This window comes from Triturus cristatus, chromosome 3_2, assembly GCF_964204655.1.
Source record: "Triturus cristatus chromosome 3_2, aTriCri1.1, whole genome shotgun sequence".
In the NCBI taxonomy this organism is placed as follows: Eukaryota; Metazoa; Chordata; class Amphibia; order Caudata; family Salamandridae; genus Triturus; species Triturus cristatus.
Genome location: NC_140584.1, coordinates 534,215,385 through 534,359,563, shown reverse-complemented (window position 1 = coordinate 534,359,563; position 144,179 = coordinate 534,215,385). Strand labels below are relative to the sequence as shown.

At 44.5% G+C, this 144,179-nt stretch overlaps 1 protein-coding gene across 1 annotated transcript; it reads left to right on the top strand.

Moving 5' to 3' along the window:
- Positions 1–59,349: 59,349 nt before the first annotated feature.
- On the top strand, positions 59,350–111,985 carry LOC146857660 (zinc finger MYM-type protein 1-like). Its single transcript, XM_085647063.1, has 2 exons — positions 59,350–61,082; positions 111,904–111,985. Exons 1-2 carry the CDS (start codon positions 59,350–59,352, stop codon positions 111,983–111,985), a joined length of 1,815 nt encoding a protein of 604 aa, XP_085503189.1.
- The last annotated feature ends 32,194 nt before the right edge of the window (positions 111,986–144,179 follow it).

The following is a 144,179-nucleotide window of genomic DNA, read 5'->3' as shown; positions in this document are numbered from 1 at the left end:
TAGGCCAGGGGAATACCCGTGATCCCGTTAAGAGGGGTCACTGGATGACGGTCATGAAGCTAGGGTGAGACCTAGCCACTGGTCCCTCAGGAGCACTGTACCTCTGGGAGCAAAGGACAGCACTTCCAACCAGTGCTTAATGCCCCAGAGCGCACTCAAATAGCAGGGTCATATGAGTAAACAAAAGAAGATGCCTCCCTGAAGGCAAAAGGCGACCCAGTACTCACGGTTCCGAAGAGCGGTGAACGGAGGCGGGCGCTACGACTCTGTACCCGGAACTCCGTGGGCAGAGGAGCGCGCCTGTTCGCGCTGCGACTCCGAACCCGGAACTCCGTGGGCAGAGGAGCGCACCTGTTCGCGCTGCAACTCTGAACCCGGAACTCCGTGGGCAGAGGAGCGCTGGAGCAGCTTCCGGGAGCCTGGAGTGTCGTGGGCAGAGGTTCTCAGACGCCATCTTCCATCGCCCAGAAATCCTGGTGTGGACGTCGGCGCAGGAGCGAAGGTGTCTGTGCGAAGGTTCAGCAGAGGGCCGAGGCAGCAGTACAGGGTCGAAGGTTCTGCGGAGTGTCGAAGGACAACCAGGAATCATCGGCACCGCTCTCTGGACGCGTTGGGCTATATCCGCTCTGCCGAGCGTAACGCGGGTCACGTGGGGCGTGCTCAGCCGAGCGCACCGCGTGTCACGTGGGGCGTGCTCCTCTGAGCATTATGGGGAGTGTAGTTCCGGCAGAGTCCGTGTGGGCGAACAGGAGTTTTGCGGTAATGCGAACAGCGCGTCACCGGTTCTTGGCTCGTGACACAAGTGGAGATCAGCCACGCTGGATGGGGACCACACAAGGACCAAAGACAACAATTACTGCCGAGGACACGGCCATACTGGATCGGACGCTCGCTGAGGGCCTCATACTGGCGATCTCTTTGAACACTTGAGACAGACGAGGAAAGGCCACCGGAGACCTATTGATCTACAGGGAAGGACAGACATTTCTGGCCGATAGCCACGTGTGAGGTGCAGACTCCTACTTAATCGGAGACTTGAACGGGCGGGCTCCACCCTGCTCATGACAGCCTCACCATAGAGGCGACCATGTTCTCTTTTGAACTCTTGAGAGTGGCTGCGGAGGGCAATTCCGGCTGTGATAGCACCCGCGACCGGAGTCCGATCATCACTCCGACGTGAGCGGATGTTGGTACTGTTGGTAATGTTGGTTATTTTTTTTGTTTGTTGGGAGGAGGAAGCTTTTCGGGTCGGGTGGCGGCTTGGTGGGAACTTTTACCGTAGACACATTCTAGTCCTTACGCTCACATCACGACAGACACAATGGAGTAGACCCATGATGCTAGTCATGGGGGAGGCAATCTGGATTTGACAAGGGGGGGCAAGAGACAGAGGGAGGGGGCATCTATGGAAGGATGGTGCTTATTATAGGGTCATGGAACGTTAGGGGACTCAACTCCCCACAGAAATGGCAAAAAGATTGGAAATATCTTATAGACCATCACTTCGACATTGTAGCTCTCTGGGAGACGCATCTCCAAAGGGCGGAGGAAACTAGGCTTAGACATAAACAATATCCCCTCATATATATATCCCCAGCACTCACTAAACAGCGTGGAGTTGCTCTCCTATTCCATAGTACGATAAAATTCCAACCGACAGCTATTCAGTCCGACAAAGAGGGTAGGTTGATCATGGTCAAGGGATTTTTAAAGGGTAGCCTGTGCATCTTCATCGCAACGTATGCACCTAATACAGGTCAAACAGTCTTTTTAATTACATTCCTAGATAAAATAAGTGGATTCGCGGAGGGGCCAACAATTCTACTAGGTGACTTTAATCTTATGTGGCAAGCAGACTTAGATAGCACCCAACCACATAGAACAGGAACCAACTCCTTCTCCACAGAAATTAAGCAGAAACTACACAACATAGGCCTCAGAGATGCCGGGCGTACACTTTATCCACAAACTAGAGATTACACCTTCTACTCTCATGTACATCTTACATACTCCTGCCTTGACTACAGTTTTCTTAGCCAGAATCTGATAGGCTCTCTTCAAGAGGCTAAGATTTTCCCTCTCTCCATTTCGGACCACTGCCCAGTCTCGATCTGCTTGAAATGGAATGGAGCCAAGCCCACAACACCAAAGTGGCATTTTCCAATCTCCCTTACGAGAGACAGAGTGCTACGAACCGAATTGCGGGACGCGATTACTGACTTTTTCAATTTAAATACACCTGGAGACACGTCAGTATTTAAGAACTGGGACGCTTTTAAACAGTAATACGGGGGAAATGCATAGAACTTACTCCACCTTAAACAAACAGAGGGCGAAGGAAAGAGAAGACTTAGAGGCAGCCCTGGAAACTGCCGAAAGAGACCATTATAAACAAACCCACTAGAGGCTCTCTACGCACTCTTGCGGCCTTGCGGGGCAAACTCAAAGCAATATACACCAACAGAGCAGAATACACGCTGTTGAAACTACGCTAACTCTCTTATTCCCAGGGCAACAAAATCGGCAAACACATAGCCAGACAATTAAAAGAGAAACGCGAAAGGGAATATATTAGTGGTATACAAGACGCAGAGGTTAGAATGGTCCACACAGACACGGGGAAGGTGGAGGTGTGTGGAACCTTTTACAAGACACTGTACACTGGGGAAACAAGGGACATAGAGCAGCAAACTAGATACTCCAGGCATTACAATTCCCGCAGGTCCGGAGACTGGAACAAAATACTTACTGCTCCCATTACACAAGAGGAAGTGGGGGCAGCCATTAAGGCACTCAAAATCTACAAGGCCCCTGGTCCCGATGGCCTGACGGCCCACTTTTATAAGACGTTTGCCCCGGACCTTATACCGCACCTCACGCATCTTCTTAACACAATGTCAGAGGAGGGGTGGTTACCACATCAATGGCCGAAGCAGTTATCACGGTCATTCCTAAACCCGGGAAAAATGTTCACTTGTGCCCCTCATATTGCCCCATCGCTCTTTTGAATTTAGACGCGAAGCTATACTCAGCGATCCTAGCGGCTCGATTGAATGACTTGATGTCGGACTCAGTCCACCCCGATCAATCATGCTTCATAAAAGGTCGGCAGACCCATGATAACATCCGACGCACAGTGCACCTTATTGAGAAAGTCACCAAACGCAAGATACCAGCGGTCCTTGTAGGGTTGGATGCCGAGAAGGCTTTTGACAGGGTGGGCTGGTCATTCCTTTTTAGCACTCTCGCACACTTTGGCTTCGCAGATAAATTCATGAACATGGTCAGGGCCAACTATGCACAACCCCAATCTAGAGTACAGGTGAATGGGACCCTTTCTGCTCCCTTCCCCCTTATGAGGGGGACTAGACAGGGATGCCCGTTGTCACCCCTATTGTTTGCTCTAAGCATCGAGCCCTTGGCGATGGCCATTCGGGAGTCCCCGATGATCAAAGGAATACACATTAGAGCTGATTCCCACAAAATATCGCTCTTCGCAGATGATGTACTGTGGTCACTTGAGGAACCAGCCATCTCTTTCCCCGCACTGCAATCCGAACTGATGAGATTTGAAGCGGTCACATGGTTTAAAGTTAACCTGAACAAATACTATGTACTTAATCTCACAGTCCCGGCGGAAGAGGCAATGCACTGCAGGCAAGTACTCAACTCCAATGGACTACTCAGTCTTTGCAATACTTGGGGATACAGTTGACGCCGCGAATAGCGGGGCTTTACAAAGCTAACTTCCCATCCTCTCTCCTTCAACTACAAAAAGACCTTACACGCTGGAAACCCCTTTTTAGGTCTCGCCTGAGCCAGTGCTTTAGCGCTGCTCTCGCAAGAGCTTTTGTAAACGGGGAATTTGAAAGTGCAAACTAGTGCTTTCAGGCCGCCAACTACAGTGCATGTGCGCCGGGCGCGCGCACCATTTGGCAGCCTGCGTGATCATTTCGCGGCCGCTTTGATGTTCTCAGTGAGCCGCGGGGCCACTGAGAACATCAAAGCGGCCGCGAAAGTGCACACCATTTGCCACCCCCTCCCAATACTCGAGTTTTCTCTTTGCAGCCTTTACCTGCTAAATTTAGAAAGCTTTTCACAACATTTCTCCAAATCAGTAGTTTAAGAATTGTTCAGCAAATGTTTTTGTTGAAATAGTATGGAAAGGACATACATACTCCATCTCTTGCTCTTTCTCTAGCCTCGGGGCTGTTTTGATTGATACTTTAGCAGCTTTTTCTTTGCAGGTTGTTACATTCACAACTCCTCCATTACTGAAACCACTAGTTGTGCTTCCCAGCATGTCTTTCAGTCTCTTGTCGCATCCGCTGGGGGGGGGCAACAAGTGCCCATAGCACTTCTCTCTGTCACTTAAGAGGGTCTAGGGGGGAAAAGGCGTCACTATCCGTTGATATGTTACGTCTCCCTGTCCGCTGTTTGAATGGGAATTCTGTTTCTACGTTGTTTCCGATTTTAGGAAATAGAAACTCCTTGGGGCAGTAAAATGCTTAGTTCCAACAGACGCCCTTAAATTCTGGATTCCATGTTTTCATAAATGCACAGCACTCCGGCCTTCCTCTGTGGACAGTGGTGCTGATGTAACCAGCAAATATTTAAAGGTCAGTCGAGGTTCTGCCCGCATCAGACTCCCTCCTCATCCCAAGACCGAACCCTGCTTGGATGCGGAGTCCATCATTATTTTCAGTATAGTCTGGAATGTCGGTTATTACTCATTTCCCAGACTTCAGCAGGTGGCAGTGAAGAAATATGATCTTGAGATGGCTTTGAACTAGATCATGAATTAGTGATGGTTTGTTAGGCACTACAGACGTGTCCCTACCAGCGGCAACAGCTTCATCAGTTTAGTTGGAAAACCATGCTGGACGATTCGCTTCCCCACCAGGCATTTCCAAGGCTGTCTACTTTTCAGAATCGTGTTTTGCCGAGATTTCTCTGGGCTCACTGCACCTCGTGTGAAAGATATTGTTTTTCAGGAAATTCTTCTTTTGAAAGCTGCATTTCTCTGCTATCTTGTAGAAGGTGCTGTTTTAGAATGTGTAAATACAAAATGGCATGTTTTTCCTCTCAGGAGGTGGGTTAGCGGTTATCTCCTTCATTTTAAACACCATATTGCCCTCCTATCATTAACAAGCATTTGCAATGCAATAGGTCTCGCATTTGCGAGAGTTTGAGCTAATGGCATTGTAAATACCAATGCCTTTTATTTATGCGATTGAAAACATGCAAGCTGTGCGTAAACAAGCACTTTGTACTTATAGTCCTTGCTTATGAGAAGCAAAGCTGGCAGTCTCTTTTACTGACAGCCTTGCTTCTCGTAATCAAGGATTATAGGTACAAAGTGCGTGTTTATGCACCACTTGCAGGTTTTCAAAACAAATGAATAAAAGGCATTGTCATTTACAATGCTAATAGCTCCAACTCTAGCAAATGCGAGACCTATTGCATTGCAAATGCTTGTTATCTCATGGCTTGGTCCCATACATGCGGTAAATATGACAGTACTCCCCAAATGTTTATGCCTATTCCAGGCACTCCCTATCAAACTTGATAAAGCTTTCCTTCCTAAGATAAAATCCCTGATCACACGGTTTATTTGGCAAGGGGGGAGGGCGCAACTATCCTTCGGATTGCTGAGGCGACCAAGAACGGAGGGAGGGGTGGGACTGCCAGACTTTGGCCTTTACTACAAAGCAGCCCAATTGTGTGTGGTGATGGAACGGTCCAAACAGGAGTCAGGGAAACACTGGCTCCATATGGACCGTGCCATTGTGGGGGGAACCATCTGGGATATCCTGTGGAAACCCAAGAAACACAGGCCCGAGAACGCCTATTTTAGCACCCCCACACGCACTACTCTGAAAGTATGGAACTCTATTTCTGGGAACACACAGTGGACTACATTCCCCTCACCCTATACCCCAATACATTTTAATCCAGCCTTCCCACCGGCGCTCCACGAAGGACCCTTTACTCCATGGAAAGAAGGGGGCTGTCTAACATTATCCCATTTATTTCATAACTATGACATGCTCACTTTCGCTAATTGCAGGAGGGAGTTCCACCTAGAACAGGCCGAGCATTTTCACTATCTACAGCTCAAACACTGGGCCCTTAACCCCCACATATGCGACGAGGTTACGAGAGAGAAGACGGGGTTTGAAAAGTTTATACAAAAAGTAGATTCCAAAAGAGGAGATTTCATTTCTGTACAACTTGCTACTCTCCTCCATGAGCTCCCAGCGACCATGATACATGGCAATGTGGGAAGGGATAATACAAATAGACATACTGGACAGGGAGTGGGCCGGACTATGGTCCGACATTACAAAATGTAACCACTCACTAGAACTCCGGGAAGCACACCTCAAGACACTGGTATACTGGTACATGTATCCCACCAAACTAAAGCTACTGGGCGACTTCCATCACATATGGTGGGACTGCCCCACGATCAAACCTTTCTGAGAGGAAATCCTAGCCCAAATTAAAAGCATGTTGGGATATCCTATACCGACCTCTATTGAGGGAATCCTTTTGGGCCTGCGAGATCCATCGCTCAAGCACCAATCTAAAGCTGATCTATCATGTGGACTTGCATAGGAGTGGCGAAAGTGACAATTGCAGCAGCGTGGAAGAAAAAAGCGCCCCGCCCTCTCTCTATGGCACTCCATGCTCTAGAAGATACTCTGCCTCGAGAGAATGACAGATATATTCCGGTACGCTTATAAAAGTTTTGAATATAAATGGAGCCCCTTGGTTGCCTTTCTCACAAAAGGAATACCACTGGCAGTGTGTCCACCCTCAGTCAGGGGCATGCACCTCTTTCAAGTCTAACTGTCTGCACTTGACTAGATAATAGAGAACAACCACAATGTGTCGCCACCACCACTCATTCTGTTTCTTCGGAGGGTGGAGGGTTTTTTCTTTTTGGGGGTAGTCTGTTTTCTAGGGGCACCTTCCCAGTTGGAAGGGTCTGGGTTAAAACCTATCACAAAAGAAAGATGGGTTGAATGTATACATGCCTATTATGTGGAACACCCGATGCCAGTAAAAATACAGAAACTGTACCTATAAATGACGGTCTAACATTGTGAAGGCGTGGACCTTGGCTATAGATGGAAGTTCAAACATGTTATAAGCACTAAGCCATACATTGTCCAACTAATATGCATACTTCTTTGAAGAAACGGTAATGTAATGTCTGTTGAAATGCTAATAGACATATGTTTGAAAAATATATATTTTCAATTTTTTTTACAGAAGTCTAAAGTTCAATTCAATTGTATTTTTAAATTACGTTTATTAAATGTACAAATAATTGCTTAATAATTATGTATAATTTGTTAACTTTAAAATATATATACATAGAAATATATATACACAATACACATGGTCTGGCAGTGTACCTACATTGCATCATACTGGAAGGAGGTCCCGCAGACAATTAAACACTCTGTGGGTTGGGAATTTGAGGGCACCCCTAGTGAGGTCTTGCTGGGCTTGCTTCCAGCACCAGTAAAATGGAAGCTCAGTCACAAATTTTTGTCCCTGGGTTTGGTACTTGTCAAGCGATGCATTGCAATTAAATGGATGAATGCGAACTCACCCGAACATAGGGAATGGCTCCGAGATATGCTGGAATGGGCAACATCTGAAGAGATCAGAATGAAGCATGTCAGAAAAGACGTGAAATTAGAGGACGACCTACCAGCATCGATGTATGCCGACCTACAGTAGGGGGCGCACACTCTGGGTTTACAACATACAGACGAGTAACAGATTGCTATACCACACACATAACATCCATACGAGACAGCGCTGGGTGCTGGAAGAGGCTGCAGGGCATGCTGACGATTGGCTAAAATGACCCTGTATTTCAACCAGGAAATGCTTTATATTTGACCTGTTGTACTGCTTTACTCTCACTAAATAGCTATTGTTCAACTGTTTCTTGTTAATACCTGAATATAGCCTAAGTGGGAGCGGGGTGGAGGGACGGGACAAATAGTCAATTGGAGTTGTCACATCCTAAATGATAAATAATGATATGTAACTATGTGGTATATGACGTAACCATCCATTAATGTTGAAAATGAATAAACATGGTCTAAAAAAAAAGAAGAAAAAATATATATATAAGGTCACGGGGGCCTTTACCGTGCAGGACGGCACCATCTTTTAATCATAAGAGGATGTGGAGGGAACTAATTCCAATCCGAATATACAGCACAGTGCGCCAAAATAAATATTGTCTTGCTTTTACGATGCTGGATCCTACTAAGGAATTAATTGATGTCTTATTTATTTTACGCAGGGAAACCTACTAAGGAATTGAACTTTGCTCAAAGGACTAAACTACATGCCCCAACATGCGGCATGAACTTGCAATCAATTAGCAAGGCCCACTGGGGGCCGTGAACCAATTGAAGGCATGTATATAAAGGATCCCAATTCTCTGCGCAAATGGCAATGGGCCTCTGAGGAAGTGGCGTTCTAGCCACGAAACACGTCAGGCCACAATCAATATACTAGATGGTAAAGGCAAGCTGATAATTGAAGCCTAAAGGCAGGCAAGCTGCTGTGTGCGTCCTGGAAGCTCAAGGGCGTATGTTTGAAAAAAAAAATATATATATATATCCACTAAAAGAAAGCCTTTGTGGAGAGCCCTCCCGGAAGGTAAGTCTCTTACAACTGAGGACCACAGCAGTACAACCATGCACATTGCATCCAATAAAAATGGCTCAACGTGTTTTAGACAACAGTCCTTGGTCAAGAGCCTGGTGAAAGGGAGACGGCAAACAACATGTATAACACCTGCATCCAGTTTTATTGAGTCACACCCTGAATGGGCGCGTTCCCCGCCCCAGTGGGCGTGTGAAGCTGAGCACCGTGGTACTTGCAGTTTATTACAAGAATTTGATGCCACAGTGGGTGTTTGTCCGTTACCTCATTATCTTACAGCGTAAATCCCAAGTGAGTTGATGATTTTGGCAATAGCTGTGAACGCTGCTAATAAATGTCACTCACATCTGAGCCTTCCGATACGAACAGCAACCGGATTTCCAGCTGCCGCAGATCCGCTTTGATGCAGCAGGACGTCTCCGCGACCGGCGAGGCCGCAAACATCCATCCACTAAAAGAAAGCCTTTGTGGAGAGCCCTCCCAGAAGGTAAGTCTCTTACAACTGCGGACCACAACAGTACAACCATGCACAGTGCATCCAATAAAAATGGCTCAACGTGTTTCAGACAACAGTCCTTGGTCAAGAGCCTGGTGAAAGGGAGACGGCAAACAACATGTAAAACACCTGCATCCAGTTTTATTTAGTCGCACCCTGAATGGGCGCGTTCCCCGCCCCAGTGGGCGAGTGCCACTAAGCACCGTGGTACTTGCAGTTTATTATATGAATTTGATGCCACAGTGGGTGTTTGTCCGTTACCTCATTATCATACAGCGTAAATCCCAAGTGGGTTGATGATTTTGGCAATAGCTGTGAACGCTGCTAATCAATGTCACTCACATCTGAGCCTTCCGTTCCGAGCAGCAACCGGATTTCCAGCTGTCGCAGATCCTCTTTGATGCAGCAGGGTGTTTTCCGCGACCGGCCAGGCCGCAAACATCCATCCACTAAAAGAAAGCCTTTGTGGAGAGCCCTCCCGGAAGGTAAGTCTCTTACAACTGAGGACCACAACAGTACAACCATGCACATTGCATCCAATACAAACAGCTCAACACGTTTCAGACAACAGTCCTTGGTCACAAGCCTGGTGAAAGGAAGACGGAAAACTACATGTAAAACACCTGCATCCAGTTTTATTGAGTCAAACCCTGACTGGGCGCGTTCCCTGCCCCAGTGGGCGTGTGAAGCTGAGCACCGTGGTACTTGCAGTTTATTACAGGAATTTGATGCCACAGTGGGTGTTTGTCCGTTAACTCATTATCATACAGCGGTGTGACTCTATATATATATATATATATATTTATTTTTATTTTTATTTTTATTTTTATTTTTTTTTCACTAAAAAAACTATAGGTTTCATGCACGTTATAGTTAGGAATTGGCATTTGAAAAACCTTAGAAATTCACTGAAAAAACCATAGGTTTCAGGGGCGTTATAGTTAGCTGGACATTTCCCTCGTACAAAACCCTAGAAATTCCCCTGTTATAGTTAGTTCAGCTAACTATAACTCGTGCCCCCGCAATGCACTGCTGATGACGTCACATATTACATCACTCATGACATGGTCAGTGACATCACTGATGACATCACTGATGACATCTCAAATGACATCACTGATGACGTCATTCAGTGACTGTGTGTTTCTGTAAAGTTTAAATATGTTTTATATATTTATAGTGAAAGGCCTGTGGAAGAATGAGTGGATGTACAAGTGTGTGAATGGATGATTTTCTAGGTGCGTAACTGACTCTATAAGTGAGGCATTAAATGTATATTACTGCAGACTAGTGACTAAACTGTGTGAATGTCTGTATGTGTCTGTGTGTAGGTGTATAGGTGGCTGCATGGTTTTGTGAATAGCTATATGAGTGTCTTTATGGGTTATTGATTGGTTGTCTGAGTATATGTATGGGTGCCTGAGTGTTTGTGTGGGTAGGGTGTGTGTGTCTCTATGCATAGATGTGTGAGTGGATGATTCTATGGGTGCATGGTTTTAAGAGTGTATCTGTGATGGACTGTATGGTTGGGTGAGTGTATGTATGGGTGTGTTAGGGATTGAATGTATATCTCAGTGGTACATGTGTGACTAACTACATATGTGAAAGGCAGTATATATGTGTGTAAGAGTATATAAGTGGGTATATGTGAGAGTGTGTGATTGTGAGAGTGGCTGCATGGATGAGTGTGTGCTTGTATCAATGATTGTATAAGAGCGTAAGAATGTGGTACTATTTGTATGATTAAGTGAACTTGAGTGTGTTTAACTGTATAGGTGAGTAAATTGGACTGTGTTTAATTACTTGCACGACTGACTAGGTGTGTCAGTACCTCAATGGATGATAGGCGGTGTGTGAGTGTCCATATAGGTGTATAAATGCATATGATAGTCTTGTACGGAGTGACTGTAAGTATGAGTGACTGTACAGGTGAGTGAGTGGAGGTGTATGTAGACCTAAGAGGTAATGAATGGGTATGTAGTTATTGGTATTGGAGTATCTATGGTTTTCAAATGGCCGTCTGAAATTTTGAGTCGGTGTATCAAAGGTTATATTAGGGTGTGAGAAGATGCACTAATTTATCACATGGATGATGTCATTTGAGATGTCATCAGTGATGTCATCAGTGATGTCACTGACCATGTCATGAGTGATGTAATATGTGACGTCATCAGCAGTGCATTGCGGGGGCGCGAGTTATAGTTAGCTGAACTAACTATAACAGGGGAATTTCTAGGGTTTTGTACGAGGGAAATGTCCAGCTAACTATAACGCCCCTGAAACCTATGGTTTTTTTCAGCGAATTTCTAAGGTTTTTTAAATGCCAATTCCTAACTATAACACCCCTGAAACCTCTGGTTTTTTCAGTGAATTTCAAAGGTTTTTAAATGCCAATTCCTAACTATAACGTGCATGAAACCTATGGTTTTTTCGCTGAATTTCAAAGGTTTTTTAAATGCTAATTCCTATCTTTAACTTATCTCTGAAGATATCATGTTTAATGATTTTGATTGGATTTCTATATTTTTCAAATTCAGTGTGTCAATTGCATTAATTATGTTTTTTTTAAAATACTTTTTTATCACCATATTTTAAACTTATTTTTTCAATTAATTCTTTTAAAAATTAAAAATTATTATTTGAATTTAATGGGTTTTTCAAACATATTTTTTTATATTTTTGTAAATATTTTTTTAACTATATGTTCAAAACTTCATTTTATATATATTTTTTCCATGTTTTTGGATCCGCGCACCCTATGCGCACTGTTCTCGATCCCTACGCGATAGCATCCGCGCATGGTATGCGTTGGGTACGTGTTTAGTGCGCGATTGCAATGCGACTGGTACGCGACTCCCAGCCTATACGCGACACGTTCGATGTACGTAATGCGTCATATGCGTCTATGACGCGGTAGGTGCGCCGATCCCGCGAAATATTTAACATTTAAAAAAACATATATGTATTTCATGTGAATATTAATTGAAGACAAACTCTAAACTAGTCTTAAAACTAATTTATTTTTACATCTAATCCTATAATTTTTTTTTATTCAATTTCGCGAATCCGCGCTGGGTGCGCGGATCCCATGTGACCTGCAAAAAAAGAGATTTGATTAGTTCATTACACTCCCTGTTCTAACTATTGAAAGACCCCACCCAATTCAATCATTCTTCTTTGATCTTCTTTGGAGGAGCATCTCTTTGCAGAGAAGAAGATTTTTTAGACTAAGTTTACACTTAGCTCTAACTTTTTTCAACTAAAAATGGCTTCAGGGCAGTAGGCATCACCTGCATCTCCTCATACATCTGAGGATGAATTTTTGGAGGAGTTACAACGCAAAGAACGTTTTTCTTCAGTGGTGTGGAAATGTTTTACTTTTCCCGAGGGGCAGAATAAGACTAATGCCACCTTGGTCACGTGCAAGATTTGCAAAAGAGTGCTGTCGCGAGGGGATCCTAACATGAAATACTCGTGCGGCACGTCAAGTATGATGAAGCACCTGAGGACCCTTCATCCGAACAATCTTGCTCGACGAGAGTGCCGACGGATGAGAAACACTCCTGCTCCTGAGCCTTCCACCTCATCGCAGCCAAGCACTTCAAGAGTGCATCCATCAGCCCAAAACTTGGACATCCGTCCTCAATTTCAATATTTAAAAGTGCTCTGCACTAAGTGCAATGCGACTTTGTGCTACGGTGAGCAGTCGATCGATCTGATCTGCCGCCGGCAAGAAATTCACATTTGCTAGCTTTTTTTATTTTGTTTTTGTTCCCTGAAGTTCATTGTTTGGTTCCTCCTGTTTTGTTTTTTCCAGAAAAAACAAAAAAAATCACAAAATTGTTAGAAAAACCAAAAAATAAATATAAAAGAAGAAAAAAAAAAAAGTTCTTGTAAGAACTAACTTTCCTGGTTTAAAAAAAGAGCTAAATTTCTTTGTTAGTGTGTGAAAGTTTAGATGAATGTATGTGTAGTATGTAATTGAGTGAATGAATGCATTAGTAGCGTATGGTGAATGTATAAGTGCAGAACTATGAGGAAGTGCTGCAGCATCACACAGTAACCTCTTTAACTACAGTGTGCTGTAGTAGTTCCGAAGCACAGGGATGCAACATATGTACATTAATATGTTGCAAATCTATGCTTCTCTCTGCACGGCTGCTTAAACTGCAGCCATGTGGTGACACAAGCACCCTTGCACCATAGTGCAAGGATATCTGCGTCATGTGCTGTTTGTTTTTCTGCAGGAAGACACACCTTCCTGCACAAAAACAATGAGAAAATGCATTTTTCTCCTTCAATGTATGCTGAACATTTTAGCATGCATTGAAGATATAAAAATGTGGAGAAATAAAAATAATTTTCCTTATTGTACTTTCCTACACCAATTTTAGAATGATGCAAAATTCACATACATATCGAGATTTATGATTTATGATAAATCTAGAGATATATCTTGTTCTATGAGTATTCAGTGCAATCATGCACAACAACACTTATAGAACACCCTTTCAACGCAAAGTGGTGTGTATGATGAGGTTGTATTTACATGGAGTAGAAAAAGTACACAAAGTGCCTTTTCCTCTCTTTGTAAATATAAAAGAGTGTCTTGCGCAATAACTATGTTACAAAAAGTGACATATATCCGGTTTTAAAATTCCTTGCGAATGATAGAAGGTAACCACAGAGTTTTGTCTGCAAAGATGTTCAAAGAAGAATGATTGAAATGATTACGGTCCTTCAATAGCTACAATGGGAAATATTATGAACCCCTCAAATCTCTTTTTTTGCAGGTCACATGATATCTGATTATGGTCAGATTTCAAAACTACATAGGTATAAACAGAGTGTTTTTAGAAATGTGTTTCAACTTTGTAGCTTCTTGCAGACCTCCTCATTCTGCATATTGAGACTTAGTTAAACTTACCTTCACAGTAATAGGAATACAAAATGGTATACATTTTTTTCAGATTTTCATTGCAATCTAAATTCATATAAATTGCTTATTTTAAAATTTGGATCTGTGAAAGAAAAGGAAAAAAAAATTATAACATGTAATAATACATTTTTTACAACACAGCATAATTTCCAGAAAGTAATTTGTTTGCCTTTTTTGCTGTTCTCAGAATATATTGAATTTCACTAAAAATAGTGATTTCAATCGTACTCATCACTTAATAGCGGGCAAAAAAAAACAATCAGAAAGATTGTTAAAAAAAAAAACATGCTATTCTCAACAAAATACCACACGATACAAATTACAGATATATAAAATGCTTACAGCTAACAAAATGTTATACGTTTAACTTACAAAAACTGTAAATGTTGTTGCTTTAAAATATTCACCGAATCTAAGGATGAATTTTTCGGAGGACGCACCATGCCCACAATGTTTTCCTTCAGTGGTGTGGAAATTTTTTACTTTTCCCGAGGGGCAAACAAAGATCAATGCCACCTTGGTCACGTGCAAGATTTGCAAAAGAGTTCTGTTGCAAGGGGATCCTAACAAGAAATACTCGTACGGCACGGCAAGTATGATGAAACACCGAAGGACCCTTCATCCAAACAATCTTGCACGAGAAGAGTGCAAACAGATGAGAAACACTCCTGTTCTGTATCTGTAAAAAAGAATCACAAATAAATGTATATTAATAACTTTCAAATTTATACTATTCCATTACTGTACAAACACATTTTATATAAAAACTGACTAAGAAACTATAGCCCTGAACCACAAGTGTGACGATCGTTAAAACACTACATGCATAGTGCATACAACTTTGAAGCAGTTCATGCCCTAAAGCCTACCTCACTAAAAGACTACATGCTAACTGACTGAATGATTACAGTACTATAAGGAGACACACTGGGTGAGTAACAGGGTGTTTGCTAGAAGTGTATAAATACTGACTGGGGAATTGAAGGTGTGAAAGACAACTGTGTAGGTGGTTAGAGGCCTGCATGCATAGTGAATAGGCGTTTGAAGCAGTCTATGTCATAAGGCCTGGCTCACTGCATGAATACTTGGGTACTGACTGAATGATTAGAGTACAGCAAGGAGAGTGCCTGGGTGAATTTATAAGTGGTAGGCTTTTGGCGCAGGGAATGGATTAGTACTTGGTACTGAATGGGTCACTAGAGGAGTGCAAAGGGAGTGACAGGATGTTTGCTGGACTGTATGGATACTGACTAGGGAATTGAAGGTGTAAAAGACAAGTGTCTAGGTGGTTAGAAGACTGCATGCATAGTGGATAGATGTTTGAAGCAGTCCACGTGCTAAGGCCTAGCTCAGTGCATGTATACTTAGGCACTGACTGAATGATTAGAGTACAGCAAGGAGAGTGCCTGGGTGAATTTATAAGTGGTAGGCTTTTGGCGCAGGGAATGGATTAGTACTTGGTACTGAATGGGTCCCTAGAGGAGTGCAAAGGGAGTGACAGGGTGTTTGCTGGACTGTATGGATACTGACTAGGCAATTGAAGATGTGAAAGACAATTGTATAGTATGTTAGAAGACTGCATGCATACTGCATAGACATTTGAAGCAGTCTATGTGGTAATGTATAGTTCACAACATGAGTACTTGGAAACTGACTAAATCATCAGACTACTGCTTGGACAGTGCCTGGGTAAAACTTTTAAATTTTCAGTTCTGGCACAGTGAAGAGAATAGTACATGGTACTGCACTTTAGTGTCAAACCCTGACTCATTTTATCAATGCATAAGCAAAGAATAGCTTCTAAAGCTACTAAAACTTGACAACATGACCGATTTTAAAACAGTTATCTGTCACCAAATACACCATGTTACCAAATGCTTCTATCACAATCCTTACCCAAATGTACACAGACTCACAGTGTGATTTTAGACAAGCAACACTATCCCTAGCAGTTTACCTAAACTCATTCACTAGTCTAGAAGAGGTAAGGGTACTGCACACAATCTACATATTTAAGTACAGCACATTAGTGTCAAAGCATGACTCATTTAATCAACGCATAAGCAAAAACTGGCTTCTAATGCTACTAAAACTTGACAACATGACAGGTTTTAAAAAAGTTATCCGCCAGAAAATACACGATGTTACCAAATGCTTCTCTCACAGTGGTTCCCAAATGCACACAAACTCACAGTGTGATTCTAGACAACAACCACTATACCTAGGAGTTTACCAAAACTGATTCACTACAGTGGAAGTGGTAAGGGCACTGCACACAATCTACATATTTCAGGACTGCACTTTTGTGTCAAAGCCTGACTCGTTTAATCAAAGCATAAGCAAAAACTGCCTTCTAATGCTACTAAAACTTGACAACAAGACAGGTTTTAAAACAGTTATCTGTCAGCAAATACACAATATTACCACATACTTCTCTCACAGTGGTTCCCAAATGAACACACACTCACAGTGTGATTCTAGACAAGCAACACTATCTCTAGGAGTTTACCAAAACTCATTCACTACTGTGCAAGGGGTAAGGAGACTACACACAATCTACATATTAAAGTACAGCACATTAGTGTCAAAGCATGACTTATTTTATCGATGCATAAGCAAAGACTGGCTTCTAATGCTACTAAAACTTGACAACATGACAGGTTTTAAAACAGTTATCTGTCAGTAAATACACAATGTTCCAAATGCTTCTCTCACAGTGATTCCTAAATGCACACAGACTCACTGTGTGATCCTAGACAAACAACACTATCCCTTGCACTATACCAAAACACATTTATTAATCTACGAATACTACATTTTAGTGTAGAAACATAACTCATGTTAAAAATTTATAAACAATGACTGATTTCTAATTCTATCAAAATATAAAAACAGCACAGTTATCTGTCTGCAAACACATGAAAAACACAAATGCTTATCACAGAATGGTTTCTACATGCACACACACTGTCAATAAGATTGTAGAGAAAAAAAGGACTCCCTACACTTTAGCAGGAGAAATACATTAGTCTGATTAAAATCACAATAGTCTACATACATCCCCTCACAATTAAATAACTCGCCTTTCAAGTTGTTTTGTAGATTAAGAAGTATATCAGTCACACACCAGATTTTCTTTTACAGAATCTCTGCACTGTGCACCTCTCAGCAAAAACAAAGAATGGAAAAGTTTCCCTTTCATTTTCCACACATATACATGTAATCATCAAATCACAATCCTTCACACATAAATTCAAATGCAAACACACATTTCTATTGGTTAAACATTTCAACCCTTTCCAAATGAAATACATTTCAACCCTTCCCCCATTTATTTTTTAAAGAGGGCCCCAGGGGGTCCTTCTGGGACCCCTAAGCACCTCTACAGGGTCAGAGTATTTCCACTCTGCCCCCTTTATATGTTTTACACACTTATTCCCCTTGCTTCTTCAGCCTCGCTTCTACCGAGGCAGAAAATGGCCGCCAACAGTTCCTGGTTTCGAATGTAGACAGACACTCGACAGCCAATTAGCATTCAGCGGGCGATCGGGAGGGTGCACGCTCGGTTCGGGGAGGATGCGCTTACGGTGCGGGTAGGGTCCGCGGATCCTCCCCGGCCATAGATATATATGTACTTTTAACTCTAATTTTATCAGGAACTACTGAACGGATTCACACCATTTATGCAAAAGGCACGAGTCTGAACTGAGGACTACCTCTTTGCCAAATTTGGTTTCATTCCGTTCAGCGGTTCGGGCTGTAGCTGCGACAACAGATCCTATGGGAAATTGCATGGGGAAAAAGCGTTTTGGGACCCCCCTTTTTATCTCGGCCCCCGCATGACGAATCACCACGAAACTTTCAGGGTAGGAGCGGAGCGGAGCTGGCCAAAAGTTTGGAAACTTTCGCGAGGATTCATCAACCGGCGCCAGACTTATTGGGAATAGAATGTTGCGGATTTCCTATGGAAAATAGGTCCTAACTATATATATATATATATACACACATATACTTAACAAACCTACTTTTACTTTCCGCAGAGCAGTTCTATGCGAAGAGTTCTGGTCAAAAACAGCCCTGAGCTTGACAGTAAAACCACTTGGTTGTCTCCCAAACATGGTTTCTATAAATGCAGTACCTGCCAAGCCTCCAAATTTGGGGTCAATACTTTCTCTTATTTCCCTGCATTCAGTTCAAAATCAATAGATTTAGGAGGACACTATACATGTAGAACTGAATATGCGGTGTATGTACTCCAATGTACCTGTGGCCTACGTTACATGGTACCAAACTGCAGGTACATATCAGGATTCTACAGAATTTGAGAGCTATAGTCAATTCTGACCCTCTTACACAGTGGCCAGACACTTTAGGACACACATAACAACAATATTAACTGCATTAAATATTTTGTAATAGAGGCAGAGAATGCACACAAAAGAGGTGGCAATCGTGCAAAAGCATTATGCCAGTTGGAGTCTAAATTCGTTTTGGAACTTGACACCAAGTCCCCTAACGGTCTCAATATTAATGATGGCTTACACAATTTTTTATAACTTCCTTGTTACACTGACACCATTACTGAACTGCTCATGGTGCAGTATATACTGCCAGGTAGTTTTAACAGCACATCTACATTCTGTTATAAAGGCAAGCATATCACACACAAGGGTAGCCTATGAACCAATGAATCAACATCTCAATGAATCTATGTATTATTCGGTAATCAGGCCCTGATCTGTGTCCATCATATACCCATATACCCATTTTGATACATTTAGCCATTTCAGTTCAATTAGCTCTTCTAAAGCTTAGTCTCTCTGCTTCAATCACATTTTATGAATACCTATCACCTAGCACATTATATGGGTAGGCACTTTAGCACCACAGCACTGTATGTAGCATAAAGAAACTTTGCCATCAAAACTAGCATATTGTCACGATTCACTCCCTGTGCTCTCGTGCCCACCACCAGGGGGGCGAATTGTGGGGCTTTCCAGTGTTCTAATATGCCTCCAGGCACTCCCCTGAATGCATATCCTGACTTCCAGGCATTTGGACATCATTTAGGAATTTACCTCCATTCCCAATCCAATGACGGGTTTTGTGGAAGCCAGTCTGCACATGCTAGAAACTCGATTACCTAGAATTCCCTGTTCTCTGCTTCGTCTCCACCCCTGCAGGCCAAGGATGGGTGGAGGAATTCAGCTCACCTGTGGCTGACTGCTGCTAGCCTGCTCACACGTGATGCATATGATTACTGTGAGCTCTTTTAAGCCCCAGCTCCCTTCAGACCAAGGTTGGTCATTGTAGCTGTTTTCCGGTGAGACCGATTCCTTGATTCCTGAGCTATAGTTAATCCTTGTTCCTTGATTCCTGAGCTATAGCTATTCCTTGTGCCTGAATTAGCTCTGCCTGCAGTGCTACATTGTTTCCTGAGTTCCTAAGCTAAAGTTATTCTTTGTTTCTGTTCCTGTGCTTCTGCTATTTCTTGTTCCTGATTTGCACTGTTTGCAGTGCTCTCTTGAGTCCTTGTTTCCTGAGCTGTAGCTATTTCCTGTTTGCTTGAACTAGCATTGCCTGCAGTGCTACCTTGACTCCTGAGCTATAGTAATTTCCCTGTTCCTGAAGTAGCACTGCCTGCAGTGCTACCTTGACTCTTGAGCCGTAGCATTTCTTGTTCCTGACCTGCAGAAGTTTCCCTTGTTCCTGAGCTATCACTGCCTGCAGTGCTACCTTGACTCCTGAACCTTAGCTCAATTCTTGTTCCTGCCCCAACTCTGCCTTCTTTGCTACTTTGTTTTCTTGATTCCTTAAACTGCACTATACTAGTATACCCTTGTAGCCTCTCCTTCTGCATATCCTTCTCCAGTCCCCGCCTTTCTTCCCATTTCCTTGGTTCCAGTTCCTAGTTTGGTGGCTTTCTATTCTGCTGTCTTGCTTCTGTTGCCTTGTATGTTTGTTACCTGCTTTCTGCCAAGTGTGCACTGTGATTTCCTTCCTTTCCTGTTAAGCACTCCTCCATGCTAGCTCCTTGTCTATTGTGCTTGTGTTTAGTTCTACCCCCTTGCTGTTACTGCCTTGCATGTTCCTGTTTGATCGCCAGGATCCGTGGGCACAGCTGACTACCTAGGTGGTGTTTCTTGTTCAATGTGAGTATTGTCTTTGAGTTGCATTTATAACATCACCATAGGTATAAGCTCCACAGACCCTGCCTTTGCATGCATATCCTATATGTGGGTATTTGCAGTCAGTATCTGTAACAGCAATGTGGGTGAGAAACTTACTGAGCTTCAGTCTTACCGTGTGGAGCTCCTTGGTGCTTTACCCCCACACTCCCCTTTATTGTAAATGTTGTTTCATATATACGTCTTGCACATTCGTCCTGGGTTTAGTTATTCTGAATGCTAAATTACCTCGTGAGTGCCCTTCCTTTCTGAGTCTTACCCATCTTGTTCACTTGTACAGGCTTCCCCTTTGGATACCTTTTTCTCCTCCGACTCCCTGTATGATCATGGGCAGCGTTGTACTCCTCTTTCTGTGTACATTTTCTACCCAGTTCCCAGTCCTTGCCCAAGTCCCTGACTGTGTTCCCCACATAGTCCCGGACAGTCCCTGACACATAAATTGTTTAAATGCAGTATTATACTGTTGTACATGCATAGCACGTAATGACATTTGATGCTCGCATGTTGCCCTTTAAACCATTATGTACCATCAATTGTGATATTAAATTTGTCTTGCGTATATATTGAGATGTCATGATATTTGTGCACTATGCTCTTTATTTTGCTTCAGTTGCAATATTTTTCCTCCAATATTAGTGATTGTGATTGCATGCGAGTACTTTATTCTGATTTTCCCTATTTCACTTTGAAATTTGGATGAACTATTACGATTGTTCTTTTATTGAAACTCGGTCACCAGATCAAAGCTGTGACATATATGTATTAGTACTGTAAGAGTTCGACAGTTTTAAAGAATTTTGTATACTGGAAATCAAGTCATACAGTTGGTGCATACATCAATTCAAGGATGTCATTAGGGAGACACTTACAGTGTTACCTTGTTTGAATCAGGTGTACTCTTAGCAATCACAGTTTGGGTTTATACAATTTTAGCAATGGTTTTTGGTACTTGATTTTAGCATATATTACCATAGGATATTATAGCATCATTCTAGCAATTTATAGTTGTGAATACTTGTTTATTTTTATATGTGGTATCTTACCTTGTGTACGATGTAACATGCAGTCTTTTTTCAGTGACTATCACTAGGTGGTGAGGTAGCTATCACATGTTTTTTGTATAGATAATGAGGGATTATTGCAGTGCGAGCATGTGATCGAGGCCACTGGGCTTGGCCGAAAGGCGTCAGGGACAGAGAGCACTTGTAATGTAATAAACAAGTAATTTTTGCACCGCCTCATTCCGAAGCCCGTGCCTGCTTCTGTGAAGGAGTTGTTGTTTGTGATATCAAGGGAATATATATATATATATATGTTGCACTATCACTTTAAAAGGCTATGCATGCCCCCTTAATGTGTCATGTGATCAAGGCCCCACGAGGGCTGAAACGCGTTATGGCTGGGTGCACGGGACGAAAATAAATTAATTGCACCATACCTGGGTTCGCTTTGTCTTTTCCTGACCGAGACGGTTTTGAGAGACTTTTCATCGATATATATATATGAAGAAGCAATGCGATGCATCATACATACATATATATATATATATATATATATATATATATATATATATATATATATATATATATATATATATATATATGATCTTTCAACTCAAACTAGACTCAATAACATCAATCTGCTACAAAAAGGTGCTGGGATCAGCCCCTTCAAGAAAAAATCCAAATACATCCCCATGATGCCCAGAGATGCATTAGACACGTTCCACGACTGTGTGGTGGAGGACATTAAAAAATTGAATAAGCAAGTGCAGTCCAAAAAATTTAAACAAAGAAAACATGTTGAAAAAAAGAAAAAAGACTATGCCCAGTTAATGAAAAAACTAAGTGAAAACAACGAAATCATCATTAAGAAATCAGATAAGGGGGGCAACCTAGTAATCTGGCCCCGAGAAGATTATATCAAGGAGGCAAAACGCCAACTGGACAACAGTGATTGCTATGAGCCATCTAACACCAAATAATATAAAGGGGCTACAGATTCTCTGAAGAAACTGTTAATGCAACTACGTAGTGATGGCCTTATTTCTAATGATGAGTTTAAGTTCATGCATAATGAGAACCCTATTGTACCCGTGCTATATTTAATACCCAAAGTGCATAAAGGTGTCTCTCCTATTCCTGGTAGGCCTATCATTTCCGCTATAGGAAGTGTAGCAGAACAGGTGGGCCAATATATTGACTTTTTTCTGCAAAATCATGTAAAAACACTGCCCAGTTATATCAAGGATACGGGTGATTTTTTGAGTAAAATTAAGAACATTCAATGGTCAGATGGGATGTATCTAATTTCATTGGATATTGAATCCTTGTACACCAGTATAGATCACCAGGCAGGACTATCAGCTGTAAAATTCTTTTTGGACCAAAGACCGTGCGAATTCTATCAGCACAACAAGGCCCTAGTTAGTATGATGAGTTGGTGTCTTAACAACAACTTCTTTCTATTTGGAAAGGAGCTGTTTAACCCCTTCGCTGCTGCGGACATTCCGCTGCAGCGATGGGGGGGGCAGGGGGGCAGCGCGGTGGGCCTGTGCTCATGACGGAGCCGCTCCGTCATGAGCCACAGTTGAGCTGTGCTCATGACGGAACGGTTCCGTCATGACTCCGCCCATTTGCGTTGTCCCCTCGCACAGGCGGGATAACAGCGCCGCGCAGGCGGAGCGGCCGCCAACAGGATTGTCATGACGGAACCGTTCCGTCATGAGCACACGGCAACCGTGGCTCATGACGGAACGGTTCCGTCATGAGCGGGGAAGGGGTTAAGCAATTAAGGGGCGTGGCCATGGGTGCTTGCTTCTCCCCCAGCTACGTGTGCCTGCACGTTGGCTGGTGGGAGGAGCAGGTACTTAAAAGGGACTATTCTTCCATCTTTGAAGAAAACATAGTGCACTACTACAGGTTTATCGATGATATTTTCATCGTGTGGCATGGCAATAAAGATAAAGCATTGGAATTCATTGAAAACATCAATGTTAATAATTTGAATCTCCACTTTACCCACCACATAGACAATTCCAGCTTGGAATTTCTGGATGTCAAACTGTATGTAACAAATGGTAGAATAGAAAGTACCCTTTTCAGAAAACCCACTGCTGGCAATGTTACACTCCATGCCTCCAGTGCCCACCCTAAACATCTGATTGCGAGCATTCCCTATGGGGAATTGCTACGCCTGAAAAGGATATGCAGCACGGATGCCGAATTTAACATTTGTGCGGCAGAATCCATGCGTCGCATGAAAGCTAGAGGCTATTCAGATGAGATCTTGACTTGAGCTCTAACTAAAACATCATCTAGACCTAGAGCCAGTTTACTTCCAGCCCCAATAGCGAAAGAGTCTGTCTCGGAGGTCCTATCTGATTCACCAGCTACTCCCGAGACAACTGATAAGGCCCAATGTCCTAGACTAATCACAGCATACAGTGAGAACGAACGCAAAATTAGATCCATCGTTAACAAAAACTGGGGAATAGTACTCACTGACCCTGTTCTAAGAATGAGTCTGCCATCCAGCCCCACTATAACATTCAGTAGAGCCACAAACATGGGGGCCGTGTTAGATCTTACCAGCCCTGAAATAAGAACCAAACCCAATTGGTTAAAACCAAAGGATGGTTTTTACAAATGCTCATCTTGCCGGGCGTGCAAGTTCGGGGTGAACACAACAGAATACTGTACTCCATTCAGCCCTACACCACACAAGATAATGGGAAACTATAACTGTAAAACTGATTTTGCAGTCTATGTTCTCACTTGTACCTGTGGGCTTAACTATATCGGAAGTACCAAACTACAGGTACATGAGAGAATCCTTCAACATCTACGTGCCATTTTGCATAGTGATCCCAATTACCCAGTGGCACGCCACTTCAAACAAGTTCATGGTAATAATCTATCTTGTTTAAAATACTATGTGGTAGCTGCTGTCCCTAAACCACGCAGAGGGAACAGAGAGGCTTTGCTTAGGAGATTGGAAACTAAATTTATTCTCAACTTCGATAGCAAATGCCCAAATGGTCTGAATAACACCGAAGATATGTACACATGTTTGTGAATAGGTATTCTGTGTGTTCCCCGGATCAATGTGTTTTATATCGTACAGATTCTTTGAGTTTGTTTTTTGACTTGGTTCTAAATAATTTATTGTTTGACTTTGTGAGTATTGGTGAAATTCGTGGTTACGGGAGGAGGAAAAAAATGTTTAGTAATTTTGTACTAACGATTTTTAAGGGTGATCAATTTACACTACGGCAGAGACTTTGTATCATAGGGATGGCATTTATTGTTCTTTATTTAAAAAAATGGTTACATTTGGACGTGATCTAAGTTTACAATATAAACTTTTCAAATGGAAGCTGGTGCCATCTTATAATATATTTCACTTGGTGTAATATCTCAGCCGAGTTTAGGTTGCTAAAATGTATATTTTATATTTATTTCTATTCTTGTAACCATTTTGCGACCAATATTCTTCACACTAAACATCACATCAATTTGCACATGATATATTTGTAAAATAATTCTTCAATTAGCTCTGCTATGCACTTTAAAAAAAAAAAAAAAAAAAAATTTTTTGCACATTTCCTTCTCAAAGTTGCAAGTTTGTTAATGATTACATGCATTTATGCAGTTATAATGAATTTTTGCACTGTTTATAAACGTGTATTTGGATTTATCCAGGGATTTTTAAATTGCCAATATGTATTCATTACATTGGTTATATCCATGTAGTCTGTTTACTATGTTCTTCATTAACTTCTGGAACATGTGACTGTGGTGGGAAGGGCATATCACTTAAAAATGGCGAAATCTATTGCAGCCTTTATGTGAACAAGGGCGCCTAAGCCCGAAACGCGTCATCTGTTGACTGCTGCTAGGTTTTAAATAAACATCTTGCCTGAAAAAAGAAGTGGTTCGTATCTCTTTCTTCGCTGCCGAGGCTTTGGTAGAGGTGGAAGGAGTGCTGTTTGTGATATATATATATATATATATATATATATTTGCACTACAATCCTCCTGGACAGGAGGAAAAACGGGCCGCACTCCCAAAGTATCAGTTTCAATCGTTTTATTTCTTTACATCAGGGCCGTAGCAGAGCTAGATCTACGCGTTTCGATGCCGCCTGGCACCTTGCTCACTATCGACTCGCTCTCGGACAAAGTCTCGTTAAAAAGCAAACCAATTGCTATGACATCATTTCCTGTTTGCTTGCAGGCTCAATGGCTCATGGTCATTGTAGTTTGTCAGCGATGTTCTCTGAAAAGAAGGGTTTCTTTTTTTACTTTTTTTACTTTTTTACATCAAATCTCTTATGAAGCCATAATGGATTTCTCTGGTTAGTCAGATTCATCATATTCAGGCTGCCCTTGATCTTGTACTTTTGTAGCATCGATTGCGGCAGAGTATATTGTTTTTTCACAACAATTTGTTTCCTCTTTTCTTTAAGCTGTACTGTTGTTTTTCTTTTTGTCAATAAAGTTATTCTACTACTTTTTCATTTTTTCATTTTTTCTTTTTACTTGTAGTTATATTCTCATTCTGCCGAATCCTCCTTTTTAATTTTTTGCTTCATTTATCTGATGTCTTACTCCATCATCTTTCATATCTTGTTTTCTTGTCTGATGTCTGTTTAGAGGTGAATGTATAACTCCTCTGATTGATTCAGGCCATAGGGACTGAGAGTTCTCAGATTTATAATGTAGCGCGACTCCTTCTGGCGCAACAATTTCTCACGATCTCCTCCGCGTTCCCTTTTTGGAATTGTCTCTATTCCAAAGAATCTTAGTTTCTTCCAGTCACCTTGGTGCATCTGTTCCATATGTTTGGACACTGCGTTGGATCGGTCTTTATGGATGGTTGCCCTGACATGCTCCATTATTCTCTTTTTTAATTCACAAATGGTACTGCCCACGTACCTGAGTGGGCATGGGCATTCCATCACATATATCGTGTATTGTGTCTTGCAGGTGATTAGTTGGCGAATTTCCCAGATTTTGTTGTTGGCCAATTTCACCTCTTTAGTTGGTTTCGCTATTTGGCACATTTTGCAAGAATGGCATTTTACAAATCCTTTTGTTTTTAGCCATGTTTCTTCTTTCTTTTTGGCTTTGAAATGGCTATGGATCAGATGGTCCTTCAAGTTTTTGGCTCTTCTGTAGGTGACCGTGGGATGTTTGCCCACTATCTCTTTGACCGTACTGTCCAGTTGCAGTATCTTCCAATTTTTCCTCAATATTTTTGTGACTTGAGTACTTTCTTGAGCAAAGTCCATGATCATCCTTATCGGTTCTTGTTTTTCATTATTGTTAGTTTGTTTCGCCGCCAGGCACTCCCCTCGAGTTTTTTCATTGGTTCTTTTCAGACAGCGAGCAATTATTCCAGGATTATACTGTCTCCTCCTGAAACGCTTTGCTGTTCTCTCGCTGTGAATTTGCCATTCTGTTTCTTCACTACAGATCCTACGGATTCTGAGGAATTCTCCGTATGGGATGCTGGAGATGAGGGAGTTTTGATGAAAGCTAGTCGCTTCTAGGGTGGCATTTGTTGCTGTTACTTTTCTGTGTAGCGTGGTATGGATCTCATTATTTTTAATATAAATTTCTGTGTCCAAGAAGATGACCCTTTCTTTACTTATGGTATAAGTAAATTTTAAATCCTTTGTAGAGTTGTTAATTACGTTGAAATATTCTTGGAATTCCATCGCTGTGCCATCCCAGATTATTAGCAGGTCGTCGATGTATCTCTTCCAACTGACGATTTTGTTTACTGCTTGATCATTAGTAGTGTTCCACGCAAAATCTTGCTCCCATAGTCCCATGGCTAAGCAGGCATAACTCGGACTAAAGGAAAATCCCATGGCAGTCCCGCTATTTTGGCGGAATATTTCTTCCCCGAATAGAAAGATGTTCTGGTTGAGACAAATGGAGATCATTTCTAGCAACATCTTGTTGTGGTTGCTGTACATGATGTTTCTGTTTTTGAGGAAAGAATTGCAAGCTTTCATGCCCATGTCATTCCCTATGTTGGTATACAGGGCTATGACGTCCATTGTTATCAGATGGTATGATGATTGCCATGGTGTGTTTTGTAGTAATCTTAGAAGATCAGTAGTGTCTTGCAAGTATGAGCTCAATTGCGTCACATATGGTCGCAAAAAATAATCAATGAAGTTTGCCAGAGGTTCCAACAATGACCCTTTTGCCGAGAGTAACGGTCTTCCCGGAGGCTTCCTCTGATCTTTATGTAACTTCGGCAGGAAGTAAATAGTTGATGTTATAGGATGTGTTACCGTCAGAAATTTTCGTTCTTCTTCATCGATTAATCCCTCAGATGCCCATACTGAGATTTTTTCATCCACCATTTTTTTGATTGTTGCGGTGGGATTGGTTGTTAATTTCTCATAGAAGCGAGTTTCTCTTAGTTGGCGATGTGCTTCTGTAACATATGCTGTGCACTCCCAAATTACTATGTTACCGCCCTTGTCGGCCATTTTGATTTCAATCTGGTCGTCAGTTGATAATGTTTTCAGGGCTTGTCTCTCATTTTTCGTTAGGTTATCTTCATATTTAGAATGTTGTAGTTTGTACAAGTCTTGGATTACTGCTTCCTGGAACAGATCAATTTTGTTTCCATGTGCTAGTTGGGGATAGAACTTCGATGTCGGTTTCTTACCACTTAGACCTTTCCCAGTTTGCTGGCAAGCTTCTTCCAGGTGTATCTCTTCACCTTCTGTGATATCCAAATTAATAAGAGTCAAGAAACCATCCGCATCTTTTACTTGCAAACCTCCCGATGTTTCCATTGGTATATTTTGACTCTGATTCTTTGAGGAACTGCTAAGTCTTCCGGCATACCACGGAACTACTATATCCAGAATGCCGGTTTGAACAACGCCCACATGGGCGGGACTTAAATTTGAATAAATTATGGTTCCAAACTCACCTGCTTCTTTCGTCTTGAATGCCAGTGAACAAGAGCATTTCCATTGCTCGAAACGCGTATGGCTTGCTTGAAAAGGCTGGGGGCATGCAGACACCTTGCTACCTGTGGCATCCTGAGCGGTAACCCCTTCGTGTGTGGTGACTCCATATGGGCAACCTTGGTGATGAATTTAATGCGGCCAGTCCGGTCGCGGAGTTGCCCCGCCGCTTTACGAGCGGATCCTGAGTGTTCGCTAACATGGACACTCGTTGGAACAGAGGGGGCCTGAGCCACGGGCATATATTGGGAAGTGGTCAGCGTTGCCATTACAGACCTTTCGCCCAATCGGGATTATATTTTAATTTGGATGATTGCAGCAGCGCACTTGCTTTGAGGACCTGCTAAGTCTTCCGGCATACCACGGAACTACTATATCCAGAATGCCGGTTTGAACAACGCCCACATGGGCGGGACTTAAATTTGAATAAATTATGGTTCCAAACTCACCTGCTTCTTTCGTCTTGAATGCCAGTGAACAAGAGCATTTCCATTGCTCGAAACGCGTATGGCTTGCTTGAAAAGGCTGGGGGCATGCAGACACCTTGCTACCTGTGGCATCCTGAGCGGTAACCCCTTCGTGTGTGGTGACTCCATATGGGCAACCTTGGTGATGAATATATATATATATATATTTGCACTACAATCCTCCTGGACAGGAGGAAAAACGGGCCGCACTCCCAAAGTATCAGTTTCAATCGTTTTATTTCTTTACATCAGGGCCGTAGCAGAGCTAGATCTACGCGTTTCGATGCCGCCTGGCACCTTGCTCACGATCGACTCGCTCTCGGACAAAGTCTCGTTAAAAAGCAAACCAATTGCTATGACATCATTTCCTGTTTGCTTGCAGGCTCAATGGCTCATGGTCATTGTAGTTTGTCAGCGATGTTCTCTGAAAAGAAGGGTTTCTTTTTTTACTTTTTTTACTTTTTTACATCAAATCTCTTATGAAGCCATAATGGATTTCTCTGGTTAGTCAGATTCATCATATTCAGGCTGCCCTTGATCTTGTACTTTTGTAGCATCGATTGCGGCAGAGTATATTGTTTTTTCACAACAATTTGTTTCCTCTTTTCTTTAAGCTGTACTGTTGTTTTTCTTTTTGTCAATAAAGTTATTCTACTACTTTTTCATTTTTTCTTTTTTTCTTTTTACTTGTAGTTATATTTTCATTCTGCCGAATCCTCCTTTTTAATTTTTTGCTTCATTTATCTGATGTCTTACTCCATCATCTTTCATATCTTGTTTTCTTGTCTGATGTCTGTTTAGAGGTGAATGTATAACTCCTCTGATTGATTCAGGCCATAGGGACTGAGAGTTCTCAGATTTATAATGTAGCGCGACTCCTTCTGGCGCAACAATTTCTCACGATCTCCTCCGCGTTCCCTTTTTGGAATTGTCTCTATTCCAAAGAATCTTAGTTTCTTCCAGTCACCTTGGTGCATCTGTTCCATATGTTTGGACACTGCGTTGGATCGGTCTTTATGGATGGTTGCCCTGACATGCTCCATTATTCTCTTTTTTAATTCACAAATGGTACTGCCCACGTACCTGAGTGGGCATGGGCATTCCATCACATATATCGTGTATTGTGTCTTGCAGGTGATTAGTTGGCGAATTTCCCAGATTTTGTTGTTGGCCAATTTCACCTCTTTAGTTGGTTTCGCTATTTGGCACATTTTGCAAGAATGGCATTTTACAAATCCTTTTGTTTTTAGCCATGTTTCTTCTTTCTTTTTGGCTTTGAAATGGCTATGGATCAGATGGTCCTTCAAGTTTTTGGCTCTTCTGTAGGTGACCGTGGGATGTTTGCCCACTATCTCTTTGACCGTACTGTCCAGTTGCAGTATCTTCCAATTTTTCCTCAATATTTTTGTGACTTGAGTACTTTCTTGAGCAAAGTCCATGATCATCCTTATCGGTTCTTGTTTTTCATTATTGTTAGTTTGTTTCGCCGCCAGGCACTCCCCTCGAGTTTTTTCATTGGTTCTTTTCAGACAGCGAGCAATTATTCCAGGATTATACTGTCTCCTCCTGAAACGCTTTGCTGTTCTCTCGCTGTGAATTTGCCATTCTGTTTCTTCACTACAGATCCTACGGATTCTGAGGAATTCTCCGTATGGGATGCTGGAGATGAGGGAGTTTTGATGAAAGCTAGTCGCTTCTAGGGTGGCATTTGTTGCTGTTACTTTTCTGTGTAGCGTGGTATGGATCTCATTATTTTTAATATAAATTTCTGTGTCCAAGAAGATGACCCTTTCTTTACTTATGGTATAAGTAAATTTTAAATCCTTTGTAGAGTTGTTAATTACGTTGAAATATTCTTGGAATTCCATCGCTGTGCCATCCCAGATTATTAGCAGGTCGTCGATGTATCTCTTCCAACTGACGATTTTGTTTACTGCTTGATCATTAGTAGTGTTCCACGCAAAATCTTGCTCCCATAGTCCCATGGCTAAGCAGGCATAACTCGGACTAAAGGAAAATCCCATGGCAGTCCCGCTATTTTGGCGGAATATTTCTTCCCCGAATAGAAAGATGTTCTGGTTGAGACAAATGGAGATCATTTCTAGCAACATCTTGTTGTGGTTGCTGTACATGATGTTTCTGTTTTTGAGGAAAAAATTGCAAGCTTTCATGCCCATGTCATTCCCTATGTTGGTATACAGGGCTATGACGTCCATTGTTATCAGATGGTATGATGATTGCCATAGTGTGTTTTGTAGTAATCTTAGAAGATCAGTAGTGTCTTGCAAGTATGAGCTCAATTGCGTCACATATGGTCGCAAAAAATAATCAATGAAGTTTGCCAGAGGTTCCAACAATGACCCTTTTGCCGAGAGTAACGGTCTTCCCGGAGGCTTCCTCTGATCTTTATGTAACTTCGGCAGGAAGTAAATAGTTGATGTTATAGGATGTGTTACCGTCAGAAATTTTCGTTCTTCTTCATCGATTAATCCCTCAGATGCCCATACTGAGATTTTTTCATCCACCATTTTTTTGATTGTTGCGGTGGGATTGGTTGTTAATTTCTCATAGAAGCGAGTTTCTCTTAGTTGGCGATGTGCTTCTGTAACATATGCTGTGCACTCCCAAATTACTATGTTACCGCCCTTGTCGGCCATTTTGATTTCAATCTGGTCGTCAGTTGATAATGTTTTCAGGGCTTGTCTCTCATTTTTCGTTAGGTTATCTTCATATTTAGAATGTTGTAGTTTGTACAAGTCTTGGATTACTGCTTCCTGGAACAGATCAATTTTGTTTCCATGTGCTAGTTGGGGATAGAACTTCGATGTCGGTTTCTTACCACTTAGACCTTTCCCAGTTTGCTGGCAAGCTTCTTCCAGGTGTATCTCTTCACCTTCTGTGATATCCAAATTAATAAGAGTCAAGAAACCATCCGCATCTTTTACTTGCAAACCTCCCGATGTTTCCATTGGTATATTTTGACTCTGATTTTTCCATGTTGTTTCTTTAAATAATTTCGCAAGTTTGATTTTTCTGATGTACAGATATAAATCTATACGTACTTGTGCCAGATCCATGCGGCTTTTAGGGCAGAAATTGATGCCTTTCTTCAGTAATTTAGTCTCTGCTTCATTTATAGGTCTTTTGGATAGATTTACCACCTGTAGCTCATCATTTATCGTTTCTGTCTCTGTCACATGCTCCTCGTTTCCGTGCCTATTTTCTCCGAGCCTCCGCTTGCGCCTTTTTCCTCTTCTCTGCGGTTTCTTTCCGGCCATTGTTGGCCTCTTCCTCTTCCCCTTTGTTGTTGCTGCTGCATGGGGCGATTTTGTTCCCATTGTCTCTGTTGCAGCACGAGGCGCATGTCTCCTAAAAAAGACATTTTCACAGTGTCTCGCATTGATGTGGACTCCCCTTCATTAGAGTCCCCAGATGCTAGCGAGGAGCGTTTCAGGAGGAGACAGTATAATCCTGGAATAATTGCTCGCTGTCTGAAAAGAACCAATGAAAAAACTCGAGGGGAGTGCCTGGCGGCGAAACAAACTAACAATAATGAAAAACAAGAACCGATAAGGATGATCATGGACTTTGCTCAAGAAAGTACTCAAGTCACAAAAATATTGAGGAAAAATTGGAAGATACTGCAACTGGACAGTACGGTCAAAGAGATAGTGGGCAAACATCCCACGGTCACCTACAGAAGAGCCAAAAACTTGAAGGACCATCTGATCCATAGCCATTTCAAAGCCAAAAAGAAAGAAGAAACATGGCTAAAAACAAAAGGATTTGTAAAATGCCATTCTTGCAAAATGTGCCAAATAGCGAAACCAACTAAAGAGGTGAAATTGGCCAACAACAAAATCTGGGAAATTCGCCAACTAATCACCTGCAAGACACAATACACGATATATGTGATGGAATGCCCATGCCCACTCAGGTACGTGGGCAGTACCATTTGTGAATTAAAAAAGAGAATAATGGAGCATGTCAGGGCAACCATCCATAAAGACCGATCCAACGCAGTGTCCAAACATATGGAACAGATGCACCAAGGTGACTGGAAAAAACTAAGATTCTTTGGAATAGAGACAATTCCAAAAAGGGAACGCGGAGGAGATCGTGAGAAATTGTTGCGCCAGAAGGAGTCGCGCTACATTATAAATCTGAGAACTCTCAGTCCCTATGGCCTGAATCAATCAGAGGAGTTATACATTCACCTCTAAACAGACATCAGACAAGAAAACAAGATATGAAAGATGATGGAGTAAGACATCAGATAAATGAAGCAAAAAATTAAAAAGGAGGATTCGGCAGAATGAAAATATAACTACAAGTAAAAAGAAAAAAAGAAAAAATGAAAAAGTAGTAGAATGACTTTATTGACAAAAAGAAAAACAACAGTACAGCTTAAAGAAAAGAGGAAACAAATTGTTGTGAAAAAACAATATACTCTGCCGCAATCGATGCTACAAAAGTACAAGATCAAGGGCAGCCTGAATATGATGAATCTGACTAACCAGAGAAATCCATTATGGCTTCATAAGAGATTTGATGTAAAAAAAGTAAAAAAAGAAACCCTTCTTTTCAGAGAACATCGCTGACAAACTACAATGACCATGAGCCATTGAGCCTGCAAGCAAACAGGAAATGATGTCATAGCAATTGGTTTGCTTTTTAACGAGACTTTGTCCGAGAGCGAGTCGATCGTGAGCAAGGTGCCAGGCGGCATCGAAACGCGTAGATCTAGCTCTGCTACGGCCCTGATGTAAAGAAATAAAACGATTGAAACTGATACTTTGGGAGTGCGGCCCGTTTTTCCTCCTGTCCAGGAGGATTGTAGTGCAAATTAATAGCGGTGTGGTTCAACCGCGGGGTAACGCACCCACGAGGAGCGCTGCAAACAACCGGCAAAAAGGAACCATTGTGGAGGATATATATATATATATATACATGTGATCAAGGCCTCCCGCAGGCCGAAACGCGTCATGGCGGCTGTGTAAAGTTTTTGTCCGAATAAAAATCTCCAGCACTTACTTTGGGTCCGTGTTCGTCTCTGCGCATTGAAGCTGCGTAACTGATGAGGCGATTCCTGGTGATATATATATATATATATATATATATAGATATATAGATATATATAGATATATATTCACAGAAAGAATTAAAGGTTAAAGTGACGTTATAGCTAAGAAAAAAAATATTAGTTAAAACAACATTTTAAACTACAAAAACTCACGCACTAACATTACTATAACTCGTGCCACCACCATGCACAAAATTTTCAATGATGACATTTCAGATGTGATTAAGGATGTTCTCAATGCAATCATTAAACATGTCAGTAGAAGTGTAATGTGCATTGGTACAAGAAGCGCATGGCGTGGGTAGGAGTTATAGTTACTTTAGGGCACGAGTGGTTGCAATCTGGTGCCCCCTATTAGCTTATATTGGTGGCACCATAAGGCAGTGTCCTACTGTGACCTTAATGTAGCATCAGCATTAAATAATATTTAAGTTATGCAAAAAGGCGTAGGAGTGGTGATCTAATGAATGCAATTTGCAATGCGCTGTAGTTTATTTCACAATTTATGTGCAGGCTTGCACAAGTTAATATATATGCAGTGATTATATAATACACAGTGGCACTCGTTATGAGTGGCCCAATATTTTGATGGGACACTAATGTGTTCAGATTGTATCTGATGTTATATTTATTCCAACTTCGGAGATTTTGAGGAATAAACTCCACATGTCATGTGAAAACACGGCCTTTCCTCCCTGGTAAGTTCTGGCAGGTTTGACCTGCCGAAATTTAACGAATTGTCCGATTTTTAGCGAACCTGGTCATTACCAGGTGCAATTAACCTCGCACCTCTTGTGATCCATGCCCAAACGAGTTTGTGGATGTACTCGCATATTGACAGGCAACGCGTACATTTGTTGATTTCGATGTTCTGTAGCTTGCGAGTGGTCACACACACCGAACTCCTGGTGTGCTGCTGCGGTTTGGGAGATGACAAATGTTGCTTTGCAGAGCATTACATCATCAGCAACAAATCCCAGGGCAGAAATAGCTCCAGCGTGGCGCGGTGGGCTGGTGGATTCCGGTGTCACACATAGCAGGGCAGTGAGAGGAGAATAACTGCACGCCTGGCTCACCATGCCTCTGTGTTGATTCTCAGGCCTTCTGTCGATTGTGGCCTTGGCAGCAGGGGGTGGAGCGGCAGCACAAGATGGCGGATCGCATGACGAACAGGACAGGCAAAAGGATTCTGGACTACACCTATAATCAATAAGAAAACCAAATGATCACCCAGGAGCCTAGACTCCACTATTATTCACCATGTCTGCATGATTCAAGAGGCTGGAACAGAATGCACGGTTACTTTGTTATTATGGTGGGTGAGTCAGCAGTGACCGGGCTCTGCATAGTTAACCTAATTGCATAGTTCACTGTAGTTGAGAAAAGAATTTAGGCCTGTGGAGTTCAACATTCTTGGATGCGGTGTGATCTGGGCACGCTCCGAGTGATCCACAAGAAGGCAAAAACAAACTGCCTTAGCAGAACTTAGCAGGGCTGAGCTGGGACAAGAAACAGCAGGTCGGGTGTAAAAAAACAGAAAACTGGCCTCCATTCGTAGAATGCATTTATTTGTAGACTTTTCTACAACGCACTGTTTGGCAATAAGAGGCGGAGTGTACTTTTGGGAACATACGAGACAAGTAGGGCACTTTAAATAATATTCTGTCTGCAAAATTGTGCAAAACTGGATATGATGTAAGGCCTCGTTTAGTTATGGATACTATCCCCTAATAGAATTCTGTGGTAAACTAGCAGCAAAGTGTGCATTCTAAAGCACAAAGAAGCGCACATTATAAAAACAAAATAGACAAAAAACGGTCTATCAAAGCCACCCGAGTGAGCCCTTCAATTAATGTGCCCTTGTTAGACATGCCAGTGCATGTAGACCTCAGACTGGAGTAAAGCAGACCATGAAAGACCCAGCCCGACCATCCGAAACATAGCTTTTCCTGGATCTATTTTAATGGAATGTTTCTTATAAAAGGTTGAACTCACCAATACCACGTATCTTCAAGCAGGGCCAGTCCTAGGACTTCTGGGACCCCGGGCGAAAGCGAAGATGTGAGGCCCCTCTAATTTGCATGTAACATCACAAGGATTGACATCACAGAAAGTGACATTGCAGGACTGTTGATTTTATTTGGCGTCACTGAAGAGACCTAATGTGGATATCAGTAACATGGACAAAAAGATACACATGCAAATGAAATAAGTCCATATATTTTAAAACTGTATTAAATGGATTACATTTGTCACATTGGATGGAAAAGCTAGGCGCAGGTCATACAAAGATGGATATTTTTTACTCCAAGTTAACCGATTGTTTCCAGATGAGCGCATGATAAAAATTCCACAGCATTGTGGAAAATAAATTGAATGGCATCACTGGGAAAAATTATGCAAAAGGGAATATATAGCTAGATGAATTTGAGTTTGGATACATGTATTTTTCATTTTACTTTGAAAGTTATGTAACTCACTGACCAGAACAATAAAGGGCAGCTGAGAACCCAGAACCAGTGCTTATGGTTTTAGAGTACAGAATTATTCACTTTTCCTCACAAGGCTTGAGGGGATAAGAGGATGGGAAACAGGTGAGAAAATATAAATGTCTTATAAAAAGCAGATAAAAAGTAAGATTGCAATAAAACAATGAGGAGAGAGCAACTCCAACATTTGAGATTATTCTTGTTGAATGGCTCCCTGGTATTGCTTTATTATGGAAGGTCTAGTATCTGGATGTGTTTAAAGTGAAGGTATGCTGTAGATTCAAGGGGTTTTCAAATCAATGTTTTTGATTTGGTATTAAAACTGTAGGAAGTGGTACTGGCCGGCTTTAGCTCTAGTGAAGCCTTGTGCGACAATGTTTGCTGGTGCCCTCCAGTGACTCCCTCTGCTACAGATTCCCTCACTAGCACCCTTTAGCAGTGCCTCTCAAGTCTCCATAACCACACTCTTGCTCAGATGCATTTAATTTGATTTACAGCGCCACTGATACCAGTGTAGGGTGTCAGAGAACTTTACATCACACACATTACAGAGAGACAATCAATCATACATGTGTTAATCACTGTATGGGAAATGTTACATAAGGCAAACGACTACAAGGTGTAGGAGTCACATGACAACCATACTAGTATGAAGTATAGATAAATAGTGATTGGTCGGGAGAAATACAAACTATGAATTTAGAAAGTAACACCATGGTTGAAGGTTCTCCTTAATAACTAGAATTGATTTTGATCTAAAAGAACCCTTTTTGCAACATCAGGATAATCACAGACTGGGGAAAAAACGTAATGTTCTAATTTACACCTTGCAGTTTGCATCCAGCTCTAAGATAAAAGTTGACAGCTCCCTGTTCTATGTTGGGATTTTAACTTATAAACTGCAAGAAACAAAAGGTTTTCTCTGACAAAAGCATTAACCCACTGACCTATTTATATTGTGTGCACTTTGTGGTATGCATAGTACGTGATCTTTGCAGCAGGAGCATTAACCCTCTGTGCTACCTTTCCACAAGTCAAAACTCCCACTTGACAAAACTCCATCTCTCTCTAGGAGAAGTATTAATCACTGGAGTAATCATGGCATTTTTACTGTTGCCAAAACATTCTGGAGGCCAGGAAGGAGGCATTAAGTGCTTTTAAAAACATAATATACTTGCAAACATGATGCTCCACCCAAAGTCAGTGCCCGGTGCGATCTCACCGGCCGCACTGCCCTACAGCCTCCCTGCTCAAGGGTCCTGTGACCTCAGTGACACAGTCACTGTTGCACTAGGGTGTGCTGCTTCGTAGGCCGACCCGCAAGACTGGAGGTGAACTTCAGTATGGATTGTGGTGGACAGACCTTCAAGGTTCACCCACACTTGCTATCGCTCGAGTCCACCTGCTGGTGCTAAGACCCCAGGGCTTCTAAGGTCATGCAGGGCCTTTTAAGGTCTAGGACAGGAATGGGCTCCCTCAGGAGATTTGTCTAGGAGACTGGTCACGAAAGCTGAACCTGGTTCCCCAGTTCCAAATTCAGTAGCTCCGGCCATAGTGCCACATCCTCTCCCCCACTGAACACCATACTGCCCCACTGAGAGAAACTCGCACTGCCTTCAGCTACAACACAAATGTGCCCCGCTATAAATACCTGGTTGTGATTGAAATGAAATTACTTACTAGACAAGAATAATATGCTGCCTGGAAAAAACAAGTAACAACATCCTGGAAATGCAAAAACTCAAGGGTATGCAAGATGAAGTAACTCATGTGAAATGTGAGAAGGAACAACATAGTTACCTTAACAGTTTTGCACTTATTATTCAGAAATCAGTGAGTGCTTTTGTCTGAAAAGGACATGACTACAAGGCCCAGAAGGGACCCTTTTTAATGTCTATTACTTATATCCTTACAAAATGTAAGCAGTATGGTTTAAAAAGACCACATCCATGAGCACAGAGCCGTTGTACACATTTTGTTTTCCAATCCACCCATCAAGCAGGTTGTTATATCCTGAGTTCAACGCTATTCATGCCCTGCCTGTAGAATCTTACTGTGATGACATGTCATAGAATGTTATGAGTCAATTGCTCACAGTTGACTGGGCTGAGCAGCATGCTGGCTGCTCCTGTGGTGTCTATTGTATCATCTTGAATAAAGCTACATGAAACTCATCACTTGTACCTGACTCAATCACTACAAGTTTTTGGCGACGATCTTCAAAAGAACCTGCTTCTGTCACCTCTTCAAACCTCAAGCAACGTTAAGGTACATATCAATTAAATTCAAGTTAATCTAAGGCAACTGGCATCCCTGACCCCACCAGTGACCTCTACATCAGTCGCCCACACCAGTCTGCCAGTTGTTCGTGTTCCTGTGCGTCTGGGGAAGTGCTACTTCAAGAGCTGCCCTTTCAGTTTTGGGTGTCTACTCCCCATTATCTCTACGCGTCTCTGCTGTGCCTTCTGTGAAGGTAAGCCTGCCATTCAATGACGTCTGCGTCCTGTGCTGTGCCTTCAGTGAGGGTAAGCCTGTCATTCAACAACGTCTGTCTTCATCACCACACATCGTTGTCTACACTCCCTTGTGAAGAAGTGTGCTATTTCTTGTGTGCACCAGCCGAGGTGTTTCTACAATCCTCTGCTTTCCTGTTTTACTCAAAATTTCCTGCACTGTTCTACAATCCTGCACTTTTCACAGTTGCTGCGCCTCCAAGTGACTGACTTATTCAAGGTACTTCTACTTTTTAAGGGACCCTATCTACCACCTGAGGTGTGTGTTTCAGACTAGGTGCGGTCGAGCCTCTCTATGTGCTCTTGCATGCATCTTCTGAACCTGCCTCTCAGTCCCTGCTACTTATACATCACTTCAAGAATCAACTTTTCTGCCACTTTCTGTATTTGCCAGGGGAGAGTGCTCTACTACACATCAAAACATTTGGACTCAATCACTACACAGGTATTTCAGTACTTTCAGGAATGGTGCACTTCTCTACCGGGAAAACAATGTTATTTAAAGAAAGACGAAAAAACAAAAGTTGTGCTTCACTAGCAAACTCTGTAAAGCGGCGCTAATGTGTTTGGATTTGAATAAAATCAATATGGCCAGTTTGCGACCCACTGTCTTGCTTCATTTGGTTATATTTTGCATTTTGAACCTTTTATTTCTCTCCGTCCCGAGACTGCACTTTGGTAGAACATTTTTCGAAAAAGACGACATTTCCTGCAAAAGTGTTTTCGTTTTTGGATTCATTTCATGGAGGAACAAATAAAGGAAATGAGATGACAGAGGGAGTAATACCTATTTCTTGAAGTTACGGTTTTCACTAAGTGAGGAGCAGCAAGACAGAAAAAGAGGGAGGAAGAGTAAGAAGGGGGGGGGGGGGCAGCTGCCAGCGGCAGAGCAGAAGTGGACACTGACCTTGTCCTCTCGGGGCAAGAATGAAAAAACAGACGTCCTTCTCCGTCTCTGACCGCCCTGCCCAGAACAGCCAAGCCTTATCTATAGGCTTTGGCTATTTATGCCGCCCAGGGAGGCGTGTTTAAAATGAAAAAGTAGGAGAACTAAATATATTAAATTAAAGAAGTAGGGGCACGTCCCCAAGGCTCTAGACATGAGACCTAAAAACAGGCAAAACAATATATAGGCCATCTTGACATGCCTGGGGCTCACATGCCCTGAGTATTGCAGCACTACAAAATGGCTACAAGGCCCAGGGAAGGGGTCCCTCACACCTGGACCTTACAGTTTACTCCAGTGCTTTGAGGCCCGGGGAAGGGGGGAACCCTCTCCCCTGAGCCTTGAAGCAGTAACGAGGCAATTTACAAAACACTGCCCTACCACAGCAGTTCCACCTACATTTTAAATGCACATTCCCATTAAACAAAATCTTCGGTATTAGTGATGCAAAGGTTTAAAAAAAAAAGCCAGTTTATCTGGCTGCTCCCTCCTCCCCTCACCCATCTTTCCTTACCTGTGTCTGGCTGTCCTGGAAACAAAGGGGCCTTCTGTCGCCTAGAAACAAAATGCAGAAAGGGCGCCTAGAATGGCTTTTACTTAACAGAGGCGCCGCCCCGCCCCTGACATTGTGAGTTAATTGCTGGCCCCTTCCCATTATGTTTGTCTCTTCCCCCACTGCACCCCCCGGAATGCCACCACTACCTCACCAGCAAGGTCAAGGCACCCCGTATTGGTAATATATGATAGTGTGGGGCAGGGGGGCTCAGAGGAACAGGTGGGCTAAATGTGAAAGTGTGGCCTTTCACACGGAAGCGGGGCCCCCTATTTGTTTAGCTTAATGCGAGGCCCTGGGCAGCTGCCCATGCCTAGCGCCGCACCTGTCTTCGAGAACTCAGTGCAACGAGGCTAAAAACGTTTTGGCGACACTGCAAGGAAGAGCTGAAAAAATGGGAAACAATTAACCCAACGACAGCAGGCTGATGGGGAAGAGCTTCCTTCAAGGGCTATGTCGACAGCAAAGTGGATCCGTAGCGCCTTCAGCTACATTTTTCTCCTAAGCACACACTTGATTTTCTGATAGGCACATCCATCATTTTTTTCGGATCAGCCAGGATTTGAGAGCGCAGAGCCAAACCCTCTCTATTTTTCCGTAATCGCAGCACCTTGCATAATCTCTTTTTTAGCAAAGCAATGGAGCTCCCTTCTACCGAAAACCATCCATGCAGATTGATGCCAGGCACCAATCGAGCCTGTAAATGGTAATCTCTGAGATTTGCTGGTAGACAGGGCTCCCGCAGACATTGGTTGGTGGGCGTGTCCAAGGTGGACTAAGACAGAGAGATCATCCACCCAAAATTATTTGACACCATAAAATAACTATGTTTTCATACATATGATAAATATGGAACACAATAAAAGAGCTGCAATTAGGAGCCAAAGGCAGAAAAATATAATCATACTCAGAAGTATTTAAAATCGAGGCACTGAAAACATAAATTGAGATTCCAAACTTTCATTAAAATACCTGAACTTCACAATGCCTCCCAAAGAGCTCCATGTCATCGATTTAGTGTTGTGATTTGTGTGATGGAAATCATGTACAAGATGTTGTGAATACACCCTGCAGAACCTGAAGCGAACAAAATACTATACAAACAAGTATTGACAATGCCATTAGGTATGGGTCTGAAGGGCTAATTCATGCAACATTAGCACATTAGAGAAACACATCTGGGAGGGAGCCAGCAGAAGTGGATGGGAAGGGCTATAGTTGTGGCACATTCCTTCATGCAGTCAATGCAAGCACTCTAGTGAAGGTGAAAGGATACAGCCAAAAAGGCAGTAGCATTAGGTGAGAGATGATTACTCCACTGTGCGGGACCAAGGTCTGAATGACAAAGTTTCAAGCCAATGGCTACAAGAGACTGGTGTGAGGTTTTCAATGAACCTTATGCACATGTTCCAGTACAAGCAATGCTTTCTTCTACCTCTCACCACCGCCTCCAATGACGACATACAGGGAAATATGGGGACGTGGAAAGGGGAATGAGAGAAGAGTGAAAACAGAGACTAGGAGTCCACTTCCTCTGCATCATTACTCAGATGGTCAGTGAGGTCTGTGGAATGTGGTGAATTCCTAGAAGGCAAACAGGCAAGGAGATATCTTAAGTGTTTTGTCATGCAGACAATTAAACATAAGCAGAGCTGTGAATAGACATACCTGAAAGTATAGCCAACTCTCTGTAGTACAATCTAGAACTGGTCATTCCTCAAAACTAAACATACGAACAATAAGTATCTCAAAAGTAAAAAATGTATGTAAATGCCTCTCTATGCTTATTATAATTATCTCAAAAGTCGTCAACATACACTCCCTTGTGAAGATTAGAGTCTCTACTTGAATTCTATAAAATGGAAAGATAACAAAAACCACTAAATCATGTTTTTACTAAATCTGGTAATAATGTCCTATTATTAAAATTGAAATTCCTAACTTATGTTAGTGAACATATATGTATATATGTGTATATAAATAAATAAAAAGAGCCACTAAACATTCAACAATAGCTCTTGTTTGTTTCCACCAACAACATAACTTTCTTCATTATTCAATATTGTATATTACACCCCAGTTTACAGTTCAGAATTAGTTCAAGTTCAAAGTTCATGTTTATCAACAATATGGCTTTAAATCTTGTATCTGGGGAAATACCAGGTTGCGCGTAGGTATGGAGAGGGGGACAGACCAGGGCGCACGCTAGCGCAGGCCTTGCGACCACCATACAGCAAGTCCCTGATCGCCGAGGTGCGAGGCACGGACGGGGAGCTCCGCACGACGCCCGCTGAGATCCGGGACGAGTTCCTGGCCTACTACACAGATCTATACACCACCAAGTTGGGTGACTCCGCTGCCGCGCGTGCGGCCTATTTATCGGAAATCGCTCTTGTGTTCCTGGATAGGGGCATGCAGGAGTTCATGGCGGAACCTATAACGGTTGCGGAGGTGCGGGGGGCGATCAAAGTGCTCCGGGGCTCTTCTGCCCCGGGCCTTGATGGCTTCTCCGCTGACTTCTACAAGGCCTTTTCGGATCTGCTGGCGCCCAAGCTAATAGAGGTGTATGCGGAGGCCTTGGAACGTGGCTCCCTCCCGTCAACTCTTAGTGAGGCGGTCATTGTGCTGCTCCCGAAGCCGAATAAGGACCCTACATTGTGTGGGTCGTACAGGCCCCTCTCCCTCTTAAACACTGACTATAAGATCTTGGCCAAAATAGTGGCCAACAGGCTTTCCCAGCTGATGGAATTCATTATATCGCCCGCACAGTCCGGCTTTGTCCCCCGCCGCTCGACGTCGCTTAATTTGCGTACGCTCTTCACGGTTCTGCACAGAATTAACCCGACCACTCCGGCTGCAGCGATCCTCCTAGACACCGAAAAAGCGTTCGATTCTTTGGAGTGGCCTTTCTTTCTTTCCGTCATGGAGCGCATGGGCATGCCCATGAACTTCCTGGCGACCGTCAGACTCCTTTATAGTCGCCCTACGGCCCGTTTGCGTCTCAACGGCACGCTATCTCGCCCATTCTCACTCACGCGCGGTACGCGGCAGGGTTGCCCGCTTTCACCGCTCTTGTTCATTTTGGCTATGGACCCCCTGATTCGGCATTTCCAAGAGCGGCACCTCCACCGGGGTCTCCAGTTTCGGACGGGCCCATTGCTGGCCTCTCTTTATGCCGATGACACAATCCTGTATGTCAGGGAGCCGCAGGCCAACCTGGCCCCCTTGATACATGAGATCCTTCGTTTCGGTAGCCATTCGGGCCTGGGCATAAACTGGCATAAGTCCATCATCTTCCCACTGACTATCGGCACATCCCCATGGCAATGTGAGTTCCCTCTTGAGTGGTGCTCAGACTCGGTGCGATACTTGGGCATACAAATACATTTGAACACGGACGAAATCATCCGCCTCAACTATGGCCGCGCGATTGCGAGGCTGGAGACTCAGGTGGATGGGTGGTTGCGGCTCCCGCTCTCTATGTCCGCCAGGATAGCTATTCTTAAAATGATAGTGCTCCCCAAATTCTTGTATCTTTTCAATAACAACCCTGTCCCTCTGACCCGGGCCTTCTTCTCCACACTGCGGTCCCTAATGATTAGGCTGGTCTGGGGCGGGAAACACCCCCGGATCCGCTGGGCGACCCTCACACTCCCACAAGAGCGTGGCGGCCTTGGAGTGCCGGATTTATATTTATACTATCTAGTCGCTCAGTGTGCACATGCCTATGCCTGGTATCACCCTGATGCTCGGATCCCATTCCTTCGCCCAGAGGCGGACTTTGTCCTCCCGGGTCGCCTGTCGACGGTGTTGCCCAAAGGTGTCCCCAGGGACCCAAAGGACATCCAAACCGTGTCTACCACCAGCTGGGCATGGACCAGGCTCTCGCGCTATTTGGCTCAGCCTCTGCTGTATTCGTCTTCCCTCCCGATACCCAACCCTGGGCTGTTACCTGGCACGGATGAAGCACTAGTGCGACGAACGTTGACGAAATTTGACCTCACCAGGATCGGGGACTTGTACCCGGGTGGGCACATTTTCTCGGCGTCAGAGGACGCGCGATTCAGTGACGCTACATTCATGGACCGGTTCGTTCTTCGCCGGCTCTATTGCGCCGCCCGGGCGGAGATTCAGGGATTCCCCCTCCAGCCGGCCTCCCTTGAACCTCTCACCATCCTGATTGACGCCGATACGGGGGCACATATTGTTTCCAAGCTGTACAGGGCGTGCGCGGCGCGGGTCCCCTGTGCGGATGATCGTGCGCGGGAGGAGTGTGGGACAGACCTTGGCAGGCCTATCACGGACGACCAATGGACGGCATGTTGCAAGGTCACCGACACAGTGTCATTGAATAGCCGTCACAAACTCCTACATTATAAATTCCTACGCCGTTGGTATATGACCCCGGCTAGACTCCACGCCATTGATCCCGCGCGACCGCACGCCTGCTGGAAATGCGCTGCACCACATGCCGATTTTGCACACATGGCCTGGACGTGTCCGAGACTGCAGGCATTCTGGGCTCAGGTTCACAAGATCCTAGAAGAGATGCTAGGGCTTACACTCATTCCCACTCTTGAGGTCGCACTGTTGGGTTATACGGTCAATTTCCCAAAGAATGTCCGTAAACTGGCCTCTCTAGGGCTTCTTCTGGCCAAGCGGGAGATAGCAAAGCACTGGGGGAGGAAGACAGCTCCCACGTCCAAAACATGGCTTACAGCCATGGCTTTCTGCAGCACGAATAGCGAGATCTACTCTAGTCTCCTCCCAACGATAGCGCGTCCTAGGGACATCTGGGGCCCTTATAAAACATACATTGCAGGCTTGCCTGGCTCGACCCCGCCATCCCCGAATCCAGGAATAGCTCCCACTGGAGTGGGGTAGGTCGTACCAACCCACTATTACGAAGATGTAGGGGTCCTGCTGGGGTGTCGACGCGGGGATATTAAGCTCCTGGGGTCAGGTACTGTGCACCGCGTGGCGTTTTCCCATGTTAGAAATGAGGGCAGGGGAGGGGGACGTCTTTAGCACCCTGGAGACAGCTCACGGGTCAGGGATCCCCCTGGTTCAGGTTCGGGCAGGTGTTAATGATGAATTGGTAGATGGGGTCTTGTTGTCGGTTGCATTCATGATGTGGTATTGTTTATCTCAGGACCGGAAATGTCACAATGCTGCTACTGATTGGTTATTTGTGTATCGCACAGCCGCAAAATCTGTATTATTTGATTTGTCTACTTTCAATAAAAACTTTAAAAAAATAAATAAAAAAAAAAAAACAATATGGCTTTAAAGTGTTCACTGTAATTCCTTAGTAATTTATACCCCGGTTTCAATTAGTCCAAGTTCAAAGTTCCTTTTCATCACCAGTAGACTTTTAGTATACGTTTCTGTTATTCAACAGTTGATACAAACAATCAGCAACTTTCAACTTGTCTCTTAGGCCCCAGAAAAAATGTTGCACGATTGCCTAGCAAGGACGCCATACACCAAGAGGAATGTTATGCCCAATAATCTAAAATGGCTCTCTTCTCTCTAGCAAATGCAAAAGTTTGGCTTGCTGGGAATTGTTGCTCACATCCAGTGTGCCCCCGTGCAGGGTGTCCTCCATGCATGCCCCACTTCAGTCCACATAGTAGTCTTTGATCACCACTGACCATCCTTTGACTGCAAGACACCGAGGGCGTGACAGCTTTTTATTTCATTACCGAATAAGCATTATCTTCATTTTTAAAATCAATCCCTTACAAGGAAAAGGTTGCATTGAACAATCAGCTTCTACACGTTCACATACATTCCCTATATGATGATACTTATTGAGAGTGTCAGTTCTTAAAGGGTGAGTCAGTTGGAATTAGCCAGTCTTCAAACTTTGGTGAGAGAGATGATTTCCAGTTCATAGTTATTAATGATCTTGCGATCAGGGTTGGTAAGGATATTTGCACATCCCCAGACTTTGTAATGTCAGATAAATAGCCAAAGTGTATATATTGATTATTTTCTAATTGGCTATAAAGTAGTTGAAATAAAGTTAAAAAAAAACTTTTTTCCAAAAGGCTGTGAGGACCAGGCAAGACCAGAACATAGGCATCCAGTCTCCACATGTAGGGGGATTACATCTCAGGAAACGAGGGCTTCTGCTGGAATTAATTTTTATGAAGAAAAACAGGAGTGTAATATAAAAGTCATTTATTATAAAAGTACATATGGTAGAAATTAGCACTCTTGAAGATATGAATATTCAAATAATTGCTTTTTGCCCACTTGTTAATCTAATGCCTGTCCCTCTATGTCATCTGGCGATTACTTTTTCCAGATCATTAGACTGCATTTCAAGTAACACAAGTTTATACTAAGAACCTACTTTGGAATCCCCCACATTAATGAACGTTTTCAGTACAACTCCTGCTTCTTTCCTGCCAAGCAGTAATGCAAACCACTTCGCTAGGAAAACAAGGATACTGCATAGAAATCATAGGTTTACTTTTACCACAGGTAAGTGCTGATATAAGTGAATCTACTTAGCATGCAGTGTTATAGGAAGGCTTGTGAATAATGAATTAGGAAATGATGAATGAAAGAAAGGAAGTCGGACATTTTTAGTACGGCTATTCGGCCCATGATAATTAATGGAAGTAGACGCCATCGATTAAAGAGTTGGATAATTTTGGAAATCAAGGATTGATCTTTTATAAAAAAAAAAAATCTTGATATTTCTTAACATATGTACCGCTGCATCTCTTTGGACGGAATCTAAATGGTATCAGGAAGAGTGTTATGTGTTCTGCAGCTGTAAACATATATATACATTTTGAAGCTAGTTGGATGTTATCTGATCTAGCTTTCAATTAGAGAGTGATATTATCAGCATACCGCTTGGTTTTCGGCCGGTGAATCAATAGAAGGTTTGAGTTCTGTATTTGATTGTATAGCAACCATCAGAGACTTAATAAATAAAGCAAAGAAAATCGGAGACATAGGACATCCCTGCCTTGAAACTCAATTAATATCCATGATGCCTGCCTTAGTCTCATTAATTATGATAGACACTGTGGCATTTTTGCGTAAATTCTGATTAAATGAACAAATAATACTAGAAGGCCAAATGCCCTCAGGATAGTAAACAGTGCATCGCAAGAGACCAAATAAAATGCTTTTTCCACATCTAGTAAAATAATAGTCGAATATCAGGGTGGTGTATTAAAATATATTGATTTAGTTAAATAGCTTGTATTAATGTACAGTTGACAATTGGTAGCAAAACAATTCTGATCCTTTTACCTGGGCCTCAAGGGGTGTTAGGATTGTGTGGACAAAGCTGCGAAGAAAAAGGCAGAAGGGTGGCTTGGAACGACCTGATCTTCAACTATATTGTTGGGCCTTTCAATGGAAAAAACAACAAGATGCTGTTCTCTGGCCCTGGCCACTCCCACTTAGGCTGTATGTTCAGAGGCATGTAAAGAGGGTGGTGGGGGGGGCATATGTCTTGTATACGTTTGAAGAACCTAAATAGCTAAAAGTGGTGGGCATGGTGGTCTGACTCTGGACACACATCAGAATGATATTTAAGATACTATATAACAGTGAATTGGCCCCCATATGGAATCCCAAGGCACCCCAAACTGCTTTCAGGACTAACTTGCACTACCTCTGAGGACCTCCGGTATTGAAAAGTGAGGCCAATTATTTCAGGATGGGACCCTGATTTCTTGGTAGGCGATCTCGAGGAAACAGGTCACGAACACTCCAGGTTGAAGCACTACCAGATAAGCAAGTGGGGAAGGAGCCTTAACAGGGAGTTGGGATCGAATTGTATACAAACTGGCCCTAAGGCCTGAAGGGTGGAGAGGTGCTTCCACAAGGAGAGAAGCGGAAGGGATACGTCCTCCCAACCAATATTCAACATCAAAAAGGTATCCAACCAGAAAGAAAAATCGCTAAAGGGTAATGTATGGGCCCGTTTCTCAATCTGAGGGGTGATCAATTGCTGCCACCACTATTGGGAGCACTACCTCTTTGTATAATTACCCTCACACACTCTAGTAGTGTCATGCTTCATCGGGTCACCCTGGCTCCTAAAGGCCAGGGTGGGCTCAACCGTTTCCCAGGGAGCTCTTGTGAAAAAAGTCCAGGGGGGTTAAAGATTTTAAAAACAACCACACACTCCAGGTATCCCTTTAATATGGAGTAGTGATAGTTATTAAAATGGAAAAATACAGGGTGTGCCCAGGATACAATGGTCCTATGACCCTAGTAATGCCAATATGTTTCAGGCAATGAACGGCTGTTAGACCTGGCATCTTTGGCGTGGTTACCCCTGACTTTTTGCCTCTACCTCCTGTATTTTTGATGCTATGCTGGATTTCGTTTTTGCTGGTTTAGATGCTTTGGGCACTTTGCCACTGCTGGTCAGTGTCAAAGTGCAAGTGCTCCCTTGGTAAATTGTTATATTGATTGGTTATCCATGATTGGTATATTTGTGTCACCTGTTAGCCCCTAGTAAAGTGCACTGCGTGTGCCAGGGCTGGTGATTCAAATGCTACTAGTGGGCTGCAGCACTGATTGTGCCACCCACAGGAGTAGCGCTAAAATGATGTCTTAGGCCTGCTTGCAGTGCCTATGTGCAGTCCAGGACTGCCATGTCGACCTGGCCAGTGTACCCACTGACCAGGCCTTATCCTTCCCTTTCTGTACATGTCAGGCATCCCTATGGTGGCCCTAGGTACCCCCCTGGGCTGGGTGCAGTGTATCTGAAAGGTAGGGCATGTACTGAGGTGTGTAACATGCCCTGGTAGTGAATTACAGCCATTTTCGTTTTTCACTGCTACGAGGCTATCTTGCCCATAGGATAGAATGGGGAAGGCTGTTTACATGCCTATCTTCCCATAAGGGCAAGATAGAAAATCCAAGTTTGGTATCTCTGTGTTCAGAATTTAATTATACATCTTTTAGCAAGATGGTTTTTAAATTCACTGTGTGAGAATAGCACTTTTTAGAAAGTAGCTATTCTCCTGTTTAACCTTCCTGTGTGCCTGTGTGCTGGTTGGCTGACTGGTGTCATGTGATGGGCTAGGTGGCTCCAGGAGCCTGGATGAGTCAGCAGCAGGGTGAATAGGGAGATCTGCTTTAGATGGGTGGGAGGAGTAGTCCCTGGGTTTGAATAGGGCTGCCCCTGCCAGCACAAAGCTGGCTCCACCCCCTGCTGGCCAGGCTGAGGACTCTGCCTCTGCTGGCACAAAGAAGGCTCCACCTCCTGCTGAGCGTCTAACGACCCTGCCCCTCACTCTGAAAGGAACCAGGTGCTCCAGAGCAGAGCACACCCAGGAACCGGTTTGAGCAGGGGAATCCCCCCACTGGAACAAAGAGAGACAAAGACTTGGAGGGGTATAAGAAGAGGACCCCAGACACCTAAAACTTTAGATCACTTTGGAACTAAGAAGAAACCTCTGCCAAGGAGAAAGCTGAAAAGGACTGAAGAGGAGAAGACTGCCTGCTTGCTGTTTTGCTTTGCTGCCAAGGAGAGGGGAAGGAATTTGCTGTGTCCCCTTCTTTTGATTCTGATCTCCAAGGGCCTGAGAAGAGCTGGCTCCCTGTTAAGAAGTCCCAGGAACAAAAGGACTTCACCACCAGCTCCCCTGGAACTCTGCTGAAGGAGTTCTGACCTGCCTTGGAGTGCTTGCCCAGTCTTGGGGCCTCAGGAGGTCGTTTTGCTGTGTTTTGGGAGCTGGGAAGCAGAAGCGTGAAAAGAGTAACTGGTACCCAACGCATCATCCGATTGCGTGTCGCAAGAACGAGAGTGCGTGGAAAATTTCATCGCGGCACCATCGCAACACGCAGGGTCCCCGCATCGCCGAGTGCGTCGAGCATCGTCCCGAAGCGTGAAGATTCCTGACATTGCGAGGGTCGTCGCAGAACCAGATTGCGAGCCGCACCACTGCCGGTGCGTGAAAGTCTCCAGTCATCGTGTGCGTCGACGCAGAGTCCCGTTCCGTGGCGCATCGAGAGATGCGGCGCCGGAAGTCAACGCTGCGCCGCGCATTGTGCCACATCGAAGCGTGTCGCATCGAACCTGTGCGTGAAGCTTCCCCCTAAGAAACCTACGCAACGAAAGCCAAAGTCATCGCATCCTCCCCCTACAGATCGGAGCCGGCGCATCCACCTCTGCTGCGTGAAGCAGGGCTGCTGCAAAGCCTCCCCAGGATCTCAGGAGTATCGCATCGCCTTTGCCATCTTCCTTGTCATAGCTTTTGGGAACCTTATCGCAACTACAGATACTGTTGGGCACGAAAGTGTCGCATTTTGTGTATTGAGAGTCGCATTGTGCAGGACACTGACTTTTACATCCTGGAGTACTTTCTGCAAACTCTTGAACTATCTTTAAAGTAACCTTTTGAATTGTATGTTGGTTTGTTTGTAGTATTTGGTCTTGTGAAGTTTTTAGTAAAGATACCTTATTTTTCTAAAACTGGTGTGGAGTAAATCTGTGGTGTTTTCACTGTGTTACTGTGAGTGTTGGTACAAATACTTTACACATTGCCTTTGATAGCCTAGACTGCTCAGGCCAAGCTACCTAGAGGGTGAGCAGGGGTTATCTTAACAGTGTATCCCCCTTTCCCTGACTAGAAGCAAGGGTCCCTACTTGGACAGTGGTACCTACCCTGCCAACTAGAGACCCCCAGATCTAACATTAGTGGTCAGCGGTGAGGATTGAGCTTGTATTTGTACTTGACCCACAGTAATTGGTGTACATCACTAGTTTAAGTGCAGACCAATACGCAACCACATACTGTATTATTTTTTGATTCTATTTTTGAGTAACTCTTCAAGAGCATCATGTCTCAGGTGGCAACAAGTGAGAGGGCAGAATTGGAGTTTTCCATTGCGGATTTATATTCATACAAAGTTGAAGATCTCAAGCAATTCTGCAAAGACCGTGGTTGCTCTTTTAAAAGCGGAGCTAGAAAGGATGTGCTACAAAGAGTCCTGAAGGCCTGGTGGGAGGCCCAAGAGGAAAGTGATGCAAATGAAGAAGATGGTTTTGTTCCCCAAGATCTGCCTGTGGGCAGACCAGTCTCAAGGGCTGGCAGCTCCAGCGGCGGTTTTCTGTAACGGGCGGGCGGGCGGCGCCCTCCCTTTCGTGATCGCTGCCCGCCCGTCGCCTCGCTCGGCAGCTGCGCTGCATTTCAATTTAAAATCACCAGCGGAACGGTGCGCACGCGCCCAGCCTACCTGCCAGTGCCCAATTACAGCGAAGTCCTGCTGCTGCCTGCTTGCGACGCTCGGAGTCAGACTCCAGCGTCATTGCATCACGCAGGCCAGGCAGCAGGGCAGGCACAGAATTCATGCAGTGTGTGGGGCAAGTTTGTGACACATGCGCTCTGCGCATGTGTCACAAAAAGAAACTTTCGATCTACCGGGCGGACATAATGTCAGCCCGGTAGTTATATTGACAGCCCAGTTAGGGCCCGCGGCCCCTCCCACTTATGACGCCAGTAAGGTGTCAATTCCAGAGCAGCCTCGGGCGGGTACTGTATAAGCCCGAGGCTGCATTAGTCACCACGTTGCCCTGCCTCACCCCTCCCTTTCACCAGTCGTCACTGGATGGGGTGGGGTCAAGCATAACTGATCCCACCCATCTCTATGACGAGTTGGGAAAGGTAGGGTTTTTTTTATTTTTCGTTATTACAATAATGATTTCCAGCATTATTGTAATAACTTAATATAAAGTGATTAAAAAAATAATAAACTCACACACATTTCCTTGTATCACAGAGTCATGAGACTTAACTCATGACCCTGTGAGGTGGAGTCACATGATACATGCTGCTTTCACTTTCAGTTCCACTGAACCAGCAGCAGCTCTGATTTGAAGGTGGCAGGAGCAGGTCCAGAGACGCACAAAGCACACAGCGACCAGCATCGAGGCCATCAACTAGCTGACTAAGACAGAAGCAGCTGCCTGATAAGGTAAGTGTGAAATAATAATTTTGTACTTTTAATTTTTTGTGCAATGTTTGCATTGTTTAAATATGCTGCTTTATATAATTATTTTAGCATATTGCCCAGTTGGTTGACCAGGTCTAGTATAATGCTCATGAGTGCATTAAAAAAATATAGCAAGGGTTAAATTTGATATTAACCCTTGCAAGTTTTTTAAATGCACTCTATGGGGCAGATTTATGAGGGACTTGCGCCCCTTTTACGCCGCTGCAGCGGCGGCGTAAACCCTGCGCCACGTTGCGCCACATTTACATCGTGACGCATCTATGGAGATGCATCACGGTGTAAAGCCCTGCACCACGTGAAACCTGCGTCAGGTTTCACGTGGGCGTTTCGACTCAGGGGGGGGCGTTCCGTCGCAGGAACGCCCCTGAAAAGTGACTCAGCGAAATCTATAAGATTTCACTGAGTCACTTTCCCAACGCTGATGCGTCAAAACCCTGCACCTGCTTGAAGCAGGCGTAAGGCTTGACGCACCATGTTAGGGATAGGGTAGGTTGGAACAGTGCTGGAGTTGCGTCGCGCTTGCGACGCAACTTCATCACTGCGCCAACCTTACGCTGGCAGATGCGTCACGTATCTGCTTGCCCTTGCGCCACGATGCACCGCATTGTAAATGCGGCGCATCTGCGGTGGCGCATGGGCAAACTTGCGTGACGCATCTTCCCTGGCGCATCCATGCTGATTTGCAGGGATGCGCCAGGGAACATAAATCTGCCCCTATGTCTGATGCAAAGCGGATCATGTAATATGCAGGTGACAATATTTTTACTTTATGTTGCCAGATAAGTGGGTCACTGCTTTTAACACAGAGATAGTTGTTATCGACAGTTCATAAATCGTAATCCTTCTAATATAGCACAGTGAGCTATAAACAACATGCAACTCTTACACCTTGTGTCCCTCACTCACTTATGTAACACAACCTGTACATTCATTTACACACTCATTTTCATAAAGCGCAACTCCTTACCCATAAGTGTTTCAAGCAGTTTGGGGGTGAGGGGAGCGGGTGAGAGGAGCTGCGGTTCAGTCGAAGAGCCAGGTCTTGAGGTCCTTCCTGAATTGGTCCTTCCTGAATTGCGAACGTAATGGTGATTGCCGGAAGTGGACAGGCAGGGAGTTCCAGGAGTTAGGAGAAGGATCTTTCTCCAGCAGTGGTCTTGCTGATACGTGGTATGGTGGCCTGGCCCAGTTGGATGGAGTGGAGATGTCTGGTGTATGTGTAGAAGGAGAAGTGGTTGTTGAGGTATCAATCCATCATGTGTTTGTTAAACGCGACTACTCACCAGTAAGGGTCTCAAGGAGGAGGGGATGTGCAGGTTCCAGTCCATCAAGGAGGGGGTCTGTCGAAAAGCCAAGATTTTTAGGTTTCGCGTGAAGATGGGAGTGATAGTGTCTAAGGTGGAGCGGTAAGGCATTCCAGGCTCTGGCCGCGAGGAAGAAGAAGGAGCGGCTTCCCGATCTGGTTTTTCTGGCACGGGGGACAATGGCGTAGGAGAGCTGGGCTGATCGTAGGGCACTTTTGGGTGAGTGGAATTTGAGTCGGCTGTTTAGGTATGCTGGTCCGGTGTTGTGGCGGGCTTTATGTGCGTAGGTGAGAATCTTGAAGGTGATTCTAGCCTCGATGGGGAGACAGTGGAGTGTGAGCAGGTGCTGGGAGATATGGCAGTGTCTTGGCAGGTTGAGGACCAATCTTGCGGCGGCATTCTAGATGTTTTATAGTTTGCGGGAAAGGTTTTTGTTTATTCCGGCGTAGAGTGCGTTGCCGTAGTAGTATCTGCTGGTGATGAGGGCGTGAGTGACGGTATTTCTGTGCTTGAGGGGGATCTATTTGAAGGTCTTAGATAGGAGGCAGAGGGTGTGAAAGGAGAAGGCAACGGAGTTGACCTGGCGGTCCATTTTGAGCTCGGAGTCCAGGATGATCCCAAGGTTGCGTGCGTGGTCCATGGGTGGGTGGGCTTCCGAGGGCGGGAGCCACTAGGTGTCGTTCCAGGCGTCGGGGTGTGGGCCCATGATGAGTACTTCTGATTTGTCAGTGTTGAGTTGTAGGCAGCTGCTTTTCATCCATTTTGCAACAGCTTTCATGCCTTCTTGAAAGTTGTGTTTGGCTGCATTGGGTTCGCTGGATAGGGATAGAATGAGTTGGGTGTCGTCTGTGTATGAAACAATGTTAAGTCCATGGGTTCTGACGATGGGGCGAGCGGAGCTATCTAAACGTTGAAGAGCCTTGGGCTGAGGGAGGACTCCTGGGGGACTCCGCAGGTGGTTGGTGTAGGGTCCGAGACGAAAGGTAGGAGTCTGACCCGCTGTGTTCTGCCGGAGAGGAAAGAGTGGATCCAGTCGAGGGCCTTGTCCCGGATCTCTAAGTCATGGTGGGGATGCACTGCAAGATCTTATGAAGTAGATGGAGCGTGCGGAAATAGGAGGTTGAAACGGCGTTGATTTGGGGGTTTATTGAGAGCGAGGAGTCCAGGAAGATGCCAGGGTTTTGCGCGTGGTCAGTGGGTAGTGGTCATTGTGGGCCCCCTCTGTGTGTATAGGGAGGTGCACTGGGGGGTACCATGAGTTCCATGCACCAAATGGCAGGCACTGCACGGTGCCTGCCACGTGGTGCAGGGATATGCTGGGCATGCTCTTTTGACATTGCAGACGGTGCTGCAGCCAGCAGCACCGTCCGCAATGTTAAAAGGCCAGGATGCACCCGCAGTATGGCTGACACATCCTAATTGCACTGGTGGGACTGCCGCACGTCTGGCGGGTGGTCAAAACCATCATAATGAGCCCCTTAGGTCTTGTTTGAGCTAAGCTTGAGGCAGCTGTCCTTCATCCAGGTGGAGACTGCTTTATCTCCTTGTGGAAGTTGCTCTTGGTGGCTGTGGGTTCTTCTGTGAGGGAGAGAATCAGCTAAGTATTGTCGATATAGGAGACAATGTTGAGACTGCGGTTTCTGATGATGGCTGCAAGTGGAGCCCTGTAGATGCTGAAGAGGGTGAGGCTCAGGGAGGATCCCTGAGGCCCTTTGCAGCTGATCTCAGTGGGTTTTGAGTTTAATGGTGGAAGTCTGACTCTCTATGTTCGGCCGGTGAAGGAGTTGATCCATCCAGGGCTTTATCGCGGATGCCAGCGACGTGGAGTCTTGCTCAGAGGGTTTGGTGGGAAACGGTGTTGAAGGAGGCTGAGAGGTCCAGGAGGATAAGGGCAGCTGCTTCGCCTCGGTCGAGGCATTTGCATCTAGGTGTGAAGCTCTAGATAGCTCCCTGGAACAAAAGAATGCCAATGGCCCTTTAAATTTGGCCTGATAGAATCTGATAAGCCCCCCCACCCCCTTTGCACGTTGCTGCTTGGAATGAAAGCAGACAACCTGGAGACGCTGCTGAATGTGTACCTCTTACAAATGGGGATTTTGGTTGGCTAGGGTATACACCTAATCCAGCAATAACCCACCATTATAGTCAGATTAATTAAGATACACATGTAAGATTACCTCTGGTCATCATCTGGTAGCTTGGCGAAGAGCAGGCAGGCTTATCAAAGAGGCAATGTGTAAAGTATTAGTGCAACACATAGTAAAGTAACACAGTAAAAGACACCACAAAAAAACTTCACACCAGTTGTAGAAAAAGAGGCCATCTTTATCTAATTAAAGCTAAGCCTAAAGGACAACAGTCTAATAAGTGTATTAAGAATTATGCCAGTAGTAAAGTTAATTGCTCATTCTCCAGGGCCATCACAAAGCAAAGATGCAGGTGCTCCCTTTGAGGGAGTCATAGTAACATAGTATCCTCAAATGAGTCCACTGGTCACCTCCGCCTCGGAAAGGTCTTCAATGCAATGGGGGTTGAAGTCAGGCCGTGGGCCCTCGAGAGAGTACCTGGGGCTTGGAGTCGCTGCTCTGGCTGTCTGCGGTCTCGCACACGGAGTCCACGGGGCGGGAAGTTGAGTTGGGTACCAGCATGGCCGAAGGAGCACAGTCAGGTCTATGGCCCCATCCTGCTGTGTTGGAAGGCCTCACACATGGAGCCAATGTTGGTAAGAGGCACAGAGGCAGGCAGGGCTATGGTTCAGCCACAGTAGAGTCACATGAGGTGTTCCCATGACTCTGCTCACTAAACCAACAGGATTCTAGAGTTCATGCACAGCACCACAGGCACTCACTGCAATGCACACATACTAAAACATACACACACATTGTTTCACATATATTCGTTTAAACGTGTATGCACTTCTTTGCAGAAACCAGCAACTTTACACAAAATTACACAAATCACAATGCTTGCAGAGACCCAGGATCTCACTTGCACTAATGCACATTCTATTAAAACCACCTGAATTTATTATCTTAAATGTTTGTGTTTATTTGTTTTGTGTAAAAGAGTATTGTACAGGTAGCACATTTGCTAGAAACATTACATGAATACAGTGCAGTAATTGTTGGTAATAATTCTTGTTTTAATTCTTTTAGCACATGAGAAATTGGAGTTAAGACTGATCGTAATATAATCACATTCAAGATCGGTACTGCGAGATATCGAAAGAAGACACGTGGTGGCTCCGGCCCTGCGGCGACAGAACCTTTATCGAAACTCAGCTTCCTGGTCCTAGACCTCAGGCCAGAAGGTAGGACATGCTTTTGTATTTCCCGCAAAGGTCCACATTCAGCTATGTATGGGTGCCAAGTGTGTGGTCTTTAGGTGTGGAGGCCTGTTGGTTTATCCTAGCAAAACAGTGCAGAGAGTATGAGGTTGAATTTTAAGGGGATAATTTTGTGTTTTTTCATGATTAACTATGAGAAGTTCAAAAATGTTGATTTTTAAATCTTTTATTATTGTATGCCCTCTTTCATTTATCTAACTAGCCTAATAATCCCTTACTATACCTTAATGCTTACCGTCCCTAAAGATATTAAACCCCAAACTGCCCATACATTCTGTCGTTTTTTGATGCATAATAAATGGACTACTCTTTAATGCTACCCTGATTCATAATAGCCCTGAACTACTCCTTAGTGCTACCCTAAAATCCCGTAATTATCCATTAACGCTAACTTGACCTGAATCATTACAATTCATTGCTAGTCTCCTGACCCTTATTTTAGATGCTCCTGTCTACTTTGGGAGGATGGCCCTTAGCCCTGCTACCAGTACACTTATGTTTCTTGTATAATGCATGAAAGCCACTACTTATTTTCATTCTATTTTTTCAGTCAACAATGTTTTTCACACCAATGTTTTTCAGTCTACTTTTTCCGTACCATGGGGCAGATTTACGTTTCCTGGCGCATCCCTGCAAATCAGCAGGGATGCGCCAGGGAAGATGCGTCACGCAAGTTTGCCCATGCGCTATTGCAGATGCGCCGCATTTGCAATGTGGTGCATCATGGCGCAAAGACAAGCAGATGCGTGACGCATCTGCTGGCGTAAGGTTGGCGCAGTGCTGAAGTTGTGTCGCAAGCGTGACGCAACTCCAGCACTGTTCCAACCTGCCCTATCCCTAACATGGTGCGTCACGTCTTACGCCTGCTTGAAGCAGGCATAAGGATTTGACGCACCAGCGTCGGAAAAGTGACTGCGTGAAATCTCGTAGATTTCACTGCGTCACTTTTCCGAGGGTTTTGTCGACGTAACGCCCACCCTGCATACATTAAACCTGACTCAGGTTTAATGTGGCGCAGGGCTTTACAACGTGACGCATCTCCCTAGATGCGTCACGTTGCAAATCTGTCGCAGCATGGCGCTAGCTTTGCGCCGCCGCTGCGTCACAAATGTGATGCAACGGCAGCGCAAAAGTGGCGCACAGGGCTTGTAAATCTGCCCCAGAGTTTGTACAGTGAGTAGGATATATAAAATCTATCTAATGTGTTGTGACAGTGTGACTCCTGTCCATTTAGTAATAGGATCACTGATATGACTAGCACTGTCTAAAGGATGTAATTATAGTCTGTCTTGTGTGTAGAATACCTCCATCCATATATTTTTTGAATTTGGAAATAGTCTAACTGCAATGGTAAACTCTTAATTGGAAAAATATACATTTATTTTGCTGTGCTTGGTACAGACGGCTGCTGGATATATCAGAGATCTGCCTAGAACTCTTTTAAAGGGTATTGCTCAATGCAAGTCGTATGCTTTTTACAGAAAATTTCAACATGTTTTGTATTATTTGCCATCTAAAGTCAAGTCCAAATGTATAAGTACTTTGTTTTAGGTTTACTCCTAACATATACTGATTTTATCCTTCTAATAGTAATTCAAGGACCCCATAATTGGAATATACCCTTTAAATTCTAGGCAGATCACTGAATTGACATGCTTAAGCTTTTCAATCGCCACTGGTGTTGTGCATGCAATGGCACCTAGCCTCAAAGCTTACATCATATTTTAATTATTAACAGGATCCCAGGAGGAATTCTGAACTAGTTACAAGGCTATACCGCTTGGGGGACAGCTGTACGTGCTGCTGCAGTTGCATTCCTGTCAGAATGAGGATGGATGACTAATTGCTGTTACTATTGTGTGCATGACAATTCATATTAGTGTATTCATTATTTTGCGTGATATAGTTTTTGTGTCTTCAACCTAGGGAATATTTAAAAACAGGTTAGGTTTTCTATTTCCAGTCTGATCTATTGCTAGATACAATGAACACAGTTGACAGTTTACTCGTACACCCCTTTTTGGGCTTGACACATGCTGATAAACTGCAAGTGAAAACATTAGGAGCTGATAAACCTGAAATTAAAATTGAGCAGTCTGCAAAAGATAGGGGACAGGGTTATACACGTCGGTTTACCAGAACATGGTATGATAGGATAGAGTGGCTTACTGGTAGCGCTTCTAAAAATGCTTTATTCTGTTTCCCTTGCTTACTTTTTGGAGGTGAAGTTGCCTGGACAAAAACAGGAGTTACTGACCTAAAGCATCTGGCTGAAAAAATAAAAAAACATGATTCCTGTAAATCTCATTTGACAAATATGTTGAAATTATCTCTTTTCGGAAAATCGGACATTGTACAGCAATTGAACGAAGCATACCGTGTGGGAGTAAGAAAACATAATGCAGAAGTGGATAAAAACCGATACATTTTATCAAAATTGATTGACTGTATTCGTTTTTGTGGTGCCTTTGAATTGGCATTACGGGGCCATGATGAAACTGAAGAGTCTCTAAATCCTGGCGTGTTCGGGGGCCTTGTTGATTTTGTCTCCAGCATTGACAGTGCTATGGAAACACATTTAAGAACAGCCACAGTGTTTAAAGGCACGTCTAAAACTATTCAGAATGAATTGCTGGACTGTATGCTGGAAGTGATAAGAGAATATATTACACAGCAGTTGAGAAGCACTGATTATGTAGCTATCCAAGCTGACGATACAACTGATGTCTCTACTAAGACACAGTCAGTTCTAGTCTTCCGCTACATTGATGGAAATTGCAAGGTAGCTGAACGATTTTATTGTTTCACACATCTAAAAGACTCATCTGCAGAAACAATTGCCTCAGCCATTCTTAATGAATTAAACATTGTTTTCCCTGACCAATGTGCTAAAGGAAAACTAATTGCTCAAAGCTACGATGGGGCCAGCGTCATGCGTGGTGCAACAGGTGGGGTGCAAAAGAAAATCAGGGATGTTTACCCAAATGCACATTATATTCATTGCCATGCCCACCAACTTAACCTAATTATGGAACAGGCTTCCTCCAAAATATCTAGAGTTAAAATTTTCTTTTCAGAGATTGGAGGTATAACAGCATTTTTTGCACGTTCCCCGAAAAGGACTGATATTCTTGAACAAATAGTTTCAAGAAGACTTCCAAGAGGGTCTGCAACTCGCTGGAACTTCAATATTCGAGCAATATTGATAATTTATGAATACAGAGACGATCTTCTTGAATGCATGTCAACCATTGCAAACAGTGGTGATTTTGAGTCAAATACTATATGTGAAGCTAAGGGATTTAGTAGAACATTAGATGATAGAGAGTTTATATTCTTTCTGTTTCTTTTTCACCGTATAATGCCCCAGGTAGACATTTTATATAATCAATTGCAAAAGCGAGACATTGACACTGTATATGTCCAGAAAGCTACTACAGACTTTGTGACAAGCATCACCAAAGTACGGGAATCCATTGACAGTTTGGATTCTACACTGCCACAAGAATGTACATTTGTAAACCGAAGACTGCAAATAAATACTTTGACCCAAGAAGCAAAAGAAGTCTGTGACATTATTGTGGTCCATGCCAGAGAGCGCTTTGCATTCACAAAGCATCTTGTAAGTGCAACACTATTGCGAAGTGACCTTTTTGAAAGACATGACAAATCTTTCCCAGCTGAGGCACTCGCAGAAACGATAGAAGCCTATCCTATGTTAGACAAGGCTAGATTGCGTACAGAACTTTCGGTCCTGTATGGAAGACGTGACTTCCGTCAAACTACTGGTGGTGCCATGGCTTTATTTAGCTTTTTGTGTGAAAACAACTTAGAGAAATCTTTTTCTGAGACCATAAAGCTTTTAAGAGTTGTCATTACTACACCCATGACAACAGCAGAGTCTGAGAGATGTTTTTCCACACTAAAGAGGGTAAAAACGTTTTTGCGAAACACTATGACTCAAGCTAGACTTAATGCATTGGCCATGCTGTCAATGGAAAAGGAGCTAATAAAGGAAATACCAGAATTCAACAAAAGAACAATTGAAAAGTTTGTTCATATTAAAGATCGACGAGCAAACTTTCTATATAAATAGAAAATATTAATCTGATGTGTAATCATAGTTTCAGGTGTTTATAGCTCGGTTTGTTTTGTTTGATAACATTAGGAAGTACTGTTGGACATGTACTCATTCCATTTAATATTCATAAAACTCCTGTACAGTTGATATGTGTTTATATATGTGTGTTTATGTATCTGTGAATTTATAGATATTTGTTTTCATATTTTATTATTTTTTAAAATATTTTTGTTGTTAGTGTCTAAAAATATGTTGGTTTTGAGGGTATATGTCTTTATATGTACAACATTTAGTTATTTTCGTAATTTATTTTTATTTAACTGTTTTCTACTGTACTAACAGGGACAAGAACCCTTCTACCTGTGATTGACATGCAAAGTATTTAAATATTATTATTATTTTTTTAATTGTTTAAAAATATCATATTGGTTTTGAAAGTTCTTAAAATGTACATTTATTTATTTTCATAATTTCTTTTAATTCAATTTTTTCTGCTGTGCTGGCTGAAGAGCACAAGGACCTGAGTGTGGCATGCAAAGAATTTATATAGTATTATTTAAAATAATTGTGTTTGTGTTTACAAATATCATATTGGTTTTGAAGGGATATTTCTTAAAATATACATTTATTTATTTTCATATTTTATTTTTATGTAGCCATTTTCTACTGTACTGACAGGCACAAGGGACTGAGAGTGGCATGCAAAGTATTTAAAAATAAAGTAAAACGTTTTTACCAAGCCTGCTTATACATATAAAGTTTGTGTTGTTTCTTTCTAAAATAAATTAAAGATTGTTGATGGATATTTCTTATATTTTAAGCAATGCATATTACACTCATTTCATAACTCATTTTTATTTAGTGGTTTTCTAAAATACTGATGGACCCAAGGGCCTCAGAGCGCTATATGAACTATTTTAAGTACATATTTACTTCATTTTGCAAAATTGCCTCGCTCAAAAATGCAAAGCTTTTGCTGACTTCCTAAGAATTAAATGTTTGTTTCGAATGGATATTTCTTATACTTGTAGCTATTTAATGTCATGAAGATTACTGGGCAATCAACATTGAATAGCTGATGCAGAAAAGGAAGTGGCCAGCCTTCATTTTGGGTAGGATCAAAATTACAAGTGTGTTTCTTTGCGGATGTTTATGCACCTATGTTAGGTGTTTTCTATTGGAATGGGTAGAGACAAAGCGGTTTTGCTTAGTACCCCTAGCCATCTTCAGAAGTCAGACTTGCTTGGCAACACAGAAATTCTCTGAAATTATGTATGAGTTTTCTTTTATGAATGCCTAGAAGAACTGATTTTTCAGTCCATTTATCACATAAATAGTGCTGAAAATTGCACCAAAAAATGCCAATTTTTTAAAAAATTCTTCACGGGGGGAGAACCCCCCCCGAACCCCCCTTAATGCCGTCGGGCTCGCTCGCTACGCTCGCTCGCTCCCGTACGTTCATGCCTTTTGAAATACGCCCTACCAGTTTAAAATTCCACCAGCCGCCACTGGGCAGCTCCCATTCCAGTAGGGGGCTCACTCCAGAGGAGTTGGAGGAGAATCAAAGGGTGAGAAACCATGAATTGGAAATAATGAAAATGAAAATGAAGCAATCAGACAAGGCGGCGGAGGAGAGCAAGAATGCCCGTGCCTTGGAGGAGAAGAAGTTGCTTCTGGCTCATGAAGTGAGCATGAGAGAACTGGACATCAAGGCCAAGCAGGTGGAGTCCGGTTCGAATGGTGGCAGCGCACAGCCAGTGCAGGGGGGTAAAGTATATATCCCCAAGGATTTAGTGCAGAATTACAATAGGAGTGAGGATATCTATGCCTGGTTTACATCATATGAAATAGCATTGAGAATGAATGGTGTGCCTGAACAGCATTGGGGGGCGGGCCTGTGGAAACATTTTGAGGCTTCTGGGAGGAGTGCTCTAGAGCCCTTAGAATTAGCAGGTGCCATGATCTATCCCAATATGAAGGAGGCCCTATGTCTCAGGTATGGACTTACTCCAGAGCAGTATAGACTGCAGTTTAGGAACTCCAAGAAGAAAGAGTCTGAGACTTGGATGGAGTGTGTGAATCTGTACTCACGGGCACTGGAAGGTTGGATGAAGGGCAGCAAGGTAACTGATTATAAGGGGTTGTTGCATTTAATTAGTTGGGAGCACTTGAGTAGTCTATGTGTTCCAGAGCTGCGCCAGCATCTTTTAGACAGCAAGCTGACGGACCCCATTGAGCTTGCTAAGGAGGCGGACCGCTGGACCAGTACCAGGGTCCACAGAGGAATTGTGGGTACCATTGCCAAAGGTGGGCAGGGTCCCCAGCAGAAGAGTGGGGGGGACAAGGGTAACCAAAAGGAGTTCTCACAAGGGCCCCAAAACAGTTCCCAGGGTAACCAGTCCCAGCCCCCCAAGTCAAAACCCAAACCAACCTGGCCCCCTAAGGGCAGGTCGGATAACAAGGGTCCCATTAGGTGTTATCACTGTCAGGAATTGGGTCACAAGTCTCCTGTGTGTCCCAAGAAATCCCAGGCACACTCTGGTGCTCCAACACCGGGTATAGCTAGTGTAGCTTTTGGTGGGGATTTAATTTCTAGCGATTTGGAGGGATTAGCAGTTATGTCCCTTGTCTCTTTAGGAGACACAGAGATGGTCCAGGAAACCCCTGTCCCTGATAACACTAGGAAGTACAGGCAGTGGGTGACCATCAATGGGTGGAGGCTCTCAGGGACACTGGAGCCAGTGTGACCACGGTCAGGTGTCAATGGGTCCCTGAGGAGCTGATCATTCCCGATGTACTTCACCCTGTAGTGTCAGCTGACAACTCTGTGCGCCTTTGCAAGGTAGGACATGTTCCTTTTGAGTGGGGGGGGGGTCTCAGGTCCTCTCAGAGTCGTTGTGAGTCCATCCATGCCAGTAGACTGTCTGCTAGGTAATGACCTGGAGAGTTCCCCGTGGAAGGAGGTGGAACGCCAGGCTCATTTGGAGATGTTGGGTTTGCCTGAGTGGGTCTGTGTGACCACCCGGTCCATGGCAGCCAGACAGGGTTGTGAAGCAGACCTGGAGCCTGAAACAGTGGCCCAGGTCCCTGCCAGAAAGAGGAAGGGCAAGGGGCGTGGTGCGTCCACCCCCACTGTTCCCACGGTCCAGGAAGGAGCAGAACCTGCGGGGGATGCCCTGGAGCCTACAGGGGAACAGGTAGCTGAGCTGGGAGACATACCTGAGCTGACCCATTGGTAGCAAGAGGGTGGTCCCTCCAGAGAGGAGTTCTGCCGAGCGCAGAAGGCATGCCCTACTCTTGAAGGTCTGCGGCACCAGGCTGCAGACCAGGCAGTAGGTGCTGATCCGAAGAACTTCTTTCTCTACTGGGAGAATGACTTGTTGTACAGTGAGCCTAGGTTTGCTGAGCCCAGTGGATCACGTACCCTGGTGGTACCCGCAGGGTTCAGAGACTTCCTACTGGGTCTGGCTCACGACGTGCCTCTTGCAGGACATCTCGGGCAGGACAAGACCCGACAAAGGCTTGCCACCCACTTTTACTGGCCCGGGATGAAGACGGACGTTGCTTCCTTTTGTAAATCATGCCAGACTTGCCAGGCAAGTGGCAAGGCTGGAGGAAAATGCAAAGGCCCTCTCCAGCCTTTTCCTGTAGTGAGCACCCCTTTCGAGCGGGTGGGGATAGATATTGTGGGGCCACTGGACCCCAGGACAGCCTTAGGCAACAGGTTCATCCTGGTCCTGGTGGATCATGCCACCCGGTACCCGGAGGCTATCCCTCTCAGGACAACCACAGCCCCGGTGGTGGGCCGTGCGTTGATGGGGATCTTTTCCCGTGTGGGTTTCCCCAAAGAGGTGGTATCTGACCGGGGTACCAACTTCATCTCCAGGTATATGAAGTCTCTGTGGGAGGAGTGTGGGGTAACTTATAAGTTCACCACTCCTTACCACCCTCAAGGAAATGGGTTGGTTGAAAGGTTCAACCGGACCCTGAAAGGCATGATCATGGGGCTGACAGAGCCCATGAGACGGAAGTGGGACGTCTTTTTGCCATGCCTATTATTTGCCTACAGGGAGGTACCACAAAAGTCTCTAGGGTTCAGTCCCTTTGAGCTTTTGTACGGGCACCCTGTTAGAGGACCTCTCAGTCTGGTGAAGGAGGGTTGGGAGAAATCCCCTGGGAAAACCCCCCAGGATGTGTTCAGCTATGTGCTGGCCATCCGCAACCAGACACAGCGCTTCCGGGCCCTCGCTCAGGCGAACCAGGAAGCCAGCCAGGATGAGATGAAGAGGTGGTATGACCAGCATACCACTCTGGTGGAATTTCAACCTGGGCAGATGGTGTGGGTAATGGCGCCAGTGGAGCCTTGCGCGCTCCAAGACAAGTGGACTGGGCCATATGAGGTGGTGGAGCGCAAGAGTGAAGTGACCTACCTGGTCAACTTGCGGTCTCCCAGGAACCCCATGAGGGTCCTACATGTGAACCGCCTCAAACCCCATTTTGAGAGGTCTGAAATCACAATGCTACTTGCTACAGATGCAGGGATGGAGGAGGATAGCGATCCTCTTCCTGACCTCCTGGAAGCTAAGGAGCAAGATGGGTCAGTGGATGGAGTGGTCCTCTCGCCCACCCTGACCCCAGAACAGCAGAGGGACTGTCGCCATGTGCTGGGTCAGTTTGCATCTCTGTTCTCCCTGACCCCCGGTATCACCAACTGGTGTGTCCATGACGTGGACACGGGAGATAGCATGCCTGTGAAACAGAAGTTTTACAGGGTGGCTGACAAGGTCAGGGCCAGCATCAAGAAGGAGGTTTCTAAGATGTTGGAGCTAGGGGTGATTGAGCCCTCCAGCAGCCCCTGGGCTAGCCCAGTGGTACTTGTACCGAAAGCTGCTGCGCCAGGTGCCACTCCAGAACTTAGGTTTTGTGTGGACTACCGTGGGCTCAATGCAGTCACGAAGACTGACGCACACCCCATCCCCAGAGCTGATGAGCTCGTGGATCGGTTGGGAGCTGCCAACTACCTCAGTACGTTTGATTTAACTTCTGGGTACTGGCAGATTGCCTTAACTGATGGGGCCAAGGAGAGGTCTGCGTTTTCAACGCCAGAGGGGCACTTCCAGTTCCGTGTCATGCCCTTTGGGTTGAAGAACGCCCTTGCCACATTCCAGAGACTGGTCAACCAGGTATTGTCCGGGCTGGAGCAATTCAGCGCCGCATATCTGGACGACATTGCTGTGTTTAGCTCCACTTGGGAAGAACACTTGCAACACCTCTGCGCAGTGTTGAAGGCTCTGCACAGTGCAGGCCTCACTATCAAGGCCAGTAAGTGCCAGATAGGGCAGGGTTCGGTGGTGTATTTGGGACACCAGGTAGGAAGCGGCGAGGTGGCGCCCCTACAAGCCAAGATAGATACCATCCGGGCCTGGGAACCCCCAAGACCCAGACAGCGGTGAGAGCCTTCTTAGGACTCACCGGGTACTATCGCCGTTTTGTCAAGGGGTATGGCACCATTGTTGCTCCCTTGACAGAACTAACTTCCAAGAAGTTACCGAAGAAAGTGATTTGGACCAGTGCCTGCCAAGAAGCTTTTGATGCCCTGAAGGAATCCATGTGTACAGCACCTGTACTCAAGGCGCCTGACTTCTCCAAGGAATTCATAGTGCAGACAGACGCTTCTGAGCATGGAGTGGGAGCGGTGCTCTCACAACTAAATGATGAGGACTTGGACCAACCTGTAGCTTTCATTAGTAGGAGGCTACTTCCCAGGGAACAGAGGTGGAGTGCGATTGGAAGGGAAGCTTTTGCTGTGGTCTGGGCGCTGAAGAAGCTGAGACCCTACTTGTTTGGGACTCACTTCCGGGTTCAGACGGACCACAGGCCCCTCAGATGGTTGATGCAGATGAGGGGTGAGAATCCTAAGCTGTTGAGGTGGTCCATTTCCCTACAGGGGATGGACTTTACGGTGGAACACCACCCCGGTACAGAACACGCCAACGCTGATGGTGTGTCCAGGTTTTTCCGCCTTAGCGATGAGAACTCCCAAGAGGGTGGGTAGTTCTCCCCACTTTCAGCTGGAGGGGACACGTGTTAGACCGGGCATCTTTGGCGTGGTTACCTCTGACTTTTTGCCTCTACCCCCTGTATTTTTGATGCTATGCTGGATTTCGTTTTTGCTGGTTTAGATGCTTTGGGCACTTTGCCACTGCTGATCAGTGTCAAAGTGCAAGTGCTCCCTTGGTAAATTGTTATATTGATTGGTTATCCATGATTGGTATATTTGTGTCACCTGTTAGCCCCTAGTAAAGTGCACTGCGTGTGCCAGGGCTGGTGATTCAAATGCTACTAGTGGGCTGCAGCACTGATTGTGCCACCCACAGGAGTAGCGCTAAAATGATGTCTTAGGCCTGCTTGCAGTGCCTATGTGCAGTCCAGGACTGCCATGTCGACCTGGCCAGTGTACCCACTGACCAGGCCTTATCCTTCCCTTTCTGTACATGTCAGGCATCCCTATGGTGGCCCTAGGTACCCCCCTGGGTTGGGTGCAGTGTATCTGAAAGATAGGGCATCCATGTAACATGCCCTGGTAGTGAATTACAGCCATTTTCGTTTTTCACTGCTGAGAGGCTATCTTGCCCATAGGATAGAATGGGGAAGGCTGTTTACATGCCTATCTTCCCATAAGGGCAAGATAGAAAATCCAAGTTTGGTATCTCTGTGTTCAGAATTTAATTATACATCTTTTTAGCAAGATGGTTTTTAAATTCACTGCGTGAGAATAGCACTTTTTAGAAAGTAGCTATTCTCCTGTTTAACCTTCCTGTGTGCCTGTGTGCTGGTTGGCTGACTGGTGTCATGTGATGGGCTAGGTGGCTCCAGGAGCCTGGATGAGTCAGCAGCAGGGTGAATAGGGAGATGTGCTTTAGATGGGTGGGAGGAGTAGTCCCTGGGTTTGAATAGGGCTGCCCCTGCCAGCACAAAGCTGGCTCCACCCCCTGCTGGCAAGGCTGAGGACTCTGCCTCTGCTGGCACAAAGAAGGCTCCACCTCCTGCTGAGCGTCTAACGACCCTGCCCCTCACTCTGAAAGGAACCAGGTGCTCCAGAGCAGAGCACACCCAGGAACCGGTTTGAGCAGGGGAATCCCCCCACTGGAACAAAGAGAGACAAAGACTTGGAGGGGTATAAGAAGAGGACCCCAGACACCTAAAACTTTAGATCACTTTGGAACTAAGAAGAAACCTCTGCCAAGGAGAAAGCTGAAAAGGACTGAAGAGGAGAAGACTGCCTGCTTGCTGTTTTGCTTTGCTGCCAAGGAGAGGGGAAGGACTTTGCTGTGTCCCCTTCTTTTGATTCTGATCTCCAAGGGCCTGAGAAGGGCTGGCTCCCTGTTAAGAAGTCCCAGGAACAAAAGGACTTCACCACCAGCTCCCCTGGAACTCTGCTGAAGGAGTTCTGACCTGCCTTGGAGTGCTTGCCCAGTCTTGGGGCCTCAGGAGGTCGTTTTGCTGTGTTTTGGGAGCTGGGAAGCAGAAGCGTGAAAAGAGTAACTGGAACCCAACGCATCATCCGATTGCGTGTCGCAAGAACGAGAGTGCGTGGAAAATTTCATCGCGGCACCATCGCAACACGCAGGGTCCCCGCATCGCCGAGTGCGTCGAGCATCGTCCCGAAGCGTGAAGATTCCTGACATTGTGAGGGTCGTCGCAGAACCAGTTTGAGAGCCGCACCACTGCCGGTGCGTGAAAGTCTCCAGTCATCGTGTGCGTCGACGCAGAGTCCCGTTCCGTGGCGCATCGAGAGTTGCGGCGCCGGAAGTCAACGCTGCGCCACGCATCGTGCCACATCGAAGCGTGTCGCATTGAACCTGTGCGTGAAGCTTCCCCCTAAGAAACCTACGTAACGAAAGCCAAAGTCATCGCATCCTCCCCCTACAGATCGGAGCCGGCGCATCCACCTCTGCTGCGTGAAGCAGGGCTGCTGCAAAGCCTCCCCAGGATCTCAGGAGTATCGCATCGCCTTTGCCATCTTCCTTGTTATAGCTTTTGGGAACCTTATCGCAACTACAGGTACTGTTGGGCACGAAAGTGTCGCATTTTGTGCATTGAGAGTCGCATTGTGCAGGACACTGACTTTTACATCCTGGAGTACTTTCTGCAAACTCTTGAACTATCTTTAAAGTAACCTTTTGAATTGTATGTTGGGTTTGTCTGTAGTATTTGGTCTTGTGAAGTTTTTAGTAAAGATACCTTATTTTTCTAAAACTGGTGTGGAGTAAATCTGTGGTGTTTTCACTGTGTTACTGTGAGTGTTGGTACAAATACTTTACACATTGCCTTTGATAGCCTAGACTGCTCAGGCCAAGCTACCTAGAGGGTGAGCAGGGGTTATCTTAACAGTGTATCCCCCTTTCCCTGACTAGAAGCAAGGGTCCCTACTTGGACAGTGGTACCTACCCTGCCAACTAGAGACCCCCAGATCTAACAACGGCCCTATGGTTCCACAGCTTTCTTCAGGGCAAAAATTATTTGAGCAACATGGTTCGCAGATTACTGAGTACTTCTGAACAACCCCTGATGCTAAACACCCATATTAGTGCGCTCCCCCTGGGCTATTTTTACAAGCCATCCCTGGAACTCCTCAGGGATGCCCATGTTTTGCCGTTGCTAAATAATAGGTTTAATGCACTTTCCGACATAGATGCACAGGACTGACAACCACCACTGATGACCCCCCAGTTGCCTCAACAACATCATCTGGGGGATTTCCCTGCAACCGTAGCAACTATCGATAACAATAATGATGCTCTATCCCCCACCAGAGGTAACAGTGGAGTAGACTTGAACATTCTTAGTTGGAATGTAGCAGGGTTACAGTCCAAACTTGATGACCAGGAGTGGTTGCGCCTAGTCAAAAAACAAGATATAGTAATGTTCCAGGAGACTTGGGCCACACACGATCTGCATATTGAGGGGTTTCATTGTTTTAATGCGGCGGCATCTCGTCATAAGTTGGGCTGACCTTCGGGGGGCCTTTTCATTGGGCTTAACGTAGCAGCCGGTGGAAGTTTTACGTTATTCCCAACCAATAGTTCTAACTTTCAAGTTGTATTGTACAAGAGAAGAGTTTCTTTCTATTTAGTAAATTTTCATAACAATGATTTCCTTTCCATTCCAAATAAGAATTTCATTGAGCTCTTTGATTTTATCTCTAATTTAGACTATCAGCATGGCTCGGGCAATATCATTGGGATTAGTTTGGGAGGTGATTTTAACGCAAAATTCAAAGACACGCACCTGGGTGCAGAGCCACACAATTCAGTTCCCTCTTCTCGTAGGGGTGCAGAACTGGTAGTGCTCTTGAGGTCTCACAATCTGGTCAATGTTATGGACCAGTTGGGCACACCACATGCGACCATTAACTACCACCCGACATTTAGAGGCAGGGGCCACCGCTCCACTATCACTATAGATTTTGTTTTTATTACTCCTTTACTTGTGGACTATTTAGTCACCACGGAGGTCGTTGCCACTGTCCAAGGGGATCACAACCCTATTAAAATAGCACTGAGATTGGCCACACGACCGATGTTTCCATCTGAATGCGGGGCAAGAGACATAACGTTATCGACAGACAATTTAAGATTAGTATGAAGGGGCATTGATAATGGGGATCTGTTCAAATCATTAGCTAAGGACAACCTGCCTCTTATTAATTCTTGTCTGTCATTCCAAATTCCGCACCCTGAGGTAGTCCAGAATTTTTCAAAACTCTGTCTGGCTATTAAAACTTACTTGTCGAAGCCTGCATTTATAAGAAGGCAGGGCCCTAGATGGTTCGATAATGAATGTTCATTGGCTAATAGAAACCTGCGCAAGGCATTGTCCGTCGAACCCAGGTGCACATCGGATGTGAAATTAGCCAGGCAGAAGTACAATAGGGCAGTTACTGAGCGGAAGGGAGTACTCCTTAGGGACCACTGGAAAACCTTATCGCAAGCCGCAACTGATAAAAATGGTAAATTATTTTGGTCCGCTGTAAGTGATTTTCGATCTATGGGCCAGTTACTAACCCCTATTAGCTGTACTATATCTAGCCAATCCTGGGAAACTCACTTTTCAAATATTTATGCCTCCCCCTCACTGGCCATTGATCAGTATGAATATGGCCCTCCCGTCAGCATTCAGATAACACTTGCTGAAGTAGAGGAAGCCATCCATCAGAGTATTGGAATAAGGCCCCAGACTCTGATGGGCTACGAATAGATTTCATTAAATGGAAGCCGGATTTTTGGGCACCGCTTCTCCTGAATGTTTTTAACAATTTAACACATGCCCCATTACCTGACACTTGGGCTAAAAGTATTATTGTCCCAATATTTAAAAAGGGGGATCGGTCGCAGCCCAGCAATTATAGGCCGATATCACTGATCAATAATACTCTTAAAATACTGGGCAGAGTCTTATACAATAAGATATTGGAATGGACGGAGGAATGCAGTATTTTAGAGCCCTGCCAGCTAGGTTTCCGTAGCTAGGTTGGTACCAATGAACAATGCCTCAATCTCAGCCTTGTAATTGGGAAATATACCATCGCCGGAAGTCTCCAGTCTACTTGGCCTTCGTGGATTTGTCCTCAGCTTTTGACCTTGTTAATAGGTCGAAGCTGTGGGCTATCCTGTTGGCCTATGGCCTGGATGAGCCTCTGGTCCATTTCTTGGCATATCTCCACAAAGATCTCCAGACACAAGTAAGGATTGGTAGAGGTGGAGAGGTTTCAGGACCCATTAAGATTGGAAGGGGGGTCAGGCAGGGTTGTGTCTTGGCTCCCCTTCTTTTTATTATTTATATTAATGGACTGAACAAAACGCTAATATCCATGTCCCAGGATGTGCCTATGATTAATGGGAAACCTCTCCCTGTGCTGCTATATGCAGACGATGCAGTATATATATGCCGCACCCCAAATTCCCTACGTATCTTGGTACAGTCCTACGCTAAATATATGGACACCCTGGATCTAAGAGTTCATTTTAACAAATCATTTTTAATGTCTTGCGGCCCCCGGAAACGCCAGCTTAGTTCCATCACCGTAGGCAATCAAAAACAGATAAGCACCTGTCAATTTCCCTATCTTGGGGTGGTCTTTGCTGCGAACGGCTCCTGGACTGAGCATCTTACCTATTCCAGGAGCAAGTTCTCAAAGTCCATCAACTCGATTTTTAGTCTTCCCCGTCCAAAGAATTCCGGTGCCATTTTAGCTATCTTAAAAATGTTTAAATCCCAATGTGTCCCAGTGGCTACATATGGAGCTGAGATTTAGGGTACCGCAAATAGTTCCTGCATCCAGCAGGAAGAAAATAGATTCTGCAGGAAACTGCTGGGTATCCCAATCTTCACTTCGCAATACATTTGCCACAAGGAACTGAATTTAAATTACATAATTGATTTTACATGTGCTCGCCCAGCCCTGTTCTGGTTATCGGTCTGGAAGAACGAGGCAGCGATTTTAACCAGAGATATTATTACTGACTGCATGAAGTGCGAGAAGGGGATGGATATCCCCTGGCTTTCTAACGTCTATCAGAGCCTAAGTAGCATTAATAAAGGTTGTATCTTTTTAAACCCTAGCGAAACTGAAACCCTGCACAAAAAAGAACTCAGAAGTGCCCTTTATTTGTCATATAATAAAGAAAGATTGGCGCTGGAATCGAAGAAATCATTTGTTTCCAGCTATATGTCCCGTGAGTGGTGCTGCCTCCTCCTATCAAAATATTTAATGCTACCTATGAGTCACTGGTAAAGGAGCCTCTTATTCTGCCTTAGAGCAGGGACTGTTAAATTTGCATTGTGTTTCCCTCTTGGCTACCACCCGAAACTTGATTTGATATCCTGCCCATGTGATGGGGTGAGTGGCCAATCTATCATTCACTTCCTGTTTTTCTGCAAATATTACACAAAGTATAGCAAGGGGTTCCTTTACCCTTTCTTCAGCAGGAGCAGGCCCATTAGTCTGGACTCTGCCTTTTCGAGTATGCTCGCCCTGACTGATGAAGAGCTTATTTTTCGTATTAGTACATTTCTGAGGATTGCTACTCGGGCACGCAAGTCAATGTTTAACCCCTAAGCCTTTGAAGTACGAATGGATAAATTTTACAATTGTTGTCAATGAATTTATCGTTTTTATTCCTGAACGTGCAACATTGTGTCCTACAAATTGTCAATTTTATTTGTTCTTATTGTTACTCTTCTCCTGTTATTTATATTTTACCATGTACTTTTATGGATACGATGTTTATACGAATAAAGTTTTATGAACTGAACTGAAAGACATATAATGCCTTATGGATATACTTATCCTGAAGGAGGCATTCCCAGTCGTAGTATGTCCCACCCAATTGTAGGGGACTTCGCACTTCTCATGGGTGCAGACACAGGGGTGATCTTTTAGTCACACTTTCATCAAAGATCGACCCCGTGGAAGTACCTACTCGGTACTGCACTCCAAGTAGGTACTTCCGCGAGGTCGATCTTTGACTGGGAATGCCTCCTTCAGTATAAGTATATCCTTAAGGCATTATATGTCTTTTTGAATGTTGCTCAAATAATTTTTTACTACTTTGACACTTCAAGGGAGGGAAAAAAAGCTGTGGACCCATAGGGCCGTTCATTGGCTGAAACATGTTGGCATTTCTAGGGTCAAATGACCATTGCATCCTGGGATACCCTGTCTTTTTCCATTTTAATAACTATCACCACTCCATGTTTAAGGGGAACCTGGAGTGTGTGGTTGTTTTTTAAAATTTTAACCCCCCTGACCTTTTTTCACAAGAGCTCCCTGGGAAACGGTTGAGCCCACCCTGGACTTTAGGAGCCAGGGTGACCCGATGATGAAGCATGACACTACTAGAGTGTTTGAGGGTACTTATTATACAAAGAGGTGTTGCTCCCAAAAGTGGTGGAAGCAATTGATCACCCCTCAAATTGAGAAAGGGGCCCATACAATTGGGATAGAATCACCTTTAGAACAACAACTGCACATGATCTGGTAAGGGCTTTTTTGGGGGCGTTCAATGGTGATTTTAAACTGCCAGAAGAGCTTTGGAAGAAGGACCTGCCAAGGATGGAGAATATGAACCAAAATGGCAAGTATCTATGTGCATGTTGTTTAAAATGGTGAAGTCTGTCCCCTTAAAGAAGAAACATCTTTTTGTTCTGCACAGCGTGTATTAGACCACCAAAAGGCTGTTGGCTATGGGAAACTGGACAAAAAAAAGCTGTCAGAAATGTGGGGAACAGGAGGCAGATGATGTCGATATGTTTTGGCAGTGTCCTAAGATTCGGCTCTTCTGGCAAGATGTGGGTAAGGTCCTGTCTGAGCTACTCAATACAAGAGTCAAGGTAAGCTCTTATTTATAGTTTTTGGTATTCTGGACGGAAACGGGATAGTATGGCCAAAAGATGCTAAAGGAAGGAACAATAATCACTATTTCTACATTTGGTGGTGTTGGCGAGAAGGGAGCTCTGTAAGAAGTGTGCTTCCTCTGCCCCCCAAGATTTTCAAAATGGGTGTAAAGGATCAGAAGGGTCTGGCATACAGATCGTTGATGTGGGCAATCCAAAGGGTTGGAGATATGGAGCTGGATGGATGAGTGGTGGGGGAAGTTGAAGTTATATCAGAATTTTAGTAGACATCTGTCCAATGATGATGCCAGAAAACCAACATACTGGGCACTATTAAGTCCAAAGGTGCCTGATGGTAAGGCCTTCCTGTCCACGGTTGGGAAAAAAAGGCTATTCTGGATTAGTTGTTACTGTCGGATAAGAAGCCAGCATCTGGTGACTGATGAGGACAAAAAATAAACCAAAAAACATTCTGATGCATATGAATTAGTCTATTAGCCTTTCTGAAAATACTTGCAGCAAGGTTTTTAGGAATTAGGATCTAAAGGATCATTTCCTTTTTTAGAAAGCTATCAATGTTTCTTTTTGAAGAGGAGGAAGGAGGGAAGTTACCCATTAAGAGATTAATAACTAATAAAGTAAAAAAAGGTGATCTGACTGTGTTAAAGGCCTTATAATATTCCATCACAATCCCATCCTTCCCAGAGGCCTTAACATTGAACAGATTGTTGCTAACTTCTCTAGTTTCTAAACTTGTAAAAGTGTGGGTGAGAAGAACTGCTTCATAGTGTGTTAACTAGGGAAGTACTAATTGTTGTAAATAATTAAAAATATCGGTCTCACCATTGCTTTACATTTGACCATATCATTTTTAACAACGATTTACAAATATCTAACTGATCTCTTGCAGTTAGGCGGTAGTCACAATGGAATTTTGGATACACTGCATATCATTCTCACTTTGTCTGTTTTTAACTTTGGCAGATCAAGTGAGCATTTTTCCTACATTCTCCCTCTTCATATCTTTTTTGACTGACTGATGCTGAGTGGAACTATTCTATTTGATAATGATATTCGACAGTTTCAATTAGGCAGCTTCCCATATTAATCTAGTGGCTTCGGTTCTACACAACTGAAATTTTTTTTGAGCTTGCTCTAGATTATTCTGAAGTTCTATCGATTTTGTGTGTTTTTCTCTATTTACTGGAACAGGTTTTATAATAAACTGACTTATTTTTCTTAATTTAGCCTTAAAGGCATCCCAGACCAATCCAATCTCATCAGTGCCTAAATTTAGTTCAAATAAACATTTAATCAAGTCATAGTTTTCAGTTATCCAGGTCTTATTATTTAAAATATGTTTGTTCTTGTATCAAGATGAACATATATTAATTCTAAGTAGTCTTTAATAGACAATAAAGATGGCAGAATGATCTGAGAATAGATCAACCATAGACCTCGTCCGTTAAAATTCAAGAGTAGATGTGGTGAGAAAAAAATCTAGCCTAGCTGCCTTTTTGAATCTTTTAAAGATGCAGTTGTACTCTTTGACATTTACTGCTACCTTCCTCCAAGGATCTATAACTCTTTGACATTTATAGCTACCTTTCTCTGAGGATCTATAAGACCAATTTCCCTCTTCCATATGCCAAAAATGTTAGTGACTTTAGGCTTATTCTTCCTCTGAAGCCAATTAGATGAATCTATTGATACATTTAGTTAAAAAATAAAGTCTCCACACAAAGTTATATCTTTCCTTTCAAAGACGAAATAGATGTGAACAACTTGGTTAAAAGTTCAGGGTCGTCCAGGAGGGGGCTGTAAAAAGTAGCTACTGTACATGCAGCCACATTAATCTGAAAATTCATCCAGCGCCTTCTACCTTGATGGTCTGATGCATCAGAAATTATGTAATAGCCTTTCGTGAAAGAAATATGACTACACATCTATGGGAGGCCCCAGTTCTAAAATAGAAAAAGTGTGAGGCTCAGTGTTGAACCATTTTTCTGAGATTAATTTTTTTAACTTGTCCAGTTTGTTTCCTGTAGTAATATAAGAGAAGTTTTATATTCTAAAATCTAGGTTTCTAGTGCGTATTTTCATTTATTGTTATGGCCATTTGCATTCGAAGATAAAACCCAATTTTCCATTTAAGAGATTATGTATTTAGATAACAAAATTAATGCCCAAATAAAAATAAAAATGTCATAGCAGTATGCCACATGCAGCAACAAATCGTATATAAGATAATGTTCATCTTGGGTCTTTTACTCTGATATGCACATTCAAATCATGTTAACCTAAACTCTATGTAAGTCACACATCTGATACACATAAGCTGTTATGTCATGATTGGTGTCCTGTTTCGCACCCAACTGAGTTCTTAATGACCTCTCTGCTGCAGACAGTTAAATAATACAGTGAACTATCATTGCTCAAAGCTGGATCTTGCTTTGTAGACTAGATTCAGTAATGATGGTGCCATTTTGACCCCAGAATAATATTTTTACAAAGTTATCCAACAGAACTTTAATTTACCGGGATAAAAGACTTGTCTTTGAACCCCTTGGGTTTTAAAATTTTTAATTGCTTGAACTCCCAGTACCTCATAGAGGTCTCATCGGAAGAATCGGGACATATAGAACATTTTAATTGATTTGCGATTTGCATTGTTTTTCTTTGCATTGCTTCTGAAATTATTCTTTAATTCTAAAGTCCATAAAATTGATGATTGTACAAAATCAGACACCAAGTTTAGGATTTGAAGGGGCACATGATGTGCTACTGAAATAGTTAAGTTGAGGAGATGATGTTCTCTGATAACTTTGTTAGTGGCGGAAATAAGACCCTTCATCGTTGGTGTCTGAATTCCAATTATACAAAGGCTAGACCCATGCACATTTACAGCATTTTCTATTTAGAACTTGATTACGTCAAGGTCTTTAGAAATGTGAGTGCCCTCTTGTAAGGTTATAACCTGTGAATCCTCAATTAATGAGAGTATGGTTTATATCATTCTATTTTTTTTCTTGAAGTGAATGCCACTGATTCCGTAGGGTTAATCTTTTTAACTTCTCAAAGGAGATGATGGAGGAGATCTGTTATCTGATTATCAGATCTCTACCCAGTCTGTTGCAATATGTTACTTTCTTGCTCAAGCTAAGTATACGTTATATAGCATATGCCTATCTCTTCCTCACCAATTCATCAATTGTTACTGTTTGTGCCTTCATTGAGGTCTTCTTTATCAGTGCTGAGGTTACCGGATCCTTGCTGATTTGTGCTGTTTGAAATATAGGTCAGTATTCTTAAGCATTCTAGTTTCAGAGTTTGTATTGTTTTTACTTGGATATGCAGTTCTATCAAGTAAGGATATCTAGGAAAATTAATGATTACTGTTTAAAAACAAGCCTAACTGACTGATTGTTTCATGATAAATTCTTTGGTGCATTAACAATGGAGTCTGACAAATATTGGACAACAGTGAACATATTCTCTGCTTCCTCAGACAATCAGGTACTGCAATGATTGCTTGTTCAGTTAATGTATCTGATAACATTTGTGCTGATATCATGTTTACTGTTTTAGGAGATGAAAAGGCAAGATGAGTTTGGCATGCCAGGTAATCCCGTAAAGCTCGCATCCTAATCCACACATCCTGCCTTCCAGCAGTTCTACTGTTGCGTCTGGTAGCAGGTTTTACTGCGGGGTCTGATGCGCCTTTACATCTATCCTTGGGCATACTGAACCGCTGTGGCCGCATGATTATCAACTGTTAAGATGGCGGTATCGCAGAGGCACTAAACTCCTGGGACGCCAGGTGCCTTAACTGACCACCACCTGTCATCGGGAAAACGTTGGTTGTCCGGAGCTGGGTCACTGGGGGTTCTCTGAGGTAGATCCAGCCACCATCGCTGCTCAGGGTTAGGGTGTTTACAAAGAGCTCCTGATTTAGTTTAATGATTTGATGGATTTACTAAAGACTGAAGCAAGCCTCCGCATGTTCTTCTAGATCTGAAGTTCTTAAGATAATTGGCACTGCCTGTCACACTTCTGAATAAACACACAAGAAGAAACTGATACTGTTATCAACCTATCTGGCTACATTTGTGCTAAGGCTCCAATCGTGACTTGAACATGAGTTCTTAAAGCTATAGCTACGAAATAACAACATCTGCAATATTTCTTTGGTATTTGAGTGCTTGTGCCACCACGGTATCTTGGAAATTCCAGCACAGACCTGTCTTGCCCTACTACTGCAAACTAGTGCCTGCCAGGGAGCTTATAGATGAAGTGGCTTTAGTAAGGGGGCCACAAAGTCAGATGGCAGGAGGTGGCGGGTGGAGGTCCTACCAAGTCAAAGACGGCCTTTTACAACAAACCTTGCTCACATGGGGACATACACAACAGTTGAAAAAAAGCATTGACTTTTCTCAGCTCATATGCTGTAGTTGTCTGGTGTAAAAAGGGGAATTTATCAAATAAAGGCCACATCCAAAGTCACTCGCAATCTTAAATCGAGCAAGGTGTGCAACGCTCCACATGCTGGAACAGATAGCTAAGGGCACACCAGCTTGACACACTGCCACCACGTACAAGATCCACAAACTACAGTAAGTGGTACCGCTATCCCGCTTCCCGACTGCTGGTGAAATTAAGTCACCAATGGAAAGGGGCGACTACAAATCCCCCTCTACATTATTGTAAACAACAGATCTGTTTGACAGGTGGGCTGTTATAATCCAGACCTAAAAAATGGGAACAATTATTACTGATCCGTTTGCAGATTTGCTAAGGCATAAAAGAGTGCAAGCAAGATGAATCAGTCTAAGATGCTACAAACAATGGGCACATTTCTGTCTTGAAAGAAATACAATTTCAAACACTTTCCACAGCAGAGCATATCAACTGTCATGTAGTCCTGCTCATCAACTTAATCAAGTCACTGACAAATGTCATGTAGTTACTTTCTCTGTCACCTTTCAGTGACCATGGATGGCACAGCATCCATACCCTGGGTACAAAACTGATCATCAAACAGCAAGAGGATAAGCATGCTTATATGTGCCAGACATGACCCTATTGAAAATACCCAATACAAAGCTTTTTGAGTTGCATAGACTGGATACTTATCTTACCTATGATTTAGGTGACACCTTTGTACCACAGACAAAATGTTCCAGTGCTACACAGTCCATGCCAAAACACTAGAAGCCCTGCACGTGTTTACCCCTGGTTTGTTCCCAGAGCATTACTGGGGTTTTGGAGCTCTTACACAGAACAAAAACCTGATGCATGCACAGAATCTGTGCCTACATGCTGCACACGAATCATCAGACCTGATGTGGTTCACGCACACCAAACTAATTTGCAGGATTTTCACAATGTGGCCCTGAATCCCAGATAATTGGTAAATGTGGCTTACATGCATACAGCCCTGTGATCTCCTGCCATAGGATAATTGTCCAGAAACTACAAAGACCAGAACTCCGATGCACAAGGTGTGTACAATACTAAAAACCGTAATCATTGTTAACGATCACAGAACTAAGTCATACTCTGTATAAATATTGGGGCCCTGACCCCAGGACTTTAGAACTGTTTTGGATCAATGAACCTGCCAAGGAGAGGAGCTGGAGAAGCTGTTAGGAGGAACTACCACTTTGATGTGTTGGCCTGCAGTGGCTGCCCTCAGTCTTGGGCAGAGAAAGGACTGACCTGAACCTTCTGCAACTTCTTTGTTTGAGTTTTTCCTAGGGCTTGAGGTAAAACTTGAGGTAAAACTTACCCCCAGATCAAGAAGTCTCAGGAACAGCAAAGAGCCAGACTTAAAGTTCATCTGCTACCAGCACTGGGAACTGTGTGTTGTGTGCTGCAACAGAAGAAAAAGCAACCTGACGCCGTCAAGGACGCCACTGTTGGCTCCGTGTCCTGAAGGCACTGCAGAGGGCACTGTCACACTTCGCACCGCAACCCTGGTCTCACCGACGAGGACGCCACCGAGCCACTGCTTGCACCGTGACCTGTGGGCAACCCATTTCGCACCACCTCGCTCGAGACCGCAGCCCTGGTATACCCGATGCCGCCGCTCCACACCGACATCAACACCACTGCTTGCACTGTGGTTTGAGGGCACCGCTCCGAAGTTACATGACACACCGCCCCATCCCACACCACAGCCTTGGCCTACTGACGCCGGTGCCATTGACTCCAGTTCATCAGCCGACGACATCACTTCAGCAACGTTGACGCTGCTGCTTGCACCGTGACCTGCCAGCACCACACCATTTTGCACCACTGCCCTGGTCTCACTGATGCCGCTGGACACCATCACCGAGCTGCTGATTGCATCGTGACCTGTGGGCACAGCACGCCACGCCGCTTACTGTGCAGAGCAGCGCTGACGCTAACGCTCATGACTTCAACTGCGCGGAGTTCGATCTACAACGAATGTGACTTCAAGGGCCTGATGACTCCTGCACCAACCTCTGGAACCAACGCCTGCCAACTCTGGCTCTTCGAGGGTCACTTGAGGTCACCAAACCCTGCATTTCTAAAGGTACTGTTTGCGGGTCTCCCCGACACCGTAGATGTTCCATGACGCTGCGGTCAGCCTGAACAGTTTGGATTTGTTGTTCACGATGTTGAGATAGTCCCGGTAGAGCTAATGACTACAAGGAACTGTATTTTAAGTCTAGTTTTGCTTATTGATTTTTCTGAGACCTGTATGGTGGATTTGTTTCGTTTTTGGTCTTGTTGCACAGGTAAAATATTGGATATAACTGCTATGATGTCCATATATAGTGTTTTCACGGTATAACTGCTGGTCATGTGCAAATGCTTTACACACTGCCTCTGAGATAAGCCTGACTGCTCGTACCAAGCTACCAAGGGGTGAGCAGGGGTTATTTCAGAAGTTTATTACCCTTACCCTGACTAGAAAGAAGGGTCCCTACTTGGACATGGCAACAACCTGCAACTAGAGACGCCCATTTCTAACAGATTGTGAGTACCCATATACTAGATGAAGAACGGTTGGGCACTTCTACTAAAAGATCCCTATTACTGCTGTGGTGCCTGCTTCTAAAAAACCTGTTTGACAAAGATATGGGCAACTCTCAACTCCAATTCCTAGGAGAAAAGGACCTACATTTGAAAAATATTGAATGATTTCACGTATGATTTGCACAGACCTCTGCCGAAGGATACTCCCCCGAAATGCTTTGTATTATAACTCAAAGACGTCATAACTTCAAGTTGATTTATTTATAACACCCACCAGCTGTACTTCGACTCTCTCAGCTCCCTGAACATAACCGTCTCCACTACTCAAGTACATTCTTTCTGATGTCACAACATTCTCTTGAGTAGCCAAGACTTAAAGGGAAAGTTACAGCACATCTTCCTTATATAAACAATATACATAAAAATAACAAATGAAAATAGAAAAAAATATGAAAACCGGATATTGCAACTTAGATTGTTTACATGAATAACTAATAGACCAAACGACTAAATAAATACTGGACAACTCAAAATAATGAAGTAAAACAGTACTGATTCTACTAATATATTACAAAGAAATCTTGCAGATACAATGGTGGCCTGCTGACTCTAGTACCATGAGTAGGTGAATCAGAACGAGGACAATCAACATTACATTTGGGAAACCTTGACTGAGGTAAAGAGCTTCTGTAACCACTCTCCTTTGAGAGTTACAGCACTTTGTAGGTCCTGTTCTTTGTTCTGTTCGCTGCCAATTTAAATGACCGCCGTCAAAAATAATTGGCCCTGAGCAGATACTGAGGTAGGACTACAAGGTTTCCAGGATGCATTATTACATATCTCGATAAACACTGGGAAGAAACGGACATGGGCAACCTTAGATTTCAAATGTGTTGTAAACAAGGACATGGCCTGCCAGGCCTTCTTGGAAAGGGATTCGGGAATAAGCAACGCTGAGGTGCGTCATGTGTTTATCGAGGCACCCACACCTGGGCTGTGTCAGACTGGTAGCACTGGAGTGCACTTGTGCAGAGCTAACAGCAAAGGAGAATGTTTACTCGTGGCTTGGCTGTTAATAATTGTCGGGACCGGGTTTTTGCAAAGATACAGCGTGTACTCCTGCCCCCATCATCTGCCAGTTTGCAAAGTCTTGGAATTCGTCAATATGTAGCAAATGGCATCCACTGAGTGGGATGTGGGCGAACTCCTCAAGAAAGTGTGCGTGTGTTGTGCAACACCAGGTTACAGACCGTCCGTTTGTCCATTCACTAGAGGTTCTCTCTTGCTGCCAGGGATTTCTGGCGCTTGCTGTGTTGCTATGCCAAAAATGTCGCGCACCACGGTGGCATGGCACCTCGGCAAGGTTGTTTTTCAAAACATGACGACCTCAAAGGTTTACCTCGGGCTGATTCCTTTCTACGGCGAAAACATGACGGCATGCCTGAAATATCTTAGCTGTAAACTGTGAGGTGGTGTTGATGATGGCGATTCTGCTCTCGCCACGAGAGTGCTACCCAACCCCTGACTCACTCCTACTGCAAGCACTTCCTCCCTTCAAGACGCCTCTGACTGGCGCGAGGATATTTGTCCTCTTCACTGTGTTAACCCATATACTTCTTCTATAGGATTCCCTAAGTTAACAGACTCCAAGTCACCAAGGAAGCAATGTACGTTCCTGGGCTTTTTCTGTACAAACCATTTATTGTATTTCAGGTACGTTAGGTCGAGCACAGTGGTCCAGGACTACAAACCCCAGAATGCATCATGTGGTTAAACGAAAAGTATGGACAAGAATATTGTGTCCTTGGTGGATTGAAGTCATCTGGAAACCTTAACCTAGCTTCCCTCTCATACCATTCTAGGTCCCCATGCTGAAATGGGGGAAGCACACAGACGACAGCAAGAGGGGGAGGGCAGGTAGAAGCAGCTGGGCACCCGAGAACCTATAGAAGCAGACTAATGAGAGTGACAAAGAAAGTCAACCAATGGTAAGCTATGGATAGGAGCCAAGCCCCCTTTGTTTTCAGCAAGTCACAATATGCCTTGCAACACATTGCATGCACGGTCTACTAGGCTTGATCTAAAAAGTGACTAACGAGCAGATGCACGGACATGCTTGTAAGGGAATACTAGTGCAAGGAATAAAATCCTAAAAATCGAGATTACATTAGTATACAGAGAGAACCACTGTGAATCGGGAATACTCCGACCTAATGTTATACATTTTCCACAAACAGCATGGCTCTCGACATAAAATAGAGCAAAACTAGTCTGGACTGAACGCAATGCACAAAGCTGATGAGAATGCCACAGCCAACCATATTATTTTAGACTGCAGTAATTAAAGCCTTACCAAGACAGACAGATAGACAGATATATAGATAGACAGACAAACAGACAGACACACACACAGCAAGTCCAATGTTTTCACAAATGGAGTCTACAGACTTATACCTGAAAATCCACATACTTTAAGGCAAGTGGACATCTTTTTGCAGGGGACAGGATAACTTATTGCAATACGTTTCCATCATACTCCTGCCACAAATAAATATGCATGCATTTATATGGTGGTTATCTACTTGCAAATGATTGCTGAGTACCTGCAAACTTATTTAGCCAACATTTACAGATGATCCTAGCAGGAATGCCCTCAACACAGTCCTAACTACTAGAATTGGAAATAAAAAACAGCACCACTCTGGCAAAATGTTTTTATTAGGAATGCGGCAATACTCTCTCAAAAGTTTTTTGCGCACCTATGGTACACACTGGCATAAAAAAGTAAGAAATTCAAGCTCTATAGATCAACTGCATCATTCAAACAAGCATTTACAATGCAATAGGCATGCCTCTCCATGATTTGAGTGTGCAGTGTGGCATTGCGTAATGTCATTGCTATCTTTGGCCTAATAAAAAACACTCCAGCTGTAGTAGGTCCCTGGCTTCACCTCCTGGTGCAGGGCCAGCTGTGCTTTATGGCAGGCATGGAGGGAGGGATGGTCTTGGCTGCAGATCAAGCCTTGTACAGTCCCCCCTGCTATTACTAGTGAGCGAGAGGCGCTGAGGTGGTGGTATTGGTGGTGGTGGTATTGGTGGTGGTGGTGGTATTGGTATTGGTGGTGGTGGTATTGGTGGTATTGGTGATGGTGGTGGCATTGTTGGTATTGGTGGTGGTGGTATTGGTGGAGGTGGTGGTATTGATATTGGTGGTGGTGGCATTAGTGGTGGTACTGTATTGGTGGTGGTACTGGCATTGGTGGTGGTGGTATTTGTCGTGGCGGGATTGGTATTGGTGGTATTGGTATTGGTGGTGGTATTGGTGGTGGTACAGGTATTGGTGGTGGTGGTATTGCTATTGGTGGTATTAGTGGTGGTGGTATTGCTGGTGGGGTATTGGTGGTGGTATTGGTGGTGTGGTATTGGTGGTGGGGTGTTGTAGGTGGTGGTATTGGTGGTGGTGGTATTGGTGGGGGGTATTGGTGGTGTGGTATTGGTGGTGTGGTATTGATAGTGGTGGTGGTATTGGTGATGGTATTGGTGGTGGTGGTATTTGTGGTGTATTGCTATTGGTAATGGTAGGGTATTGGTGGTGGTATTGGTGGTGGTGGTATTGGTGGTACTGGTGGTGATGGTACTGGTGGTGGTATTAGTGGTGGTGGTATTGGTATTGGTGGTGGTGGTATTGGTGGTGGAGTGGTATTGGTGGTGGTATTGGTGGTGGTGGTATTGGTGGTGATGGTATTGGTGGTGATGGTATTGGTGGTGGTGGTGGTGATATTGGTGGTGGTGCTATTGGTGGTGGTATTAGTGGTGGTGGTATTGGTGGTATTGGTGGTGGTGGTGGTATTGGTGGTGGTGGTGTTATTGGTATTGATGGCATGGGTGGTGGTGGTATTGGATTGGTGGTGGTATTGGTGGTGGTATTGGTGGTGATATTGGTGGTGGTATTGGTGGTGGTATTGGTGGTGGTGGTATTGATGGTGCTGGTGGTGGTGGTATTGGTGGTGATGGTGGTAGTGTTATTGGTGGTGGTGGTATTGGTGGTCGTGGTATTGGTGGTGGTAGTGGTATTGGTGGTGGTATTGGTGGTTGTGGTATTGGTGGTGGTGGTGATGGTAGTATTGGTGCTGGTGGTGGTTTTGATTGTGGTGATATTGGTGGTGGTATTGGTGGTGATGGTAGTGGTGGTATTGATGGTGGTGGTGGTATTAGTGGTGGATTTGGTGGAGGTTCTATTGGTGGTAGTAGGTCCCTGGCTTCACCTCCTGGTGCAGGGCCAGCTGTGCTTTATGGCAGGCATGGAGGGAGGGATGGTCTTGGCTGCAGATCAAGCCTTGTACAGTCCCCCCTGCTATTACTAGTGAGCGAGAGGTGCTGAGGTGGTGGTATTGGTGGTGGTGGTATTGGTGGTGGTGGTGGTATTGGTATTGGTGGTGGTGGTATTGGTGGTATTGGTGATGGTGGTGGCATTGTTGGTATTGGTGGTGGTGGTATTGGTGGAGGTGGTGGAGGTGGTGGTATTGATATTTGTGGTGGTGGCATTAGTGGTGGTACTGTATTGGTGGTGGTACTGGCATTGGTGGTGGTGGTATTTGTCGTGGCGGGATTGGTATTGGTGGTATTGGTATTGGTGGTGGTATTGGTGGTGGTACAGGTATTGGTGGTGGTGGTATTAGTGGTGGATTTGGTGGAGGTTGGATTGGTGGTTATGGTAGTATTGGTGGTATTGGTGGTGGTGGTATTGGTGGTGGTGATGGTGGTACTGGTGGTGGTAGTATTGGTGGTGATGGTGGCATTGGTGGTGGTGGTATTGGTGGTGGTATTGGTATTGGTGGTGGTGGTATTGGATTGGTGATGGTGATATTGGTGGTGGTGGTGGTAGTGGTATTGGTGGTGGTGGGGTAGTGGTATTGATGGTGGTGGTATTGGTGGTGGTGCTGGTAGTGGGATTGGTGTTGATGCTATTGGTATTGATGCATTGGTGGTGGTGGTATTGGATTGGTGGTGGTGGGATTGGTGGTGGTGGTATTGGTTGTGGTATTGGTGGTGGTGGTATTGGTGGTGGTGGTATTGGTGGTGGTGGTACTGATGGTGGTGGTGGTATTGGTGGTGGTATTGGTATTGGTGGTGGTGGTGGTGGTAGTGGTATTAGAGGTGGTGGTATTGGTGGTGGTGGTATTGGTGGTGGTAGTGGTATTGGTGGTGGTGGTATTGGTGGTTGTGGAATTGGTGGTGATGGTAGTATTGGTGATGGTGGTTTTGGTGGTGGTGGTATTGGTGGTGGTAGTGGTGGTATTGGTGGTGGTGGTATTGGTGGTGATGGTGGTGGTGGTATTAGTGGTGGATTTGGTGGAGGTTGTATTGGTGGTTATGGTAGTATTGGTGATGATATTGGTGGTATTGGTGGTGATGGTGGTATTGGTGGAGGTGGTATTGGTGGTGGTGGTATTGGTGGTGGTGGAATTGGTGGTGGTGGTGGTGGTATTGGTGGTGGTGGTATTGGTATTGGTGGTATTGGATTGGTGGTGGTGATATTGGTGGTGGTGGTGGTGGTGGTAGTGGTATTGGTGGTGGTGGTATTGATGGTGGTGGTATTGGTGGTATTGGTGGTTGTGGTATTGGTGGTTGTGGTATTGGTGGTGGTGGTTTTGGTGGTGGTATTGGTGGTGGTGGTATTGGATTGAAGATGGCAGTATTGGTGGTGGTGGTATTGGTATTGGTGGTGGTGGTATTGGATTGGTGGTGGTGATATTGGTGGTGGTGGTAGTGGTATTGGTGGTGGTATTGGTGGTGGTGGTGGTATTGGTGGTGGTATTGGTGGTGGTATTGGTGGTGGTATTGGTGGTGGTAGTGGTATTGGTGGTGGTGGTATTGATGGTTGTGGTATTGGTGGTGGTAGTGGTATTGGTGTCATTGGTGATGGTGGTGATGGTAGTATTGGTGGTGGTGGTTTTGGTGGTGGTGGGATTGGTGGTGGTGGTGGTATTGGTGGTTGTGGTATTGGTAGTGATGGTAGTGGTGGTATTGATGGTGGTGGTGGTATTAGTGGTGGATTTGGTGGAGGTTGGATTGGTGGTTATGGTAGTATTGGTGGTGGTATTGGTGGTGGTGGTATCGGTGGTATTGGTGATATTGGTGATGATGGTGGTATTGGTGGTGGTGATGGTGGTACTGGTGGTGGTGGTATTGGTGGTGGTGGTGGCATTGGTGATGGTGGTATTGGTGGTGGTGGTGGTATTGGTGGTGGTGGTATTGGATTGGTGATGGTGATATTGGTAGTGGTAGTGGTATTGGTGGTGGCGGTAGTGGTATTGGTGGTGGTGGTGGTATTGGTGGTTGTGGTATTGGTGGTGGTATTGGTGGTGGTGGTGGTATTGGTATTGGTGGTGGTGGTATTGGATTGATGGTGGTGGTATTGGTGGTGGTGGTATTGGTATTGATATTGGTTGTGGTATTGGATTGGTGGTGGTGATATTGGTGGTGGTGGTATTGGTGGTGGTTGTGATATTGGTGGGGGTGGTATTGGTGGTGGTATTGGTGGTGGTGGAGGTGGTGGTATCGATGGCGGTGGTGATATTGGTGGTGGTGGTATTGGTGGTTGTGTTGGTGGTGGTGGTATTGGTGGTGGTGGTGGTATTGGTGGTGGTAGTGGTGGTGGTGGTGTTGTTATGGGTGGTGGTGGTAGTGGTGGTATTGATGGTGGTGATAGTATTAGTGGTGGATTTGGTGGCGGTCGTATTGGTGGTTATGGTACTCTTGATGGTATTGGTGACAGTGGTGGTATTGGTGGTGGTGGTGGTATTGGTGGTGGTATTGGATTGGCGGTGGTATTGGTGGTCCTGGTATTGGTGGTGGTGGGGGTATTGGTTGTGGTGGTATTGGTGGTGGTGTTATTGGTGGTGGTATTGGTGGTGGGGGTGGTGGTATTGGTGGTGGTGGTATTGGTGGTGGTGCTAATGGCGGTGGTGGTGGTAATTGTTATGGTGGTATTGGTGGTGGTGGTATTGGTGGAGGTGGTGGTATTGATGGTGGTGGTATTGGTGGTGGCGACCGTGCTGCTTAAAAAAATACAAGCAGTTTCAGCTGAAGCAGCGCGTGTCCGGCCTGCAGTAAGGGAAACTCAATTAAGTAAATAGTGCTTACAGACTAAATAACAGGTCCCGTAAAAAAATGAAGTAAAGGAGCCAGTGGCCATGGGAGGGTACAAATGAAGACAAGGCTGTACTAAGGAGGGACTAACAAGCCTATTAACGAATCCGGAGGCAGCATTTACGAAAGACAATGACAAAAGCCAATAAAAAATATGGGAGGAGAGTGGGCGTGGCTTCTCTCCCATACTCTACTACAACAGTCTTGCATAGCGAGTGGCGCATGCGCGCTGCCGCTAGACTTGACCTAAAAAGAAGTTAAAATGCTACTAATGAACACATTCACCTGCAAACCACAAACTCTAATCTCCGAGTCCCGATATGGCATAGTGTCTATACCCATATTTATTACTTGCCTGTTATGATCTTTTTTGTTGATTTGACGGCCTGGTTCATGTGGTGGTCTCTTCCCTCACCTGGGAGCTGCTACATCCTGTATCATTATTGAGTTTGTTGATGTTTTGCTCTACCTGTTTCTTCTTTCCTGACCATTTGTAAACCACTCTGATTAACCTCAAGGGTCATGTTTGCGCTATATAGAACTTTATAAATAAATAAATAATAAAACTTGAAGATTAACTAACCACAAGTGAATAATGCACTGATGCACATTGCGATGTTGTCTGGGAGTCAACAAGCTCTGTCGCGGGACAGGCATGTTGTGCACTACCTTACTTCTACACGTTTATCTCTCACATACCATCATGTTGCTAAGCACTGCACTGCAAGTCAAGAACGGACTAGCTTTCTGGTGACTAATGATGAAACCAAACACTTACCACATAGGCTGACAGCACATATAACTCTTCCATCCAAAGCACTCCCCCACGGTGTGTCCTGCTATGTGTTTAAAAATGCGCTTCCGCACCCCAGGATGGGAGAGGAAGCGCTACATAAATGCAACTATTACTACTTCTGGTCGTTATTATGGGTGAAACAGTGATGTTATCAATGTACCATCATTATGTTGTACGTGGTTGGGTGTTCTTCCTCTTCCCTGTGTGGGCAGTTCAGAGTTGCTGGTGGTCTCTGTGGTTCAGAGTCTGTGTAGTCAGGTCTGCGATGATCCACAGTGTAATTACATTGTTTGCACACTCGAAGGTGAGGCATTAGTTTTGCTTTTTCCAATGGTGTTAGACAGACTGCAGTTAATTATAAGTGTCTTTGGGCGAAGGAAGAAAATGGACTGCAATTTATTAGTTGCAATCATGACCACTGAGAGAAAAACTGCCAGAATTACAAAGAGCAGGTTGCAAACGAATTGGTATTTTTTGCCCACCTACTGATCTCGGACCTGTCCTACATTTTGCGATGCACCTCGATATGACCGCTAAACTAATCAGTGACATCAAAAAACATACCTTTGAAGGGAGCGGGAATGTGGCCTTATGGCTAGGGAGGTAAACCTCGGAGCTGGGGAACCGGGTTCGAGTCTCTGCAGGGACGCTCAACATCTTGCGATTCTGGGTAAATTACTTAGGGGCATATTATCAAGCACGGCGTTAAAATTATCTCCGCTTTAGCGGCAGAAGACTGCCGCTAAAGCGGCGATAATGGGCTTGATAATATGCTGCAGAGAATTCCAATAGAAGCCCATGTTGACACCAGAACATGGGCTTCTATGGGAATTCTCAAGGGCATATTATCAAGCCCATTATCGCTGCTTTAGCGGCAGTCTTCTGCCGCCAAAGCGGCGATACTTTTAATGCCGTTTCTCGATAATATGCCCCCAAATCTCCCTGTGCCCAACAAAAATGAATGTGTCCATCTGTAACGCGACTGGTGCTCATGTAAAGCCTCTGATACATTAGCGCTATATAAAACTCCACAAAAAAAGAGGTTGCAAAACCTCCGGCTTCATCATTAAGTATGAGGTAAAAGGCATTTTATGAGCCTTTGTAAACTCCTGCAGATTCAGGGATGAAGTCCTTTGAGGCACATCAGACCTCAATCCCTGCATGTCAACTTTTTTTTTCCAGCAGCCCCCTAAGGTATATTACTAGGACATGCATTAAAATAAAATGTTGGAATGCAAAGAGTGCCACCATTTACAAGGACGCTTTTTACTTTACAAATGGGTCTCCACCACATGTAAATAACTAGCCAGAGGTGTGTGAACACCGTTGTGGTCGCAAAGCATTGATACTTATCATTGCAACTTACAATAAAGAGGGGGCGCCCCTTTCATTTCCCCTCCTTTTTGGAATTCTGGAAGAGTCACAAAATGCACTTTGCGTGTCAGAAATACTTCTACAGAATCGTAAGGTACCTGTAGCACATTGCAATGTGTGTTTTTTGTTGTTGCAAAGCCTGTAATTTTGCAAACCGGCTCGGCAAACACAGAAGGTCTTTTACATTGGGCCCTTGTTTGTGTGTGATTGAGATGGTGGAAAAGGTTGTATCTCTTGTCTTTTAGCTGCATTGTTGACATTCTGTTATAGAACCGCACATGCATTCTTGTGTGGCAAGTTGGCATTGAACAAAATAGTTGCACTACTTTGTTTATAGGGATGAATTTGTATTTAAGAGCAACCTATTAATGTTATGTTATGTTATGTTATGTTATGTTATGTTATGTTAAAACCACTTATAAAGCGCACAGCTGCCCCGGCGAAGGGGCGTCCCGGCGCTGACAGCAGTTTCCAAACGAGAGACGTTTAAGCCATGGGAAAGAGGAAGGTTTTGATAGCCTTACGGAAGGATATCAGACAATCTAAGCTGCGGATCTTCAAGGGGAGGGAGTTCCACAGCTTGGCGGCAAGGCGACGGAAAGATTTACCACCAGCTCTAGATCGCTTAACTCTGGGGACAGAAGCCAGGATCAATTCGGATGAGCGCAAAATGCGGCCAGGGACGCAAGGAGGGATCAGGCCCGACAGGATCTCAGGTGAGGAGAACTTAAGAATTTTGAAGGTGAGGCACAGGGTCTTGAATTCGACCCTCCTTGAGATAGGGAGCCAGTGGAGGCGGTGAACAGCCCCGGATCCAGAGCACGTTCTTGATAGTCCGAGTAATACTCGTGCAGCTGTGTTCTGGACGCGCTGCAGACGGTTCAGTTCCGCTTTATTGGCGCCCAGCAGCAAGGAGTTCGCATAATCAAGCCTGATGGAATGGTAGCCTGGACTATAAGTTGACGTGTGGTCGAGTCGAAGAACCGTAGAATAGGCCTTAGGCCGCCTAACAGACCAAAGCAAGTGCCTGCGATTTTTTTGGTGTGCTCTTGGAAACCCAGGGTAGAATCGAACCAAAGCCCAAGGTTCTTTACCACCAGCTTAGGGGTAGCGGCAGGGCCCAGGGAGGGGGGCCACCACTGAGTGTTCCAAAGCCCCTTATCCCTCCCCACCAGAAGCACCTCGGATTTACTGGCATTGAGCTGGAGACAATTCTCCGTCAACCAGCCTGCAACCGCCTCGAGACCCTTCCGAAACTGGGTGGCACCATTAGCATGATCATCCGAGAGAGCCACCACCAATTGGGTGTCATCCGCGTAAGAGAACATGGTGAGACCATGGTCGCGTGTGACTACTGCCAGGGGCTGAACATAGAGGTTGAACAGAGCCGGACTTAAAGCCGAGCCTTGTGGTACCCCCTGCTCAATGGGCTGAGTGGAAGAAGCAAAAGGGGGGCATAAATCTGGAATGATCTGTCTGACAGGAAGGAACGAAACCATTCCAGAGCAAGATCTTTTACTCCAGCTTCTTCTAGCCGGCGCAATAGGATCTGATGGGAGACCGTGTCAAACGCGGCACTCAAATCGAGCAATATGAGTGCAGCTGTTTGACCTTCATCTAGGATGGAACGCAGATGTTCACTCACCGCTAAGAGTGCTGTTTCGGTGCTGTGGCCAGCGCGGAATCCATTCTGAGACCGGTCTAAGATCTTATTGTTGTTTAAAAAATCAGAGAGAACCTTATTGACGTGTGCCTCCGCCTCTTTAGCAACCAAGGGCAAGAGAGAAATCGGTCGGAAGTTTTCGGGCTTAGTGGGATCCAATAGTGGTTTCTTTAGCAGTGGAATCACACCAACATATTTGAGTATATGTGTATGATAAACTTTAGACGTTTTTTGGGAAAGAGGAGTTCTCCCCCCAAACATTTTGCTAAAAAATGAGCTCCAATGATTCATATTACAGCACAATTTTCCAGTTATAGTGGCTAAAAAACCATAAGTATTACAGACAGTTTTGGATGTAAACTCATTAAAAGATTTCATTAGTGCATGGCAGCACCAGCAACTCGAACATATTTATGCAAAGCATTGTGTGCTGCTTCCCCCAACAGTGTTTTCAGGGCTCTTGGGCAGAGGATCCCTCAGCACATCCAGGCCTGAAAGCTTCCTGGGACAGATCTCTGACTGTAAAGACAAGGTGATCTATTTCAGTGAACCCTCTGTTGTTTAGGAGTCCCAGAAGACCGTTTATAACACTGGATTGGTGATGGTGTACAGCTTCTAAGGACACTTCCGTATCTGCCTTTTTCCTGGACTTGATGCTCTAGCGCTTACAGAAGCAAGGCTCAGTGCGTTCTCCCCAGCATCACGATGTCTAAGTACCTACAGGTTACATTATTAACCTCAACAGAACTGAAAAAGCAGGGGAAGGGGCCACACACATGTACGTTATTCCTCAAATATAAAGGTCCTTTTTATGAGTCTGGCAGGCTTAGGACCGTGAGACTCGTGGTGGCAAGTGGTCTGACCGCCCATCAGGACTTCGGCGGTCAGACTGCCATTGTACCACCGGAGCCGCCAGGGATCGGCAGTCTGAGGGCCGAAATATGCTTGATGGTGCCCTGAGGCACGGCAAGTATTTTGCGACTTTCCTCACCGCCAGCGCTGTCATGAAGGTTCTTCCTCCATGAAAAGGCTGGCGGTGAGGATAGAAAAGGGCCCTACTTGGCCCCCTCTTGCCCCTGTGCACAGGGGTGCATGGAGGGAGGCACATGTTGTGCCCCCTGTATTTCTGCACCCCCTGTTCTTGAACAAGAAGAAATGCACAACATGGTGCATTTCTTCCTGTGCAGGAACGTGCACTGGTGGTCCTGCGGCGGTGCTGTTTTAGGCTCACTATGCCGCCTGCCTGCCAGACTACAAAAACCTTGTATTCTGGCAGCGGCGGTGACTATTGGCGGTGCGGGGGCACGGCGGTGGCGAGCTACCCGCCCTCACACCGTCAAAAGTCATAATCGGGCCCAAAGCGTTTAACTCACTAAAGTACCCCAATAGAGATCACAAACATAAGACCCAAATCAAATAGAATTAATATTTCTTGGAGAGATTTATTGATTATAGTGGTGCGTCAGCTTCCACTGAAACACCTTCTTACATGACAATAACCTGTAACATTGCATCTTCCCTGCTTAAAAAGGGGGTAACTATGAACCAGACCTTTGTTAAGAAGGTCCCTTTCATGTCTCGCACCTTACCCAAATGAAATATCCTTCAAAATGTTTACCTCTCGACTCATTCTACATGCAAAACCAGAAACCAGAGTGGTAAACTCTAGAGACCACAAACATATTGGTAAAAAAAGATCAAAGACTCCCTGATCCACTTAGTCAAACTAATAGCAGAGCTTGGTACAACCCTGCTGAGTCAGCAGAGCCACAATGCATAGAGATTCTCACTGTCATTGAGAATTTAGCCCCTGCCACCATGAAAACCAAAAGGACTAAGCTAACCTCTAACTGGTGCAATGATGAAGTCAGCAAGTTTTGGACAAACCTAGGAACACATGAAGATGTAGGAAATCTCCCACCTCTACACACCTCCTCAAACTGGATTTTTGTTTTTTAATAAATGTATCATATACAAACGAAATCCTCCTTCCTGGTATTTGAACTTGCTTAAAAGTAAACTGCTCTAGATAAATCTACCAGATAGTGCAGCATCAAACTACAGAGGAGGTCCCAACGTTTAACACAGAATCCAAATGGAATTACCTAGCCAGCCCCTTGTCCAATAAAATCATGAAAATTAAGGAATAATCTAGCTAAACAGGCACCTGCATCTGACAGTTTCATCAAGAAGCATCCTCTGGCCACCTGGAATGCTTTCACTTCTTTGCCCTGAATATACTGAAAAAAATCCATCACAAAACAAAAGCCATCTCGCTTAGTTTCAGAACCCAACCCACCTCCTCACGCCAAAGAACACTCTGATGCCCTGACATCTTTCTGGCATCATCTACTTCTTGAACCAGGGTTCAAGGTATGGCACCTCGCTTCCCTGCTTTAAAAGGCGAACACCGATTGGGATGTGCTTGAAAACAGCAGGCAGGTCACATGCATGTCCTTCTTCTCAAAGACCCTAAAAAAATGTGTAGCCAGCCAGCTAGAAAAAATGCATAAAAACAATCACCTCTTAGGCGATTTCCAAAATGGATTCTCTGTGGGCAATAGCATTGAAAATTGCATCCTGAAAATGTATGTCTTAACGTTTCTTAGATGATGGAAATTATAGCCTTTTAGTTCTGCTCTACCTACAGGCATCCTTTAATGCTATCAATCATGATACCCTTCTTAAATCCTAAAAAACAGGAAATGCAACTGATCAAAATAGGACATTTTTTCTCTGCCCCTGTCAGTGTCACATGTAGAGTACCACAGCGTATACCACCCCCCTCTACTCTCCAGTCTGTATGTTGAACCGCTACACAATGTACTAAAAAAAATAACACCTCTTTTTACTACAAATATTATGCTGACAACAGCCCTCTAAATATTAAAATGAAATCCTCCAACTGTTAGAAAATGAAACTTACCTGCTGCGGTGTGCCGCTGTGGGCGGGCACAGAGTTGAGGCTCTGATCGGGGACACAGTAGCACGTGCACAGCTTTGTCCCGCATGCGTGGCCCTCTACTGAAAGCTGCGCATAGCATTAATGGGCGAGTTTTATTTTTGCCTTGTTCCCAGTGTCACTATTACGTCACATGCATGGGAATGACTTGTAAAATGACATTGTCACAACTCTGTAATGAAGCAAGTACCAGAACATTATTTCAGTTTTTTTCTTGACCTGCTTTATTTTAGTTGGATTCCACACCTTGTTTTCCTTTTGGGAATATAGTCATGTTTTTCCTTTTAGGGATAAAAGGATTTCCCAGAATATCATGCAAGTGAATGACTTCCTGTTTGCTCTTATAGGTTTATTTTCTTACTGTCACTATAAAAGGAGTCTGAACAAGGTCTCACAGCATCATAATTGTGCTGGTTGATGGATTGCTCGCTGGACGCCTCTGGAAACCCCTTTCACGTGTTTCCTGTGCTCTTACTTAGCCCTTGTCTTGACTGCTGGCTGATCTAGTTGAAAGGTTTTTTCTGGCTTCCGGATTTTTCCCTTCCAGCTGCCTTTGCCTTCTTAAGCTAAATTGAGCTCCCTCTTTCAAATGGGGGTGGGGGGAAGGACTAAGGTTTCTGCATGGTGGTCGGAGGTAATACCTTCAAACTAAGAAAGTTTTGAAGCCCTCGCAAAAGACACTTGCCCTTGACACCAACAGCCACAAGACCCTCACCTCCTCTGCTATTGACATTTAAAACTGAATTACAAATATCAAACTAAGTTAAATTCAAGACTATGGGGATCAAAAAAAAACTATCACCTGAGTTAAATCTCTTTGGTTCAAAGACCATAAAATACTCCACCTTGATCTACACGTCTAGCCGTTGGCCAAGAAGATCAGACTTCATCTACAGTTCCTCCGTAGCCTCCCCCCCAAAACTAAGGTCTTAAACTGGCCATCCGTGCAATAGTAATGTTACGAATAGACTATGAAAATGCTCTACAGATCCAACTGCTTTTATCTTGCCTTCTCATTTAAAGTGGCCTTTCCTTCAGTAGCCCATCTTATCTCTAAAAGTTTCAGCACATCACACCGCTGCTTCTATCACCAGGTTGAATCCCCAAGGTCCATCACCCTGCAATGGAGATCACAAGGTGATCACCAGGAACTAACCTGAATGCTTATCTTGGAAACACAACTTTCAGACAAGCTCTGCTCACGCTCGACACTCCGAGATCCAGAAAATATTCCACTCTGAAACAGTATTACTCTGAAATGTGATAACAATCTGTAATGCTGTACTGAGAAATATCCTATAAGCAAGCAATCATTCTTACAGCTCGGCTCTCCAACTTTTGTCACAACTACAAGTCATTTGAATGCATCCCTTGATCTTTCTGTTGACCCTTTCCACTAGTTCATTAGGTTCTGCATGAGATAAGGCTGGTATATGTTTGTGATTGTGTGCATCATTGTGTGCACAAAATCTATTAGTACTTTTTCTGAGAAGTATTTGTTTCTTTGGTGAATTGTAGATAATAACTTAAGACAGCTGGCACTTTTTTATTTGGTACGAATGCAAATATTATTGGCATGTTAATGTCATTGTATTCCATTCCTGAAGGGGATTTATTTTTGTTTTTGATGAATTAAGTATAAAAACACAAGATAGACTACACTCCCAATCTAGAATGACTGGAATGTGTATCGAAGTAGTATCTGTACCCCCCCCCCGAACGTTCCCACACATGACGACCCTCCTTGCCGTAAAATGATGTAATAAATTACAAATCATGACTCGTGCTGATCAAAATGGAAATGCAATGTACTAAGGATTTATTAACATCATGATGAACCTTAAGTTGTCGATTCTCATTTGTTCAAAAAAAGAATTATAAAAAAAAGATAGACTACATTATTCTTTCGTAGTAAGACAAAAATGTATGTTACATTGTTATCACGGTATTGTCATGTTTTGTGTAAATTTTGGTGAAGAGTTGGGGGAATGTTTAAATTTAAAAAGTCCCATCTATTAACCAAAAGGGGGCTTGTGTTAGAGTGAGATTATCTGGTGTTGCCAAACTTTGTATTCGTTTTTCATTTTTTAGGTTATCATACAAAATAAAGGGCGCAATGGCGATGAAGTACCCTCTCTGCCAAACTTTCGGTCCGCCCACCCGATTTTGAGAGTGTTGAACCTTCAGGTTATGCAGAAGAGTAACATTTATTTCATCAGTGTAAACTCTCCTCCGTCGGCCTGAGGCCTTGGGGGCTGTCAGAAGAAGCCAATAACACTGTCTACCCTATTTAGGGTGGACAGCATTATGTGCTTTTTTCTTGTCAGTCACCGCCAGATAAAGCCTTGTGGTGAAGGATATGGAAAAAAAATAATGACCTCCGCACCATTGGAGAAAACGTCCATGGTGTGTGAGCCATTACATTTTTATTTTTCAAAAACAAACTCCCGCTTTGGGAGTTTGTTATAGAAAAATAAAAAAACTTTGGAAAAGTTTGACAGTTGGCGGCGGTTTCTGCCAATGTATAGAGGTGTCCATGGGCATCTCCCTTTGGTGAGTGGAATAAAGTGAGGGTGGCGGACGTCAAGCCCTTTCAACTCTAATTCAGGCCCAAGGTCTTCTTTGGTGTGTGGGATGAGGAGGGTGAGATAACTATGTCGGAAAAGATTGTGGGTGCTGTTGCGGCTTGCTTACCAACTCGACTTTTTCTAGCTAATGTTCAGGTTTCGATCTGGTGGTATTTGGCCGATTATTTCGGAAGGAGAGAATAATGTGGGCACAGTTTTAGATAATTGTTCAAGTGGGAGCTGTACAGTCGGTTGAAACTTCCTAATGGTTTTGCGCTATATTTTGTGATTCTGTCTCTGCCATGGATGGCAGATGGTTATGATCTCTGACAATTTCTGTGCAATGTTTATAGTGGATGTCTGCACGTGCTCCTTTCATCCCCAAAGCACTCTGTATTATGGAAGAAGTTGCAGATGGTTGAGTGGTTCCCTCTACAAAACAGATCGTATAGGCGCACATATTACGAGAGCATGAGGAGGCGTTACCCATTTTGATAGGTGCTTGGCCTCATGCAAATGAGTGAATGATTGTCTCTAAATTACATCCTTTGCAAACAAATCCTTCAAAAAGCTTGCCAAAATTGCTGCAGAATACACACATTAATACATTCTTTTCTCTTCAATGTAACCATATATTCCATGTGCCTCTATACCTTCTTCTAGTATCTGCCAGCCAAGAGTATTTATGAAGACCTGCAGCGTCCAGTGAAAGGCCTTAAAATTCTTTGGCTCTCTTCTGCTGTCCTCCGAACAAGGTGGTTTTGAACCCCATTCACTACCGACGAATGCTCTAAGAAAGGTTCCTTCACTGCCATTACCTTTGTAAACCACCATTAAGGAGCCCAAAACTGCATTATCAAACAACTGCCATCCCTGTATCCACAACATCATCAAAACTCTCTGAATTATGATGAAGGATGGAAAAGCATAACAGCTCATCTGAACTCCAACTGAAGTAATCCTGAAGCTGAGCCCACTTCTAAATCTGTCCTGCATGCTCCTGAAATACTCAGGATTCAATTTACAGCTGCTGTAATCTGTTAAATAACTGGAAATCAAGGCGGCAGCCTTGTTCTCCGGACGTGGTAGACATTTTGCACTGACCGCAATTGTGTGATTCAAACAATAATGCCACAACTTCTTTGTCAGCTCCAACAGGTGAATTGATCTGCTACCCACTAAATGGTTTATGTGCCTCAATGCAGGGAAATTGTCTGTTCATAAAAGAACTGCACAATTTCTGAACTTCTCTAAAAACATCCTAGATTTCTAACCAATTGTTTTGAAGAAGTCTCTCTTCTGTTCACCAGCCACCTCTCTTGAAGTGTCCTAAATGAGCTTCCCGACCATGGCAACTTACATCAGACTCCCAAAAAAATCTGGTGACAGACGAAAACTGCATGCCTGTTCCAAGCATCTGAAGTCTCCAGTCAATGCTGCCTCTTCCAGCTTGCACAATTGACCCCTATACTAGAGGTCCTCTCTATAATCCTTCACCTTCAAATGATGAAGTGCCTTGTAATGGGGACGTCTAGGGGAACTGCCTGTGCTGGTGGTGAGAGAAGCCCTATGACTAGTGCTAATGTCCCATATTTGCTGCATTCCTTTTTAAACAAATGATGAATCTCTGACCTAATGAGTCTCACTTTCTTACTCGACAGATTCAAAACTGAGGTAGCCCAATATTCACCTGATAATCCAAAACCTCTCAAACTTTGCTCGAGGTATCCATATCTCTTTCCATACTGATTATGAACTCTAAATTCTCTAGAAACTCTTTACCGGTAGTGAGTGCTCCTCTAACCCCTTGTAATTCCGAGACATAATTAAAAGGTCATGCAAATATAGCTTCATTCATACTCCAACGGAAGACCAAATTGCAAAATAGTGAACATCCAATGGAAGAAACCCCTGAGTCTCTTTTGCTATGGGGGTAGTGAAATAAGCATCCTTTAGATCTAACTTCACGACCCAATCGCCATCCTGCAAAAAATATTGTTTTAAAGATGGATCTCTGCTGTCAGGAAGTGCATGTAAACTAAACCCTGTGTAATTTCCTGGAATGTATTACCGGTCTCTACCCTTTGTTCTTCTTTTCTATTGAAAATATCATGCAGAAATGTACCTGGTCTCTTTCTTCCATCTCTATGATGGCCCCCATTTTCCAACATTTAAACACTGCTAACATCTCTAAAATTCATCGGATCTATTGTTAAAACCAGTTCCATTGGTTACTCCTCCTGTAATGGTAATTTAACCCATTCTATTTGGAAGGCTGGTGCTCTCTAAAATCCATGATCATTTGTTATTTTCTTCCAGTTTATATAAAAATGTATTCAAACTGCCTCTCACCTTTATTTGGGAAGAACCAATCGAAATCTCCATAAAACTCAGGAATTGTCCGCATCCTCAGGTGGTTTTCCCTTGGTATCTTTTTACCCTTTCTGGGAAAATCATGATTTAGTTGGGAATCCCCAATAGGAACCACTACATAGTATCTGAAAACTGAACTTTGCTACTCCCTAGTCAGGAAAATGGCCCCTGCTCCTGACCTTTCTAAAACATCCCTGCTGCCAAAAACTCTTTGCATTGAGCTTTGTAGTTAGCAGTGAAAGTAGGGACATATTTCCCTTTACTCTTCCACCTTGACCAACAATGGTCTCCTTGCTGGCCAAGCCACCTAACTCTGGATAATCCACATGCGAATAGCTTTTCACCTCACTGACAATAATGCTGAATTAGCATTATTCAAAGAACAAAGATCTCTGTCTCTCACCTCACAGCAATTATCCATCAACCTCCACTCCTTTCAACTTGGTCTTCCCTGCTACATCCAAGATATGTGCTGATGGGCTAATAACATCCAAAAGCGTATCCAGACACTGCTTGAGGGACTTTTCTTACTCTCTAAAAAGGTCCCTGTCAAGCCTGAATAGAAAAGTAATACCTTCTGAATCAATAATTTATCTTAGTCACTCTGGTTTCATTACTCTTCTAGCTACTTTATTTATTTAGCAGTTTTATATAGTGCGAACTCGACCCGAAGGTCTTGGAATGCTTTACATGAGGACCGGTTTCATTACACAAGAACACATTAATTTGTTTTTAGGTACTGAGAGATTACGTGATTTGCCCAGAATCACAGGATGTTGAGCTGACACAGAGACTCGAACATGGTTCCCCAGTTCCAGTAGGCAGCTCTGGCCATTACGCCACATCCGCTTTTATTCTCTATCTAAAGGTTTATGCATCCCCCATTACATAATCGTTTACAAGTTCGTTAGGCCACCAACAAGCACTTGTGGGTGTTGGATGGCATTCAGACTAAACATTTTCAACCCTTGTGGAACCTTCATCACTTCTTTTTTTTTTTTTTTTTAATTCTGTTTTTGGAAGTTTGTTTTACAAGTTTCATACATAGTTGGCACAAATGGAGCAATATTTTACTTAGTGTACATCGTAGTGGATTGACGAGGTACAATTGCGTGATTTACCTTGCGTTACATTAATCCGTTTGCCAGTCATCAAAATATTTGCAAGTAACATCACTTACCCCTGCAAAAACAGGATCTTCACGAATTTGGAAAAAAATTGTGTGTTGTAACCAATGTTTGTCATCAAGGAGGCCAATCATGTATCTAGCAATAAACAGCCCCCACCCTCTCCACAGCAATGCGGTTTCATACATACTAAGCATTGAATTGGTAGTCACGTAGAGGCTTTATGACCAGTTAGTGGCCTGGAACCATGTGTAGGGCATATGATGTGCAACCTCTGCAGCTCTAGCAGCTGGCGCAGCGCTCAGTGTGCTATATCGTCTGATAGGTGCAGTGGCAAGTTTTTATCTGCTGTTGGGGCCGACTAAGCAGCAGTCCGTAAGTTTACTAGTATAGTCTCCTAATTTGCCCCCATATGGTGTATGCGGAGTCCTAGATTGTCCTCTTTGTGCAGGGCGACACGTTCTGCTTGGGCCCAAGCCAGAAGGGACTGCGTCCAAGCCGCGAGTGATGTGGGCTCCTGTTCCTTCATCTACGAGTGATGAGGCATTTGGCTGTCATCAGCCCTAAGTCAAAGAAGCGCAAACGTGACTCTGTTTTTCTCAGCCCTGCGATAGAGATCAAGAATGCACACCTCCCGGTGTGCAGCTCCAAACGTCCCATGCAGATGGACAAATGTGCAGTAACTCCCTGCCAAGAGTGTTGTAGATGCCGACATCCCCAGAGCATGTGTAAAAGGGCAGCGTCTACTAGAGAGCAGCATGGGCAGGTGGCATCTGTACGCCTGAAGTATCGGTTTATTTTTGCTGGGGTGAGATATGCCCTGTGTACTATGTAGTATTGTATTAGGCGAAATCTGGCATTGCAGGGGCTATGTATTGGGCCCTGCAGCAGCATCTCCCATTTCTTCTCGGTGCAGGAGTGGGCCAGTGCCTCATCCCACTTGCGACGAAGGGATGTGAGCCGCGGGCCAGTATGTGAGCACAGTGAGTCTGCAAACTAGTGGACCTGGTGCCTGCCTGGTCCCATTACATGCAGGTATTGCAATGGTGGCATGCTTTGGGGGCTCCAGCGTCATACTGCCCCATCGATTTCCCAGGGTGAGCCCCAAAGAATTATATTAGAGGAAGTGACCTGATGGGAGGCCGTCCTCCTCTATTAGGCACTCCTAAGTTAGGAGGTTACGTGTGGTAAAGGTCTCCGATTGTGTAGATACATACCACGTGCTCGGCGGTTAGTTCCACTGATGATGTAATGCGGTTTCGTCTGGGCATGCCAAGCAAGGGTATCGCTGGAGTGTAAGGGGTCACTGCATGTGTTAGGAAGAGAGAACGGCGATACCAATGGTGTGCTACCCCCAGCAAAAGGGATTTTGTTTCGGGCGTCGTGTGCAGGGGTGGAACATGTTGAGTACATCCTGCAGACCGCAGGCCGGGGCCATTGTCGCTGTGTCCGCAAGCTGTAAGCCTGACATCCATTTACACCCCATTGGAGTTGGGATGCAAGATAGTAATGGTCAAAGTGGGGTACTGCAAGTCTGCTGCGATCCGTGGGCAGGTATCATTTCTACAGGTCTACTCTGCAGTGGGAGCCGTTCCATATGAAATTCTGTGACACCTTTTCCAGAGATCAGAAAAAGGTAGCGGGGATGTAGTGAGGGAGATTAGCAAAATAATAAAGGGGGCGCGGAAGAGCGACCATTTTAAGGAGCGCTATGCGTCCTGCAACCAAAAGCGGCCGTGTACGCCAGAAAGCCATCTGTGCTCTCAGTGATGCGACAGCCTGTTGCAGTTGTCATCATACAAATCCTCTTCAACATGGTATACCATGATGCCCAAAAAGTGGAACGTGGATTGTTGCCAGGGCACACAGATCTAATTGAAAAACCGATGTTGGTCTGCCAATGAGCGGGTCAAAGGGAACAAACAAGATTTGGTTCAATTGACCCGGAGGCCGGATGGATGGGAAACGCAGGCTTTTGTTCGGGTGACAGCATCTGGGATGGAATGAAGGTTGCGAAGATAGATGAGCAGGTCATCAGCATAGAGAGAGATGTCGGAATGCCCCATTCTGTGCTCCCGGCATGGAGGGCAAGTGCCTGTGGTTCTATGGCTAGTGATATAAGCAGGGCTCAAAGTGGGCAGCCCTGGTGGGTTCCTCTGTGAATCTGGAATGTGTCTGATATCAGGGGGCCTGTTTTGTACCCTAACCGTCGGGTAGGTGCATAAACGTTTAACCAGTTTTAGGTGGCAACCTTCAATGCCATTGCGAGTTAGTGTTTCAAATAGAAAGGCCCATTCCAGCGAATCAAAGGCCTTTCCCAAATCCAGTACTAGACAGCCCGCTCAGGGCCACAGTTCTAGAGCGTATTTTAGGACTCGGAAGAAGCATTTTAGGTTTAAGGACATGCTGCACAATGGCACAAATCCATTCTGGTCGGAGTGTACCAGCATGGGTTCCATGGGTGCCAGCCGAGTCGCTAGGATCTTAGCAAGTATTTAATAATCTGTTTTAAGCAGCACTAGGGGCCGATCCGAACCTAGCTCAGTGTGGTCGTTGTGTGGCTTAGGAAGTGATATCACAAATGATTTGCGTAGAGAGGTAGAAAAGCAGGAGGCTTCCAGAGCCTCCTAGTAGAGGATGAGCAATTGAGGGGCAAGGAGCGTTTTGTATGCCTTGTCTGGACCAGGCATTTTGCCAGTGGCTAGGGTTTTGATTGCCTCTTGTATTTCACATAGCGTAATTAGATCATTTAGCTCTGCTTTTTGATTGGGGGCTGGTCCGAACTTATTAGCCACGCCAATAATGTGCTAGACTTGCCAGCAGTCGTGTGTGTGAATGCAGAGTGAGCAGCATAGCTCAGACAACACAGCCGCTCCAGAAGGGAGACATGTTCACATTGTGTGGCCAGCAGGTGGCAACAGCTATGGGGTTATGTGCTGCATCCGTCTTGTGTTGTAAAAGGGTGCTTTCTATATGAGATATATCAGCATCCAGCTGCCTGCCATCATTCTAAGTCTACCCTAAGCAGTGGCCTCTGGCTGCCACTTTGAGTGCATTCCACTCAATTAGTCTGGATGTCGCTGACTCATGGTTGTGTTCAAAATATTCTTCGATAGTGGCATATAAAGAGGTGCAAAATGAGGGGTCTTCAAGTGCCGTTGGCCGTAAGCGCTATGACAGTATGACAGTATGGGAGGATGCCATTGTCCCATGTTAGCTTAAGGCACTGTGGGTTATGATCCAAAAGGGTACGACCCAGGTATAGTCAGTAGATGTTACAAAGGGCAGTAGGGGTTCTGTGCCAAGAAATCAGTCGAGCCTGACATGGAGGTGATGTGGTGAAGAAAAAAAGAGTACACTTTTGTTTGAGCATTGCACTGTTGCCAGATGTCTACCAAGTGCCAGTGCCGAGGCCAGTCATGTAACGCATTAGCACTGGAGGTGGCCGGAGTGCTGGGTAGCGGAAGGAAGAATCTGTCAAGGTCAGTGTTTAGAACACAGTTAAAATCCCCCCCTACAGGAGGAGCCAAGATGGCGACCGGAGCAGACGCTTGAGCGCCCGGCTCCGTCGGTCCGTGGCCTCGGACTACTATCCTGATGCCCATCCTCGCCGATTCTCGAGGTGCACCGTGTGCGAAGACGCGCTGACCGCGCTGCTGCTTTCCCGGAGTCTCAACCCGCCCGGATGCCCGAGTTCTGGGTGCTTTTGTCCTCGGCACTGAAACCCTGCGCCCTTACGGCCTTTGCCGGCCTCCTGGAAGCTCCGCAGTTACCGGATCAGCTAGCGCTAACCTGAGCCCCGCGGTCCCGATCTCGCCTCGCACCATGGATCGTTGCCGGATGAGCCCGGGGAGAGACGGCCGGACACCTTCTGCACCCTGTGCCTGACGGGCTGGAGCGGTGGGGTGGGCCCCGGTGCGGTGAGTCTCCTGCCCCGCTCTGAGGACCGAGCTGTGGGGGGCTGCTGCCCCCTTTGCCTATTGCCTAGCCAGCGGCGAGGGGGACCGGCGAGAAGATAAGCGACTGTCGGCCTTTCCTGTTGCGGCGTAGACCTGAGGGGAATTGACCACTTGCCACGACCCCCCCCCCTGGCCATTGCACCGTATAGCGGCAAAACATGGCGTTGAGTGCCTGCTCGCGGCTGGGGGGTGATACTCCGGTCTCACCCGCTGCCCACTTCGCCCTCCCTCTTCCGGACACCAGCTCCACAGTGCCGTCCCGGATTGCTGCCGATGTTGGGGCCCAGCTTCCGCTGACATGCGGCTCCGTTCTGGCTGTCCTGCGGGACTTTCAACTACAGATGTGCGCTGGCCTGTAGGCGCTGAGTGAGAGGTTTGACCCCATACTGTCGGCTGCGGGCCGTGAGCGCACTGTTTGTCATCCACAGGGCGTGGGTCCTCCGGTGCTCTTGTCCTCTTGCGGGGACGCAGCGGCGGTGTATGATTGTGCTACACTGGTGCCTTCATCTAGTGCTCCCGGCGCCCAGGGTCCACCGCTCTCCACCTCAACTGCGGATACTTTGTCCCCCTGGTCATGGCTGCCTGCTTCATTGTTCCCTGCCTCATCGCGTCCGCGAGGCTATCCTGCTGAGCGATACTTAACGGCTTCGAGGGACCGTCCGCGGTGGCCCACTGCTGCCTTTTTGTGGAACTCCTGTACCTTACTTGCCAGGTTTGGATTTTATGTGGTGCAACAAGGGACCTCACTCGATGGTCGGCGGCCATTTCGTGATCCTACTTCCCCATCCTCTCACAAGCGGCCATCTTGTCTTTGTCTGCTCGGGACACGGGGCCTTCACGCAGGAGCTGGTTTAATCCCAAGCCCGCGATCGGGCCAGGGCTAGTCTGACTTCTATCGCTATGGTTTATGGACGGGCTGGCCTGGGACTGGGACTGTATGTATGTTTTGCGCGCACTTGTCGCGACTTGTATCCCTTGCTTAAACTGTGGTGCCATGGTATCTTTGCATGCCGTTTTTGGCGTAGAGGGCTCTCAGTGTGTGGGGGCCATAACTGGCTGATGGTTCGGGGCGCTCTGGTGTCTAGTGGGCTCCTCCCCACCTTCTTTTCTGTTTTCTTCCCTTCTTTACTCTGTTCCTACTTTCTCTCTTCTCTATATTTCGGGTTCCTTGGGCGACAGGCACTATGCTGGGGGGGGGGGTAGGCCGTAGCCTCCGCATTGGTGTAGGGTGGGGGGGTAATACTCTGTTCTCAATTAGTTCTATGGGCCTTTCTTCTTTTATGTCTCTGTGCTCTACTTTCTTCGATTCGGGGTCCGGGTGTGGGGTGGATCGAGTGGGGGCGGCTCTGGAGGGGCGCGTACTTGCTCATGTGACTATCCTGATATATCTCTGCACCGCCTCACTGATTGAGATTTTACTCCCATTGTTGTTCTTACTGATGTTGCTGCTCGCCCGTGTGGTGAAGCTATCTTGCGGACTCGAATCTACTTTGCTCTTATCCTTCATTGACTTTTTTCTCTGATAAAATTATCAAAAAACTTAAAATTAACCTTCACTTCTCCTTCCCCGGGTTTCAAAGATATCTCCAGTATGTGACTCATAACCTGTTGTTAATCCTGACCGTTGATGCACGGGGGCTGTAATGTGGGTATCAGTGCTTTACTGTATCGTGGCCGGCCTGACGGTTGTAGGCCCGTATTTGTTCTTTTAAGATGCACGAATAAAGGTTTTTAAAAAAAAAAAAAAAAAAAAAAAAAAAAAAAAAATCCTCCCCTAAGAACCATGGGATTCTGCTCCAGCGAGAGAGCATGATTGACAGCTGTCCGAGGAACTGGGACTGCGCTGTGTTAGCAGCATAGATGCTATCAATGAGAATGTGTTGGCCGTCAAGGCTGCCCTTAACAAGGACGTAGCGGCCTTCACTATCAGTCACCACCTCTTCGGTGGAGAAGGGGACCTCAGGTCTGGTCCAGAGCAGGACCTTTCGTGCATAGGAGAAGTTAGTAGCGTAGACCTGCCCACACCAATTCGCTTCAGTTAGTGTTAAGGGAGTTTCTTGAATCATGGCTACTTGTGAGGAGCGGCGCTTAAGGTAAGCATAGACAGCGTATAGACGTGAGGAGGTATACATGCCCACATGTTCCAGGCTATAAAAGTGGTGTGTGTCATGTTGATGATGTGAGTACAGGAGGACTGCTGACCTGAGTCACATTAGTGACTAGGCTTGCAGCTGAAGTGGAGAGGGATAGAAGAGAGTATCGGGGTGAATCCTGATGGGGCATGGAGGCAACACCACGTGGGGGGGAGAAATGTGATGTAACCATTTAATACTAGTGGGCAGATAAACAAAAGGGTTACCCACCCAAATGGGTATACAAAAATGTATGCATGATACATCAGTAAAACTTGAGACCAAGGGTCTTACTGGTCTGGGGTGCAGTGGCCAAGGGCGGTGTACCCTATGCAATGTAGGTGTGTGTTTTCCAGCTGGTGTGAGATGTGCAGAAGGTTGATCGTGTGCATCATATGTGTTTAGTGTGTGAGCTTATAGGGAGTGAGCATCTATAAGTGGAATGACAGTCAGTAACAACAACAACAGCATGCAATGTCACGCGAGAAGACGTAGTTCGTTGCCATGAGAGTTTCATGTGCCAGTAGGGGCAGTTCAGATAATATCATCAGCTGTCTGTGGGGTGACTTCTGATGGCCCCAAGGCATCAGCATCCATAAGCCAAGTAGCAGAGGAATCGTCTTCGCTTTCATTGGGTCTAGTGACAGGTCGAGCGTCGCTGAATGCCATTATGAACTGGAGAGCCCGTCTTCTTTCCTGTATGACCTGCTCCAGGTCTGGGACCACAGCAGGCCTGGGAGGCTGTCATGTTGCTCTGCATCCCCCGTGGAAGTGTTCGCCATCAGGTCTGACGGTGCCGGGCTCTGCTCCCCAGCGCGGCGAGGATAAGCAAGTCCTGAAGTCTCCAGCCATTCTCAAGTGTCTTCTGGCTAGTGAAGAAGTGAGTCTTGCCATCTGTCACTACCACAGTCCCACCAGGAAGAGCAGTGGGTATTTCAGGTTCAGATAGCATAGGCGGAGTTTGACAGATAGGAAGGAGGCCCTATGATATTGCAAGGTTACAGTATAGTCGGGGAACAGTATGATGTGGGTGTTATCAACCACAATTTCTCAGTCACGGTAATGGAGTAGGCAAATTACCATCGGTCTGGGGCTGGAGCCAGGTGGGGACCTTTGCATCGGGACACAGTGCACACGCTCTACTGAAAATAACTGTATGAGGGAATTAGGCGGGAGCAGGTTCATTGCAGGTGGGCCAGCGCAGCCCGATGGGAGGAGGCCCATCACAAAGGGGCCCCCCCAGGTACAGTGCAGTCTCAAGTGGCAGAGAGCATGTGGGGTGTGCCCGGCTGCTAGAGCCAGGAAATCCGCTGAAGGACAGCAGCATAAGCAGCCCAGGCACGCTCCTCAGGCGTGGGTGGCTTCCAAGTCACCAAGAGCCTCTCCCGGGGGGGGGGGGCAAGACACGGGCGCAGGTTAACTTCAGCAGAGCAAGCTGCGTGGATTGTCCTTGCTCCGCAGCAAAATGGGAGTTGCCAACAATTATCCTTTGGCTAGGGCCATAGATCAGCTAGACTGAGGCATCAGTGTCTCCCTAATATTTAGGGCGAAGCCAGTCGCAGCAGTCAGTTGCATCAGAGTGACTCAAGTGGTATGAAGCACGTGTCGTGTCGTGGGCCCACTTTCTAGTGCCTCTGAGGTCCATAGAAGCGCTGTAGCACAAGCAGCCCAGGTATACTCCCAGGTGCTGTGGGCCCCAAAACTCACTGAAGACCTCTCCGGGGTGCATCACAGCCATCGGCACAGATTCAGCACAAACTCCATTGCTGGTGTGGAATGCAGGGGGTTGATATAAAGGTCAGATGAGCCCCCCACCCGGTATAAGTTGCCTCCACTCCACAGCAAAAGGTGCGCTTGCAACAGCTTTCTTTGTGACAGGGTGAGCAGGTGGGGGCCTCACGCTAGGGCGAGAGGGTCAGTGAGGCTATGGCGTTTCCCCCAATATTTAGAGTCTACCTTGCCGCGGGAGGCCAGTGGCATCGGCTCAAAAGGTGCATCACTACAAATCAAGGTATCTTCCATAAATGAATACAGTTCATTGTGTCACTAGAGGGAGGTTGCAGCAGTAGGTTCCCAGCTTCTCCACTGGTCTGTGGCCCCAACAGATGCCTGGAGGTAACACTGGGAGCCTCTCCCACGATGCACTGTTCTCCGGTGTTCCAACCTGGGGCCGCTGATCCCCCCGCAGTCTCAGAGTTTGCACGCCCTCAGCGGGCACTGATGCGGTCTGACCACCCCGCAGTCTCAGAGTTTGCACGCCCTCAACGGGCACCGATGCAGTGGGTCTTAGAGGGGAGGGGCTCCATGCACAGACCGGCCGGGAGCAGGGCCCAGTTCCAACCGTCGGGCTGGGCATGCTCCTTCAACTCCTCAGCACCCAGGAAAACAGCGCCTGGGTACTGCACCGGGAACACAGAGGCCCACACTCAACCAAAAAAAGGGGTGGGGCCAAGTCAGCGCCGCCCTTCAGACAGGGGCAGCACCACGGGTGCAGTCAAGTAGGCTTCACCCCAGCATGACTGGGTCCAGCCGGTTCCCCCGTGACCTCCAATTCACTCACCAGAGGAAATGGGTCACCGTTAGCAGCAGCACAGTCTCTGTGGGACCCCCGATTGGCAGGCAGCAAGTTCAGTGGGGCCGACGCCACAGCCGCTGGGCCTAGGCACGCCTGTAGACCCACGCTGCCAGCAGTAGGTCAGCCGCGGCGCAGAGACAATCTCAGGGGGGTGGAGACTCCAGGTAGCACCGTCGGTTGGTGTTTGTTGATGGTCCCATGATTAAGGTGCCACAGCTGTCCAGGAGATGTCTGGAATCAGGATTGCTTTGGATAACTGGGGTCTACCTGGCAGAGCTACCTTAAGCATGTCTGCCATATTGTCGCTAGCCATGCCCCTCCTTTATCACATCTTTTATGGCTACCTCATTTTCTTTAAAATCTTCTTGGTCAATATATTCATCTTCAACATACATATACATCATATTCCAATCCTTCATGTTTGTCATCATTCATCAGGTCAAATTTCTCTTGATCAGATATTGCCTTTAGACATTTTATGTCGCTAAAGGTTGCCTTTTCCATGTGTGCTGCTGGGACACCCTTCTTCTCCTTGATGCAAAAGCCATGGGACACATGTACGAAGTAAAGCGTTGGTGAATCGGTAAGCAGTCGAAAACTGCTTATCGAACACAAAAAAATGCATTTATGTATGTAAGAAAGTCATTTGCACCATTGTTTTTGCTATGCGAATTCTTTTCAATTCGAGAATTTTAGCGAATCAGTATAGCGAGCTGCAGATAGGTAATCCGTATTAGGAAATCGCAATCTGCATGCTTTCCAGGGAGCATCCATGATCCATTTACGTTTAGACAACGTGGCATTTACAGAAGGCTACAAAGAGGAGATTAAGAAGATTGAAATTTATTGGGCAAATTGTGTTTAATTAACTCTTTATATTTTTACCACAAACATTTTTATATATGATGTCCTAATCTATACATTGTTGTTGTAGGTGATTGTGTTTATTCCCTACGCCCATGGATAATGACTCCTTATCTTAACTTTTCTATATGGAGTGAACATCGTTACATTGCATATAGGATAACAAGAGTTGTCATTGAGCGTACATTTGGAATTTAAAAAAAGTAGATTCCTATATCTCCTTAAGAGTGGTAGTACCCTACAATGTTCTCCAGAAACCAGTTGTAAACTTGTAGCAACATGTACAATTCTACACAATAGCAACTAGGAAAGGATTGGAAGTTAGGATGTCTGAGTTAGAGTCTGATGAGGAGGAAGAAGAGCAATAACCATCTCCATAACATGATGACTCTAGAGCAGCAGAAGACGGAGTATGACATGCTACTGTCACTAATAATATATTTTCAGGGTAAGTTTAACTTTGGTATGATAATTCTCACATACTAATAAAAATGCTCTTTAGTAAGTAAAAATAATCTACCTTTATTTTCAGGTATGGTGATGCATTTAAGCAAAATATTGTAACATTACTCCATGTCATATTTGTAAAACAAAAGATATAATGTATGTTGTTAACCTAAACACACAAAAACAAATCAAATGACAATTAAATTGTCTATGCCTTGCTTTTGCCATGAGAAGATGTTGTAGCTCCTAGACTCCTCCCAACAGCACTGAGACGCCTCAGTTTACATAGTCATACTATTTGTGGCAGATTTGCTGCTGACACTGGACTGATCCTCATGACAGCACCTACTACTTGAGTGCCATTTGCAATTTGTGTGGTTTGTAATGTTTCTACAGCATTTGTAATTTGAATGATACCTCAAGTTACAGCTCTGATGTAGTGGCCCATTTCAGCTTGTACCCTGACAGTACATCATGATTATGTGGATGTGCAAGGTGATTAATTGACCTACTCTAGCCATCAATACGTGGTAAGCCTTTGACTCATATTATCTAATTCAATTCAAGACTTAGATTCTTCATTGAATCTAGCAAAATATAAAGTTTTTCATTCCTGCCAATCTGGTTTTCAGCAAGGATATTAGCAAGTTTTTGGAATCCATGTGCAATGCTTTTCTCCATGTTTGCCAGTTTCTGATTGCCAAACTTGATTTCTTTTTGTTGCAGGTGCTGAACCTTAAGCGTTGATGCCGCCAAGCTTCCTGACAGTTCAGTATTTTCATCAGTATTAGCAGTTCCCAGATTTTGTTAGGATTGTGTGTGTGCAACACAGCGAGTGCAAGCTCCACATTTTCCCTGCAGTTGTCATGGCCTCACTACAGCTTCCTGGAACACTCTATGTGCCTCTTCCACAAACTTTGTCTAATGACTGTGTATTCTCTGAGACTCTATGACTCAGATTCTGCTTGGGGTGCTGTCTCCTGGCTGTTAAGATTAATTGGTTAATCAAGTTGCATGTGAGATTCCTCACATCCCTCGGCTCCTGACATCACTTCCTCGAGCATGGATATTAGTTAGAAAAGTTATAAATGATTAATGTTTGGACTAATTTTACATTGTGTTTAGAATGTTTTGTTAAAGCTACAAATATAATTTTTTACCTAACCTCAAGCTAATGTGTTATCACTACATCTATCAAGATGTGAGTGGCTCCCCTGTGGTGTGGTGTGGTGTGTTGTGTATTCCTTTCAGACATGGAAACAAAAGGGCCCTAGGTGCGGAGGGAGTGGGTCTGCCTGACAGGATGGCCGGGGAGGAGTTGTGCCCGCCCCTGATTACATTTCAAAAGACCTTGTCTGCAGTACATAGAAAGAAGGAACCTGAAATCAGGCCTGCCCTTGTCACCCTAGACGGTTTGGATCCAAACCTAGGGGAAGGGTAAGATCTGACCCCATTTTCAGAATCAGAAACTGGCACGGCCACAGATATAGAAAAAAAACAGTTGGACCTGATAAGGGCTGTGGAAGAAATATACTCACGGGCGGACACACACACATGCACCCACACAGACACCCATGCAGGTATCCTACCACCTTTGTATTCCCTGGGCCAAATGTTAGAGTATAGGATTGCTCATGGTACGGCCCCCATGGAGACAACACCACACAATTTAATTTGTTTTTATAGGAGACCCTCACTCACTCTCTCTCGTAGTGTCATGCTTCATCATCGGCTCATATTCTGGTCCTAAAATACAAGGATGGACTCATCCATATTCCAGGAAGCAATTTTAAGATTGTTGTCTGCGGGGTCTGGAATAAAAATACCTCAAAACACCCAGGTATCCCTTTCAATAATACGTGTTATTGGTATGGATAAAACTGTGTATCTATGGTGATAGTGGGGGATAATGTTCCTACACCCTAAACCAAGTCAACATGTTTCAGCCCTAAGTGGTAAATGGCCTATAAGGCTGCTCGGTCTTCATCAGGACTAAGGAAGTGCCCTGGGAAAATAAAGGCCTATTTGCCTACTAATCTCTGGTCCATTGTCATGGCCCAGTCAGTTTGAACAAACAAAACTGAACACATAACATGCGTGGGGCTACTTGCCCTAATGTTGAGTCTGCTACTCCAGATTCTGATGGAAAAGAACAAACCACAAGATATGTACTGATCATAGTATATCAGCATGAGACCAGTGTGGTCATCATCCTTATTTATAACACTTTGAAAACATGCCTCAGTCCACATAAAAGATTTAGCACTCTGGCAAGTGAACATATCATAAAAGACAAGACAGACAGAAGACGTCAATTCGTGAGGTGTTTTTGACATTTGGAGAATATGGAAAACACAAAATGTGATAACTCATTGTAGTTCACTACATGTGGTTTTCTGCAAATCAAAAGTGAATTAGTGCTAGTGTAGTCAATAATTCACGGAGTGATAAAAAGCTTTTGTTAATTTACAGCTCAGCATGGATTGCATTATGCTAATAGAAGACTTAAAAACTTTGCTATATAAATGGCAAAAGACTTTCTATCTTGGTGTGAATGCCACTGTGCTAATCCAAAAATTAAAGATTTTGATAGAAGATTAGACATTTGAAGTGAGCAAATTTAGAGTGTCACTGGTGTTGAGGGTGCTCTATACAGGAGCTGCTCTCCACCTAAATTGGGACCTACCCAGAGTTCTCTGCTTCTTTTTTGCATAATTTATGAGTCAACCCATGCCTGAAAGGGTATTGTTTTGACTTATACTAGGTGCTCCCTTGTGTCTGGACAAAGCTAAACCTCTCTGAAGAGCTATAATGATAGCTTAACGCATGTCATGGGCTACTTTTATTCATTTCAGATTGGCTTGGTTGGTATTTTACCAATTCAAAGCTGTAGTACTGTGGCTGGAGTGATAAAAGGCTTTTGTCATTTTACAGCTCGTCATGGATAGCACTGTGCTAATCCTATGCTTGAAAACTTTGCTGTCTAAATAGGAAAAGACTTTGTCCCTTTCTATCTCGGCGTGTATGGAACCATGCTAATCCTATGCTTAAAGATTTTGTAGAAAAGCAGACATTTGAGATTAGCAAATTTAGAGTGTCGCTGGTGTTGAGGGCACTCAATACAGGGGCTGCTCTCCACCTAAACTTGGTACCTACCCAGAGTTCACTGCTTCTTTTTTGCATAATTTATGCGTCACACTATGCCTTAAAGGGTATTATTTTGATATATATATATGTGGGCAGCCACAGCAAACAAGCGTATGCAGGGGGATAACAGTACAAACAATCAGCATGTTGAATTATCCTCACAGTCTGGGATGAGCTCGGCATCCGAGAGTAATTCGGATAACGCAAATGCCAGAAAAAATGTAGAACATGGAATGAAGTTTACATTGGGGGAAGAATTGGACATTTTAAAGCAGGGCAGAAGGGATACCCTGCGGCCACGCAATCAAGGAATGGTCACAAAACAAAATTCCAAAGGAGAAGGGGGAGACGCCAGGCCCGCAGGAATTGGAGAATCCAAGAAGCGGGGCCGAGGCCGAACCAAACGAAACAAGTTAATTTAATTGAAGAACAGCAATGCTCTGACAGTGCAGTAGAAATACAGGAAGCAAATACCATCGTGAACCTGGCTAATATCAACCTGTCAACAGCAGAAAAGCAGCTACTCTCCTTGAGACTTTCCTTCTGCCCAGAATCCAACTTCCAGTATACCAGAACCAGAGCTGATGTTTATCAATTCATACGAAAACTTAAACTTAAAAAATTTCATTTACAAAGATCATCCACTGATCCAAGGTCTTCAGTCACCACAACTCCATCAAACAAAGACTCGCCGGGGTTAGTGGTCACAGATATTAATTTATATCGAGATATGAGTCAACTGGAGAGTGGGGAACAATTTAATAGTCAAGATACTATGTTCCCATGTGGACAGGCTAGGCCAGAAACACCATTTAAAATGAAATCCAAGTTTGTCCCCCTAGTAGCACGCGACGGGCTAGATTCTTTCAGCGACCATGTGGTAGGCCAGATTAAGAAATTGACCCATGCCACCAATAGATCAAAAAGAACATACACCAATAGTGAAAGAAAATATAATCAATTGATGTCAAAACTGCAAAGGGAAGATGTGGTAATACGAACCTCTGATTAGAGCGGAAATATTGTCCTCTGGCCTATGAAAGACTATCTAAAGGAAGCATACAGTAAATTAAATGACCCTCAATGTTATAGAAAAAGTACTCCACTGAAGTATAAAAGCATTCAAGACTCTCTGTTTAAGAATTTGCTGGCCTGGAAGAGTTTAGGACTTTTGAGTTGGGGTGAATATAAATTTATCAAGAAAAAACATCCGCTGGTGCCATACATTTATTTTATACCAAAAGTCCATAAAAGTATGGATGCACCGCCAGGTAGGCCGATCATCGCAGCGTGTGATGGGCCATTGGAAAATTTCCCCAGGTACATTGATTATTTTTTGCAGGTACATGTGAAGCAATTAAAATCATACATCCAGGATACAAGTGACTTTTTAAACAAAATCAAAGAGTTGCCTTGGGACAAAGATTTATTACTGGTAACATTGGATGTATGTTCTCTTTACACCTGCATTAGAAACCAGGATGGACTGAGAGCAGTGGAGTACTTTCTTAACACTAGACCTATGATGTATGCAGAACACACTCGAATGTTGTTAGATATGTTGCTTTTTAGCTTGGAAAATAATCTATTCCTTTTTAATGGCCAGTTTTTACAACAGATTCAGGGTGTCGCGATGGGGGCCAGTTTTTCCCCCAGCTACGCCTGTTTGTTAATGGGCTGGTGGGAAGAACTGGTCCTCATGCGAAAATATGAACATGTATACACCACTAATGTTGTCTACTGGATGCGTTTTATTGATGATCTTTTTATTGTGCGGCGAGGAGGTGAGGAAAGTGCCTTGGAATTCATAAATGAAATCAATCAAAATGATTTTAATCTTAAATTCACTTTTACCATAAGTAGGCGCTCAGTGACATTTTTAGATGTCCAAATTTTAGCAGAAAATAATGTCTTAACTACTACCCTTTTTAGAAAACCGACTGCAGGTAATAAACTTTTAAACGCGTCGAGTGCACTTCCTTCTCATCTAATTAGGAGCATCCCCTATGTTGAGATGCTCCGTATCCATCGCATCTGTAGTAATCCAGAGGATGTGAGGATAAAGAAAATGGAAAGTCGTGCCAGATTTCTAGCCAGGGGCTACAGCACTGAAATAGTGGATGCCGCTATGAGAAAATCTCAAGTGAGGGCAAGGGAGGATCTCCTTGTCTATAAGTCTAAATCATCACAGTTAGCTGTAGATCAGAATATACAACCTGTAAGGCTTATTTTAACATACTCAAAACAGGTAAAAGAACTGAGGAGCATCATCAGACGCAATTGGCACTTTATCCAGGATGACCCTGTGATAGGTGACCTGGTGCCCTCTAATCCTGCAATTTCATTTAGAAAATCTATGAGTATGGGGAACATGTTGGCTAAAAACAGTCAGGAGAGCTGCCGAAAAGACATGTGGTTGACTATAAGAAAAGGTTTCTTCAAATGTCTATCATGTAAGGCCTGCCAGTTCGGGATTAATGCAAAAACATATACTACTGCCTTTTCCAAAACTGTTAGGGAAATCAAACAACACCTAACATGCAAGACAGAATACAGTGTCTATGTTTTGGAATGTGACTGTCACTTGAAGTATATAGGCAGCACCAAACTGGCAGTCCATAAACGCATTTTGCAACACATAAGGGCAATAACCAATAAAGATCAGAATTACCCTGTTGCAAGGTATTTTCAGTTGGTACGTGATAGTAACCTATAACAACTGCGTTATTTTGCTATTGAAGCTATCCCACAACAAAAAGAGGGGGGGATAGGGAAGCTAAATTGCGACGCTTGGAGACCAATTATATATTGGAATTTTATTCCAAGTCGCCGGGAGGGCTCAATATAACGGAAGATCTTCATACCTATCTAAATCAGTAAATCCAGTCTTCTCTAGCATACAACTGTAGATATGTCAACCACTAGTAGGTTGAATTTAAAGAAATGAAATTGCTTTTATGTAATTTATGGAGAGAGGATGAACTATAGCCCTTTTTCAGTGTAATTTGGAACTATTCAATGAACAATATACATGGTAGTTCTTTGCGGGCGGCCTAGTTTTTAATGAATGGTCTTTTGGACATAGGGTAGGTTTTATCTTTTTGTCTTATTCCCATTCATTTTAAGCAGGGCTACTACATAATTGCTATTAACATTGTCTTTCAAGGTATCGTTTGCAACTTCCATGAAATCAGGTCAATCTCGAGATATAGGTCTAATGCAATGAATCTAACAATATACTGTGATCATTTGCACATTTGTGAAAATATGAATTTCAGATCTTTGTACATTTGCACTTTAATGGCATTAGTCACTTTAATCCGAAGTACTGTTGCACAATGTCACTTTAATTATTTATTGGGGGGATACAAAATTAATTTGGAACAGTAATAAAATTTACTGAGGTGTATAAAAGGCATTAGCCACGAAAAGGAAAAATGCACTGCAGTGAATTAACCCCACTGAGTATGGGTCAACTACGACCATACGGTAAAGACAATAGATAAATAGTTGGTGACATATAGAACGGGGTACAACGGATTTAATATGACTATGATATAAATCTTTTTTTGTTTCATACATACAAAATTTCTTTTTATTTTGTTTTGAAGATTATATGTTTTCATTTCCACGGTTAGGGAGCACTCTCAATATTTTTACATACTGTTCACTTAATATATCATTTATGAACTGTACAAATTGGGTCAATCTGGCATTCATGCCGCAATTTTGAGATGTCTTACAGCATCGGATTATGCGTTTCTAAAAAAATATATATATTTCAATAAATGTGGACATATTCCATGTTATAAATGTATGAAATGCAAAGCTGTTAACTAACAATATTTATAAGCTTTTAAGAGGATATATTTGTAATGACCCGAAGTATTTTTACTATGTTCATTGATAATATGCACTAGCACTTTAAATAGCGGGATGTTATGCTGAGCGTCGTCATGTGATCAAGGTCACTTGAACGGCCGAAACGCGTTATGGTAGAAGACTAAGATAAATAAATATTATTTGCACCATTGGAGGTCTGCACTCGTCATTGTTGCGCAAAGCAGTACCAGGTGTTATGGAGATAAGATATATATACATATAAATATATATATTCACTGAAAAAACCATAGGTTTCACACACGTTATAGTTAGGAATTAGCATTTAAAAAACCTTGCTAATTCAATGAAAAAACCATAGGTTTCACACATGTTATAGTTAGCTGGAAATTTTACTGATAAAAAACCAATGAAATTCCCCCGTTATAGTTACTGTAGGCAACTATAACTCACGCGACCGCAATCCTCTGCTGATGCTAATACTGTATTTAGACACTTATTTGCCCATGTCTTCTTCCATTAAATTTTAGCTATACATATATTACAAATATTTTTTTTTCATAAAGACACATATGTCATCAGCAGAGGATTGCGGTCGCGTGAGTTATAGTTGCCTACAGTAACTATAACGGGGGAATTTCATTGGTTTTTTATCAGTAAAATTTCCAGCTAACTATAACATGTGTGAAACCTATGGTTTTTTCATTGAATTAGCAAGGTTTTTTAAATGCTAATTCCTAACTATAACGTGTGTGAAACCTATGGTTTTTTCAGTGAATTTGTACGTTTTTTTAAATGCTAAGTTACTTTACGCCATTCGTGGCGTGCACGCCCACTTAACGCAGTTCGTTCCATGCGCGCACGGTGCGCTTCGCGCACCGCGCGCCCACTTTACGCAGTTAGTGCCGTACACGCAAGGTGGGCACGCAGTGCGCTACGCGCACCGCGTGCCCACGTTACGCACCGTGCGCACACGGAGGACATATTATGCGCTTCCTTGTGATAGGTAATCTGTTAAATTTAATTTGTAAGTGATGACAATAATATGCCATGCACAGAGAGTGTTTTTTTTTTTTTATTAAAATTTTTAGCGTAAGCGCACCGTACGCGTACGGTAAGCGTAATCGGCGAAATTTTCAAAAAATAAAAATTTACCGTTTTTGGCCTTGGGGGATCTTTGAGGACTCAACTAACATGGCTATGTGCATGGGCGCTGTCTAAACAGCCCCTTTATATGTTTTTTGCCTTTGTTTACAGCCCCCCCCTCAGAGTGCGAGAGAGAAAATGGCGGCCGCCGCTTCCTGGTTTCGACCGATTCGAATGTTTACTTAGATGTAACAGCCAATCAGAATCGTGCTCGCGCACGCCACCGTACGCATACGGTAAGCTTACGGTAAGCGTACCGTAAGCTGGCTCAGATATATATATTGATTTAAAGGCTATTTTCTCAGAATCTACTGAACAGATTTACACCAAACCTACAAAAGGCACTTCCTTGACCTGAGGACTACCTCTCTGCCAAATTTCTAGTAATTCTGTTCAGCCGTTCGGGCTGTAGCCCTGTCTAAAGGTCCTATGGAAAAATGCATGGGAAAAACGCGTTTTGGGACCCCCCTTTTATCTCAGCCCCCGCTTGACGAATCCCCCCGAGACTTTCAGGGTAGGAGCGGAGCGTAGCGCCCCACCTATTTTGAGAAATTCGCGAGGATTCGTCGACCGGCGCCAAAGTTATTCAAAATAGAATGTTGCGGATTTCCTATGGAAACAGGGTCCTAACTATAACTACCTACTGGCGACCGCCAGTAGGTAATATATATGCACTATGCATATTTCTACACACATATATGTGTGTGTGTATATTTACATATGTCTACGTGTGTGTGTGCAGCAAATCCACTGTGGATACCCCACGGCACGCAACATTCAACATTTTTGAGCCTTACTTTCTCAAAAGCACGCTTTCTGTACCAGGCTCTAGCTTTCTGCCAAATTCGGTGTAATTCTGTTCAGCAGTTTTTACAGTATCGTTGTTCAATTTTTCAATGGAAAAATGAATGGTGAAAACTTATTTTGGGACTCCCCCTTTTTGTAGGCCCCCACTCAATAGATCACCCCCGAAACGTTCTCAGAAGAAACTGAGGTGGATGAGACTCTTTTGTGGAAACGATTTGTTAAGATTCGGCATACACTGCGAGAGTTAGTAGGAAAACATGATATGCTATTCCTATGGAAATGCAGACTTAAATACAACTGCCCAGTGGCCACTGGGTAATATATATATGTAGGGACAGAAAGGTGCCTTGCATGCTGATGGACGTGCAACCCTACCCAAAGTGCATCAGCTGCAACGATATCTGGATCCCTGGTGCTGATATTTATTGTTTTGTGTCATGGGCAAATACAAATCATTTGTGTGCCCCATGACATAGGCATGTCTCGCTGATTGCTGACTAGTTAGACCAGGAGGGGCTCCCTCATAATGGTCTTTGCCAGGAGTTCATGGCTGCAGCGGTGGCAGCATACAGTAAAGTGATCAGAAGATGTTAACAGGCCTTTTTAGGTCTCGCCTGAGACAGCGCTTTAGCGCTGCTCTGGCGAGACTTATAGTAAGCGAGTTTTGGAAGTGCAAACGAGTGCTTTCAGGCCTCCGAATACAGTGCATGTGCGCCAGGCGCGCGCACCATTTGGCAGCCTGAAAGCACTCGTTTGCTTTCACTTTCGCGGCTGCACGGCCGCTTTGATGTTTGATCGCGATCACTTTCATTTTATTATTTGTTCAGGACGTATTTTTTCCCTCCCGCCTCACTGCCCTTTTTACATGCCAGCCTCCACTGCTAAAAGTTGCTCTTCGGTGACTCGTTACTGATCAATCAGTCACTCTTGTTTCTTTGACCTTCTGAACAGAGAAGCATTACGCTGAGTGTCAGAAACCCTTTGGAGTCCCATGATATTGAACATTTTAAGCTTAGGCGTGAGTCAAAGAAACTGTTTATACTCTTTAAAATGTTGATGTCTAATGGCAAAGTCAAATAAACACTTTTCCAAATACTCCTTTTTTCTATACTTCCCACTCTCTATTTTTTTCTGCAAATGAAGAAGACTGGAATGTGTGTTGCCTATCGAAGGGTCTAACCTTTGCGTGGTTCCTTGCGGGAGCACTACCCTTTAAATGTAGACATCAAACGTAGCATGTTTTCCTTTGGTGTGAACCGGTTTCTTCTGCCTATTTCTGCCTTTGGCTAAACCCCTTCGGTGAAGGGCTACGTTGCAGTTCATATTCTTTTCCACTGTCTTGAGATCTTATCTCCTTTGAGCACTGCCGACTGGCTATGATTTGTCTTGGCTCTTCCACAAGATCCAAAATTGAAAGCCCTTCAACAAGCTAGCCAGAAATCCCCGAGATACAATAAAAAATTCTTTAAATGTAATTTGTGGCCTGTTGGTAGCGTTGGTCTAGATGGTGTCACCTGTGTAGTGCATTCTTAAAACGCCATCTCAATCTTCCATCGACTGCAGTCAGTATATCGAGTACAGCAGAAGAGGGGAACGAATGGTCTAATTTTTTTATTTTAGATATCAATCATTTTATTAAAATCACAATTGCACAAATAGAATAGCCTGTCCTAAAAACATCATATATAAATCACAGTATTAGATCCTCAATTCATGCATCAATCACGGTCCCACGTGCCCCTGACTGCAAGAGAAAGAAAATGTTCGGCTTGGGAGTACATAGTATAAACCATTCTCAGTAAAATAGCACACGTCTGTCACAAAGGGCCAAGCGGCCCTGGGGGAAAGGGAGGTGGCATTGTGAACAGAGTCAAGTAGGCCAGAGACAAAAACCTGTTGTCCTCCTTCATCCCTCCCAGAGGAGGACACACTGGTCTAGTTGGGGCTAGGTTTGCCATCCAAAACAGTGTGCAAAACACTACATGGTATATGCCACTGTCTCATATTCTAGGCTTTTGTTTGTTATGTTGTCCACAAACGCCTTTGCTGAGTCTCCTTGTGAGAACACAAACTAGAGAGCGTCTTTAGGTTGAAGTCTGGGGAGAAAAAGCTTTACTTTCTCCTGACAGCAGCCACAAATTTTACACCGCCTCTCCGCATTATGTAGAGTGTCTTCACAGTGCTCTCAGCTCTCACATTGTTTCTGCCCTTTTACGTGTGGTAGTCTGATGGTACTGGCCACCATTCAAGTAATTCTCAAGATTTAGCAGGTCTCCCATAACTGTACACAGTACTCCTAGTAGGGGTTCAACCAGTGTCTATGCCGGATCGCCTAAAAACGTAATTGGGGTCCCTGCATAGATATTACAGATGATCGATTTTAGAGTGCATTAATACAAAGGTGTCAATCACAGTAGTTTTGAAAGCTCGGAGGCTCTCTGTAGCAGCTGCTGTCTCTTTCATTTTCCGTTTCGTTCAAGATGATCCTTATCACTTCTTACTCTTTTTCTACTCCGATCAATCTACTTTTAATCCACAACAGTTTCTCCTCCCAAATTCTCACTGCTCTCTCAATATTATTTTATGTTTCCATCATTTTAGCCTTCATTTCATTGATGGAGTGCAGGGGAATTTGTTCCTTAGGCATGAGTTCTTTCTCCTGCTTGCCTTCACTAAGTTCTCTCCCTGCACGCCTCACACTGCTGCACGCCACACACTGCTGCACGCCACACACTGCTGCACGCCACACACTGCTGCACGCCGCACAATGCTACACAAAACACTGCTGCACGGCACACACTGCTGCATGGCACACACTGCTGCACGCCGCACACTGCTGCACGCCACACACTGCTGCACACTGCTGCATTACTCACTGCTGCATGCTGCACGACACTGCTGCACGCAGCACACTGCTGCACGCCGCACACTGCTGCACGCCGCTGCACGCCACACAGTGCTGCATGCTTCACACAGCTACACGAAACACTGCTGCACGCCACACACTGCTGCACGCCGCACACTGCTGCACACCGCACACTGCTGTACGCCGCACACTGCTGTACGCCGCACACTGCTGCACGCTGCACACTGCTGCACGCCTCACACTGGTGCACGCAGCACACTGGTGCACGCAGCACACTGCTGCACGCCGTACACTGCTGCACGCCGTACACTGCTGCACGCCGCACACTGCTGCACGCCACACAGTGCTGCACGCCGCTGCTCGCCACAGTGCTGCATGCCTCACACTGCTACACGAAACACTGCTGCATGCCACACACTGCTGCACGCTGCACACTGCTGCACGCCGCACACTGCTGCACGCCGCACACTGCTGCACGCAGCACACTGCTGCACGCCACACACTGCTGCACGCCGCACACTGCTGCACTCCACACACTACTTTTATGCGAGTTTATGCTACTGACATTGTAAATGACAATGCCTTTTATTTGTTTTAAAACCAAAACATAAATAAAAGGCATTGTAATTTTACAATGCCAATAGCTCAAACTCTTATAAATGCGAGACCTATTGCATTGCAAATGCTTGTTATCTGTGTCATCAGAGTAAGGGCTCACTCATGTAAGTTCTGCTGCTGTGTGCTTAACTCACCCTTTGCCTACATCAAGTTAGTATGTAGCACTGTGCAGGACTGGTGTGTAGTTTGATTGTGCTCAGTGTATGTGTGCATGTGAATGGTACAATACATGGAAGATTCTGGGTTCCACAGCTCACTGAAGGAGCAGAAAGAGGTAGAGGAATACCACAGACAGATTTGTGCATTGCTGCATTCCTGTGAGCTGGTTGGGAAACACACTAGAGGAAGGAGAACAAGGCTATTGAACAAACTTCAAAAGGTGCTCTTTGATTCAGAGAGCAGACACTCGAAAGGGGCCTGGGCACATGTCAGGAAGGAGATGCGGCTGATAGGAGAATCATAAAGAGTAGGATTGTGGCCCTGGGGTAAATATTTGATACACATATCACTGTGGCTGACATCCAGACAACAGAGTTTTCGTAGGTCATACGGTGGAGGCTTCACTACAACCTTCACGCTGAATCAGCTCACACTCTGCTCCCACTCAAGGAGGCACAATTGCTATGCTACTCCTTTCAAAAGGAACCAATACCAAGGTATCAGAACATACCACAACTAGGTAATTTGTGATTGGGTATTCTTTTATATGATCCCAGATTCCAACCACTGTGAAGATTAGGGTTAAATTGGTCCTGATGAATTGCCAACTGATCATTATTAACTCACCAATGCCAAGAAACATGTTGACCTTTTAAAGCTATCATTGATCATCGTGTCTGATGATGGCCACCACATATTTAGCCAGACAAATAGACTCATCCATTAAAATCTTATTTAGAGGACTACTTAGTCAATTTTAATACACACTTTTTTGTACACATATTCACTCCCACACACCAATGTACACAAGAGGCAATACACCCACACTTCACATATAGAATTAGGACAAAAGATATCTGACAAAGAACCCTCTTGTGGGTGTGGGTGCCCATCGGGCATTGCAGTGCTAGCCCGACAAGGAGCACGCCCTATGATGAAGCATGACACCCATCTGGATGTGTGAGGGCTCCTGTTCCTAAGGGAGTGGACCCCCGTCCATTCCCCCAGTTTCTGACTGACCTCATATTCTCTCTCTTTTTTCTGGAAGAACTGTATAACCTTTTGATATGCACATCACTGTGGCTGGCATCCAAGTATGCACCTCTAGTCACTCCACTGGCCTGTGTTGTATGGCTGTCAGATTTGGAGTCACTCCTGCTGTGACAGATTGTTTCTGGAAGAAGGATAGGGCAAGGGAGAGGGCACTTCAAAAGGAAGCATACCCCCAACACAAACGTCAGAGTCAACCCCTAAATCAGATTTGGTGTCTCGAAATGGACTATAGGAAGGTGAGCTTGAGGCCCCAAACACTGTCAACTGTGAAGCAGCCAGTTGGTCTGTGTGGAGAGAGGAATCTCTGCAAGACTTCTGCCTGTGACCAGGGCTGGAGGCTAAGGTCTGCCAGCCTCTGAGCTGGATGAGGGGACATGACCCAGGGACATCCGAGATCACCTGCCCTTGGGGCCTGGAGCACTAGTGCCTGCCTTCTTGCCAAAACCATTGATCCTTGTGAGGAAGAGGAGAGTGCTAAGAGAGCGGGGTCCCGTGGGGGATCCTGGCAAGTGGATCCCTGTAGCTAGGTGTGAGGAAACAGCCGCTGCACCAATTCGGTTGTTGCCCATCTTCAAGTTCAAGTCAGCCACCCCATATGCCAGAAGGGGCCACAGTGAAGTTAGCCATGGTCATCATCACTACTGTGTCGATCAGACCATTGCCTGTGTGTGGTGTGTAAGTCAATGACCACGTATACAAGAGGGGACCACGGTAAAGTCAACAATGCTGATCAGACAATTGCCCATGTGTGGTGTACAAGTCAGCGACCATGTACACGAGACGAAGCTGCGGTGAAGTTAACCATGCTGATGGGGCATTCGCCTGTGTGACGCCTTATGCCAGAGGGAGCGTCTCTGAAGAGACACCTGCTGCTGTGCTGATTGGACCGTCACCTGAGTGAAGAGCAGGCGCAGTGACCTTGTGTGCCAGAGGTAGTCACTGGAAGAGACAAGGATCATAGCCTAGATGATGCCATTGTCGTAAGGAAAGGCCGCCGTGGTGACCCATGAGGGCCAGAGCTCCGACTCAGGAGCAGAACCAGAAGGTGTCAAATTCCTAAACCCATGCCCCTGTGGGGAAGATCAGAGGAAACTTAGAGTTGCCTAAGGATGAGCCCAAAAGACACTCATCCTTGACACCTGCAGAACCGCATGTATGATTCTCAGCGAAGGCAGCCGCTGCAGCCATTGCACCTGTGAGAGAAATGTTCTTGGGGACTCCGCTCAGACAATTCCTGCTGATGCATGAATGACTGATAGAAGGGCCGGAAGGTACCTGGGGAACTTGTCTGCCAGATAGCTCTTTGGCGCTGTAACACTTTTGACTTTCCTAAGAGTCGGAGTGGGACTCCTGAGACTCGGACTGCTAGTGGAGCGTAACCTGAATGTTGCATATAGTGAATAGGGTATAACCACTACACCTAATGAGAGGGGAGTGGGACTCGTGGTCCTGTCTATTGAACAGTAAAGCCTTGACCTCAGGGGCTGTGTGTATTGTTTGTGTATGCCGTATTTCACTTTGTGTTTGTATATAAATACCACTTTTGTCATAAAAGACAGTATTTGGCTAGACAATCATTTATTGCTGCTATTCACTTTCTTCATGAATCCAACGAAATCCATATAAAAATGCTTCACAATTCATTCTTCCTTGAACAAAACATTTCAATTATGATAATCAAAGAAATTCTAAAACAACAATAATTTCATGTCATTGATTTCCTTCAGTGCAATGGTACGCCAAGTACTCCTAAACATTTGCAAAATAATGCAAAAGTCAAAAATGTATAGTACTGTGTGCAAATCGTGACTGTGTCCAAAGCAGCTATGTGCAAATAGGCCATGTAAACATTAGAAGGAATAAGTCAATTTGGTATGTACAAGCAAGGTCCAGGATACAATCCTAACTCCCTGTCTCAATACAAAATCCATCTCTAAAATTACATTAAAAACCGGATTAAAACCAACAGCACATCAAGAGCAACATCAACTCTCTGCCCTCGTCTAATATACTGGGATTGAGCCCAAGTATGCAATCCCTAAAACCACATGCTGTGGCTTAAAACATGGCCCCAACTTTGCAACTGCATGCTGAGCCCCTTTGGGCTTATTACACCACCTCACGCAGTTCCCCACAGAATAATAGGAGGAAGGCGTAATCTAGATGCACTACAAATTTGTATATCATTATAAAATTTAGCAAACAAAAGAAGGAGTATGCCCTCTGAGGTCAAATGATACCTCCAAGTTTAAGAGAGGTGTACTGAAAGGGACAATCCTTTTGTTAAAGACCCCTCACTCACCAACCTAGTTGGTGACATGCTTCATCATCGGGGTCCCACCCAGAGGCCGAGTGCCATCTGGGTGTGCTGCGACACCTGATTACAGTGGAGCTGGTGTTATTTGTGTGTGCAAGTGATTGTAGTGTTTTAAAATTTGGTCAAGTATTTAACTCTGTAAAAAATATTTAATCATAGAGCACTTGATCAATGTTAAAAGAGTAAAATGGGGATACCCTATAGGGTTAAATTGGCCCGTGGTATCTAGTAATAAAGTGTGAAGTGAGTGAGAAAAATATATATATATATGTAGTTGGTCATATATATAAAAAGGTCTACATGTTTCAACCCTGGTGGAGAAAGTCTCCGGGTTTTCTTCAGGACCGGAGGTGATGGTGCTAACCAGGGTGGTATACACGCGCTAAGGTGTACCCTGCCCTTGGTTAGGAGTAAAAAATTCCTACTGAAAATCCAGTGGGAATAAACCTGTGGAGGAAAACAGAAATGAAATATACATTGTATTTATATTCAGTAAAGCATTATAGATTTCAGGTACCTCTCAATCACTAGAAAGTGATACTAAGCCGTGGTTGTGAAGTTTAATCGGCTAATCCAGTCATCCACATTATGGTGAAATAGTGTGTATGTGCTCCATTTGTGGAATATGGTTTGCATCCATCAAAAGTGCGCTACAACTTGCTCCAATCATACACTGTTGATTCCAACAGGTGAGAGAGTGCATTCACACGGTAGCTTACCGGGGTGCACGTGAATGGCGGTGTGATGATCAGGTGACTAACATCAATCGTTCGTGTTGTCACTCCGTGTGTCCACCAATAGTCGTACTGGTGATTCTGTGCACTCACACGATAATTTGCGTGGTGCACGTAACTAGCGACGAGTGATCAAGTGACAATCACAAATGCCATTCGTCACCAGTGGAAACACACCGTGCCAGTATTAAATTTATACCGACAACTGGTTCAAAAAGGTTACAACTAACTCGCATACTCTACACAACAACACTCCTGAAACAACCGTGCAGAGGGCGAGAAACATGAAAAGGTAACTCCAAAGTTGGGCTTACTGGTAATGCGGGGAAAAAAAGCCTCGAAAATGTCGAGAGCACGGACAGAAAGTTCACCTTCAATCTGCCGGGAAAAACGTAGAACATAAGTGGACCGAAAGATCGATCCTAAACGATGCGTGGTGCCCACCCACGAGAAGTACATGTCTACTTACATGGTGAAAAGGAAGATCAGCTATTTCGCCTACAACCGTGTCCCGCCACCGCGTCCCGAGAAATGCCCGGGATGCGGAGAGGAACCGGGGGGGCGTGTCAAATACTTCCTGGTTGCACACGATTGGCTAGGATTCCGCCAATAGCAACATTGGTTTACATGTAAGGCCCAATAGATGGAGGCGTAGGTGACAGCCTAAGATGGGTCAAGAGTGGAAGAGCGTTATAGGCTCAAAACGAGGGGTGTGTATTGGCGTAATAGACTCTGTGAAAACACACGCATAAAGCGGTAAGCCTCAGAAGAGGCAATGTTTTAACATCTGGTGTTTAATTGACGGAAAGCTTAGCGTCAATATTAAGCTAAGGAAAGAATTGAAAATAATCCTCTCATAGGGGACCAGGAGAATATAGGTTAGTGCACAGAAAGGTAATAGTAGGTGTCAATACCAGGCATACTTATCCTGATTTAACCCACACAAAAAAACAGATATATCTATCGTACTTATATCAATCGATCCAGTATTTTTGATCCAGTATTTTTGAAGGGGACAGAACTGATTTTCAGATGGAAAAGTGTTAGTTCTGTGCCAAAGGGAAGGTCATCTACGTGGAAAGAACTGAATTCCATGGGATATTATCGTTCAGCCCTTTCTTATGAGTGGAAAGTCTGTACACCCAACGTTGCTCTTTTTCAAAAAGTCTTTCCTGTGATTTTTCTCCTGCTGTAATCTGTTCAATGACAGTCCATTTTAGATCGTTGGTTGTATGACCATTTGCTAGGAAATGTTCTGTTAGTTTGGTCATTGATTTCTTGCATCTGATTGTGCTGCGGTGCTCACAGATTCTTTGTTTGATTTTTCTGGTTGTCATTCCCACGTATTGTAGTTTACATGGGCACATGATTAGGTATATTACATTCGTACTATTGCAGTTTGTGTGAGCTCTCAAGGTCCATATTTTTCCTGGTTCCAAGTTTAGAGTTTTAGTGTTCTCAGTGAGATGACATACACTGCAATTGCCACATTTGTAATGTCCGATGATACCAGGTAGACCCCATGCATTCAGAACAGTTGGTTGTTTTTGCTGATCCGTCGTTCTTGGGCGTGTATTCACCAGAGTGTCTTTTAGGCTCCTGGCTTTCTTGTAGGAAAATAAAGGTTTTTCCCAATTGAAGATCCCAGTATTGAGGATTTTCCAATGTTTATTGACCGATTTGGTCACTTGGTTTGAAACACTATTATATGTGGTTACACAAGTTAGAGGTGTGGTACCTTCTTTTGGAGGTCTGTTTTCCAAAAGTGCCGCTCTAGGTTGATTGCGCGCTCTTTTTTCGCATTTATCGAGGATCTTCTCCGGATAGCCTTTTGATTCAAGTTTCTTAGTCAAGTCAAGGGCTTGTTTTTTAAAATCGTTGATTTTACTGCAATTTCGTCGTAGTCTTAAATACTGGCCATACGGGAGATTCTCTCTCAGAGGCCTAGGATGAAAACTTTCAAATCTCAATAGATTATTTTTTGCTGTAGGTTTATAGTGGGTTATTGTCTCTAGGCGATCTTTTTCTTTCGTGATCTCAACATCTAGAAAGACCATGGTGTTTCTATCTGTGGTGTGGGTGAATCTCAGGTTCTGGTCACAGGTGTTGATCCACTGACAGAACTCCACTAGGATGTTTTCTGGTCCTTGCCAAATTGCAAGGACATCGTCAATGTAACGTTTCCAAAAAGAGATGTATTTGAGGAAAGGATTCTGCTCAGTGAATATGAATTTCCTCTCGAAATTGAACACATAGAGGCCCGCTACGCTCGGCGCAAATGTACTTCCCATAGAAGTACCCCCTATCTGCAAATAGAGGGTACCCTCAAATTCGAAGAAGTTTTTCTTTAGTGCTAGACTAGCACATTCCAAAATGAAGTTCTTAGGTGTTCGGTATGTCCAATTTGTAGTGTCAAGGGTATTCCTGAGTACTTCAATGGTATCATCCTGAGGAATGCTTGTGTATAAGCTCTCGATGTCAAAGCTTACTAGAATTGTTGCATCGTTGACTCTGATTTCTTCCAGAAGTCGAAGTAGACTCTTAGTGTCTTGAAGATATGTCGATGTATCTTGCACGATAGGTTTCAGAAAAACATCACAAAACTGGGATAGAGGCTCAAGGAGAGAACCTATACCCGAGACAATTGGTCTGCCAGGGGGTGGCAGCTTATTTTTATGCATTTTCGGCAACGTGTAAAAATATGGAATTTTTCCTTCACTGCCAGTAAGGAACATAGCCTCTTGTTTAGAGATGTCGCCTTGAGTTTCTGCTTCTTCAATTAGAATTGCTATTTCTTGTCTTAGAGTCCCGGAAGGGTCATTGGTGATCTTTTTGTAGTTCCTTTCATCCGACAGTAGTCTTAGACATTCTTTGCAATAGGCTTCTTTATCTTGAATCACTATCCCCCCTCCTTTGTCCGCTGGTTTTATGACGATGGTATTACAGTTCTTGAGGCTTTCAAGAGCTAAATGTTCTGCCTTGCTGATGTTTTGAAACGGTTGTTGTGGTTTTAGGTTTTCAATGTCATTAAACACTGCCTGTTCAAAAGTCGAGACTTCGATTGGGACAGTATGGGGGGGAGGAGTGAATGTTGACCTGGGTCGTAGGCCTGTTTCATTAGGATCAGGTTCTTGTGATCTTTCCCCTTGTTTTTCAAAGTAAGCTTTTAGTTTTAACTTGCGGAAAAAACTGGCCAGTTCACAGTGAAGTTGGAACTTATCTAGTCTCGCAGTGGGGACAAAGCCAAGACCTTTGTTCAAAACACTTTCTTCCATAGTAGTGAGTGGTCTACTTGCTAGGTTAGTTACTAGGTTCGGCTGTTGCTTGGCCCTGCTTTCGCTTCCAGAGTTCTGCTCCGTGTGTTGGGGCCTGTTAGGTCCTCGTCTTCCCAATGGACTTGATTCGTCCCTCTTCTTCGGCCTCTTCCCCTCCTGCCCCTGCCTAAAAAAGGAGGTCTGAACGGGTTTGGAGGGAACATGGGCTGTTGGAAGGGTGGTTGCCAACCAAACATGGGATAGTGTTGTTGTGGGTTAAACGGGTTTTGAAAACCAGGCAACATTTGAGTATTAAAGGCAGGCCAGTTAGTTTGAGCTCTGTTCCTTCCTCTTTGTTTTTGGCGATAACTGCTAGTGCTTGAGTTACTACTAGCTGTGGAATCATTACTGGAAACATCTGAGTCCTTATCTGCTCTGGTAGGGGGAGTGTACTCAGGATCAGAGTATGGGTAGGTTTTTACATAAGAAAATCTTTTCAGATCCTTTTGAAATTTTTGTACTTTCTGCTGAGTCAGATTGTCTTTGTACTCATTCATCTCTTTATTAATTTCATCTAATCTCTTTTTGTAACCAGATATAGTAGTTTTTAAGTGACTCTCGGTAAGTTGTATTTCAATCAAGATTGTTTCTGAGAGTCTCAATGCAGTTTTGATGATCAACACGATCCAGTCACGTGTGCAATGCCACGCAATTTGTGCCCAATCTCTTCTAAAGGTCGGGTCATCTAGAAAAATGCGAGGCGCATTAGTGACTAGTAGCCCTTTCGGTGCCATGTTGTTTCTTAGGTACTCCTTAAGGATTGTTCCATGGAGTATAGTTCTTATTTTGTTTCGTTTCATTTCTGTGAGTTTTTCCCAGTCTGTTGTCTGTGAGATGGTTTGTGCGATGCTGGCATCGGCAAATAATGAAGGATCTGTCAGAATTGCATCCACTTCTTCAGTGGTGTATGAGAGGCCTTGATTTTCGCCCATGGTTGCAGGAGTTTCACGAGTGTAAAGTATGGAGAGCAATACAAAAAAGTTGTGTCTCTCACAGCTGTGCGCTGCCTAGACTATGAAAAACAATGGGAGAGAAAGGGTTTTTTGGGGGGTACTCCTATTCCCCTTGGACAAATATTTAGCAAACAAAAGAAGGAGTATGCCCTCTGAGGTCAAATGATACCTCCAAGTTTAAGAGAGGTGTACTGAAAGGGACAATCCTTTTGTTAAAGACCCCTCACTCACCAACCTAGTTGGTGACATGCTTCATCATCGGGGTCCCACCCAGAGGCCGAGTGCCATCTGGGTGTGCTGCGACACCTGATTACAGTGGAGCTGGTGTTATTTGTGTGTGCAAGTGATTGTAGTGTTTTAAAATTTGGTCAAGTATTTAACTCTGTAAAAAATATTTAATCATAGAGCACTTGATCAATGTTAAAAGAGTAAAATGGGGATACCCTATAGGGTTAAATTGGCCCGTGGTATCTAGTAATAAAGTGTGAAGTGAGTGAGAAAAATATATATATATATGTAGTTGGTCATATATATAAAAAGGTCTACATGTTTCAACCCTGGTGGAGAAAGTCTCCGGGTTTTCTTCAGGACCGGAGGTGATGGTGCTAACCAGGGTGGTATACACGCGCTAAGGTGTACCCTGCCCTTGGTTAGGAGTAAAAAATTCCTACTGAAAATCCAGTGGGAATAAACCTGTGGAGGAAAACAGAAATGAAATATACATTGTATTTATATTCAGTAAAGCATTATAGATTTCAGGTACCTCTCAATCACTAGAAAGTGATACTAAGCCGTGGTTGTGAAGTTTAATCGGCTAATCCAGTCATCCACATTATGGTGAAATAGTGTGTATGTGCTCCATTTGTGGAATATGGTTTGCATCCATCAAAAGTGCGCTACAACTTGCTCCAATCATACACTGTTGATTCCAACAGGTGAGAGAGTGCATTCACACGGTAGCTTACCGGGGTGCACGTGAATGGCGGTGTGATGATCAGGTGACTAACATCAATCGTTCGTGTTGTCACTCCGTGTGTCCACCAATAGTCGTACTGGTGATTCTGTGCACTCACACGATAATTTGCGTGGTGCACGTAACTAGCGACGAGTGATCAAGTGACAATCACAAATGCCATTCGTCACCAGTGGAAACACACCGTGCCAGTATTAAATTTATACCGACAACTGGTTCAAAAAGGTTACAACTAACTCGCATACTCTACACAACAACACTCCTGAAACAACCGTGCAGAGGGCGAGAAACATGAAAAGGTAACTCCAAAGTTGGGCTTACTGGTAATGCGGGGAAAAAAAGCCTCGAAAATGTCGAGAGCACGGACAGAAAGTTCACCTTCAATCTGCCGGGAAAAACGTAGAACATAAGTGGACCGAAAGATCGATCCTAAACGATGCGTGGTGCCCACCCACGAGAAGTACATGTCTACTTACATGGTGAAAAGGAAGATCAGCTATTTCGCCTACAACCGTGTCCCGCCACCGCGTCCCGAGAAATGCCCGGGATGCGGAGAGGAACCGGGGGGGCGTGTCAAATACTTCCTGGTTGCACACGATTGGCTGGGATTCCGCCAATAGCAACATTGGTTTACATGTAAGGCCCAATAGATGGAGGCGTAGGTGACAGCCTAAGATGGGTCAAGAGTGGAAGAGCGTTATAGGCTCAAAACGAGGGGTGTGTATTGGCGTAATAGACTCTGTGAAAACACACGCATAAAGCGGTAAGCCTCAGAAGAGGCAATGTTTTAACATCTGGTGTTTAATTGACGGAAAGCTTAGCGTCAATATTAAGCTAAGGAAAGAATTGAAAATAATCCTCTCATAGGGGACCAGGAGAATATAGGTTAGTGCACAGAAAGGTAATAGTAGGTGTCAATACCAGGCATACTTATCCTGATTTAACCCACACAAAAAAACAGATATATCTATCGTACTTATATCAATCGATCCAGTATTTTTGATCCAGTATTTTTGAAGGGGACAGAACTGATTTTCAGATGGAAAAGTGTTAGTTCTGTGCCAAAGGGAAGGTCATCTACGTGGAAAGAACTGAATTCCATGGGATATTATCGTTCAGCCCTTTCTTATGAGTGGAAAGTCTGTACACCCAACGTTGCTCTTTTTCAAAAAGTCTTTCCTGTGATTTTTCTCCTGCTGTAATCTGTTCAATGACAGTCCATTTTAGATCGTTGGTTGTATGACCATTTGCTAGGAAATGTTCTGTTAGTTTGGTCATTGATTTCTTGCATCTGATTGTGCTGCGGTGCTCACAGATTCTTTGTTTGATTTTTCTGGTTGTCATTCCCACGTATTGTAGTTTACATGGGCACATGATTAGGTATATTACATTCGTACTATTGCAGTTTGTGTGAGCTCTCAAGGTCCATATTTTTCCTGGTTCCAAGTTTAGAGTTTTAGTGTTCTCAGTGAGATGACATACACTGCAATTGCCACATTTGTAATGTCCGATGATACCAGGTAGACCCCATGCATTCAGAACAGTTGGTTGTTTTTGCTGATCCGTCGTTCTTGGGCGTGTATTCACCAGAGTGTCTTTTAGGCTCCTGGCTTTCTTGTAGGAAAATAAAGGTTTTTCCCAATTGAAGATCCCAGTATTGAGGATTTTCCAATGTTTATTGACCGATTTGGTCACTTGGTTTGAAACACTATTATATGTGGTTACACAAGTTAGAGGTGTGGTACCTTCTTTTGGAGGTCTGTTTTCCAAAAGTGCCGCTCTAGGTTGATTGCGCGCTCTTTTTTCGCATTTATCGAGGATCTTCTCCGGATAGCCTTTTGATTCAAGTTTCTTAGTCAAGTCAAGGGCTTGTTTTTTAAAATCGTTGATTTTACTGCAATTTCGTCGTAGTCTTAAATACTGGCCATACGGGAGATTCTCTCTCAGAGGCCTAGGATGAAAACTTTCAAATCTCAATAGATTATTTTTTGCTGTAGGTTTATAGTGGGTTATTGTCTCTAGGCGATCTTTTTCTTTCGTGATCTCAACATCTAGAAAGACCATGGTGTTTCTATCTGTGGTGTGGGTGAATCTCAGGTTCTGGTCACAGGTGTTGATCCACTGACAGAACTCCACTAGGATGTTTTCTGGTCCTTGCCAAATTGCAAGGACATCGTCAATGTAACGTTTCCAAAAAGAGATGTATTTGAGGAAAGGATTCTGCTCAGTGAATATGAATTTCCTCTCGAAATTGAACACATAGAGGCCCGCTACGCTCGGCGCAAATGTACTTCCCATAGAAGTACCCCCTATCTGCAAATAGAGGGTACCCTCAAATTCGAAGAAGTTTTTCTTTAGTGCTAGACTAGCACATTCCAAAATGAAGTTCTTAGGTGTTCGGTATGTCCAATTTGTAGTGTCAAGGGTATTCCTGAGTACTTCAATGGTATCATCCTGAGGAATGCTTGTGTATAAGCTCTCGATGTCAAAGCTTACTAGAATTGTTGCATCGTTGACTCTGATTTCTTCCAGAAGTCGAAGTAGACTCTTAGTGTCTTGAAGATATGTCGATGTATCTTGCACGATAGGTTTCAGAAAAACATCACAAAACTGGGATAGAGGCTCAAGGAGAGAACCTATACCCGAGACAATTGGTCTGCCAGGGGGTGGCAGCTTATTTTTATGCATTTTCGGCAACGTGTAAAAATATGGAATTTTTCCTTCACTGCCAGTAAGGAACATAGCCTCTTGTTTAGAGATGTCGCCTTGAGTTTCTGCTTCTTCAATTAGAATTGCTATTTCTTGTCTTAGAGTCCCGGAAGGGTCATTGGTGATCTTTTTGTAGTTCCTTTCATCCGACAGTAGTCTTAGACATTCTTTGCAATAGGCTTCTTTATCTTGAATCACTATCCCCCCTCCTTTGTCCGCTGGTTTTATGACGATGGTATTACAGTTCTTGAGGCTTTCAAGAGCTAAATGTTCTGCCTTGCTGATGTTTTGAAACGGTTGTTGTGGTTTTAGGTTTTCAATGTCATTAAACACTGCCTGTTCAAAAGTCGAGACTTCGATTGGGACAGTATGGGGGGGAGGAGTGAATGTTGACCTGGGTCGTAGGCCTGTTTCATTAGGATCAGGTTCTTGTGATCTTTCCCCTTGTTTTTCAAAGTAAGCTTTTAGTTTTAACTTGCGGAAAAAACTGGCCAGTTCACAGTGAAGTTGGAACTTATCTAGTCTCGCAGTGGGGACAAAGCCAAGACCTTTGTTCAAAACACTTTCTTCCATAGTAGTGAGTGGTCTACTTGCTAGGTTAGTTACTAGGTTCGGCTGTTGCTTGGCCCTGCTTTCGCTTCCAGAGTTCTGCTCCGTGTGTTGGGGCCTGTTAGGTCCTCGTCTTCCCAATGGACTTGATTCGTCCCTCTTCTTCGGCCTCTTCCCCTCCTGCCCCTGCCTAAAAAAGGAGGTCTGAACGGGTTTGGAGGGAACATGGGCTGTTGGAAGGGTGGTTGCCAACCAAACATGGGATAGTGTTGTTGTGGGTTAAACGGGTTTTGAAAACCAGGCAACATTTGAGTATTAAAGGCAGGCCAGTTAGTTTGAGCTCTGTTCCTTCCTCTTTGTTTTTGGCGATAACTGCTAGTGCTTGAGTTACTACTAGCTGTGGAATCATTACTGGAAACATCTGAGTCCTTATCTGCTCTGGTAGGGGGAGTGTACTCAGGATCAGAGTATGGGTAGGTTTTTACATAAGAAAATCTTTTCAGATCCTTTTGAAATTTTTGTACTTTCTGCTGAGTCAGATTGTCTTTGTACTCATTCATCTCTTTATTAATTTCATCTAATCTCTTTTTGTAACCAGATATAGTAGTTTTTAAGTGACTCTCGGTAAGTTGTATTTCAATCAAGATTGTTTCTGAGAGTCTCAATGCAGTTTTGATGATCAACACGATCCAGTCACGTGTGCAATGCCACGCAATTTGTGCCCAATCTCTTCTAAAGGTCGGGTCATCTAGAAAAATGCGAGGCGCATTAGTGACTAGTAGCCCTTTCGGTGCCATGTTGTTTCTTAGGTACTCCTTAAGGATTGTTCCATGGAGTATAGTTCTTATTTTGTTTCGTTTCATTTCTGTGAGTTTTTCCCAGTCTGTTGTCTGTGAGATGGTTTGTGCGATGCTGGCATCGGCAAATAATGAAGGATCTGTCAGAATTGCATCCACTTCTTCAGTGGTGTATGAGAGACCTTGATTTTCGCCCATGGTTGCAGGAGTTTCACGAGTGTAAAGTATGGAGAGCAATACAAAAAAGTTGTGTCTCTCACAGCTGTGCGCTGCCTAGACTATGAAAAACAATGGGAGAGAAAGGGTTTTTTGGGGGGTACTCCTATTCCCCTTGGACAAATATTTAGCAAACAAAAGAAGGAGTATGCCCTCTGAGGTCAAATGATACCTCCAAGTTTAAGAGAGGTGTACTGAAAGGGACAATCCTTTTGTTAAAGACCCCTCACTCACCAACCTAGTTGGTGACATGCTTCATCATCGGGGTCCCACCCAGAGGCCGAGTGCCATCTGGGTGTGCTGCGACACCTGATTACAGTGGAGCTGGTGTTATTTGTGTGTGCAAGTGATTGTAGTGTTTTAAAATTTGGTCAAGTATTTAACTCTGTAAAAAATATTTAATCATAGAGCACTTGATCAATGTTAAAAGAGTAAAATGGGGATACCCTATAGGGTTAAATTGGCCCGTGGTATCTAGTAATAAAGTGTGAAGTGAGTGAGAAAAATATATATATATATGTAGTTGGTCATATATATAAAAAGGTCTACATGTTTCAACCCTGGTGGAGAAAGTCTCCGGGTTTTCTTCAGGACCGGAGGTGATGGTGCTAACCAGGGTGGTATACACGCGCTAAGGTGTACCCTGCCCTTGGTTAGGAGTAAAAAATTCCTACTGAAAATCCAGTGGGAATAAACCTGTGGAGGAAAACAGAAATGAAATATACATTGTATTTATATTCAGTAAAGCATTATAGATTTCAGGTACCTCTCAATCACTAGAAAGTGATACTAAGCCGTGGTTGTGAAGTTTAATCGGCTAATCCAGTCATCCACATTATGGTGAAATAGTGTGTATGTGCTCCATTTGTGGAATATGGTTTGCATCCATCAAAAGTGCGCTACAACTTGCTCCAATCATACACTGTTGATTCCAACAGGTGAGAGAGTGCATTCACACGGTAGCTTACCGGGGTGCACGTGAATGGCGGTGTGATGATCAGGTGACTAACATCAATCGTTCGTGTTGTCACTCCGTGTGTCCACCAATAGTCGTACTGGTGATTCTGTGCACTCACACGATAATTTGCGTGGTGCACGTAACTAGCGACGAGTGATCAAGTGACAATCACAAATGCCATTCGTCACCAGTGGAAACACACCGTGCCAGTATTAAATTTATACCGACAACTGGTTCAAAAAGGTTACAACTAACTCGCATACTCTACACAACAACACTCCTGAAACAACCGTGCAGAGGGCGAGAAACATGAAAAGGTAACTCCAAAGTTGGGCTTACTGGTAATGCGGGGAAAAAAAGCCTCGAAAATGTCGAGAGCACGGACAGAAAGTTCACCTTCAATCTGCCGGGAAAAACGTAGAACATAAGTGGACCGAAAGATCGATCCTAAACGATGCGTGGTGCCCACCCACGAGAAGTACATGTCTACTTACATGGTGAAAAGGAAGATCAGCTATTTCGCCTACAACCGTGTCCCGCCACCGCGTCCCGAGAAATGCCCGGGATGCGGAGAGGAACCGGGGGGGCGTGTCAAATACTTCCTGGTTGCACACGATTGGCTAGGATTCCGCCAATAGCAACATTGGTTTACATGTAAGGCCCAATAGATGGAGGCGTAGGTGACAGCCTAAGATGGGTCAAGAGTGGAAGAGCGTTATAGGCTCAAAACGAGGGGTGTGTATTGGCGTAATAGACTCTGTGAAAACACACGCATAAAGCGGTAAGCCTCAGAAGAGGCAATGTTTTAACATCTGGTGTTTAATTGACGGAAAGCTTAGCGTCAATATTAAGCTAAGGAAAGAATTGAAAATAATCCTCTCATAGGGGACCAGGAGAATATAGGTTAGTGCACAGAAAGGTAATAGTAGGTGTCAATACCAGGCATACTTATCCTGATTTAACCCACACAAAAAAACAGATATATCTATCGTACTTATATCAATCGATCCAGTATTTTTGATCCAGTATTTTTGAAGGGGACAGAACTGATTTTCAGATGGAAAAGTGTTAGTTCTGTGCCAAAGGGAAGGTCATCTACGTGGAAAGAACTGAATTCCATGGGATATTATCGTTCAGCCCTTTCTTATGAGTGGAAATACCATAAAGTGCTCAAGTGTTCCCTGTGAAGTCTAAATAATATCAATACCTCTAATCTACTGATTAATCACATTTACTATGATCAAAAATTATAAAAATATAATCGCACATCAATCCTTATGGATCAAGGCTGAGTTACTTCTGACACATCATAATTACTATTTCAATCACAAATGTACAAATAAGTCTTCTTCAGACTTACAAGATTTTAAAGACAAATCTAGAAAACTCGCAAAAAAAGTTAAGGAAAAAGAATATCCAGCAAGGATTATAAAACAGGCGCAGAAAAGAGCAACGTAACTCACCACGGGCAGCTCTACTGGATACTAAAGTGAGGCATGAGACTGACTCTCTAATCTGCGTCACCACATACAATTCCTGCTTCAATGCCATTAAGAAAATAATAACCAAGAATTGGAGAATTCTGACTTCAAACAAACTACCCTACAAACCCTACCTCTTCTCATTCAAAAAGAACAGGAGCATAGAGGACATGTTTGTTCATAGTGACAGACGGAAAGCCCAACCCGAACGCCAATTGACGTTATTAAATCAACCCCGTGTCTTGGGGCATTACCCCTGTGGCTCATGCACAGTCTGTGCACTTACAAAACAGTTTTGATTTGGGACTCCCTACCCTTTGGGAACAAAAGCAACATACCAGTTGTAACTGTGATAACGTAATATACATGATTACCTGTCCATGTAAGCTTCGATACATCAAGATGACCACAAGAAACGTCAAAATTAGAATCAATGAGCACAGGAGCACCATACGATGCAAAAAAACCTCCACAAAAACGACAACACATTTTTGGGAAAAAGGTCACTCCGACATAGATGTGAAATGGACAGTAATAGAGAAAATGGACACCGTTAGGGCTCTAACACATAAGTTACTGACCAAAGAACAGCGCTGGGTATACAAGTTAGAAACATATAAATCAATTGTATTAACCTCACAGATTTTCCAAAAATATTACTACAACATATTGTAGATAATAAGATCAAAGAAAAATATATATTTCAGGACCTGTCAAAACAACCCTGTGTAGACACAACATTGGTTATTAAGCGATGACTAATGACTGGCTGTAGCCTTATTGCCCTCCGATGACACCACCTTAATATCAACAGACTGGGGTTGACCATTACACATGTTTTCATACCAATTCGGTAATGCAGTCCCGACTGTTTAACCAATGGTAAAAACTATTTATAGGAGTAATACTACCCCCTGTCAATCCTAGACATATACCAACCTTATTACATCTAGCAGACTGCAATGTTCTCCGGCGGGGCAGCGGTTCAGTCTACCCACGCCCGGAGATCGCGTAACACCGCTGGCGCATGACGTCAGGCGCGAATATAAAATAAAGAGGCTTGGCCCGGGTCAGGCAGTCCGGACCTCGCAGTGAATCTAATTAATTGAGTCGCGTCTTATCTGCGGCCGCTGCAGTGCGCTAATTATACCGCGCGGCAGCAACTTCGCACTGGCGACGAGGCGGTGTTGAACCCCTGCCGTTTCTGCAATCAGCTGGCCACTGTGAGTGGCATAGGCCAGTTGGTACAGCCCTGCAGCCACACTGGAGCCTCCTTGCTGCCTGTCCTCGAGGCCCTAAAGCCACACAAAGAGCCAGACAAGCAGTGCAGGCCTGCTACCACTGTGAGTACAGCCCTGCAGCCACACCAGAACCTCCCCGCTGCCTTTCCTCGAGGCCCTGTAGCCACACAAAGAGCCAGTCAAGCAGCGCAGGCCTACTGCCACCAGTGAAGCCCTAATACCACCGTGAGTACCCACGCTGGGTGAGTGGTCCGCCCCCAGCCTCTCCCTTTGCACCCATGCACGTGGTCGGCCAAGAGCGCCCCCGTGAGGGAGGGGTGAATACAGCAGCCTAGGTGAACAGGACGCGTAGCGGCAAGGCCCAACTGTGCCACAGTAGATCTCGGCCAGGCAGCTGCCATGCCAGTTCAGTTGAACAGCAGTGCACGTGCCGCGAGGTGAACCGTGACTGCGCCAGGATGGCGTCAATCCCAGCCATCGAGCCCTTTATCGTGGACGGCGTCCCCTCCTCTCTTGCTCCTCGATGGAGGGACTCGACTGACCATCTCCAGATATATTTTGAAGGGGCAGGCATAGCTCGCGACAGGTTCAGGGCGCTGCTCCTCCACCTAGGGGGCAAGGACATACACCACATCTACAAAATGATAGTAGAGGCCACCCCCAAAACGTACGTGACACTGCTCAGTGCTCTTAATGCACACTTTCAGCCGATGGCGAACAGAGACTACGAAAGGTTAATTTTTCATCAGGCCAACCAGGAAGCAAAGGAGTCTTTGGACGCATTCCATGGGCACGTGCAGCTTCCAGGATGAACAAGAGGAGATCAGGGGCCAGATAATACAAGAGTGCTACTCATCTAAGCTCAGAGATAACATCCTCCAGGAGTCCGGCAAATCTTTGGCGGATATCCTCACCCTGGGACGGTCAAAAGAACTGTCCAATTCCAGAGCATCCCATATGGAGGCCGCCCTCCACCGCCCCATCAAGACGGAACAGGTAAACGTGGCAGAGAACGTAAATGTGGTGAGAGCCAAGTCACGCCAAAGCCCGGGAAAGCATCCGCAAGACAGAAAGAAAGAATGTGGCTACTCTGGAGGCCCACCCCACCGCATGCAAGACTGCCCAGCGAGAGGAAAGCAGTGCACGGCCTATGGGTGGATGAACCCTTTTGCGGCAGTATGCAGATTGTCATAGCCCCGGAAAGAAACGGCACAGACCGTAGCCGAAACGCAAGACAGCAAAGATATGGACAACGACACGGGAGACTACCCCGTCCATTATGTATTCGCAGTGGATCAAGCACGACGGAAAAGACGGCGGCTTCCAAAATGTAGACTCAAAATTCACCACCAAGATGTACGGGCCACCATAGACACATGGGCCTCGATCAAACTGATGGCTGCCAACGTATACAACCAATTGAGTCCACACCCACCTTTGCGCGAAGCAAAGATCCGAGTATTTGCCTACGGACAAAAGACACCCATCCCACTCCTGGGATGTTTCAAAACGGAACTTAGGCATCAGGACCTCAAAGTCCCCACCACAGTGTACGTGACCAAAGAAGGAAGTGGAATGCTGGTAAGCGGCCAGACAGCAGAAGAGCTGAAGCTCATCTCGTTTGCTCTCGCAGTACAAGAAGAGGAACTGCCAGCCATCATGGAGGAATTTGACGACGTCTTCAAGGGCATTGGGTGCCTGAAAGGGAAAGAAGTCTCACTCCATATTGACCCGTCAGTCCAACTGGTAGCGCTGAGGCACAGGCGCATAGCATTCCATCTACGACAAAAGGTCGAAGAAGAGCTGGAAGCACTGGAGAGGCAAGGGATACTAGAGAAGGTCAGCGGGCCGACTCCGTGGGTGTCCCCGATCGTGGTGGCGAGAAAGCCAAAACAGCCAGGGCAGGTCCGCATCTCTGTTGACATGCGCCTCCCAAATGCAGCTGTAAAAAGGGAACGTCACTTAACCCCTACCATCGATTACATTCTGGGGAAACTGAACGGTGCGGTGTGGTTCTTGAAGATGGACCTAAGTTCAGGATATCACCAATTGCCCCTACATCCGGACTCTCGATACATTACTACATTCTCTACCCACGTCAGCCTCAGGAGATACAGGCGTCTCAACTTCGGGATCTCGAGTGCCGCTGAGGTATTTCAAAACACCATCAGAGAAGTTCTCAGCGGACTCCCCAGAGTTTTGAATGTGAGCGAATACCTATTGGTGTACGCCTCGTCACTGGAAGATCTCCACCGAAGACTTCGCAGTGTCCTCCAACGCATCAAAGAGCCCGGACTTACCCTGCACAAAGAAAAGTGCCAGTTCTTGAAGAACAAGATCAGTTTCTTTGGCTACACGTTCTCGGACAGAGGAGTAGCCCCAGAACCCGACAAGGTGCGAGATGCTCAGGAAGCCCCGGCCCCCTCCAACATCACGGAAGTACGGAGTTTCCTAGGGATGGTAAATTTCTGTGGGCGTTTCATCCCGGATTTATCCAACATCACAAAGCCCCTCAGGGAGCTGACGAAATCCACCACCACGTGGCAGTGGAGCCCTGACCAAGACCAAGCCTTCAAGGACACTAAAGCAGGCCTTTCGACTGACACCACGCTATCGTACTTCGACCCGGCCCGGCCCACCAATGTCGCCGTTGATGCCAGTCCCTACGGGTTAGGGGCAGTGCTCAGGCAGCTTCAACACAATGATGAATGGGCTACGATCGCATATGCGAGCCGCTCCCTAACGGACACGGAGCAGCGCTACTCCCAGATAGAGAGAGAGACAATCGCCATCC

Coding starts and splice junctions, on each gene's coding strand:
- LOC146857660 (XM_085647063.1), top strand. CDS start 59,350: ATGTTGAAATTATCTCTTTTCGGAAAATCGGACATTGTACAGCAATTG. Junction 61,083..111,903: donor AACAAAAGAACAATTGAAAA/GTTTGTTCATAT, acceptor ATGTTTCTACAG/CATTTGTAATTTGAATGATA.